This window comes from Colossoma macropomum, unplaced genomic scaffold (assembly GCF_904425465.1).
Source record: "Colossoma macropomum unplaced genomic scaffold, Colossoma_macropomum, whole genome shotgun sequence".
In the NCBI taxonomy this organism is placed as follows: domain Eukaryota; kingdom Metazoa; phylum Chordata; class Actinopteri; order Characiformes; family Serrasalmidae; genus Colossoma; species Colossoma macropomum.
In genome coordinates this window covers 13,922,723-14,049,315 of record NW_023494786.1, presented here as the reverse complement: position 1 = coordinate 14,049,315, position 126,593 = coordinate 13,922,723, and the positions used below count along the sequence as shown (strand labels likewise).

The 126,593-nt window shown below is 39.5% G+C and overlaps 7 protein-coding genes across 9 annotated transcripts in view; 5 read left to right on the top strand and 2 right to left on the bottom strand.

Moving 5' to 3' along the window:
- The first annotated feature begins 4,946 nt into the window (after positions 1-4,946).
- On the top strand, positions 4,947-54,118 carry usp32 (ubiquitin specific peptidase 32). Of its 2 annotated transcripts, none has more exons than XM_036561389.1 (34): positions 4,947-5,126; positions 14,063-14,190; positions 19,700-19,805; positions 20,808-20,926; positions 22,257-22,416; positions 28,384-28,515; positions 28,813-28,920; positions 29,262-29,377; positions 29,809-29,871; positions 30,001-30,084; positions 30,170-30,231; positions 30,751-30,853; positions 30,965-31,145; positions 34,550-34,728; positions 35,817-35,957; positions 37,705-37,822; positions 38,993-39,147; positions 40,778-40,859; positions 41,023-41,097; positions 41,478-41,616; positions 42,332-42,437; positions 42,544-42,717; positions 43,066-43,240; positions 43,337-43,488; positions 44,511-44,622; positions 44,713-44,960; positions 45,129-45,313; positions 46,063-46,149; positions 46,331-46,451; positions 49,970-50,161; positions 50,289-50,538; positions 51,830-52,269; positions 53,321-53,413; positions 53,537-54,118. In XM_036561389.1, exons 1-34 carry the CDS (start codon positions 5,069-5,071, stop codon positions 53,708-53,710), a joined length of 4,818 nt encoding a protein of 1,605 aa, XP_036417282.1. In that variant the 5' UTR covers positions 4,947-5,068; the 3' UTR covers positions 53,711-54,118. The 2 variants fall into 2 exon arrangements, with proteins under 2 accessions (XP_036417282.1, XP_036417276.1); XM_036561383.1 differs by having other exon boundaries at positions 37,705-37,864.
- Positions 54,119-56,718: 2,600 nt separating this feature from the next.
- On the top strand, positions 56,719-71,090 carry si:ch211-167j9.5 (fibroblast growth factor receptor homolog 1). Its single transcript, XM_036561390.1, has 12 exons — positions 56,719-57,134; positions 59,703-59,822; positions 64,237-64,333; positions 66,655-66,835; positions 67,006-67,144; positions 67,325-67,423; positions 68,470-68,630; positions 69,526-69,663; positions 69,756-69,867; positions 69,971-70,070; positions 70,434-70,533; positions 70,605-71,090. Exons 2-12 carry the CDS (start codon positions 59,771-59,773, stop codon positions 70,653-70,655), a joined length of 1,230 nt encoding a protein of 409 aa, XP_036417283.1. The 5' UTR covers positions 56,719-57,134; positions 59,703-59,770; the 3' UTR covers positions 70,656-71,090.
- A 133-nt stretch (positions 71,091-71,223) lies between these two features.
- Positions 71,224-72,705, top strand: tmem97 (transmembrane protein 97). The gene is made up of 3 exons (XM_036561409.1): positions 71,224-71,454; positions 71,712-71,856; positions 71,964-72,705. Exons 1-3 carry the CDS (start codon positions 71,341-71,343, stop codon positions 72,236-72,238), a joined length of 534 nt encoding a protein of 177 aa, XP_036417302.1. The 5' UTR covers positions 71,224-71,340; the 3' UTR covers positions 72,239-72,705.
- ift20 (intraflagellar transport 20 homolog (Chlamydomonas)) lies at positions 72,570-75,386 on the bottom strand. Its single transcript, XM_036561399.1, has 5 exons — positions 75,288-75,386; positions 73,918-74,064; positions 73,622-73,707; positions 73,438-73,541; positions 72,570-73,308 (listed from the first exon to the last, which is right to left on the bottom strand). Exons 2-5 carry the CDS (start codon positions 74,042-74,044, stop codon positions 73,227-73,229), a joined length of 399 nt encoding a protein of 132 aa, XP_036417292.1. The 5' UTR covers positions 74,045-74,064; positions 75,288-75,386; the 3' UTR covers positions 72,570-73,226.
- Positions 75,387-76,005: 619 nt separating this feature from the next.
- rad1 (RAD1 homolog (S. pombe)) lies at positions 76,006-82,129 on the top strand. Of its 2 annotated transcripts, none has more exons than XM_036598729.1 (6): positions 76,006-76,131; positions 77,397-77,609; positions 77,707-77,815; positions 77,996-78,254; positions 78,809-78,907; positions 80,822-82,129. In XM_036598729.1, the coding sequence occupies exons 2-6, from the start codon at positions 77,415-77,417 to the stop codon at positions 81,000-81,002; spliced, it is 843 nt and encodes a 280-aa protein (XP_036454622.1). In that variant the 5' UTR covers positions 76,006-76,131; positions 77,397-77,414; the 3' UTR covers positions 81,003-82,129. The 2 variants fall into 2 exon arrangements, with proteins under 2 accessions (XP_036454622.1, XP_036454630.1); XM_036598737.1 differs by having other exon boundaries at positions 77,386-77,609.
- A 16,393-nt stretch (positions 82,130-98,522) lies between these two features.
- bbc3 (BCL2 binding component 3) lies at positions 98,523-107,906 on the top strand. The gene is made up of 4 exons (XM_036561371.1): positions 98,523-98,894; positions 100,286-100,547; positions 102,924-103,132; positions 107,657-107,906. The coding sequence occupies exons 2-4, from the start codon at positions 100,298-100,300 to the stop codon at positions 107,756-107,758; spliced, it is 561 nt and encodes a 186-aa protein (XP_036417264.1). The 5' UTR covers positions 98,523-98,894; positions 100,286-100,297; the 3' UTR covers positions 107,759-107,906.
- A 5,113-nt stretch (positions 107,907-113,019) lies between these two features.
- Positions 113,020-126,593, bottom strand: part of sae1 (SUMO1 activating enzyme subunit 1) — a 14,856-nt gene continuing 1,282 nt past the window's right edge. Inside the window, exons 2-9 of the mRNA XM_036561361.1 lie at positions 123,532-123,643; positions 122,763-122,936; positions 119,361-119,506; positions 119,187-119,286; positions 118,984-119,089; positions 116,125-116,269; positions 115,972-116,041; positions 113,020-113,396 (exon numbers count right to left, since the gene is read on the bottom strand). Coding sequence (XP_036417254.1) covers positions 113,304-113,396; positions 115,972-116,041; positions 116,125-116,269; positions 118,984-119,089; positions 119,187-119,286; positions 119,361-119,506; positions 122,763-122,936; positions 123,532-123,643 — 946 coding nt within the window. The 3' untranslated portion in view covers positions 113,020-113,303. The remainder of the gene's footprint in view (positions 113,397-115,971; positions 116,042-116,124; positions 116,270-118,983; positions 119,090-119,186; positions 119,287-119,360; positions 119,507-122,762; positions 122,937-123,531; positions 123,644-126,593) is intronic.

Genomic DNA, 126,593 nt, shown 5'->3' with positions numbered 1-126,593 from the left:
TGCAGCCAGCAGCAGGAGGCAGAAGATCTGCAGCCAGTGAGGGACACGGAACGACTGAGTGAGAAATCCGTGTTGGACACCATACAGCCACACCGGCAAACCATGCAGACCTGCTATCGTCAGCACACCCACAGGAGTTCTGAAGCCTGCAGACTTCATGAACTTACTGTGACTTTTCTTTATCATATTTTGTCCAATCAACACTTAAATCAAGTACATTATATCTATAGCACCAGTTTGGACATTATATCTATAGCACCAGTTTGGAAAAGGTTTAAGAGTTTTATTTATTTTTTATTGTTTTACATATTTTATATATGTATATATTTGCAGCATCAACTGGAGAATATTTTCAGTTTTGATATGACTGAGGACAAGATTCAATTTAATTTTCGATATTTATGTGTTAAAATTGTCTTTGTTCTACAGAGCTCTAATTACATTTTACACTATATATTATATTTAAAGTGTAATATATAACCAGATATTATATGTAATTATTTTATATATTAGATTACAATATACAAATTCATAGGATTATAAACACATATTACAGAGGCTGTAAGTGACATATATACAGTTTATCAGATATGTCAATATTTTTGACTGGTACTATATATTAATACATAACACATAAACTGCATACCACTTGCCATGACAGCCTGCACCCAGACAGGACTCTCTGTAAAGGAGCTCTTCCACTGCGCACCTCTAGTGCTGTGGTTGCAAACAAATATGCACCATTCTACTGAAGCCACCATCCAGCCCCACTACAGAAGAACAGGATCACACAATCACTAAGTAAACAAGAGCATTTCAGCATCTCAGCTGAACACATTCACTTAAATTATTAGTAATATAATAGTGGAACCAGGTTTACTTCATATAGCATCAAAACTACCATGAAACAATGTCTGAGGCATCAGGCAGCATACTTGTAATTATTTCATATAATGACTTTTTGTAGGGAAGCTTTTAGATGCTTTAAACTCTTCAGTTGCCTGTGAACAATTCTGACTTGAGGGCATTTCACATTACATCTCTCTGAATGACATTATTTACATCGTAATCATTTATATGTGCATCATTTTTGAAAATCATTCCCCTTTAATCATCACATACTTGCCTCAATGTTGTTCATGTTGGATTGTTAAGTAATCTAGACTGGTTTGTGCTGACAGAAAGGCTATGATAACTCAGATAACCACTCTGTACAATTGTGGTGAGCAGAAAACCATCTCAGAATGCACAACACATTGAACCCTAAGGTGGATGGGCTACAACAGCAGAAGACCACGTCAGGGTCCACTTCTGTCAGCCAAAAACAGAAAGCTGTGGCTACAGTGGGTCTGATGAATCCGAATTTCTACTGAGGCACACAGGTAGGGTCAACATTGGGGGCCAACAGCAGGAATCCATGGACCCAATCTATCTTGTGTCAACAGTCCAGGCTGGTGGAGGTGGTGTAACGGTGTGGGGAATGTTTTGTTGGTACACTTTGGGCTTGTTAATACCAATCAACAGCTTGAATGCCACAGCTTATTTTTGAGTATTGTTGTTGACCATGTGCATCCCTTCATGGCCACAATTTACCATCTTCTAATAGCTACTTCCAGTAACCAGATCTGAATCTAACAGAACACCTTTGGGATGTGGTAGAACAGGAGATCCATGCCACGAAGAATTGAGGGTGTTTTAGGAGCAAAGGGAGGCCCTAACCCCTATCAAAACAGTGTTATAATAAAGTGTTTACTGACTCTATATGACAATGTTATACGTCAAAAACCACATAGGCACATTCTTGCTGTCTGAGGCAAATGTGTGACGATTCAGGCATGTAGTTTACACAATGCTAATTGGAGGGGTGCACCAAATTTGTTAATTAATCTCATAGCTCCAGTGCAAAAGTGAAGAAGAAAACTCGAAATATCAGACATGGCTGATCAACTACAGTTTGGATAAGGGATAAAACTTAGTCAAGACCAACAATACATGAGGCTGCAGGAGAACTCGCGGTACACCTTTTCTATCATTTTGAACATGCTACTTGTTATCCATTTTACAATATCACACTATATATTTATAGGCTTAAATGGTGTTTGTAAATCCTTACCATCTAATAGAGCAGATATAACATACACAGGAAGAAACAGTGCAGGCTGACTGTAGACAGACCAGGCGAAAAGCACCAGAAGAGCCCGAATGTAACCTGTTGGTGAGAACAGTAACCATGTCTGCACCACCACCACTGGAATGCTTGCAGTTAAGATCATGTATGGCTTAATAAACATTCACCTATTATATTGCGGACATACAGACAAACGTGAAGGTCCATGTTAAAGGTGATGCTCTCTGTTCTGTAATGTGTTTGTGGACGAGCAGGCTGAGACAATAAATAACTTACGGTGTTCTCACACCTGGAGGTCCGAGCCAAGGTTCATGTGTCGGTCACGCATTTGATCCTGTTAGTTCTGGTTTCTTATTGTAATTAAGCGCGCGGACTAAACAACATCGCATGAACGCAGGACTTACCTGCGTCCTCTCGTCATCACCTACGTGGGCTGCGTCTCCCTATACACGGCGTTGATTGGTTTGTGGAGAAGCGTGCCTCTGACGTCAGCGTGTTTTCAATTCAGCGGGTAGTTTTTTTCCCGTTTGTTTTAATTGTAACGTCTGTTCTGTTCATTTTATTTTGAATCTGATGGGCTTTTTGGAAAATACTACTTACACAAGACACATTTTGGTAAATCTGAGCCTCGCCTCAGTGTTTTAGTTGAATTTAATATATTTATTGAGTCTCTTAAATGCTTTAGCAATAAAAAAAAGCTATGTCTACATTTTGGTCCTTTGTTCCGGACCGTGGTCCGAAGCACCTTTCGCACCTGCTATTCTGGTTCGGACCAAACAAGGTGAAAGCACCTTATTCACCCGCCTGTTCTCCGCTGGGTCGGTCCCGAGGCAGACGCTTACAGACTAAAAACAGATATATGTTGTTTCATTCTCTGATCGACTGGCCGTCATCCTCTTTTCTCAGACACCTGGCGTTACCTATACGTCTCGTCTTCCGAAGCATCTTGACCGATAAACATGTTACCGCCACTTGCTGAACACGCAAAGCTGTATTCTTCTGCTTCCAGCGTGAATTTTGCAATTAGAAGAGTTGGCCACAAGAGGGCGCCAAAAGAGCGTTATCAGCACCAACGAACTCTATGGGCAGTTTGGCCATTGTAGGAGAATTCCACCGACTTTTCAAAATTTCGATGTAAACAATATCATTTACGTGGTTTGATTTGAAATGCTAGAGAAATTTTCTAGAGAAATTGTTCACAGTGGTGGTGATAGGAACCAGACGTCCAAAGAGTTTAATGCGTCTGAAAGCTCACTCACTGAATGTTATTGCATGAAATGCTGTGTCATGCTTGATGTAGTGTTTGATGATAGTTTTGAGGTAAAGTTTTGGACTATAACATATTTTTTAAAAGACTTTCACAGCAGAGAGGTATACGCAGGGTGTTGTGAGGCAAAATAATTCTCAAAGAAAAGTTGTTTTTACGTTGCAGACATTATGATCAATTATCAATTAAAAAGCAACCATTATTCAGTTCACTTTCACTGACGAATATTTTGTCATTAATTATTTTAAAGACCTATTTAACCCCTGGCTGTCTTTTCCTTTCCTGTTTACTAACAGATAAGTTAAACATTAGACAGTGGAAAGTATCGTTATGTAACTGACCTTCAGTTTATTTATCATCTTGAAATAAACACGAAAAACACATGCAGTGCCCTCTTGGAACACAATAAGGCCCAAAAAAGCAGAGACATCATCATTTACAGTTAAAATCATCTCTTTTTGTGGGAACAAGTAACTCTATCACCACATTTATTGACCATTTAACATAATTTACACAAATTTTCTGGCACATACCAGAAATGGCAGATATCACAGTAAACTGAATTTTCCTCACTTTTTTGAAAAATAAAATATACGTGTATAGAAACTAACATATAAAAATGAATTCACTGTTTTTGTGATGTCAAAAATCTACATATATCCACTTATTTAGCCTACAGCAATTTATCCTACTTGTTCTCACTAAAGTTATAATGAGTGTTTAGCCTGGACTGCTTTTTGAACGTAGCGCAATATAGAGCAGCCAATCATAACAGAGCTCATTTACATATATATAATTTTGAATTCCCTTTTTTAAAAAAGGTAGACCAGACATTTTATTGTTTTATGTTACATTTTTCTATTTTTTTTAAAACCCCATTTCAGTAATGTTACATTCAGACAACCCACCAAGAGCATAACTTGATTAATTTTCAAATAATTAAGAAAGAAAAAAAACTGCCCAGGATTAATTGAATTAAAACATCAGGAATATCAAAGTATAATTATAAAATACAGGTTTCACTACTAGAAAGAAAACAGCTGATATCAGTAATAAAAAAGTGCCCATTCTTCAGTTCACTTTCACTGAGGAAAATTCGTCAGTGAAACTGTTGTTTTTTTGTTGAATATTACCTCAAAAATATTGTGAGACAGTGTCCCGGACATCAGGCAGCACGTTCATAGCCATTTTGTGTAATAACTTTCTGTGAGGCAGCTCACACACTTCGGACTTAGTTCTGGTTCCCATCACCACCACTGTGAACGATTGTGACTCGGGGAGTTTCTCCACAATGGAGCTCTTTAAATCAAACCGCTCTGGGCGACTTTGTTTACATACTAATACTATAATTATGCAGGAATTTTGAAACAGCCAGTGGATTCCCCTTTAAGTCACCTAGCTTCCCTCCACACACGCTGCTACACCACCCACACCGCCACAACAACAACAACGCCTCTACTATCCGCTGCTCCTCTCGGTTCGTCAGGTGACGTGCGGAGTCGAGGTCACGTGACCGGGCCGCCGAGGCGCGTCACTCGCTGCAACCCAAAAACTGGAGTTTAGAGAGAAACGACACGGATCTGATCGGAGAGTCACGGGTACCGAGGCAACAGGCGCCGCTCCCGCGCTCAGCGGCTCTTATTTATATCACAGTCCAGTGAAATGAGGGCAACATGGGGGCCAAAGAGTCACGGATAGGCTTCCTTTCTTACGACGAGGCCGTCAAAAGAGGTAACCGTTAATCGCGGATTGCCGATGCGCTTTACCTGGTTAGCTTTAGCGGACTGTAGCTCAGCGAGAAGCTCAGCAGCGCTAACGCGGCTCGGCTTTAACCGACGCTCGGCAGACATGTTGAACCGTTAACGCAGCTAGCTAGCCGTACAGCTAACTGTAGCTAGCCGGCTGCCGTTGTTTGAGGCTGGGCTTGAAGGTATGAGGCTGAAGTCAGCTTCTTGTTCGAATTATCCCGTTCCACCTTAAAAGGTGCAGCAGTTACATTCTGGCGCCTCGGGCTGAGGAGCCAAAATGTAACTGCTGCATCATTTAAGGTGGAACGGGATAATTCGAACACGAAGCTGACTTCAGCCCCGTCCTGAAGGTGGGGTCCGTCTGATTTGGACGCGCCTTCTCTTTAAGCGGTTCGTACAGTCCTGCAAGCAGCAGCGTGTTGTGTGTGTGTGTTATTGGTATGTGGACTGGGAGCGTTAGCTAGCTTTGCTCCCACACAGACACAGCCAGGGCAGGGCGGCCCGACTCTACGGAGTTTTTCGTCTCGGCTGTGCGCTCCCTCCCTCCGTCCACCTGGTCACGTTGCTGAACTGTTTACGTGTCTGCTTTAAATGTGTTTCGTGGTTTGAAGAACCATGTGAAACATGTTTCTTGATACAAAGAACAATGCGGCTACCTGTTAAGCGCTGTAGTTTCTTTTGAGCAATCCGAGTTTGTTTACCCCCCGAGTTTGTTAACTCGCTGCTGTCAGGCTCAATATGACACTCAGTGGTGAAACCTAACCTGAGGGCTATAGCTCTGTAACACTGTGGGTCGGTTCCTGGACGAGGATTAAGCCCAGTCTTGGACTGCTAAGCATTCTGAATGAGGATTCTCTATTGTGAGGAAGGTCTTGTCCAGGACTAACGTTAAACTTAATCCCTGACCGGGAAACCGACCTGCTGTGTAGTTTGTAGACACCTGCTCATCTTGTGAAATCAAGGGTATTAATAGGGAGTTTCTTCACCCTGTGCTGCAGCAAGAGCCTCTTTTGTTTTGCGATATCACTAAATGTTGGAACATTGCTGTGAGGATTTGATTGCATTCAGCCGTAGAAGCGTTGGTGAGGTCAGGTACTGATGTTGGATGATTAGTTCTGGATCACTAACGCCACTACAGTTTAGGGGTTTGGCAATATGACGGTATTTTATCATTATTGTGATATGTTTTGCCACAATACGCCTGTCCGTGGATATCGTCAGTACTTCAAGTACACTGAACGACTGCGTGTTTCATCACTAGGAGAGCATGATTGTCCTGTTTAATTGTATTTAGTGCAGTTAAGGATATGAAACAATAATCACCGTGTTCATAGTTTTTCATTGCATATTTAAATGTGACACTGATTCTATTAGTTATTATTAATGATATATAACTTATCTCAGAAAAACTAAATGTTGTGATACATATTGTGTACTGTAAAATTGTCTTTGAGGATCATGATGTTATATGTCATATAACCCACATATACTACAACTCATACTGATTGCTGCTCCACAGTCTAATGCTGGAGAACGTCATAACCTCTTAAGTCATCACTTGCCATTTGTCATGGTACGGCTGATCCAGTGTCCCATTCTGTTGGTCATTGCTTTTGTATGGAGACTATACAAGCTGTGTGCTTGTAATTTACACCTGTGTCAGCAATGGGGGCACCTTAAAGTAGCTGAAGTCACTAATTAGACAGGCTGTCTGGATGCTTTTGGATATTTTGGGTTGGTTTTCTGGACAGGGATTAAGCCTTGTCTTGGACTGCACAGTATTGTGAATTGAGGTTCTCTTTTGAAAGAAAAACGTAGTCCAGGACTAGGCTTAATCCCTGACTGGGAAACCGACCCAGAATTAGTATCCTGACCCAAATTCTACTTCATAAAGCAGGTACTACCTTGCCTTGTCAAACAGCTTTTATTTATTCTCTCCTGTCTGCATGTACACTTCATCCACAAGCATGAACTAGTCATGAATAGTTTGAAAAGTATGGCGTGCTGTATAGTGTACACAAGAAATTGCGTGAAATGTTTCAGCTCTGTACATGTTGATAATGTCCTTGGGACTGACTGTCCATTGTTTTGTTTTTTTTTTATAATAAGGCATTAAATTTTACTTGTACGGCCTTTGTCTCCAGTTGGAAATGATCACACTATTAGTGTCCTTGGATGTACTGTATAGGTCAGAATAGCACTGATTTAAAATATGTGATTTTTGTAAAAGATCCATTTATTCTTTAGATTGTTTGTTAATGACTGCAGACGTGGTAGTGTGTCCATTGATTTCAGTGACGATGCCACTTCCAGAGGCCCTAATCAATCATCGATTACTGAAAGAATGAAGAAATCGAGTCCCAGACAGATTCTGTGGTCTTTTGTCAAGCAAGTGATAACGGTTATTCTTACATAAAAGGTGGAAGTGCGTATGTGTAATGATTGTCTTTCAAGCGTTCAGGGTCAGATTAGAGAAGTTGGAGGAGCTGGTCACTGTGAACTACTATATATTGAGGTATCAGGAAGTAGAGGTGGGCAATGGGGCAAGATGTAATATCACAGTGATTTAGGAAGACTTTAATGATGTACAATGTGTCACAATATATTTTATTTTTGACGTATTAAGTTACAACAGACAAAGTAGTGCTACGTTTTTAAAAATACTATTAAAAAGTAAATTCAGTTATTTGCATTCAGCATTTCACACATTGTTCTGTGCTAAATCCAATTAAACAGGACTAGTTATGTTCTAAATATTGTCATATTGCCTGGCTCTGTCAGGGAGTGGCTGTAGTGTTCTTTGGTGTCGTGTTCCTTTTAAAACTTATTGCAGCATAAGAATGTATTAGATGTGTTTTCGCCAAAAAGCAGAACTTTAAGAAGGTGTGCCTTTTATGATACTTTCCTACTTCTTCCATTCTGCTTCTGATAAAACTGAATGCTCATTTTGTTCCTCAGTACCTTATGATAACAGGAAGGCTATGGGAATTTTGCATCCAGGATAGAGTCCTATACAACAAACATCAATGTTGCTCCTGTACTTTGGAGAGAAGAATGAAGGCCTTACAGAAGTCTTGGACACACAGATGGTGCAAGCAGTGTTCCTGAGGCGCTCAAGTCAGAAGGACACTCGGGTCAGTGTGCTTGATGTGAACAGAGGTGCTTGTCCATCTGACGTTTGCAGTCCAGAAGACTGACACTGTCCGAGCAGCCCCCACCTTGATGAATAAGCAATATGCCGCTGTTTGTTTGCATTCATTTGCATCTTGTTCTTGCCTTTGCCACAACCACAGGTTAGAGATTTTCATTACCGTCAAAGTGACAACTGCTTTGGTGAAAACCGATTTCTGTGTCCCCTCTGTATCTGCTTGACATTATCCCATACTTGTTGACTTTCTTGACCTTCAGTGCCCCAAATTGATGTGGCTGTTGGTGCATTAGGGAAAAACAGGCCTGTACAGTTATTTCTCCTTGTCTAAATATACCAGTGAATGGAATCCAGTATCTACCAATTAGCATGATATAATTTGTTTTAGTTTATTGATAATAACATTAGCTTCTTGGGTTGCACTACTCTGTAGGTCCAAAAGTATCTACTAAATAGTGAATTCAGCTGCTTTGTGGTGCACCCATTGCTGACATAGGCATTCACACAGCTTGTAGAATGTCCACAGAACAGAGTGGGACACTCTGGAGCAGCCACACTTGGGCCTAAGGTCATCTAATGTCACCTTATGTCCCTTGAGCATTGGCCAAAGGGGTATAAGGTTCTCCAGCATTGGGCTGTGAAGCAGTGGAACTGTCTTCTCTGGAGTGGTGGAGCACCATCCACTAGCTTTGGGAGTGATCTAGAGCTGATCATCCAACATCAGTACCTGACCTCAATAATACTCTTGTGGCTGACTGCAGTCAAGTCCTCGCAACAGTCTTCCAAGATCTAGTGTAAAGCCTTCCTAGAAGTGTAGATGCAGTTACATCAGGAAAGGAAATACATACTCTCTATTAATACCCTTGATTTTGGAAGAAATCTTTTGGACTTTGGGCTAGTACCCCAGATGAAGATTGAGCCTAAACCAAGGCTAAAAATGATTTGCTGTAAAGAATCATCATTAAAATTAAAAATTTCAAAGACTAGCCTTTATTTGTGTTTTGGAAACTTGTCCATAGTGTGTCTGTTTTCTGTTTCTTCACAGCAGAGGTGTGTCTGAATTGTGTTCTTATGAGTATGAAACGGACTGTCTTTTAGCTTATTATGTGTTTTGGAATTGCTGCATTCACCCAGTGGCGCATTTACGGTGCAGTCATGATTGTGTTACCTAGTTTTTATGTTGATGTCATAGCGTCATAATACAAATAGACAACAAACAGTGACTGTTTTCCATTAGGTGTTGTGTTTTCACTTTCTGGAAACCCTCCTAGTTGCAGGATTCCATTGACACCTTTTGATGTATTGCAGTTTACTGTGTTCTGCCTCTGTCCTCAGATTTCGTCATCCTCTCTTAGAGAGGTTTGCAAAACAAAGAGGTTTGCTTGCGTTTAATAATCATCGTTTTTAAATCACTATAGGCACATGTTCATGAATATCCATGCTTGTTTGGCGTGAGAGCACCAGAAAATTATAGGATGTTCAAATTGACTTTCAGGGCCTCACCCCTGCTGTTGGTAGGCCAGCTGACAATGCTGTCTCTTTCTCTCTGTTGTAGAGTGAGCTGTAGTATTTCTGTTTCAGAGTGGCTGAGAGCATGCCCTGGCAGGTTACACACTGGAGAATCTGGCTGAGATGATACAGAATCAACTTGAGAAATCAGTTTGCCTTCATGTAGGCTAGCTCGCATGTCTTCTCCTTTGAACCAGGCCTGAGCCTGGAGTCCTCTGCTTTGAATTAAAGGTTGCCTGTACCTACAGACCTACATATTAGGAGCATACTGGGAGCTCAAAGTAGGTCACGTTTCTGTGGAAGAGAGTTCTGGAATTAGTTTAACTGTAAAATACGAAGCATCCTGAAGGCTCAAGTCACAAAATAAGGGTGAGTATTATAGAAGTAGCAACCCTCCCCCTTTTCAGACGTGACAGTCTTTGAAATTGGGTGGAAGCAAAAGAAATCAAAGAGGGTGGGAAGGCTCTAGCAGTCAGTTTATCTAGCTCTGTTGCAGTGGCTGTCATTTCAAAGTGATAAACTGTCACACGAGTCCCCAGCGGAAAACCGTTTTACATTTTCTCCTCATTTTCTCCACCGCATTAGCGAACAGCACTCTGCGCCAGTGTTTCATGTGAGCCTAATTAACCATAATCTTGAAAGGATTATGAACGCGACTAATATTTTATAATACTCTTTTCAATAAGGAGGAATAAGGCAAGCGTGTGGTTGGCAATGTTGTCATTAGGCTGCTCAATACACTGTGAAATAAAGATTTCTAAGGTTTTGTATCAGCTCTCTCTACAGCTCATCACATTTAGCATTCTTTAACACTACCCTGGCAGCCGCTTCAGCCTGAAGCTCTGTTCTTTATTTCAGATGTCCTTTTGACTTTGGACTCTGAAGTTTAATTTGTATTTGATGAGTTTCTGCTGTACACCCAGGGAGTGATCAGCCGCTGAAATTATTCTGGTAATTCAATTTGCCACGACTTTCAAGCAGGAATTTATTTATTTATCTTTATGCACACTGGAATAGCAGAGGTCTCGTGCTATCGCTCAGAATAATCTGCCATGGAAACTGGTCTTATGATTCGCTTAGCACTTCAGCATTTTCTCATACTCTGGCCTGAAAATTGCCAAAGCAGACTGTTTAATTGACCCTTAATGACTTGGGAACTGAGAGAGTTCCCTCACTGAGTGCGACTTTCTGCAGTTGTGTGGAAATGAAGTCAGTGTTCATGACTTCCGCACAGGGACGATGTTCCTCATATTGTGTTTATTAATGTGGAATAGGATCTCCTTTGTGATATTGTTCTCCACTGGCAAAGGAGACAAAATGATCAGATGCCTTTCTGTTGAATTAAAGGGGAATTTCACATATTTTTAAAATGTATGCATAATTCAGTTGTCTTTGTAAGTCAATAAGAGTAGTTTGATGTGAAATAGTTAATTGTAGAGAAACTTGCCTACTCAAATTTCTTTACAGTGGTAGTGATAGGAACCAGGCTTTACGATGTCTGCCATTTTATTCACTGTGTAAAACAAATCAGTGAACCTACACATCTCTTTTTTTTAATGTGTAATTTTGAAAATGTTAATATAGTGCTAAATCCAAAGAAAAATGTTAGGGACTGTTTAGCATGACACCCTATATTTGAAAAAGAACATTTTAAGGTCAAAATCTTAACTTTTAAACTATTGTAAAGCAACATCTCAGGTATCAGCAAACATATTTGTTGGCAGTTCATGTAATAACTTTGTGAGGGAGCTTGTAGTGGAATTAAACTCTTCAGGCATCTGGTTCCTATCACCACCATTATGAACAATTCTCAAATCTAGAACAGAGCATTTCACATTAAGCCACTCTGATTGATATTGTTTACACCTTAATCATTTAATTATGCAGAGAGAAAAAAAATCAGCGGAATTCCCCTTTAAATGTGTTGCTGACTAGGTGGGGCAGTAATACTGATATACCTCAAAAGACCTACCTGACCTTGAAGGTTGGAAGGGAAAGAAAGGGTCTACCCAGAATCTGTGTCTGTGTGTGTCTGCTCTACACCTTTCTTCAGCAAAGAGCAATGCTCTGTGCTCCAGATCTTTGGAACAAGAGATTTTTGTATCTTTGTATCTTTCGACCATCCTGCCTGATTGAAATACCTCTGGAACTTTTAGCCCAAGGCCTTTTTTATAACCCCACAGGCTCTGGAGTGTTTCCTTTTATTCTCCACTCTGTTGTAAGTTCATGAAAATGTGAGTTCCTTGTGTCGTCATAACGCAACATATCCCTTCCTTCCTGCCACAGAGAGATGGTTAATGTTTGCATTGTTCGCTCAGTAGGAGAGGATTATTGACCTTGATCACTGAGTGACTTAAGACCTTTGTAAGTGGTAAATGGTCTTTTACGATTTGGAGGACATTTCAGTGCATAAAAGCAAAGTGTTCACTGATGCTTGCTACTGCTGTCCTCACTGTGGATTTATCCTTTCTGCAGATGAATAGCCACTGTAGGTCAGGCTCTTTTTTCTTGGACAAAACTATGAGCGGTGCAGCCTTCTTTTCTCTTTCCCTGAACCTGGCTAGTGCTGCGAATAAGAATATGGTTGAATATTATTGTCTTGTTCAGCTTGACATGTCAAATGTTTTGAAGCTTGTTTCATCTAGGTCAGGTGAAAGTGTCCACCCCGCACAGTTAACCTCAGATGCAGCTCTTTGCTGCTCATTTAGCCGGAAAACATCACAGCGGATCCAGGAATAGAGAGAGGTAACAACAAAAGGCAGGAAAGTACTAGCAGTATGGGGGCTGTTCTGTGGTGGGGCCCATAATGCCCAGCTTCACCAGCGCTGTGAGTGTGGGAAAGCACATCACTCCCAGTCACACTGTGCTAGATCATGGGGTCTCAAAAGAGCCTTCTTTTCGTTGGTGTTGAGCACCTCTGTCTCTTCAGGATTTCATGATTGCAGCACCAAGACTTTTTTTGTGGTTGCGCAGAGCTACGTACAGTCCCCTAGGTCTCCTTTGTTACCAAAATGGTTCTTGCAGTGGAAAGTCCATTCTTCCCCCACTCTCAGGAAGGCATGGCTGAGAATGCCCCACCGTACATTGTGTGCTGCAGAAAAGTTATTGCATCATGCGGTGAAAGCAGGGGTCTCACTTGGCCCTGTGCGGATGTGGCAGTGCCTCAGCTGATCTTCATAGTTGTAATATATTTTACCAGCAAGCAAGGGTTGGTGATAAGGTAAAAATATACCATCATGATATTTGACTACATTTTCATGATGCAAGAGAGGTGTAACAATTTTTAGTTTATCTGGAGTTTGTGAACACCAAAAAACAGTTTAAAAAAAAAAAAAAAAAAATATATATATATATATACACTGTGTGTTTGATTAGTTGAGTATTTACTACTGATGCACCAAAAAGAAAATCCTTGGCCAAAACTGAAACCGAAATTCAGCCCAAACAGTTTGCTTTGGAAAGAATACTGAAATCAAAAACCAAATAAAAACAGTTTACATGACATAAACTAAAATGACAGTATGCGGGCTGCGGTATGTGCTGTAAAATCAAACAACAGATAATGGATAGTCGTCCAAGGCAAAGGATTCTATTACTTTTTTTACTCATACTTGGCACTTCCCTAGTTTTTGCCAAAAACAGAAGAAGAGGAAACAGGAATAAAAAATAAATATTTTAAATATTTTAAAAATATTTATAATAAGAGTGCCATAATTGGCTGTCATTCTACTTGTTACTATGCAGTGTAAGCATAACTATGCATTGTTGTTTACAGACTTTCTATTATTGGCTTAAATGGTGTTTTTTTATTACATTTTAATTGATGCATACCTTTTATTTATTGTGTTGAGATGCCTGACAATACCCACAGTATACTCAGAAAAGTGTATCATCCTGTAATTCCCTCATTCCTACCAGACACTACAAGACTAGAAATGCCAAGAATCAGTGATGGCCTTTCTAAATGCTTGGGTAAAATTCAGGCCCAAGGGCCTATAAACTTTAAAGAGCTGGGTGTGGGTGAGTGTGTGTGTGAGCCTGTGCAATTAAGACAAAATGCTGACTCCAGCTTGTCCCTATCATAGTAACTCTCAGGCCCTTCAGAATGCTGTGTTGATGGCTTTGACCTTTCAGCAGTATGAGTTTTCAAACTTGGACACAGTGTGGTATTAATGTTATCTTATCAGGATGTGAAGGCTAAAGCCCTCAGCACCTCCTTGCACCATCTGGTTAAATGACTTGCCTTTTGTTTTTGTTAACAGTTACCGATGTGGAACTCAAAAGGCTGAAAGATGCCTTTAAAAGGACCAGCGGATTGTCCGCCTACATGACACAGCAGTGCTTCTTCAGGGAGGTGCTGGGAGACGGCGTTCCTCCGAAGGTCGCAGAGGTAAGCCAAGCACCAACACACAATCAGCATTTAACTACTGTACCTCTGGCTTCGCCAGCTGTAATTTGTCCCCTTTACCAGCTCACAAAAATGTGTGATTGCTTCTTTCAGTCTCAGAGCCATCCTCCCACTTGTTGGTTTGTGGCTCGGGGTAGATGTTTTGTCAACAACAAATTTCCTGGCTGAGTCATTGTGCTGTGTAGAGAAGGATTGTACCCATGAATCTGTCTGATATAGCTCACTGCAGCTACGATGGTGGCCTTCCTGTGGTTTAGCTTTTCTCAGAAACAAAATACAGCTCTAATTTTTTTGATATTTGGATTTCAGAGTTTGCTTTAAGCAAGGAAGGCAGGCGTGACCACCAGCTTACTTGCACCTTCTTAATCCTGTGTATTCAGTCCTGCTTAAAAAGAAACATAGCAGTCTGCACTTGTTCTGCATTGTCTCCATGGCTTCCAGAAGCCCCCTTTTTGCTGGGCCCATTTTGTTTATCTATCATAGTAGACAATTTAAATGGCCAGGAGGTCCAAAGGAAGCATCAGTTAATTTGGGTTGGCATATGGAGACATGCCTCAAACAGAAAATTGAGATCAAAATCTCAGTCCAGCTGAATCCTTATTCTGCTCTTTAATATCATCTGTTTTTTTTTCCTCCCGAAGTTGTCTCAAACAGCCATCTGTGAGTTAATGATGTTTCTCATTAGGACAACAGCGAACACTCCAATTTCTGTGGAGAAGGGCCTTCATAACTCTAATGCTCAGCTTTCAACTTTCAAATCACATCCCTTAATTCCCAGGAGCTTGTAATTAGATCTGAAATTGCCACATGGTTGCCCATGTTGTGGACTAGCCACTGTCAGACTTCATAGTGTGCCAATGTCATTGTTTTTATTTCATCCATCCATCATCTAAACCGCTTATCCTTCTGGGTCGCGGTGGGGTGCTGGAGCCTATCCCAGCTGTCATCGGGCGGAAGGCAGGATACACCCTGGACAGGTCGCCAGTCCATCGCAGTGCAGGGTTTTTATTTCATCAGAAACCAAATGTTTGCAGAGGGGAATTTTCACATGGATATTATTTGCTTTTATGTATTTCCCTTTTTTACTTCTCCGCATTCAAACATAGCCTGATTTTGCTGAATGCCGCAGACCTGTTAGGGTGATGCCACTGAAGTGATGCAGGTAACAGGAGCGATTTTCGTAAGTGGTCTTTGTGGGGCCAACAGCAGGTTGCTGTAAAATGTAACTCTTATATGTACCACAGTCTTTTAATTTGCCTACCCTGCCTGCAGAAGTACACCTGCCTCACCCTAAGAGCCTTATTACTCTGCATTCAGAGAGCTTTCATAAAACGCATCCCTCAGTATTGCACAAAGAGCTGGGCTTTTGTACTTTTAGGAACCTGGCAGGCTCCTGCCTCTGCCACAGTCAATGGTTGTCATAGGAACCAATAACTAAAAGCCTGTCATCATATATTTTTTGTGTTGTGGCTGTTGATTCGGCTTTTGAAGAGCAGTGCCACACAACAAATTACTGACACTCAGAGGTTAAACTACGGCTGCCTCTTTAAATTCTTGGGTTAAGTTTCAGGAGCCCCCTCATGATTCTTCAGCAACTCAAGTTAATTAATTTAGGCATAAATACAGCCTTTCACGGATGGCTGCTGTCCAGTGAAATTCCTTCGGCGGAGCGAAAGTGCCACTCATTCAATATAAAAAAGCTCGACACTAGAAATAGAGTGCCATTTTGTAGCAGTGGAGATATATTTAGCCCCGCTTCCTCAACCTTTTTGTGAGTTCTCCTCACCCTAAGCAGCATGTGATGCTTTTATCAAGAGATTCTTCTGTTCGCAAGAGAACTGCTGATGCAGACCTAACCTGCTACAGTGATTCAAGCATGTGCATTCTCATCTTCAAATTATCAGTCCCATCTAACACGTTTATCACAAGTGCAGGGTCAAAAGTAGAAACCATGTATGCATATAGGCAACACATTGTTTGCTTATAGTCTTACTTCTTGGTCGCACCCTTTCTTCAAACACTTCCACACTTCACATTTGCATGCCTAAGTCCAAAATCTCCCTATAGGCATTAAAGCAGCATCAGAAAGTAATGAGGGCTGGAGCAAAAATGCCCCTGAAATTTGAAATGTAAAGGGAAAATGCCCCTCTATGAATCCTATTTAAAACAAAGAAAACATGCTACATTTTTTTGTCTCTCTGAAGGCACAATAGTCACCTTTGGCTGATTTGATTAGTCAATGTGATAGTTTTTACAGTACTGTGCAAAAGTCAAGAAACCACCCTTCATTTATTTGACTTACAGTCAAAAGTTTCTGAGGGGTATAGATATAAGATAATCCGCCTGCAAAAGGAAGGTGAAAGTCAAAGGAAAACAAACAAAAAAACAGGCATTTTCAAAACTGAAATTATAAATGATAAAAATATAGAGACGAATGGGACTCCTAAGAACTGTGCAAGACCTGGTAGAGCACTAAAACTGTCACCATCAGATCAACAGCTTGATTTTAGGAGAAAATCAAGCTCCACTCTTGCATGACATCTGAAAAAATCTGAGAAGAAGTGTTTTTGTTCATCTTTCCAATATGAGAAGACAGCTCAACACTGTGGGTCTGAAAGGATGTGTAGCTGTCAAGAAGCTGTTACTGACAAAAAAAGCCCCCCAAAAAAGAAGAACATTTGCAAATCAAACAAATAAGGTGCTGATGTTCTCAGAACAATGTACTGTCCACTCCAGAGACCTTAACATTATTGGGATTGTTTGGGATTACTTGGATGGTGAAAAGCAGAAAATGCAACCAACTTGACTGGATTTTGGAGGTGTGGAAAAATCTGGAGTGGAATCTGTGATAAAGGTAAAGGGTGGATACACTGAAAATTTGATGATATATTTTGTTGTTGGCTATTGTGTAATTTTCTGATTAATATGTATTTTCGGCTCTTTTCCTGATGCTGACAAAATTGACTAGAAATAAAAAAATGAAGGATGGTCTCAGACTTTTGTATAGTTCTGTAAAAAGTCACTGGATTGCGACACAGACGAATGATGTGGGGAGTGTTTTTTTGATTTAAGGAGCTGAAAATCCCAGAATTGCCTTGAAAATCAAATTCAAAAATACTGAGCCAAAAAAATTTCTGCAAACATTTTCTAAAAATTTCTGCCACTGTATTAAACCCAGGAAACATATACCGACATACACATTATCTGTCTCGCTTGTGGAGGTAGTTGTGTGGTCAGGTCAGAAGGCAGTTGATCTTTAGCCTGTAGGCCGAGGGTGATGCCTAGCCCTCTGTCCATCAGTGGTCAGTGACAAGAGGAGCCCACAGCTCATTCCTTCACAGTAATAAGTGAGCCTGAGGGCACTGATGCAGTCTCATTTAGTCTCATTGACAGCTAGCCAGGCAGCCAACAGCACCCACTGATTTCTAGCTTCCGATGGTCATTAACGCCATCGCACCCTATCAGCTTCCTGCCTGCTCTTGTGGCAGTTTAAGGAACATTCACCTTCATCATTTCCTGCTTTATTATCAGCAAGTATTGGTGTAATTAAAGGGCAATGATCACTCGTATATGCCAGTGGCACGTGAGGTTTCTTCTTATTGTTCCACTAAATCAGGGCAGTTCAGTTTATAATTGCCTTGTACGTGTCATATTGTACCTCCTCGAGGTCGTTTGTCATTGAGGAAGAAGAATTTGCTTCTGTAGTGACACGTCCTCGTCTGTGACGGGCGTGTGAAGACCTCTTTGTGCAGATTGATATACTGTCAGTGCAGAAACACACCCTTCTCTTTCTAAAAATCTATAAGTCTTCCAACTCCTCCTGATTTGAAATGAAGCAGGGCAGACTGCTCTGAATAGAAAACGCACTGCCGTATCTCTGTGAATAGTGCTTTGTATAGCATTTTTTAAATGGGAGTTTTGTAGAGATATGGCACAATCCCCTTAACCTTGGACTTCAAAAATGCAATTCAGTTTGCTGCTCGTTTGCCAACAGTCTCCTTCATCCTCGGCCTGGATCACATGGCTGATCTCACTTTGACTCTTTCATGCAATAGTGTAACACACTGGCACAGCAGCCGATATTTTGGCAAAACTTCAAATTTACAATTTTCCCTGTCTGAAACCATGTTAAGTAATCTCATGTAGACTTGCTTATGTGCTTTCTTGCACTGTAGACATACTGTTACCTGTACTGTTATCCATAAAATATCCAGTCCAGGTTTCAAGATAGCTGTGCTACCTGTCCAAAGGTTTATAGACACCTGCTTATCTAAAGCTTCTTTGAAAATCAAGGGTTATTATTTGGGGGTCAATGATAGGTGGAAAACATGACATCTGAATTTTTTTTTTAACTAAGCTACTCTTTTTTGCATTTTCATTCACAAGCTCTGAATGGGTTAAATGTCTCCTCTTAAAACCTCTTAAAACAGTAAATAATGTGGAAAAACAGTAAATAATGTGGAATATAATTAAAATAGCAGATTTCGATATAAAATTGATTTATTGTTCAGTCCTAGTCAAATAGGGAATGTGCTCCCACTTTGCTGCAGTTAGGCCTCAACTCTTCTGGAAAGGCTTTGCACTAGATGTTGGAACGTTGCTGTGACAATTTGATTGTCTTCAGCCACGAGCGTTAGTGAGGTCAGGTTCTGATGTTGGTGATTTAGCTCTGAATCAATTAATTGTTCAGTCATAGTATTAAAAGGGAGTTTGACCCCCTCTTGCTGCAGTAACAGCCTCTACTCTTCTGGGAAGGCTTTACACTAGATGTTGGAACATTGCTGTGAGGATTTGATTAGATTCAGCCAAAAGAGCATTAGTGAGGTCAGGCACTGATGTTGGATCATTGGTTCTGGATCACAAATGGTACTCTAACTCATCCCAAAGGTGTTAGATGGTGCACCATCACTCCATCTCTCTTAAAACCAATTCTTCAGGGCTTAACACCTCTCTAGCTGACGCTTGACATTGGGCATGGTATCCTTTGGTTCCTGTGTAGCTGCTCCATAGCTTCCAGTTCTATTGGCAGAGCTTTTCTACAGAGACTATACAAGCTGTGTGCATGCAAGTGGACACTTGTGTGAGCAATTGGTCCACCCTAAAGTAGTTGAATTTACTAATTAGAGGATGTGTCTGAACACTCGATGGATGCCAAACTTGGTTTGGCTCATTGACTGCGTTTGGAAGTATGGGGAAAGTTCTGTAAATTAGATTTTTTTTCCCCCAAAGTATTAAATTAAATAGGCTGCAGTGCACTGGTGGTTATGCCTGGGGTTTATACTGTGGAGAGGAGACCTGAAAACAGAGGAGAGAATCTTAGGGGCCTCAATATTGTTATGGGCCAAAATTGCACTCTGTCCTGCTTGAATCTATTCAAAAAGATGGGAAATACAGAATACTAAATGAAAATTTGTAAGTTTTGATATTTTTTCCACATACACATGGAGTGTTTTAGTTCCCTTTTAACTTGCAATATTTCTGTTCCCTCTAGGTGATCTACAACTCATTTGGAGGCACACCAAAAGGGCTACACTTCAACAACCTCATAGTGGGCCTGGTTCTATTGACAAGAGGACGAGATGAGGAAAAAGCCAAATGTAAATCTTCAAAACCACTACTTCCCTTTCATTATATCCCTAGTAGCTTAAATATATCTTTTTTAGCAAAGCTACCCACTTTAGTTTAAATAGAGCATGCTGTTGTTCTGATAAGCCGGAAGCTTATCTGTATTTTGCTTATTTTGCATAGCGCACTGTACTGCAACTGCACTCAGTTCCCAGTGGGTGCGCCGCAATGCCCTTTAAAAATAGCTGCCTAGCAGCCAGCCCTAGCCTGGTCTCAGCATATTCACACATCTACTGTAAATTTCCTTACTTTTGAAAATAAGCCTGAAAGAGCTGTTCTGCTTCATAGAGAGAGACAGATATCTGCAGCTCTTGGCAGCGTATGTAGTCAGGTAGTTTTGAGGAGGCTCTTGGATGCCTTTTTGCGAGCTCGCAGTTTGACGTTCCCTGTGGATGTAAGGCCCTGCAGCAGTGCCACACTTTGACAACTGTGATTGATGTGGAGGTGCATGAAGCTGAGGGTGTCAGGCATACTGCCTGCTGGACTCTGATAAGCAGTGTGTGTGTGAGTGTCTGACAGAGTGTTTTAGTGCATTTTCAGGACAAAATTGTCCCAGCTATGTTGGAGAACCAGAGGCTTTTTTATATATATATATATATATATATAGGGGGTGGGTGGTTATGAAAAAAATGACATTTTCTTGAAACATACGTATCACAATATTTATTGTTTCTGAGGTTTGATAAGTTGAAACACAGAAAAAAGAATGAATTGAAAAAATAATGTTAAAAACGGTAAATGCAATGACTTTTGTTCTGCGTTCTGCATTGCTCTAAATCCAGTTAAACAAGATTAATTATGACTGTATTCCATATAATTTTCAACCATTTCTATCAGGCAATTCATCACGAAATGTTCACACAATGTAAAGAGCAGCTGCCATGTTTCTGATGTTATGTGTGGTGATGTGTATGTGTTTGTGAGAGAAAGAGAAAGTGAGAGCATGGATTGACCGCTGGGTTTTCTGTCCACAGACATCTTTAGTCTGTTCGCCAACGACTCGGGCAGCTATGTGGTGCGAGAGGAGGTGGAGAACATGCTTCGCTTGGTGGACGGGGAAGTGCCGCCCTCGCTGAAGAAGTGCTTCTTGGAGGTCAGTGGCGGGCGCATGTCAAGCTAGATTACCATCTCTGCCTGACGCACTAACCAGCCTCTCTGATTTACCTCCCACCGGCAGGGCCTTAACTCTCCCCTGCCAGTCAATACCGCCTACACAGGCTCAGACCACAGAGGCTCCTAGACAGAAATCATGCTTTCTCAATCAACACCAGGCAGGAAATCAGGCAGAGGTTTTGATGGAAAGCAGAAGGTGTAAAGAACACTGTCCTAAAATGTCAACAGCTTGAACTGTATCCGCTCCAGCATAAACCAAAACATGTTTTGAGACAACAAAACAAAATTAGACCATTTCATTTTCATTCTGCATTCTTTAAGAGAAAGTTACTTGCATGAAGAGAGTTGATTTAGCAGGAGTATTTAGCCCAGTTTGGTGTTAGCTTGGTGATAACTGGATTAGACAGAGCTTGCTGAATTTTAAATCCGGTCTCTGCCTGTCGCGTTAACACCGACTCTTGTTGGATGTCTAACTGTGTATATATAGTATAACTGTAGAGCTGTCTGGCCTGTTTAGCACTGTCAAGAGCCTTTGAGAAGTGACACCGCTTCTTTAATGCCGAGCTTAGAAGGTGATAGTGCAAATGTTTGCCCGTTTTATCATTTGTTGCCAACGAGGTCACTTAATGCTCTGACAGGCACTCTCTCTCTCTCCTGTATTTCTCTCTCTCTCCTGTATTTCTCTCCTGTATTTCTCTCTCTCTCTCTCTCTCTCTCTCTCAGTCTCTCTCTCTCTCTCTCTCTCTCTCAGTCTCTCTCTCTCTCTCACGCTCTCTCTCTTCTGTATTTCTCTCTCGCTCTCTTCTGTATTTCCTTCTGACATCTCCCTCACTCTTTTCTTTAGGGATTCCACCCAGAGCAGCAGTGTTATTGATATCTTTAACAGCAGGGTTTTGTCACTTTTTTCCTGTCAGTTCAGGAGACCAAAGTGTTGTATGTCTTTAATCCACATCCAGGATTTCACTTGACAGTAGAAAGGTTAACACAGTTTGCTGTAAATTGTTTTTATATCCATTTAAAATGATTAATAGCCTGATAATCTTAAAATAACCTCTCTACTTTTTGGCCAAAGACAAGTCTTAACCATAAATAAATCATTAAATTGTAACAGTAAAATTTAAATGTCGTACCTTGATGCATCAGAACATGTCTTAAAATGTTGCTCTTTACAGTACTGTGCAAAAGTCTGTCTGTTTATTTATTTATTTATTGAATTTCCAGTCAAAAATGCCATTAATTAAAGTTCATTTTATACAAATGTATATGGTTTGCGCATACACAATCACTGTCTTTTTGTGTTTCTCTGGCAGGGTGAGAAGGTAAATTATGAAAAGTTTAAGAGTTGGCTCCTGCAGAACAAAGAAGCTTTCACGTTCTCCCGCTGGCTGCTCTCGGGTGGCGTGTGCGTCACCCTGACCGACGACAGTGACACGCCCACCTTCTACCAGACGCTGGCTGGAGTCACACATTGTAAGTGGCACTGCCCAGTTCTACCCAGGCATAGAGGAGCACAGGACCACTGAAATAACTAGTGTCTTATTAACTTAAAGCTCATACTGACACACACAGATCTGTGAGGATTATAAGAAGATGGCAGTGCTTTCCATGTGCTTGCATGTGTTTTCAGAGCTGTGTTGACAAAGTGGCTGGGTTGTTGATGTTATTTGGGGACAAGCTGCAGGCTTTCCTGGGCTTAGTTTGACCGAGTTTTATCAATGAGACTTTTTGTTTCTGAAGCCGATGATGTGTAAGCTGTCTTGCACCCCCCCTTCCCCATCGGTACAAAGCCTGTGTTGCAGCTGTCTGTGTGAGGAGCCGACCGTTCAGCCTGTAGCCTTCTCCCCCGACACACGGCAGGCATGAGCGAAGGCCCTCTCCTTTGCCGGGAGAGAGGCGTCTGAGTGTGATAATAGCAAGTGACAGCCTCCACTTCCCACTCGGCGAACAGGCACACGCGCGCACGCACACATACACAGCCCTGTTGTAAGGAGGGGGACATCGCTCCACAACTCTGCAGCTGTCACTACCACCCAGCTATTACCCACTGCCTGACACACTGCAGGAAATGACTGCATTCGTTCACTGTCTCGTTATCCCTTGGACAGCCTCCCTCCGGCATAGCCAAACTGAGCAACATTAGTGATGATGCATTTAGGGGTCAAATATGCTTTACCCATGCAGTCACTCAGTGCTTTTGCCATCATGAAATAGTAATGTCTGAAGCCTGTAAGATATTCAGTGAATATTAGCTGAACTATCCTTTGACCTCCATTTGCAGACTTCTGTAATTTAGCCTACAGATTTTTGATGCTCAGAGCCACTTTTTTAACAAATGCAAATGAAAAGCACTGTAAGTTGGTTCACTTAGCCACCAGCCTGAAATTGCAGCATATTAATGAGATGCACAGACTTGGCAGTGTGGATTTGTGATTTAAAACAGTATAGATTGTTTATGCTGAGAGAAAATCATTATTTGGTGATTGACTGTTGCATAGAGCTAGATAATCCATAGAGTATTCATTAAGGCTTGATTGGATTCTCATAGCTGTAGAGATGCCACAATTTTTTATTGTTGAAATTCACTGGAGATGTCTCATTAGATCAGCACTATTTAAAATATCTTGTTCACTTTAAAGCACAGTAAAATACAGTTGTTTTTTTTTCCCATATTTAATCTCAAATGCTTGAGTAATGAGGAGGCCTCTTCTGTGTAAGAATGTCATTGCATTTGCAAGTGAGAATAGTGAACAGGCTAAAAGATGGTTAACAGGCAAAACCACTCCATCATTAATATCACAGACTTGAATTATAGTACTTATGATTCAGTGTAAAGCTGCAAAATAAAAGACTAAAGAATGTTACAAGAATGGCTTACACGCTTCAAATGTCCGTGTTTCAGTCAGATCTACCTTAAATAGGCTCAAATCCAGGCTAAATCTCAAACGACTCAGTACTCCCTAAATAATGTGCTGTGGAAGTTTTGAAATTTGAGCTTCTACAGCCAAGTAGTGCACTATTTGTCAGATATGGATGCAGCTGAATCCCAAATGGCTGTTTGTTAGCTAAACTATGCACTGTTGTAGTGCAGGAGCCAGTATTTAACACTGAGTAAAGACCAACGGAGGAATGAGTGGTGAAGGTTTAAAGGATAGGTGTATTGAATGTTCTTTATGACTCTGCACATTGTGCTTGGTTGCAATTACGATACTGTGTTTGTTTTGTGCAACTTGTTATTACACTATTTGTTATTGCTTATTTGTTTCAGTTTTGTTAATAAACATATTCATATTCAATTAATTCATTTCTTAATTTTGTGAACCAAACGTTTAAAAAAAAGTGTGCAGGCTCGTGCACCGGCAGTCAGTTTCTGAGAGGCAGAGAGAGAAACAGAGGTGGGGTTGTTAAGATACTGCCTGTATTATTTGTCTGTGCTACACAATGTTAGCTTTACCGCACAGATTCTTTTTAATTTACTTCACATGAATGGAATCATCGGTAATCACAATTTTGTTTGTTTTTAACTAGAAAATATCGTGCTGTTTATTTTTAGACATTACCCAGGCCTGGAGTTCCTTCCCACAAAGATGCCACACCTACATATTCTGTCTTCAGTCTTTCTCCATTGTCTTTTTTTTGTTGTGGTGCCAAATGTAAGATGTAACACAAAAGCAGTTGGCTTATGCAAATGACCAGGTAAATTTAGATTGGGTTTGTTTTGTCAATCAAGGACAGAGCTGGAAAGTTCTTATGCTGTGTTCCTGTCCAAAACCAATCAGAGAGGGAACTTGAGAGCCACGCAGTAATCTGCTGCCTGCTCCAGATTATCCTCTTAACGAAGCAAGGCGTGTGTATGTGTGGTTGATGTGAAGTGGTTGTGATCTGTACCTGTGTGTCTCCATGCACCTTCCAGAATGTGCCTCCTTGCACATGTCCCAGGCCCTGTTGAACCGGGCAATGGCTGGCTATCTAGCATTATGTAGAAATTCAGAGAAAAGCACTGGTTCAGGTGTAACACCCCGATGGCAAGTTTGTGTTTTTTCCTGACGTGACGCAGAACTGTGTGGAGTTTACTATGGTCCACACCACCTCCAGCAGCCCAAGCCGTGATATGTACGGTGGAATATGGTATGGTTCCTCTGTTGCCACTCTGACAGAGTTGCACCTCTAGGTGGGTACTGCGTTTCTGCATTTCTGATTAGAATGTCTCTCAGGAGTAGCTTTTTTTGGTTGTTGTTGCTTTTGTTTAACAAACCATTCTTAGACCTACAGCTATTGGCATTGAATGCTTTCTAGCTTTTGGATGGCTATTATCAGTTAATTATTTAACTTAATGTTTTTAATTTAATGTGTTTTTCTAGAACGTCTTTTTAATAGCTTTGCCGTCTGCTGTTTAGTGTGATTGAGACATTAACACAAAGTTGAAGGTTCTGTTTTCAAAAGCTGAAGCAAACTGCTCAGTGCAGACCCTGTTATTTGTGCTCAGTCAGGGGCTATCTGCTCAGTTTGACACGTTTATTGAAAACAAGGTGAGGTATGGAAATGTAGCAGAACTAATTTGCAAAAACAGGCTTCAACAGCATGATGGGCCAACAATTTTGGGCCGAAGGATGAAATTATGCCTCAGCTCCCGTTTGGTACATAAGCCGTTATTAGTTGACATTACTGGTGCATGAAATGAAATGGACTGCTCATGGGCAGATGAGGGGCTGCAGAATGGAGGATGAAAGATGGTCCTGTGCTGATCCATACCATGCGTAATGGGTTTTATAGATTAACAGTCACTCCTCAATGCAGCAGCCATGCATAATGCTCAACCAGGTGCTTATTTCCCCCAGATACGCTTTACTGCTGAAGTAATCATTGTGCTTTCCGAGCACTCAATAACAATGACTGCTGCTAACTGCATTTACTAATTTACTCGACATTTATATTTAATCACAAACTCTGATAGAATGCGCGTTATTGGGAGCTCTGTTGTTAAATGTTGTTTTGGTGTTCACCAAGTGGGACAGTGTATCATGTGGAATTCTATGGACCTCTTGAAGATACTTTATGCAAATGGGAATTCGCCTGCTCCACTATCCTATGTACTCTTTAATTATTAATCTGCCTCATTTTACTTCTCATGCCTTAAAAATAACATTCTGAATCATTGATTGTATCTGTGCTTTAGTTGGTCTGTTATATTGCCAGCTGTCCAATATCTGCACTAGCCCTGAATTGCCATTTCGCTACATCCCTAAAGATTTGTGTTTCACAGGTAGTGTTTGGTGATGTGATCTATACCAGTATACTACTACTGGTGCCATACAACAATATTGATCTTTAGTTTTAGCAGTGCTAGGTATAGGTTAGCAGATAGATAATGAGCATTATATCCATGGATCTGGTTCCATAAAATAGCACCAGCCCTGTCAACATGTAAGTAGAAATACACTGAGGAATGTTCCTGTAATTTTTAATCTAGCTGAAACACTCTTCATCATGAGCAGAATTAAACTGCTGTAGACTGAATAGATGGATGTATGTGAGTGAGCTGGTTTTCATGACATAACAAAAGCAGTGAATTCAAAATGGGCTGTTTCCATATATAGGACGTATGGACTGGGGAGTGAATAAGACATTTTGAAAATGTACCAGTGTTTACGTTTTATGTCAAACTTTTTTATTTATAAAAAAAAAGGAGGAAGAAATTGGCTTTCCATGAGATGGGCCCTTTAAGACAAAAAAGAGACAAACAGTTACATCAAAACAAGTGATATCTTGTTTTGTAAAACATAAGTTTAGCATAGAGTACCAGTATTCAGGAAGCATGGGGTTATTAATTCAAGCTTAATACCATGAAGTATTTGGAAAATATTGTGATATTTTATCAATACCACTTAGCACTATGCACAAGTATACTTGATGACATGTGTATAAAGCGAGTGAGTTTCTAACTACAGGACTACCCAGAGCAACATTCACTTCTGATTTGGCTGACTAAGCCATCTGTAGGCCTCAGGGAGCAGTGCTGTTTATTTTCTATTCTGGCTGTATGCTGTTAATTAATGGTGTATGTTTTGCAAATAGCAGTGGAGGAGAGGTTTGAAAGGAGCATGATGTTTGGCAGAGAAATGTGATTTGTGTGGTTCTGTTTTGACACCTCTGCCTTACGTATGACTCTGTGGTTTGAACGGGGCCCTTGGCATGGATGGCCCAATCCTGTTAGCCTAAGCTAGAGATTATGCTGATGAAGGGGGGAGTCATTCTAGGGCCACTTATACCGCCCCAGTGCTTTGTATAGTGCTGTCTCTGTCATTGTGGTTGAGTCATGCTTTCACTTAGTAGTGAAGGCTGAGCTCTTATGTAATGTTCCTTCAGATTTGCATGAAACAAGCTCACATTAGCTGTGCGTCAAGTGACAGCTTATATTTGATTAATACTGTGCTTCTGGACATTTATTCATTTTTAATTAGCCACTAGGCTATTATGCGACCTTCGATAAAGTTGTTGGATGTTGTTGTGACTATATGGGAAGCGACACTTTCTAATTAAAATGGTGTATCTCTGACTGGGGCGCGACAAGTACTAACTAATCTCTTCTTTAAGCAAATAGAAAGAATTACAATAGCACTAATCATTGATGTGCAAAGTGCAAAATAACAATATTGAAGTACTAATAGCAATTCGCATCATAACTGCAAACTTTTTTTTGGTGCACTTTAAGTATGGTAACTTTTCAGGAGAAGGAAAAACCATTCTTAATTTATAACAGAATTTAACATTAAAAATATTTATTTATTTATTTATTTTACTTTGGCCCATTTCTGTTGGTACATTCATAATGATTTTTTTCACACAATGTAAAGGGTGGCTGGTGTTCATTAATAAGGTAAAAATAAATAAATAAATAAATAACAAAAATTGAGATTAGATGCTTTGTCCTGATAGCATCAGTATTTTTTTATATGTATAAGCCAACAGAAAGCAATACAATATATATTTAATTCCCTAAAATTGGTCTTTATGGAGTTTTATCGCAAGAGTTGTCTTTTTTACACAAACTCTGAAATTGAAAATAGTCATCACGTTTGATGTGTTATTATGGGTCAGAAGTTAAAGAGAGTAGTTTTTGAGCTGTTCATGAATGTATGCTTTATAATTGTCTCTGCAGTATAGTAGCTAAATTGCTCACTCCAAGTGGTTCAAGCCCTGGCTAAGGCAAGCACACCACTAATATTAGACACAGCTACTTACGCTACGTTCCTGCTAATCTAATTATTGTTCTGCAGTTTGATCTGTCGTCATCACAATCCTTAATGATCGCAATAAAGATAAAAAAATGTGGTTAATCTTGCAGACTTATTAGCCACCACATGATTTAGAATGACCTAAATCAAATCAAAATGCTTCCACAAAGGACTGTGTGTGATTTCCCCGTCTTTTCTCTTGCAGTAGAAGAATCGGATATTATTGACTTGGAGAAGCGCTACTGGCTTCTAAAGGCCCAGTCAAGGACCGGCCGCTTTGATTTGGAAACCTTTGTCCCTCTGGTCTCACCCCCTATTCATGCATCACTAAGTGAAGGTAATGCAATATTTATGAGTCTGGGTTTTAAGGGGACCCCACCGAGCTGTTATCCAGACACACATGCACTCATGCGCACGTTAGACTTCTAATGCACACTCAGACACACCTGCTACTTCTGTTCAGTACAGCACTCACAATATTGAGAAATTTCATGGTTCGGTAAAGGAGATATTACCTCAGTAGATGGAATTTGCTTTTGAAATCTATTGGGTCATCTGTAGATGTAAAACATCCTGAAAAATCCAGTTATTTTCTGAGTCAATCTGAACACTGACATTTTCTCCCATTTCACAGGCTTGTTTCATGCCTTTGATGAGAATCGGGACAATCACATTGACTTTAAGGAGATATCCTGTGGGCTCTCAGCATGCTGTCGAGGCCCTGTGGCTGAAAGACAGAAATGTAAGCTATTCCATTTCTTTCTTACATGATGGGAAAAAAATCAATCCACCAAACCTTTTTTTTAATACTAAAATGTGCCTTATTAACACCCATTTCTTTTGTGTGGGTTGGAAAGTGTGAATTCTGCCTGTGTTCTGCTTTTTTATTTTTTATTTTTTTTTCTAGGAACCATTTATCTATAGCAATGCAGCATGCTTTGTAATTAGTTTTGATTGATGTGAGCATTCTTTGATTTTTGCTATCTTTTATATTTTAATTGAGAGTTGATTCAGCAAGACTTGAGATGTTTATCATTTTGGTACATAATTGCTGCTAAAGCTCTACCTCCTTGTTCTTTGCAGTTTGTTTCAAAGTATTTGATGTAGATCGGGATGGAGTTCTGTCTCGACACGAGGTGCATGAGATGGTGGTGGCCCTGCTGGAAGTGTGGAAGGACAACCGCACCGACACCCTGCCCGTAAGCTCTAAACACATAACCAGCTTTAGGAATACAGAAACTGCAGAAAGCACATGATTGGGGTAGTACTGCGGTCAGCCTTTTGTTGCTAAAACAAATCTGTTTTGGCAAGATCGGGTGTTGGCTACAGGTGCCTTGGCATCTTCACTGTGCCATTTTATCATTTCTAGCTAGAGAATGGCATAGAAGCCTCTGTACTGAAAGGCATCTCTAAATCCTTGTGTGTGCTGTCTGCCTCATTGGTTGTAGTAAATTAAGGATGGCCGTGTTTGGGCTTGGTTCCCAAATAAGATATACTGTTCTTAATTAGCTCTGTGACTCAGAGTTTAATAAATCCTTTTGGTTTAGCTTCATGTGCCTTAGGAGTGTGATACAGAGCTATGGTTCTTAGTTGTTTGTTTAGTTTCTATCTCTTTCTTTTACTCTTTTAGGAATTGCATTCCAATGTTTCTGACATCGTAGAAGATATCCTGAAGATGCATGACACTACAAAAGTAACTCAAAATTTTTTGTTGAATTGATTTTGAGATATATGCAAAAACCTTTTGGACCTGTGTTAGCATATCCTTCATCCTTTTTCTTTTTTTTTAAACGTTAATATCTCTCTCTGTCCCACCACACAGCAGGGGCACCTAACACTAGAGGACTATCAGATATGGAGTGTGAAGAGTGCCCTTGCCAACGAGTTCCTCAACCTGCTTTTTCAGGTAATGTAAATGTGCCTATAGTTTAAAGATTTCACTTTCAGTCAAATGTTCTTCCTAGTTTCAAGCCTGTCATCTCTCTGATAAGGTGTGCCACATAGTCCTGGGTTTACAGCCTGCTGCTCCCGAGGAGGAGGGCCAGATCATCAGGTGAGTCCGGGCCAGTGTGCAAACAAAATGTACTAGCAAAATCCTCTTTTATCTTCACTAGTTTCTAACCTTTCTGCTGACCGCAATAATATACGCTGGAATTGGTTTTTGAATTGCATTGCCCATCTCATCCTCTCATGGTTATAATTATGTCTATTAAAATTTAATGATCGTGATCATTATGTATCTGTCTCTAGACACCCACGATATTTGCTTAGCTTTCCATGGCACTCTTTAGTTTAAAATTGTACTTATGTAGAGGTCATCAAATTACAGTGTGTTATGATGATGACATTTAAGAAGCTGCAGATTCATAGTTATTAGCTTTTGCCTAGTTAATTTCTGGTGTTCTCTTTAATTTGTGGTGGCTGTTGTTGTTTTTCACCTCATTGTGTGAAATATGTGTATATTTGTAATAAACTGAGAAAATGAATGCTCTCTCAGTGCAGTGTTGGGTTGGTTATGCATAGCTTGGCAAAATGTCTGTTGGGCTTTGGTTACATCTGTATGTCTGAGTAGGGGATGGCTGGAGAGAGAGAGCAGGCATGGACTGCAGCCAGGCCAGAACTGGTTCCTCATCTCCATGCAGTGGTGGCAGCTGTGGAAAGACTATGTAAAATATGTAAGTGGCATAGCTAAATCGACAAGTGCTGCAGTGGTGCTTCATAATGGTTATAATCCTTATAGACAATCAGGATATATTGTGTTGGTTGACCTTCTTCTGTCTTCAAAGAACAATAAATCCATCGTGGTGGAACAGCCTGGTATGCATGGCAATGGCAGGAGGAGTCCCCAGTCCACCACAGCTGCTGACCCAGCCATGGCCAAATCTGGAGCGGTGGCTCGCTCACTCAGCTCACCAGGAGACAAATCTCCAGACAGAACCTGGGAGGCCTCAGAGAACACCACTACCAGTGAGTAAAGTTTTTAGTATTTGTTTGAGACCCAGCAAGACTCCATTATTCATTCAGTTGAATTTTCGGAACAAGCTAACGTTACCGTTGTAATTATCATTAAAACTCACAATGTTACATCATGGCAATGTTAGTCACTAACGGTAGTCACTAGAATATTCTTAGCCGTCTGTTTATTAGAAGTATTTCACAGCTGCTTCAAAAACTATTTAACATTCGGCTGCTCATCCACAGCAGTAAATAGATACATTAGCTAGCTAACGACGAACAACTGGTTAATTAGCTTAAAATACAACTCCCTTTGTAAACATAGTTCTCATATGAAAAAATGTCATCCACTTATCCTGGAAACCTGTTCACAAACAGTACGTTGAGTGAGCTAGCATGTTGAAAGACGCTTGCAGCCTGAAGAGCTGTAAGGTTAATCTACATATGTATTATTATATTACTTATTTTAGCTATTGTTTTATTAGTGCAGTACCCCAGAGCATTTCCAAACATTTTACTGTTACTAGCTCTTTGCATTCATAGATCACGTTTAACTAGATTAGTATTAGTCAATTTATATATATGTATATATTTTGTTGATTTTTAGTTTTCTGCATCAATCCAACACACCAGCTGTCCTTTACATTTTATTGTTTTTTGAAAAATTTATGTCCATTTTGAATTTGATGCCAAAAAGTTGGGATGGGAACATGTTTACCACTGTGTTTCATCACCTCTTCTTTTAACAACACTCTGGAAGCGTTTGGGAACTGAGGAGACTAACTGCTGTAGCTTTGAAAGTGAAATGTTTTCCCATTCTTGTTTGATATAGGATTTCAGCTGTTCAACAGTTCAGGGGCTCATTTGTCGTATTTTTCATTTCATAATGCACCAAATGTTTTCAGTGGGTGACAGATCTAAACTGCAGGCAGGTACGGAGCTGTGCTGTTGTAATACATGCAGAATGTGGTTTGGCATTGTCTTGCTGAAATAATCAAGGCCTTCCCTGAAAAAGATGTCGTCTGGATGGCAGCACATGTTGCCAAAACCTGCGTATGTTCATTCAGCATTAATGGTGCCTTCACAGATATGCCAGTCACCCATGCCATGTGCAAAAGTGCACTCCTATACCATCATGAATACTGGCTTTTGAACTGTGCACTGATAACAAGATGAGTGGTCTTCAGCCCAGAGGACACAGTGTCCATGATTGCCAAAAAGAATTTAAAATGTTGATTTGTCGGACCATAGGACACTTTTCCACTTGCCCTCAGTCCATTTTAAATAAGCTCGGGACCAGAGAAGGTGGCAGTGTTTCTGTATCCTGTTTATATATGGTTTCTTCTTTGCATTTTGAAGTTTAAACTTGCAATTAAGGACACAGCGATGAGCTGTTTTCACAGGCAATGGTTTTTCAGAAGTGTTTCTGAGCCCATGCAGTGATTTCCTCTACAGAATCATGTCTGTTTTTAATGCAGAGTACCCAAAGATCACAGCCAGCAAATGCTGTTTTTTGGCCTTGTCCGTTGCATACAGAGATTTCTCCGGATTCTCTGAATCTTTTAATGATATTATGTACCGTAGATGATGAAAAGCAAAAGTTCTTTGATATTTTACGTTGAGAAACGTTATTCTTGAATTGTTGCAGTTTGATTTGATTGTGCAGTCTTTCACAGAATGGTGAACCTCTCATCATCTTTACTTCTGTAAGTCTCAGCCTCTCTGGGATGCTTTTTTATACCCAATTATGTTACTGACCTGTTGCCCACCACCAGGTGTTTTTTTAGCATTAAACGCAATTTTACCAGCCTTTTGTTACCCCCGTCCCATACTTCTATAACCTTCTTAGAACGGGACCAGAGAAGGCGGCAGTGTTTCTGTATCCTGTTTATATATGGTTTCTTCTTTGCATTTTGAAGTTTAAACTTGCAATTAAGGACACAGCGATGAGCTGTTTTCACAGGCAGGTTTCACATCTTAGGTTATAGAAGTATGTAATAAAAGTTTGGTCCTGCTCGCAGGTCCTGGCCATTTAAGACGTTAACGAATTTTGACCGGCATTAATTTTCTCCCTACCTTATTCTCTTTTCCTAGTTTTAAAGTTTTCCTAGTTTTAAAGTTTTCCTAGTTTAAGTTGTAAGGCCCAATCACATTTCTTCTTTTTACCCCTACCCCTTGTTTTCGAGTGTCACCCTAACCCCTTGGAAAAGAGTTACAAGGGGTAGTGGTTGAAATCTTGACCTACAAAATGGGACAAACTCTCAAATAAAAAAAAATAAATAGAAATAAAAAAAAGCATTGCCTCATTAATAGCCTACTAGCAGTGCTCTGTAGGTGACCCGGACCATCTTCAGTGATAGCAGAGAAGGAAAAGCAACCTCACTGCTGGGGTTTAGTTACATTTACTGCATCAAATGCTTTCAAGGAGGGGGGATAAGACAATTATTTATTATCTCCCCCCGCTAATTCATTGGTGATACGAAGCTGAAGTCCGTTATTCACCAGCTTCTTGTTCGAATTTTCCCGTTCCACCTTCAATGGCGCAGCAGTTACATTCTGGCGCTTCAGGCCTCAGAACTGCTGGACTATTTAAGGTGGAACAGGAAAGTTAGCTAGCTAGCTACCGAGACATTAGCATGCTATTAGTGATTTTTTTTATTTTTTATTTTTTTTTTATGCTTGTTATGAAGAAAACGACCATAATACATTGAAACTACATTAAACTAAGATAATACAATGGTAATCGTAGTTATTTAATGGAGAAAATACTTACATTTGTGGGTTTCTTTGGTCTCTCGCGCAGCCATCTTGCCAGTTTTTCTTTTTTTTTCTCACTCTGTTTGGAGTGTGACTCTGAAAAATCTTCGTTTGGAGGGCCATGTAGCCCTACCACTTCGCCCTACCCCTCCATCTCAACAAAAATTGGGACACCCTAACCCTAGACGTGAACGTGCAAAACAGAGGGCTAAGTGGTAGGGGCAAGGGGTGAAATGGGATTGGGCCTAAATCTGGCACTTGTTGGCAGTGTTGTTGGCCAGCCTGAGAACAATACATCGTGTAAAGCTTATCCAGCCTTTTTCAAAAGCGTTGATTTGAATACTTTTGATAAGGTGAGGTTTAAACTTTGAGTTGGATAGTTGATAATTAAAGCTTGCTTTTTGGCTTATCATTGATCTTATAATGCCTGTCATTATCACTTGGTTACTTAATGTTTTCGCTTAGACTGCAGTAGCAGCCACTTATCAGTAGTGGGGAGTTTTATTTGGTCTACTGTTTGTGGTGGTTGGGCTCGAGTCTGTGAGCCGGTTCGGGCAGAATTTTAGGCCTGATTAAAGCTCTAACAATAAGTATGTATTTTTGCTCTGATCCTGTAAGCTGCTCAATCTCTTACCTGCTGTGTGATGTCACTTTCTTAGGTCACATGCCACATGTGAGCTCCTCTGCCACAGACATCTGCTTCGCTCGGCAGCACAATGTTTTGGACAACAACAACCAGTGTTTCTCTTCCGCCAATGGCCACCTGCCCAACCACCTGGCTGCACAGAGGCCAGGCGCCATTGACAACCAGCCCTTAGTCACCACTGATCCCATGAAGGTAGGGGTGGATGTGAGTTCATTTGTCAGTTGTATCTGCAGATCAGGACAGACAAGGGTTTTGCAATCTTCAGCCTCCAAAACACCATTCTTCTGTTCAACATTTATTTCATTTCACTTATTTTATTTATTTCACAGGGACAGTGTTCATTAACTAACAGAAAAAATACTATAAATGAGACAGAGTTAGCCCTATAGGCTAATTTTCATCTATTTTCCCTAGCCAGTTCTTAAAATGGCAACCTAAAATTATAATAAAATGATTTCTCAAAGCTAATAAAATTTCAGCCATCAGCCAATTTTATTTTTTAAAGAAATCAAAATCTGAATCAGCTATTAAAATTCATGATCGAAGCATCTCTAATTACGTGTTTTCTATTAGCATTATTTTAGATTTAGAGCTTTTTGTTTATTTAAGGTCTGCAGCTGGAAGCGTTGTTTTTTGTTTTGTTGTTTTTTTTTATTATTATTTTCCCCTTCTTGCTGCTCCACTTTTGGGACATCAGACAACACTTTGGGAATTGAAGCAGCAGTTGCTCCCAAAGTGTTTATAACAGGTGCTTTGTGAGATTCACAATTCCATTACTCCCCAGTTTCAGTGGAACATTGCAGGGAAGCTGACACCTTGATATTGTTTGTTTTTATGCCATCTGATTATATAGACTGGAAAACATTATTGTTTTTTAAAGTCACAAGCTGAGAACAGTCAGGCTGCAGTAAATCAGTATGAATTGATTTTTAGGAAAATGGATTTGGATGTGAGGTTCATGCCGTTGTTGCTTGTAACCAGTGTTTCTTTTCTGCTCTGTAATAACACCTTGTCATGGTTACTGAATCTCTCTTGTTGTTAGATTATATACCACTATTTAACAGCCCAGTCACAACAAATAAACCTTTTAAAATGTGTCAGCCTTCGCCTTAGTCTTTCTGCATAGGAATGATTCAGCAGACAGTAGCCTGCCTGTGGTTTTTGAAAAAGGTGATGCTTCAGCGTAAGTGGCTGTGTATCAGGAGAAGTTGTATATGCATTGTGCGTTTTACACAAGAGAAGTAGACAGAACTGAATGTCTGCCGTCTTTTTTTCTGCAGGCACCCACGTTAACAATGGAGGGTGGGCGACTGAAGAGGTCTTTGCACTTGATGGCTGGCCGAGACTTTGAGACAGTACCAGAGCCGGTATGGCGGGCGCTTTACCACTGGTATGGAGCAAATCTCAGCCTGCCAAGACCGGTATGTTTGCTTGTCTTTACCACAAAGACCAGACAAGGCATTTCATCTCAAGGTGTTACTTGTTTATCATCACTGCTTTTACCAAGAGTCTCTTGTTAAACATGCCTGTGTCAAGCAGCAGCTATAAACATTTATTTGTAATATTGGACAAAGCAGAGGTGTAGTCTGCATCAGGGGTTCTCAACCTTATACATCCCAAGGCCCACCTGTTCATACACACAAAGCATAGCGGCCCACGGGAAAACTAAAATCAGCTTTTTAAAATGCAGATTTCTGTTTCTTTTCTTAAGTGATAACACTGAAAACCTGAGTGTTTGGGTCTGTTTTTAACAGCTGCAGCTGGTGCTGCAGAAACAACATGAAAGCGTCTGTAAAGAGTCTGACATTAAAACAGGCAGAACGCATTTCCATCAGCAGTGAACTGAAGCAGGGTTTGTTTGGAAGTGGACCAACCTGTGTTTTTTGCCAGTCCTTGATTTAGATGTTTATTTAGCTGAATACGGGTGACATATTCACACATGAAAATGAAGCAAACTAAAGAAAAGGTTTGATAGGTCCTTACCAAACAAGGTAGGCGAAAGCATCTGGAGAAACTTCTCTGGCATGCGCCTGTGCCCAGTACAGACTGCTGCCTCCCCCTGAGCACAGGCCCGCGGACCACTTGAGGGTTCTTCACGACCCACTGGTGGTCCATGGCCCACAGGCTGAGAAACCCTGGTCTACATGATACACAGGTATATATCGCTATATCTCACAAGAAAACTGCTAGGATTTGCATGTAGTGATATGTAAGAGATTCGTATATTTGGCCGTTACTACTGGATGTGAAATTCTGACACAGGAAGGAAAACTAACAACACTAAAAAGTCAGTGCTGCACAGTCATGGAAATAAAACTCTCTCTTAATTATAGTCAAGTTTGTTAATGAACTGAAAACGAACCTTAAGGTGCTCTTCAGGTGTGAGACACATGGGCATTATAATGAATAACTGCTAGGAATGCTTACAAAATAAAAAAAGAAAGAAAGAGAAGAGTTTTGCTGTTACAAGGCTGATAGCCTGGGGCAGAATAGGTCAGTGCCTTTTAGTATCTTGTTCTCTGTAATATCAAAACCACTATTTCTCACTGTATCTCAACAGTGAGAAAATCCCTAGGAAAGACTTGTACGTATGCTTTCATGGTCCCTTTGCAGATCTTCATTTAACATGAATGTTAGCAACACATTAAGCTATTTTAACTAGCCTTCTAGGTTGTAGCTCAATTTTCCCCAGACTGAATATTAATAGAAAAATCATACTAAATGAAAAATGTCTATGATTACATTTGAAGTGATTTTTCACCACAAATGTCATGTTAGTGAGTTATACATATTTATTAATCTTGCATAATTAAATTGTAATGTGTTATCTAGGCTATTCCTACAGAGTGATACAGCTTATGAATTCTTCCAAAAATGTTAACGTGCATTAGCTTTGCACGAACATCCTACCAGAATCCTATAGGAGTACTTACAGAAACTAGTATTATTGTATAGGTGTGGATTTTTATTTTTTATTTTTTGCCTTTTTTTTGACCAGGTTTTGACATTTATTGTTCTAACTGAAGGCTTAGTTCTAATAGTCACGGTTCGCCACCTACTGCCTACTAAAACCGAATGGTCTACACCACTGAAATTTCTTGTTCTACCATTCACTCAAGCTGATGTGTAGCTCATGTTCTACACTTTTCTCTGTTCATGCGCCTGCAGGTAATCAAGTCTGTTGTCACAGACCAGACAGAGCTGGAGCTTTTCCCTCGCTACCTGCTTTTCCTGCGGCAGCAACCAGCAACGCGCACCCCCCAGTCCAACATTTGGGTTAACATGGGTATGACCAGCCTGCGAATGTTCCCTCCACACTTTCCCCGAGGTAATGTAAGCCTGCAGCAAGAGAGAGGCTCTCACCACCGTCCTGGGCAACCTAATCTCCTAAAACGCACTCTGCGGGGATTCGGCACAGCAAACACTGCACGTTCCTGACTCGCAAAACTAAAAATTCAAAATCCTGATTGATCCTAGCACCCATCTCTGCCTGCGCTGTGCATGCCTGCCGGTGAACTCTGCTTGTTTGTGTAAGGTCATATTAGGCTTGAGGGCTCATTTGGTTATGGAGCTTGTTATCAGGTTTCCTGAAAAGCAGTAAGTAAAGAAAGGATGCAAAGCACAGCACTAACTTGATTGCACAGTGCTGAGGCAGTGTGTTGGTGAGCATTAGAGATCCACTAATCTGATTTTGGCTATCCGATGCCTGACTGCTGTGGGATTGGTTAGATGTTTTAACTCTGTCACAGTGCTGTTTCTATCAGTTGGCAAGCTGTGCGTTATGGTTAGAAATGGGTGCTCTCCAGTTGATTGCCTCTAATGATCTTGCTTAGGGGTTCAAAGGCTTTTAATTTATGAAATCATTAATCAGCATTCCTGTCTTGATTTTTACTTTGTTTGTTTGGCTGGTTTTGTTTTTCATGCCTTTTTTTACATTTCTCCTGATCACCAGACTAATGGTTGGTTGGTACTTTTAAAATCACCTTTGCCCTTTCTTGCTGCTACCTTACAACTAATCCTCACTGTTGTGTAAATTTGTTTTTTAAATGTTTTCTGTAGTAGATATGGGTTCCTTATGACAGAATGTTTCTGTTCAGTTCCATTGATTTATCTTTGTATTTTAACTTTGTATCTTTGAATGTTTAAAAATGGAGAAAGTGAGAAGTTGCTTTTGGCAGTTAGGTGGTGAGTCTCTGAGTCGCTGATTTGCCACCCTACCAGCTGGAGAATAAAGAGCAGGCTCCATTTTCTCACTTCCTTTGCACAATTATATTCATGATATCTTGACATCCCTTTGAGGCCACTTCTGTGAAATGACATGTAGTCCTGAATTCTGTATGAATGGTATGGGAGTACAGTGATGTCTCAACTCTTCCTGGAATGCTTATGTTTTATTGAATTGCTGTGTTATCTAGAGAGTGCTGAGGGCAATTCCGTTTTCCGTTTCCCCCCACAGGCAATGTGCCATCTCCTAATGCTCCTTTGAAGCGCGTGCTGGCCTACACAGGTTGCTTTAGCCGCATGAGCACCATTAAGGACATCCATGAGTATCTGTCTCAGAGGTTACGCATCAAAGAGGAGGACATGCGTCTCTGGCTCTACAACAGTGAGGTTAGGCCCTCTGCAGCACCAGTCATATGGAGTGGGGAGTTAACAGTACCTGAAACAGTCACATTGTTTATACTATATCAAACTCTCTTATTTCAAAAAAGTGATAAATTCAGTTTTCTATGAGATGAGCCCTGTAATTGACTGACTGTCGGTGTGTAAAGAGGCTTATGTGTCATTTTAAGCATCATGTTCAACATATACACTCGGTGAGTGCTTTATTAGGAACAGCTCCTTGTATATACACTCATACTATATTCTATACATCCATTTTATCAGCTCCACTTACTGTATAGGAGCACTGTGTAGTTCTACAATTACAGACTGTAGTCTGTTTTTCCTGCATACTTTGTTAGCCTCCATTCACCCTGTTCTTCAATGGTCCGGACCCCCACAGAGCAGGTATTATTTGAGTGGTGGATCATTCTCAGCACTGCAGTGACACCTGACATGCTGGTGGCGTGTTAGGGTGCTTTCACACCCTAACACGCCAAACCAATCAAGCAGTTGTGAAAGGTTCCTCGGGCCATGGTGCGGATCAAAGGACCAAAATTTGGTCGGACCGAAAGAGGTGGTCTCGGTCCCGATCAAACTGAACCATGGTTGGGTTCATTTGCAGTGTGAAAACACTTTTTTGGATGGTTCAGACTTTCGGACCAATTACGGAAACTTGAGGCAGGCTGTCATCAGCCATTAAACAATAGATGAAGAAAAAGAACAAAGAGAGGAGTAAAAATGAGCTGCAGTATCACACAGAGAGAGGAAGAGGTGAAATATGTCATTGTAATTTGTTCCAACAAAAAAAGTAAAAACTTGAAAAAGCACATAAGATTGCAGAAACTTATTTGTAAAAGGAACATTTTTTTTTCCATTCAAACTGAAAAGGCTACCAGTCGAATTAACAACACTCTGATGTCAGACATATAATGTAAAAAAAAAAACATGAACCTTGGTTCGGACTTTGGTCTGGACTTTGATGTGTGAAAGTGCCCTTAATGTCTGCTGTGCTGGTACGAGTGGATCAGACACAGCAGTGCTGCTGGAGTTTTTAAATGCTGTTTCCACGCACTGTCCACTATTAGACACTCCTACCTTGTCAGTCCACCTTGTAGATGTCAGAGACGATAGCTCATCTGTTGCTGCACAGTTTGTGTTGGTCATCCTCTAGTCCTTCATCAGTGGTCACAGGATGCTACCCACAAGACGCTGCCCACAGGATGCTGTTGGCTGGATGTTTTTGGTTGGTGGTCCAGCAGTGACACTGAGGTGTTTAAAAACTCCAGCAGCACTGCTGTGTCTGATCCACTCGCATCAGCACAACCCACACTAACACACCACCACCACATCACTGTCACTGTAGTGCTGAGAATGATCCACCGCTCAAATAATACCTGCTCTGTGGTGGTTCTGTGGGGCTCCTGACCACTGAAGAACAGGGCTAACAAAGTATGCAGAGAAACAGATGGACTACAGTCAGTAATTGTAGAAGTACAAAGTGCACGTATGTGGTAAGTGGAGCTGATAAAATGAACAGCGAGTGTAGATACAAGACCAGTGTACCTAATAAAGTGCTCAGTGAGTGAAGCACAGCTATTAAAACTGTGCTTTCTTCAAAAAAATCTCCTCTTTTCAGAATGACCTCACTCTTCTCGATGATGAAGATCACACGTTAGAAAGTTTGAAAATTCAAGACGAGCAGCATTTGGTGATTGAGGGTATGTCTCTGACTTTGAGTATATCTGAGGGTATATCTCTTTCCTGGTTAGTTTCATCTGCTTTCACATATGCTCAGCAGTACAGATGAAATAGCAAAGTATGCATAAAAGAAAAAGATTAGGAGGAAGAAAATAAAATTCTTATCCTTTCTCTTCTTGACAGTTCGAAATAAAGATATGAGCTGGCCCGAGGAAATGTCGTTCATCGCAAACAGCAGCAAAATCGACAGACACAAAGGTAATATACAGAGGTCAAGGAAGAATATTGATTTTCATCTGAGCTTGGTGTTATGCATTCTGCACTAACATAGGTTCATAATAATTGCCATATCAAGGTAGATCATTAACTTGAACCCATATAAGCAGCACATTGCTTTGTACAGCAAAACAGTGTGTAACTGATAAGAGGTTAAATATCTGCTGAACGATGAATGTTAATCTTTTGTCGCTGAAACAACCAGATATACCAGTTAGTTATTGAGGTACAAAGAAGCATAACTTGACTGACCCATCCTGTTTCCTCTCAGTGTCTGTGTTGTTTGTGGGGTGTTTTCTTTATTTTTCAATTATAAATTGACAGAATTTTGAAAGTAAAATGGTGTACACTGCCTCCTGCAGTCCCTACAGAGAAAGGTGCTACAGGCCTGAGTAACCTGGGAAATACGTGCTTTATGAACTCCAGTATTCAGTGTGTGAGCAACACTAAGCCCCTCACAGACTACTTCCTCTCAGGAAGACACCTCTATGAGCTCAACAGGTGAGAGAATTAAGCTAATACAGAACTATGCTTAGCACTGAATTTGTTGATGAAGCTGTAATTCAAAGCAGATGTTCTCAGCCACTGGGCCGCAGATCAGGCTGTGGACTGTTTGATACTAGGCTGCAACAATGCGGCAGTGAGCAGTCGGCGTTAGTAGCCCCCTAATAGTTTTATTATCTTTATGTAATTAATATTATTATATATAATAATGTGAGTGCATGCAGGTTGCTGTTGGCTGCTTTTAGCTAAAGGCTAACATAAGTGAAGAAGTCAAAAGTGAATAAACTGACAGCATTAACAAAATTTGTATTTTCACTTATGTTAGCCTTTAGGTAAATATTAAAGGCAATATTGAAGTTAGTCTTTAGCTAAATATTAAAGGCAGTTCAGGAGAGAATCAGCAGAAGAGCCACATTTCAAACCACTTAATATATACCATTTTAAGACATCTGTCTGCTGGTTTATCTTCCCACAGCCTACAGTGCATCCCTAAAATGCAAACAGTACAAAGTGGTGCATTCAAACCCTGTATGTTAATTGTTGCAAAAGTGCACTCAAACTTTGATTGTTTGCCACAATAGATTCATGTTAAAAAAACAGTGGGGGTTAGTATGACATGATGATTGGCTGGTGGGCCAGCATATGCTAAGCATGCATTGTTAGATTATATCCCTTCTGTGAATGAATGACATTCAGTCACTTACCTCGACAGAACTAATCCCATTGGAATGCGAGGTCATATGGCCAAATGCTATGGAGATTTGGTACAGGAGCTCTGGAGTGGAACACAAAAGAACGTGGCACCTCTGAAGCTCAGGGTGGGCATCTTTGTACCTAGTTATTTATTATTAGTTTAGAAATCCTTCATTTTTGACACTTTTCACAGTGCACATACTAAGCTTCATTTTTTTGTTCTTGATTTAGTGGACGATAGCAAAGTACGCACCAAGATTCAATGGCTTCCAGCAACAGGACTCTCAGGAACTGTTGGCGTTCTTGTTGGATGGGCTCCATGAGGATCTGAATCGGGTCCACGAAAAGCCTTATGTGGAGCTGAAAGACAGCGATGGGCGGCCAGACGCTGAAGTGGCCACGGAGGTCAGTGTCAGGCCATTAGCTTTTTCCGTGGGATGTTATCTCCCAGCGCTCAGACGCGACTCATACCCTCAGAGGTCCTGACTGCATGACTGAAGCTGCTCAGTGAAAATCACTCCTTTAGCTAAGCACTCCTTAAGGGGTTGATGAGCCTTAATGTGCTCATATTGATGCTGCACTAATGAAAAGACAGCAAGAGGCCTGTAGGCAGTGCGTAAAAGTGCTGTACCCTGTGGACATTAAAGTGGAATTAACTGGATCAGCAGAGTCTGATGAATCTGGTGTGTGTGTGTGTGTGTGTGTGTGTGTGTGTGTGTGTGTGTGTGTGTGTGTGTGTGTGTATGTGTTTAGGCCTGGGAGAACCATTTGAGAAGAAACCGTTCCATTGTGGTGGACCTGTTCCATGGCCAGCTCAAGTCCCAAGTCAAGTGCAAGACGTGCGGCCACATCAGTGCCCGTTTTGACCCCTTTAATTTCCTGTCTTTACCTCTTCCCATGGACAGCTCAATGCACTTAGAGATCACAGGTGAGGAGAAGCAGAGCAAAAATGCAACTCAGACACATCGCTCCTGAAACCTGTCTGTCTGCATGAATCTCACCCACGCGCCTATGTGTTTTGCAGTCATTAAACTGGACGGCTCCACTCCAGTACGCTACGGCCTTCGTTTGAACATGGATGAGAAGTACACGGGCCTGAAGAAGCAGCTCAGTGAATTGTGCAGCCTGAAGCCAGAGCAGATCCTCCTGGCTGAGGTCCACTCATCCAACATTAAGGTGAGCTGAACATGCACTACAATTCAAATTTTTAGATTCGCTTATCACACTAATGTGAAATCAATAATACACTGAACACTAATAAAGGTACTTTGGGAGCAAGAAGTTAATAAATGTCTGCCTTGACATGAACACAATTTTGGAGAAATGTCCAGACCTCAACATCACTGAATGTGTTTGTGAGTACTTCATGTGTGACGAGTAGAAAATGTAACCAACTTTTAAGACTGAACTTTGGAGGTGTGGAAACGCATCCCTGCAGATTTCTTTGAAAAGCTGAATGAGGTCTCCCAAAAAGAATAGAAGCTGCAAAGAGTGGACGCTCTAAACAGCAGTGACACTGAGGTGTTTAAAAAGTCCAGCAGCACTCAGACCAGCGCAACACACACTAACACCACCACCACCACCACGTCAGTGTTACTGCAGTGCTGAGAAAGATCCACCACCAAAATAGTACCTGCTCTGTGAGGGTCCATGGGGGTCCTCACCACTGAAGAACAGGGTAAAAGGGGGCTAACAAAGTATGCAGAGAAACAGATGGACTACAGTCTGTAATTGTAGAACTACAAAGTGCACCTATATAGTAAGTAGAACTGATAAAATGGACAATGAGTGCAGAAACAAGAAGGTGGACATAATGTTATGCCTGATCAGTGTATAGTTACTTGTTGAGGCTGCTATGTAATTTTCTGTTAAATATGTTTTCTGCTTTTTTTACTGTCTCTGAAAAAAATAATAACTTCTACCCAATGGCCATTTTGACTGGAAATAAAATGAAAGGTGGTCTCTGACTTTTGCACAGTAAAAATTTGCTTTAGATTATTGATAACATTGATTCGGATTTAATAATAATGATAATAATAATAATAACTTTATGTATAGATTACTTCATAGCTGGGGCAGCTCCAGTTGCTTTACAGACAGCTGATGAAGTTTAACTGTAATGATTCCAGTGGTTGTTTACTTTTGAAAAGAAGTCACAGTCATGGCAGACATCTAAGTGAATATGTCTGTGTCTATAGAACTTTCCTCAAGACAACCAGAAGGTGCGTCTGTCTGTGAATGGCTTCCTGTGTGCTTTTGAGATTCCTGTGCCTGGTTCTCCCACTTCAGTCTCCTCTCCTGCACCTACAGGTGAGGAATACCCCTGACTTGGCATTCTGTTCCTCTTAATCCATGCATGCCCTTTTGTATTTCATTCTGTTCTAAATGTGTTCTGTGTAGACACTACACTAATGGCCAACGGCACTGCTGGGAACGGTCATGCCGAGAAACCTGGCCTGATTCCAAATGGCACGGCTGGTACACCCGTGCGCAGTGGCTCTGAGAAAAACTTGGCCAACGGTATGCCCAGCACAGTGGTGCCTTCTGCGTCAGACAGGAGCCTCACCAACGGCATCCCCAACGGCCACATCACACCAGTTCAGGACAGCCCCTTCATTGGCTACATCATAGCCATGCACAGAAAAATGGTACCGTTTGATTACATTTAGCCTGAGTTCATTTTTTAATTATTTTTCTGTCTCTGTCTGTTCACTGAACCACCACCACTGTAAAGAACCCTTTTGTTTTTATTCTTTATTTAATTTTTTGAAATCATAGGTTTGCCTGTAGCTAATGCTGATGCTCTGTCTTCTCAGATGCGGACGGAGCTGTACTTCCTCTCGTCTCAGAAGAACAGGCCCAGTCTATTTGGCATGCCGCTCATTGTGCCTTGCACAGTGCACACCAGTAAAAAAGACTTGTATGATGCAGTGTGGATCCAAGTGTCCCGTCTGGCCAGCCCTCTACCCCCTCAGGAGGCCAGCAACCATGCACAAGACTGGTCTGTACTCATATACATACATTTACATTATATGCAGCATTATCACAGTTGTACTCACATATGCATTATCACAGTTGTCAAATAAACAGTTGTTCAACCAATGTTATTGGTTAAAAAATATTAATTTAATTGAATTTCATTTCCAAAAACAACAGTTCCTATTTGAATAGATGAATTTATCATTCAAGTTTAGGAATGTTTTTGAACTATACGCATGAGGATGCTACAGGCAAATGGTTCTACTAGAAAAAATAAAGCAGACAGCTAAAAATAGTGGTGTTCTGAACCACTTTTCATAAGGACAGTAGCACAACCACATGACTACACCAAACATGACTACGATGTTCCAAACATGGAAAGCAAACATCTACAAGCTATAAGACAAGCAGTGTTATCCATGTTGTCTTATAAAAACTGCATGCTTGGCAGTGTGAGGAAATCACTCATAGGTGTACAAAATGGAAAAAAATGTGCATCTCTAGTGCACTCGTATATTATGCGCCAGCATTAAGGGAAAGCATGTGAAATGCAAATGATACCTGGTACGTATTGAAGAGGTACCTCCAGGAATATGGATTAGAGGTCCAGATACTATCACAAATACTTCAGGGCAGTGAATTTTGTATGTAAAATGTATTTGATTTTTAAAGTGTTGTCTGAAGCTTTTATTTTAAGTGTATCTCTATGTATTGTTGTTTTTTCTTGTGAATGTTTTTTCATATAATGACATGCATGCTACTGTCGTGTAGTGATGACAGCATGGGTTACCAGTACCCTTTCACCCTGCGGGTAGTGCAGAAAGATGGCCACTCCTGTGCCTGGTGCCCGTGGTACAGGTAAGTCATTCATCATTGTGTGTGTGTGTGTGTGTGTGTGTGTGTGTGTGTGTGTGTGTGCATGCGTGCGTGTGTGTGTGTATGTATGTATGTGTGTGTGTGTGTGTTGGCTGTTTGTGTGTGCGTTTGAAGCTCCCATGTGGTCGACAGTGACTGATGAGAGCTGTCATGTCTTTGCCAGGTTCTGCAGAGGCTGCACAGTGGAGTGTAACGAGGACAGGGCAGCTCTAGGGAATGCCTACATTGCTGTGGACTGGGACCCCACTGCCCTGCACCTCCGCTACCAGACCTCCCAGGAAAGGGTAAGAGCCTTATTATAAATGTAGTAGTATAATAGTAAGCAATCTATGCTGAAATCACTGGCCAAAGAGTTCTTAATTAATTTCACAGATGAAAACAGTATCCAGACTGATAAAAAGAGAGATAAAAAATTGCATTAGGTATTAGGTTAGTAAATTTTAGGGGTGGCAGTATGACGATGTTTTAGCATTATGATGATAAGTTATGTCACAATATGCTTTTCTGACAAAATACATGTACAGTAGTAAAGAAATATCTGCAGAAATATCACTGTAGTTTAATTTCTGGTCGTATTTTTTACATGTGGCACTACTAGAGCTTTATCTGTTCTATCTTACCAAACTTTAGAAGTATAGATTTTTCTTTGAAAATAGGACGGTTTTTCCTCTTTAAATTTTTAAAGCAGCGAAGAATAGACGAATAAGGCCATCCACAATACATACCGTTATAGTCAAAATGTCTTGAAGTATCGTGATAACGCAAACCCGATTCCAAAAATGTTGGAATGTGAAATGCAGATTAAAAACAGAAAACAGTGATTTCTAAATATACTTTGACCTGGAATACATTCCTTTAAAATCCTTTATGAGCAAGAATAGTCTAGGCTTTCCACTTTGTCTATGCATCAGCAAAAAAATTCAACAGTTTAAACATAATATTGCTCAGCAAGCGATTTCAGGTATTTCACCCTCTATAGTGGATAGTGGATCAACAAATTCAAACAAAAACTGTGATTATAGATTATATCGCCTTCCCACACACCAGCACACTTCTTAAAGAAACATGAACCCCAATTTCCCAACATAATTACAAGATGTTAACAGTAAGTTAACAGTAAGTTATTCCTCTATAATTTTCTGTTATTTTTTTTCACCTTTTGCACAGTCACCGAGTTTCTTGCCCATAATCGACATTATTTGATTACAGCAAATGAGACTAATTATACATACATACATACACATACATACATACATATATATGACACTTTAAAGCATGAAATGACAGTGTTTATTGCCTGCAATAAACACTGTCATTTCATGCTTCAAAGTGTCATATATTAACAGCATCCATAAATGCTGTTGACTTTTCTGGAATTAAACTCCTCTCGACTGAGGCACAGTGGAAATGTTTTGTGATCTAATGAGTCAACTATTCAGATCATTTTTTGTAACAATGGGCGTCATGCTTTCTGCACCAAAAAAGAAATAGACCATCCAGACTATTATCAGCATAAAATTCGAAAGCTAGGGTCTGTCATGGCATGAGGGGGTATTAATGGGAAACTAGCACATCTGTGAATGCCCCATTAACATTTAAAAACATTTTGAGCAACGTATTCTGCCTTCTATGTGACATCTTTTTCAGAGACATCTGTGCTTATTTCACAATGACAAAGCTAAGCCGCATTCTGCACACATTACAACTGCATTGCTGTGTTTTCAAACAAGTGTGAGTGCTAGACTGGCCTTCATGCAATCCAGACATGTCTCCCATTAAAAACTAGTGCAAAACACATGGTTGCGCAGCTGCTAAACATATGGTTGCACAGCTGAAGACTTGTATAACAGAAGAATGGCCTTTCAAAACTGAACCGGTTTGTGTATTCAGTCTCCAAATGATCATTATGTCCTGATGTAACACAGTGGTAAACATGCTCCTGTCACAACTTTTTGGAACATCTTGCATGTATCAAATTTGGAATGAGCACATATTTACAAAAAACAATGAAGTTCATAAGGTTAAACGTAAAATATTGTGTTTTTACTGTTTTCAGAATTTTCTATTCATTTCTTTCTGTTTTATTAGCAATTCACGTACTGTCCCAGCTTTTTGGAACTGGATTTGTATATTTTTGCCATATCACCACTTCTGCTATTGCATTTTTATCTCAAACATTGATTTAGCCCCCTCAAAGGACTGGTTGTTCTGGCTCAGCACTGTGAAACATTGTTCTGCTTAAACAGGAAGATTAGCCATTGTTCTTACAATTTTACAGATTTGCTTCTGTCCCATGCTAGGCCTGAGAAATCCCTTGGCAGTGTAATTACCACTTCTTACTGCTGTTTTACCTTATTATAGAACTTCAGATACCCCAGACAGTTTTAAAGCAAAAGTCTAACCAGTGAACTGGAATCAGCCCTCCTGTTTTGAGGTATGGGGAGCGTGTTTCAGATGCAAATCAGTCATGTACTTCTAGCAAATTAAATACCCACAGAGATTACATCTGCTCTTCTTCATTTGCACATGGTTCTTAAGCAGTCAGATTCACTCTAGTCGGTGTCACGTGGAATATATGGAATTGCATAACTCTCAGTAGCTGGAATTGAGACTAGATAAATCATGACCTTCGACCTACTAATTATTAAGCTGTCTTGCAAAGCTGTTAGAGTTTAGATGCATCTTGGAATTTGAGTATTACGAAAGCCAGAGCAGTTGCCAAGATAGGCTGTGTTATTTACCTGCATCATGTCTCCTAAGTAGAGTTCCTGAGATCAGAGTTGAGAAAGTAGAAAACCTGTGTGTGTGTGTGTGTATGTATGTATGCATGTATGTATGCATGTATGTATGTATGTATGTATGTGTGTATAATTAGTCTCATTTGTTTACATCAGTGTTTAACTAGTGCAGAAAAGCAAGTAGCATTTAGTGTGCGATGACTGGGTTGGATGCTGACCTCATTGTAATTCCAGGTATACTTGTGAATGCAGCTTAAGGTGGACGTAGAGTGCCAGAAAAAAGTATTCAGGCCTCGACTATTTTGAGTCTGTCAGTACTGTTCAGTTGGTCCAAATCTAAATTAAGGACAGATGGCACTTTCTCTCCCTTTAGTTTGGTAGGTATCATGCATGATGTACTGTGAGTGATGTGAGTAGAGAATGTGTTTTGTTCCAAATTTGGATGCTTATGAGTTGTTCAGTGCCTTTAAATGCTAATTTTCTGCTGTCTGGATATTGTGCAATATATGTTTAGAAATGTTGGTCAACTGCTTTAACATTCAGTTTTTATATTAAAGCATCTGTCACAGCTCTGGATTAACTTATATTTTCTTAAGACTTCGAATATTTAAAAAGTGTTAAAAAGATTAGCTGACTCTTTGTCCTTTAGGATTCAACAGGCTATTTTTGGTACTGTGCCATTAAGACTAATATGTGTGAATGAGTTCTGTTCTGATTAGCTGCTCTGTATTGTAAAAGCAGTCCAGGCTGAAACACTGCTTAGAATTTGAATAGGTGGTGCTAGACTGATATAGCCTGAATAGTTGGATATTTGTAAATGTGTTTTTGTGACATCAATTCATTAAAAACAGGCCGGTTTCACAGCCTAGTTTCTGTACATGGACTGTTTAGACTAGGGAGTGAATGGTATGTTTTGAAGCAATGTTTATATACCACATTAAGTCTTCTATTTAAACAAAAAAAAGTGAGGAAAATTCAGTTTTCAATTAATATGGGCCCTTTAACTAAATCTTCTACAGCTTATCTTTGCATTTTCAGTTATTAAGTAATATTTTTTTATGTAGATAGTGGAGGAGCATGCCAGTGTGGAGCAGAGTCGGCGTGCCCAAGCGGAGCCCATTAGTCTGGACAGCTGTCTGAAAGCTTTCACCAGTGAGGAGGAGCTGGGTGAGGATGAGCTCTACTACTGCTCCAAGTGCAAAACCCACCGCCTGGCCACCAAGAAACTGGACCTCTGGAGACTTCCACCTATACTGGTAAGAATGGGAGTACAAGTCCATCTCCATCCACTGCCTGCTCCGTACAGTTTTGCTGCATGTTCATTTCACCTGATTATCAATATATATGAATAGTCAAATCTAGATGTTCTTTATCCTCTTTCAGATTGTTCACCTGAAACGGTTCCAGTTTGTGAATGGGCGCTGGATCAAATCTCAGAAGATAGTGAAGTTTCCACGTATGGGCTTTGATCCCAGTGCGTTTCTGGCCCCGCGCGAGGCAGCCCAATGCACATGGAGCCTGCAGAGCCAGAGCGAGTGCCTGGTGGAGGAGCTCCAGAGGCTGGACAGAGGAGACTCCTCAGTGTCTTCCATCTCCACCACCACCGTTGCAAGTCCACCCATATCGGGCAGAGGTCGGTCTCTCCTTAAACAATATTTCAGAGATGACCCAGTTCTTCTTTCTTTTGTTTCAAACACCCAATTTGTGAAAAGCTAGGGCAAAATACAAGCTTCAAGATGGCTGCTTTTGCAGTTTTTAGCTGGATGATATACTTTTGCCAAATTTGTCATAACAGCATATCATACAGTGTAAGAAACTGTTTGAGATTTAATATAGTTCAACAGAAGTGATTATTTACTGGATTGATACCTGCACCAATATTGGCGTTATTAAACGTATCAGATATTGGATCTACATTCAGTATATCGTTATATAATGTAGTAATATAATTAAAAATGTGTGTACTCCTAAGAGTAATGGTGGTAGTGTTGGATATAGTGATTAAAAATATTCTGAGCAAAGACAAATATTAATGCACTCATACACATTTGCATTGCTATCGATGAATTTTACTTATTCATTGACAAATGTTACCTACCTTCTAGTCTGAGTGTCGCATTAAAGTCAGTTTGAAATGGACCTTTTTCGCCTTGTTATTTCATGTCTCTGGACATATAAAGCATGATTCGTCATAAACTATCGCTAATCTGTAATCTTCCATTAAATACAATAACTTGCCTGCCACTAATATGTCTTCTGAGCTTTCACTGCTTTACCACTTGCACGCAGAGGAAAATAATATTAACCAATAATTTTCACTATCCCCTTCCACCACACCTGCCTGTCAAGTGAAAATGCTATACTGCGTTTCAGTCGGAAACATATTACAGTACGGAAAGAAAATGCATAATGATTTCCGATGCACATTGACTTTGAGACAATATAGTGTCTGACTTACTGTGTATGACATTACTTTGATGCTGTCAAAAACAATACAGCACAGCACTGATGTTGGATCACTAATTAGTATCCGCCAAAACCCTGATATATCATACAGATATTAAAAAGGGAGAAAAGGTTTTGTGTGTGAATTTAGGCATGCAGTTTGCACTGTGCTAAGAGGTGCTGTTTAAGCTTCTATTGGTTTAGTTGAATTTATTTAATGATAACACAGCAGCTGTTACACCCATTGAAATCATAGATGATTAAAACCCAATAAATCCCTAGAGCTTTCCACTGTGGTTTGTTAGCTACATTAGCCTCATAGCACCAGTGGAAAACTGAAGAAAGCAGACACAAAGCATGTCTTGGCTGATCCACTACATTTACACTAATTACACTAATTAAAGTATGGTGTTGACTAAACTGAACAGCTCTTTGGCCCCTTTCAGTGAAATGTGAAACGATATGATTTGTCATTCCAGGCACTCCAAGTTCGATCAGGAGAGTGAGCAGTCCCTTGAGCAGAAGCAGTAGCCCGAGCAACAGCCCTAAAAGCGCAGGACGCAAGCAGGGCCGACTGCGTCTGCCTCAACTGGGCAGCAGGCACTGGCTCTCCAACAGCAAAGAGAACTTGGACAGCAGCAGCAACAGCAGCTGTAAAGAGAGCGGGCTGGAGCCAGAGCCCAGCACCATGACCGAGGTGGAGCCTCTGGGGCCAGGGACCCATACAGAGTCCAACACTCAAGACTCCTGGTCAGTGGATGCATCCAGTACTGACTGTGATATCATCATGGTTAATGGGCTGGGCCAGGAGAGCAGCCAAAGCAACGGGCACTCTGAGGCCAGCACAGAGCTGGACAACTCTTCTCACCAAAGGGATGAAATCTGCCTGGAGCCCATATACAATTTATATGCAATCTCAGTAAGTCTTTCCTATCCACATATTCCTTTGATGTTTAAAAAAAAAAAAACCTCTTTGGCTGGTATTGGTTTGACAACAGGCAATATTTATTGTTGAATGAACACATGATGGGCAAACTATTTTTTTATTTGATTATTTGAATATCTCAACAAAAAAAAATTATGTTGACAAATACAAAACAAAAACATGATTGGTTTAAGATTTGTTTATTATGTGTAGCTAACAAAAAACAAGACCCGTACTGGACGTTCAGTTGCGTTAGTCGTTTGTTTTTGTGTTTTAGGTGTATGTTATTTAACGTGCTATCAACTGGAATACAGAATGATTACCTGGAGGCACAAATGCTGTACAAATTTGTTCCATATAGCTTTTTTATAGATGTTGCTATAACGTGAATATGAACTGCTTAACTCTGAGTATTCTATTATATTCTATATATTGCAAGTTTAGTCACAAAACATTTTTTATATGACAAGATATGATTTATTTCATTAAGAAAAATTTCCAAACTACACATTCAATACTCAGTTAAAAAAAACAAACATTAAAATTAGCTCAGATATCCATATTATGGATGTTAATAATGAAACGATTTAAAGTTAACTGAGAAATACTAAAATTTGACCAGTGCCTTTGGTTAAAGGTTAATTTAATTTCCGATAAACAATTTTTATCTGAATAGTAAGGTATTCCATTCAACTTGAGGACCTTTTTTTGAATCGTATACTAGAGGAGTGCAACTTGTTCAGGTAGCTCCACTGTTATGCACTATCACAGAATGTGTAGTGAGGAGAGTTGCTAATCAGTAAACTCAGATTAATCACAGACTAGTAATAGTCCATTATTGGTCAAAAGATTTAACAGATATTTGTATCCCTAAGCCATATATTTCAAGAACCCTGCCCATCTTTAATACAAATATACTTAGAAGCCACTGAAACTTCACATTTAAGCTTGCAGTGTTTTGAAAATGCATGTTAGCACATCAGGAATCTGAAATTGAATTATTCTTATAAAGATTTGTCCTTGTTAACTTCTATTTTCTTTACAGTGCCATTCAGGAATAATGGGAGGGGGTCACTATGTGACCTATGCTAAAAACCCCAATGAGAAGTGGTACTGTTACAATGACAGCAGCTGCAAGGTAACATACCACTGCTTTTTCTACATATCCTCCCACATTGTAACTGATAGTTTATTTTACCTCTGTTTACATCGTGATATGCAAGATTAAAAGCCTTTGTTGACTTCTCTCTCACATCTCCAGGAGGTTCACTCAGAAGAGGTCGAAGCAGATTCAGCATACATTCTCTTCTATGAGCAACAAGGAGTGGACTACTCTCAATTTCTGCCCAAGACTGACGGCAAAAAAATGGCAGACACTACTAGCATGGATGAAGACTTTGAGTCAGACTATAAGAAGTACTGTGTGCTTCAGTGAACCCATGCTCTTCCACGCTAAAGGCACTTAGTAAGTTTTGTCAGTATCTTCCCCTGTGCAATGAAGACTGTAACAGCAGTGTGGCCAAGCTGACACTGCTCAGTCGAAACTGAGGAGCAACAATTACTCTGAAGCACAAAGAACAGTTCACCGCCGAAGAGGCTCCACTGCTGCCCCCTGTTTCTGAAAATTCTGAAGACAGGTACTTTACTGCTGGTTTGAATGTGTTGCGCCAGCGAGTGGCGGAGTGCATTTGAGAAAAAGTGAATGAGGTAGAAAAATAGAACTGTTAAGATGGTTGTTGCCAAGTGAACAAAATATCCATTCCCTTGAAGTTGATTTAACTGGACACACTCTTAACACTGCGAAACCCCAAGTCTGCAGAATCACATACATACACATGATATTTATGTATTTATCTTACCATAAGGTTTGACAGCACTCTCATCTTCCATATGCTTGAGTTTTGTATATTTATATGATGGAATCATAAGCAAAGCTCTTACAGGCCAAATGCATTCACTCAGTCCCACCTTTAATCACCATCTCTAATAGAGCGGTTTCGGTCACTGATTGAATGTTAAGTTTATAAGCGCATAGTCTTCACAGACTGAAATGTGTAGACTTAAAGGAATGGTTTGGCAAAAAAATCTAATTTACACAATTTTCACTTAACCCAGACATTGTTGATCAATTCTTCAGTTATAAAACTATTTGTTGCTAACAAATACTAGAAATATTAAGTCCCGACTAATATACTAGTCAGTAGTCACAAAATGTTTTGTATACATCCCTAAAACTTCTCTCAGCCTGCTCAAGCTGCATCCCGGTCTTCATTAAGGTTATGCAAACTTGTGTCATACTGTGTCTTAAACAACATTAACAAGTCTGCACGGTCTTTAGGAAGATCTGGATATGGTTTGAACCAGTTGAGGTTCAGCAGAAAAGATTTGGGTGACTGTTGACTTCTACTGTTTGTTAGTAACGTTAGCCTCATAGCTCCAGTTTAAAATTGAAGAATTTTGGATGAGGAACTACATCTGAGGTGAGTGGATTTTTTTTTCCCCCTCACCAAACCATTCCTTTAACAAGCTTAATGCTTCCCAAAGGCTTGTTGGATTTTCCTTAATCAGAATCAAAGGTTTCTCAGTAGAAGTTGTACACTACCTCAGTTTTTTCCAGTTAATTGATTGATTGTTCATGGGAAGTCCCAGAGACAGTATTACAATGTGAATGGCTCCCTAAAACGTGTGTCTGTAGAGTCATCTCGTATAAGATTATGACATAAATAATGACTGGGTGAAGTCCTGCACATTTCACTGCCAAATCAGCATTTCAGTGAGCAACAAACAAACCACTTGCGTATGCCATTTGCTAAATTTTGATTTAAAATTTGAATTTTTTTTTTTTTTTCCGGTTGTGTGCCAGAGTGTCGCTCAAAGAGCCAGTATATCTCTTCAGTGTGTTGTCTTTGTCTTAAACAAGTTTTAACTTTATACATTTTATTTTTCAGTGATATTTATTTTTAATAGTGCTGATTCATGTTGCCCAAGCACAGCTTAGCTGTTATGTGACTGTATGCTGGCAGCGAGTCTCAGCATTCCACTCCTCACAGTGCCAGCCCACCATTACGACCATTCAGCGATGCCATTACAGCTTTTAGAATGTTATTACTGATGTCACTTTATTTCCTGTTAGAAAGGTACAGTAAATGGTAGCCAAATGCCTGCATATCTGATCAGTGCACTCTAATGGGAGAGGTTCACAGTATCAAGCCAAAGTTCTTAACAGGTGATATGTTGTTGCATAACATTAAACTCTGTCGGCAGAGAGCGAGAGAACGGTGGTCTACGTGAACTGTATTCTCTGAAAGAATGTCTCGTCAGCCCAGCTAACCTTTTGAAGGCCCTGTGCTGAAAGGAAGCAGCGTCTGCAGTGACCTGCTGAAGGTTGCGTGTCTTAAGACATGTCAGATTAGTAGCAACTCTGTGGAGACTCTTCATTAGAGAGCCGTCTTAACACTGTGAAAAAGGTTTTGAAACAATTAATGATTCTTGTTGTTTTTTTTGTTTGTTTTGTTTTTCCCCATTACTTCTAATCACTTGAATGAGGTCCTCATTAAGCAAGAGTTCATTTGTCCTTCAATGGCATAGTACTATAAGTTGGCCTATAGGACTGTGCTGCTTCACATAAAAAAAAAAATGTGAAATGAACGTAAATATTACTGTAATTCATCAGTCATGTGACATGATGAGTCATGCAAATTATTTGTATCAGCTGTAAGGAATGTTTATTCTATAAACATTAGAGCTGTTCCACACTGAGAGAAAAATACATAATGCACATTAGGTGAGAAGAATATAGTCTGTATTTGACAACGGTGATTCAGATCCTCTCGGTTTGAAATTTGCATTCACTTGTAATGATGAGTGGCTTGCTTATTTTATTTGAACTGGAATCTTCCCCTCAGCTCACAAGTCTTTGGAGGCCACAACTACACATGACTTTTAAAGACTTTTTTTTGATACAGGGATAATTTATTAATGCTTCAGAAACATGATTGGTTGGCAAGTAGTGCAATCAACTACTGACGTCTGTCTTTGTTGTTAGTTGGTTTTGTTAAATTAATTGGCAGAGATGTGTTAATTTAATGAACTTTATTTTATAAAGTGTTTAAAGAATAAAAATGACGTTGCACTGACCTGAAATGTACATACAATGTTTTGTAAATATGCCAATAAAAATGATGTATTTGAAAATGAACTGTAAAAAAAAAATGTAGTTGTATATGGAGTGATGCGGTTGATCTGTAACGACTATTCAAGCCACTGATTAAATTCAGCCAATGCAGTTGAACAACTGTCTTTTTGTTGTTTCCAAAAAAAATTGTGCACTTTGCTTTTTGCTTAATGCAATTCATTTGCAGAGAGCAACAAAGGCTGTAAGCGAGGAGAGGAAACCACAGCCCGCTGCTGTTTTGGGCCATGTGCTGTGTAAGTGCTGCCTGTAAGGCTAACACCTTCTCCGAAATGAAGCCGCAGCTACGTTTTTTACTTAACTGTGTGCGGGGCCTGTCTCTGATAGTATCCCTTTCATTTTGATCCCTATTCAGGACAAGCTAAGGTAAAACAGCATTGGATCCTGCAGGAGAGTAGCATCAAGCTCACCTACTCAAACAATTGAGGCCAGAAGTAAGTTAGGAAGTGCGTTGGCCTGCATGCCACGCTGCTCGCACAGTGATCCTGTTCTGCACCGCAGTTGTCACCGCCGGCTGCCGCAGCTTTGCTTTCTAAAGAGCACCTGGCTGCCTGTGGTCTTCATGCTCTCATGGCAGCAGCCTTGCACACGAGAAGGTCAAGTGGACTACGTCTCAGCATAATGTCTCAGAGGACCTGAAGGACTGCCACACTTGAAGACTGAAAAGGTGAGTGGTCTCATTTATTTCTCTCTTCAATCTCTTCTGCCTTTTGCGTCTTAGAACGATAAAAACTTCGTTGATGGATGTGTAAGAGGGTCTTCATGCTGGTTCAGTCTGAAGTATTGCATAGTGATCTTTTTGTGATAATAGTGAACAATTAGTTACATCAAGCCAAGACACTCTTAAGAATGAACATCGAAATATAGTGGGTTACTAGCTGACTCCTTCCTGCATGGGCTTTCCATGGTTGGTTTTTCTGAGTTACGTCAAGGGAATCGTAAAAGAATTCGATCAAAAAAATACATATAAAATGTGGCCTGTGCCAACGTTATAGCAAATTTAGAATTTTATGTTTAATAAATAAAATAAATAGAAATTAATAGAATTTAAAATTAGCAGAAAAATGCCATATTTAAATTCTCTGTAGAGGATAGTGTTGTAGTACTCTAGTCCGGTCTCTAGAGCATAAATTACACTCTTAAAAAAGAAGGTTCTTACGTGTAAACACAGTGGTTCAATATAGAACCATGAAATACATAGAACATTTAAAGAACCATTTGCATGTTTCAGTGGTACTTTGCATGGTGAGATCGTTCTTCAGATTGACGAATGTGTTGTATATGGTTATTTTTAAAAAACGGTTCTATATAGCACCAGAAAGAGTTCTTGACATCGTAACCCTTTTTGGTGCTATATAGAACACTTCAGAACCCAGTTAAGTGTCTATATATGTATATGTTCTTGTAATGAGGTGTTGGGGCATTTGTGTGTACAGTAGCTTCCCTCTATACACATTTATTTGAACAGTTCAAAGTAGGGAATTGTTGTTTCCCGACTTCCAGCACAGTTTTGTGGTTTCCCCTTTTCATGCATGTGTATTAAACTTAGTCATTAACTAAGGTGTATTTGAGCTGGGACACCATCAAACTGTACTGGAGTTCAGCCGGCGCTCCGGGAACAACATCAGGCACGCGTGCAAGTGAAGGTTTCATTTTGGTGAATATTTGGTGAACAACTGTTTTTTGTTTTTTTTATATATATTTTTATTTTAATAAAAATGTCTTTAGCTACAGTTGTTGTTTTTTTTTATTTTTTTACCGCATGTTTACACAGTGTATATCAGATGTGTGAGGCCAGTGTCTTAAACTGCAGCTGTGTTATTCAGTTAAATTATATTATGTGCCATAAATGAGTTATGAGAGTGAGGAACTGAAGCGTGGGCCCATATATGGACCCTTACAGTTAAACTGAATGCTGCGGTCACTTTTTAGTCTGTTGTGTGGTGGTTATAAACTATTCTGTTAAGGGTCTGTGTATTGGTGTTTGTGAAGCCCTACTTTGCCATTGTTTGTTCTTCCTGAGGCCATTTTAAAATAAGGTCGTAATAGTTCTGTCCACTGTATCGTTGGCTGTTGTAAAACTCCAGATGCTATAGTTTGGGCACTTGACTTTTCGCTGTCTTTCTTAAATGACTTGCCTTACTTTAGTATCATAAAACAAAAATTAACAGTTTTTGAAGAAGCATAATGGTGTTCAAAGAAATAACATTATAGTAAACACTGATAATTAAATAATACTGTCGTTACTAAATACTAATTAATTACATCTTAAAGATTCTTATTCAGTAATTACATGGAAAATGATACAAACTAAAGTTATTCCTAAGCTTTAGGAGGGTGTATAAAAGCCTGGACCCGCTGGCTGATCCTGACCATTTAATTGGGTTAGTTAAGATTTTTGTCAGATTGAAATACAGTCGTATGTAAAAGTTCACACACTCCTGACTAATCTGGTGCACAATTGTATTTATTTGTTGAGTTTAACATATTGTGAAAACATTAAAAAAAATAAAAATCACACATTTTATGTTTTATTTTTTTCCTAATTTGTCAAATTCAGTAAATAAACAGTAACTGTATATTAAAATGTGCTGAAGTGTGTTCTCTGCAGAGGATGTGTTAACTTATTTTCAAAATGAGTGGGGGTAATTTGAGCGGGGATGCCCATACTTTTGCATATAACTGATGTTGCCGGTATAAATGAATTATCAATCTTGCTCAAATATTGTAACTTTTATTTAATATTTCAAGTATTTTGTTAACAGCAAGAAATGATAAACCATATAACTATCTATGTAGAAGTCATGTTTTGGCCTCTTTTTTAACACAAGGCTTTATAGAAGTTCATTTTAATTTCATTCTTAATGTTACACAGCTTTCTTAGTCATTTTAGAATCATCTATCTTTTCTTGGAATCTCAGTTTAAATGATATGAAACCTATGAAGGCACACAGGACTGGCATATTAGATTAATTTTATATACTTATCTACAAACAAGTGAGATTTTTTAAAAACGTTGGTTCCAAACTTTTGAATGTTGAAAATTGATTTTGAATGTCAATTTTCATGTTTCTCACATTTGCTCCCATGTTCTTACTTTCTGTGCTCATGTAATGCCATTAGCACGTCAACTGTTCACGAAACTTTACTTTCTATTTACTTCATTACATGGTGATGATGACTTGGTTAATCAGATGCATCTGAAGAACAACAGCATTTTCTCTTTCTGTTTCAGGACGCCTGATAATGTACGTGGAATGTACGGAAGAACTCCCGCATTTGTCCATTTAGGGAGATCGCAGTATGCTTACTTCTGAAAATTCAACAAACCCAACAAGCCTCACTGGCTCACCAAGTAAGTACATGGCAGACTCTACATGAATCTCAACAGCCCACAAGCTCAGTGAGTTCATTTCTCCATATGACTCAGCTCATGAGCTTTTATGACTGATAATGTACAGTGCGCTCTGTAGGTCGTCTGACAGTGAAGTTAAAATGATTTCTGCTGTATAATCAAACGGTGCACATTAAAGTTTTAAAGACACACATGAGGCAGTGCTGAAGAATGTAAGCTTTCAGTCTTGGACATAATACATGTTCTGTGTTCTGTAACCCCACTGCCTGCACAGTTGAGTATAATTAAATTGTAAAGCAGATCTGATTGACTGAATTGAGCCACATCTGAAGTTGTTGTATAATGTGTGATCCTTGATCCAGTTATTAATTTTATAGACTTAATAATCATAATAATCATAATAATAATAATCTTTATTTATAGAGCACTTTTCATGCAGTGGCAGCTCAAAGTGCTTTACAGACAGGTGATAAAGCTTAACAGTAATAGTAGAAATTACAACTATTAATTTAAAATCATATAAAACAATGACACAGATCAAATTAAAAAGATAAATACCAAGAGAGGCAAACCATTTAAATTAGCACTAAATGAAAGAGATACATTTTTAAAAGTTTGACAATGAGCTTGACTGTCTAATAATAGGTGGAATTGAATTCCACAGTTTATAATCATAATAACTGCAAGAGTATTTTACAGAAAGTATTTGCAGAAGGTCAGTATCTGCAGATCTAAGATCAAGTTTTGTAACATAAACTCGCTATATATAAACTACTGTGATGTAAATAGGTGCTTTAAGGTCATTTAGAGCCTTAAAACAAGTAGCAGAACTTTAAAATCTACCCTTAAAGATATAGTTAGCTAGTGCAGTTCTTTCAAAACGGGAGTAATATGATCTCTCTTTTTTGTTTATGTTAGGATGCGTGCTGCCGCATTTTGGATGAGTTGTAGAGGATGTATTGTTTTCTTAGAAAGTCCCGTTAGAAGAGCATTACAATGATCAACTCTGCTTGGAACAAATGCATTAACAAGTTTCTCTGCATCACTCAGAGATAGAAAAGGCCATATTTTATCTATATTTCTCAAAAAATAGAAAGCTACTTTACTGTTTACATGCAGGATAAAACAGAGCTCAGTGTCTAAGATCACACCCAGGTTTCATACTTCAGGTTTCATTCTCATCAGCTTTCTCTGGGTTTTAGTACCAGAGATTAGTATTTTAGTTTTTTCATGATTTTAGTTGTAGAACATTTTGATATCTGACGCACAGCTGGTAAGCCTGTCTACAGAGTCTTGATTATCAGAAAGAATGGAAATGTACAAATGTTTGTTGTCAGCGTAGCTATAAAAATTGATGTTATGTTTCCTAATGACATCACTAGAGGTGACACATACAGAGAAAAGCAAAGGCCCTAAAACTAAACCCTGTGGGACTCCACAAGAAATGTTGATGAATGATTTCCCAGTGAAACCATGAACTGTCTATTAACTAAATATGATTTAAATCATTCTAAAGCTGTGCCTGTGTGGCCTACCCAATATTCAAGATAGTGGATTAGAATCTTGTGATCAACGGTATCAAAAGCTGCAGTAAGACCAGATAAGAAGGATTTTGTGCATCAGCGCTAAGCCTGAGATCACTGACAACACAAACCAGTGCTGTCTCAGTACTATGGTTGACGAAAACCTGATTGAAACTTCTCATATAACTTGTTTGATATTTGATATAACTTGCTTGATATTTGATATTAGATACAAATATTCATAATATTACATATTAGACTCCTGGCTGAATTTGTAAGATATTTACTATTTTAGAAAAAGAGTGATCATATTTCTTTATTTAGTAACAGTGCTCAGATGAAGCTGTTAATCAATGTGCATGTAATCATAATAACAGAAATTACACAGTCAAAGGTTTACATGGTTCTTAATGTCATGTGTTGCCCCCATTAGCATCGACGTCAGCTTGGAGCCTTTTGTGATCGCTGTGAATGGTTGCTTTCATGTTCTCAGAAGCTGCCTAATCTTCTTGGCAAAAAGCCTTCAGGTCCTATAAATTCTTTGGTTGCTTTGCATGTACTGCAGTAGTTCTCCTCAAAGTGGCTCAATGATGTTGAGGTCGAGTAATCATCTGAATTCATCTTGCCATCAATTTGGACCAAATTTTCTGCACCGCTGTAGTTCATACACCCACAATACGGCAGAGATCCACAGCCATGATTCATGATAGGGATGGCGTTTTTCTTCATGGGCCTTGATGAGTCCTTTTCAAACAAAACATTTATGGTTGCAACCATGAAGTTCTGTTTTTCTCTGTTTAGCTTATTTCAAACAAGCTGTTTTGTGGTGTGGGCGCTTTTGTTCTGGCAGCTCTACTCTGCAGCCCACAGCCTCTCGTGGCTCATTACTTTATTACTGAAACAGCCACACCACTTTATATCAGAGAAGCCTGCATTTGGCTAGAAGTTCTTCTAGATTTTTTCATTTTCAATTTTTATTTTTTTGGCACTGCATCCCTTAAAATATTAAATGTTCTTGCTGACTGTCTCAGAAATCTTTCTTGGGTCTACCCGATCTTGGCTTGGTATCCACAGAACCACTGGTTTTCCTCTTCTTTATCAGAGTTTGAACAGGGCTGGTTGCCATTTTCAAATCATTTTAGAACTTTCTCCTAATTTGTAGAGTTACTTTTCTTACTTTTATAGTTCTTTTGCTTTCCCCATATTTTAATAGCCAGGATATTCAGTGCGGGCGTACACCGAATGCACAAAGTTTCTTTATGAGCTAAATAACTTTTTATACAGTTACACCATTTACAGTCAAACAGGGCACAGGTGCAGCTTCTTAAACTTAAGTCATTTTAATGTACTTGACTCTGTAGTAACAGGCCTGTCATACAGGGCTATGTTAACTATGACTGTGTAAGTTTGTTTATTATTTTGATTAATAAAGTGATAATGATAAAAGAAATGTGTTGTATGATCAGTGATATTTTCTAAAAATCGTAAAAATCTTACAAATTCAGCCAGGGGTATATAAACTTAAGAGCAGAAATGAACACACACACACACACACACACACACACACACACTCACACACACTCACTATATGTCAAGGTTTGTTGACACCTTCTCATCCAGTGTTTCTTTTGAAATTAAGGGTACAAATAGGAGATTTTCCCCCTCTTTGCAGCAGTAGCATCCATTAATCTTTTGGGAAGTCACTAGATGCTGGAATATTGCTGTGAGGATTTGGTTACTTTCAGCCACAGGAGCATTAGTGAGGTCATTTGGATGATTAGTTCAGGATCAAAGGTGTTGGATGGAGTTCCACTGATTCCACATTGTAGTGCTGGAAAGCTTTATAGTCCTCTAGATGACGCTCAGCTTTGTGCATGTATGGCTGCTCCAGAGTGTCCTATTCTATTGGCAGTGCTTTTCTAAGGAGATTAAACAGGCAGTCTTTGCTCAGTTGAATGCCTGTGTCAGCAATTGGTGCATCTTAAAGTAGCTGAATTCACTAATTCGGAGGTGTCTGGATACTTTTGGACATGTGTATATGTTTTTTGTAGGCCTACAAGCAAACAAGCACACATTACTTTTAATAGAAAGCTGATAAACAAGGACAAAATGGCTTGACAAGTCGTCTCAAAGAAAGATCATGTGAAGGTTGCAATGTTAGTGGATAATAATCACGTAATTTTGCTTGCAAGAGATACAGTCGTAGGCAAACCTTTAAACACCCCCAATGAAATTACACCCCTAGTTGATACAAAAGTAGGTTAACACAATCTCTACAGAGAACAAACTTACAGATGTGTGTTTTTCTGCAAATTTTAATGCAGAATTTCTATTTATTTGCTGATTTTAACATATTGTAAATAAAAATAATAGTAACATATGAAATGTACCATAACCTTTGTACATGTCACTTTTTTCCAATTTGTTCAGCAAATAAACAGTAATTGTGCTTTGACATGTGCAGAAGTGTGTTCTCTGTAGAGGATGTGTTGGCTTATTTTTACTTTGCTTTCAGTTTCAAAACGTCTAATTTGACCGGCGGTGCACTAACTTTCTCATATGACTGTGTGAGCAAAAATTAACCTCTGTATGCTCAGCAAAAATAGAAGGTGGTACTCAACACAAAAGTGCTGTATTTCAAACTAAAAGAATTTTTTGTACTTTTGCCAAACTTTCTAAGGTTACAGGCAAAATGGACGTATTTCACTGTCTGAATACATCAAGCAGGCGCTGTGTACTTATTAGGTCAGTCAATTAGCGGTTCAGGTCACTGTTGAAGCACGAGCTCACCAGAGCATCAGTGTTTCAGTGAGTGACCTAGTTTACTTTCCTGTTTTCCTGCTGTGTTGCATGATAACCTAATCACTCTCTCTTCACCTGTGTTGTTACAGAGTCTGATCATCTGGACGCCATTCACTACACTCTCATCTGCATCTCTGCTTTCACCGTCCTCACCATTGTTCTGTTTGGAATCCTGTGGTTCAGAAAGTAAACTCAGAGTCTTTCCTTAAAGAGGAGTTTCAGAGCAGAACTTGAAAAAATGAAATGACTAAATTATTAGATCAGTGTTTCTTGCCACCAGCCCTGAAGCAGAGGAGAATGGGGCACAGCCTGACACATTTTGTACATTTTTTTGTACAAGCAAATTGCTCATCTCTGCTACTAAAGAAAACAAACTTTTTTCCCCAGCACTGACCACTTACAAAGTTACAAACTAACCCACAAGGTGGGGTTAATTGTAACAGACTGAGGGGTTAATTGTAACAGTTGCTATAAAGCCTGGTAAATTGATGTAAAACACAATTCAGTATAATTCTATGTTGTTTATATCAGCGTTATTATAGTTTAGTAAAACTGTTACTAAAAGCCCGACCTTTAGTTTTATTTTTTTTCAGTGCGTGAATGAGTTCAGAAGTGGAACTGTTCTGTGTTCAGCTTTCTTTAAGGAAAGCTGGAGCCATGCTGGGCTCAGTCTACCGATGTGATAATTTTATTCTGCTCTTATCAAACACCCACTATCACAATGTTTGTCAAAATACTAAAAAAGAATTAAAACTGAAACTAAATAACCCTGGATTAAAACTAAATGCATAAAAGTATAGTCATCAAAAATATCATTAGTGAAACTCGGCTAGGTCATTTATTTTTGGCCTCAAAGTAAATGAGAAAATATCAAAGTATATTTTATGTACATGACATATTTAGCATGTTTTGAATTTAGATGGAGAAATAGGGTCTTTTCTCGTTGTTTACTTTAGGGGGCTTACTGGGGGAAATACTGTGTTAAAACAAACCCCGTCATGTGGAGGCTGTACTCTAACCTGACTAGCTCTCACTGTAGGTTATTTATATGCTTTAGAAAGGTACTGTATTACAGCCACCAAGAGGACGATTAAAATAATACAGGTGTTGATTCTGTGACATACACACAACTCAGCAATCGAAAAACACTTGCAATGAAAAAAGTTCTTCAGGTCCAGAAATATCTGTCCGATTGCTGTTAAAATTTAACAGCCTAGACCTCTAGTGAAAATGCTTCTTTATTGTTACAAATTATATTATAAGCATAACAATTTCACTGAAGTCCTTAACATGGTCAGTGTCACTAATCTGCCTCAATTTGAATAGTGATCTAGAAATAGAGCAGAATCTTGAGGATTTCTTCATTTTACTTGTGATTTAACTTTTGTTTGGTTTAAAATATTTCCAAATTTACATCTTTTACAACATTTGTTTTAATGATTTCAGTTGTCTCAGAGTTTCAGACCCCTCTGTGTTTCTGAAATACAGTGAGGGTCTCTGAGCTAGCTGAGTATTTTCACTCAGTGATAAGTAGGGGCGATGGGAAAGGGGAGATATGATTTTTTATTATTATTTTTTTCCCCACTTGCTGGTGCACAATGACAATCAAAAATCAGGAGTGGTGAGAAAAAAACATCAAGAATTTTGTCATTTAAATGATGAAGGTAATCAACGTAATCAATCGTGCTTATGACCAGGGACATGGACTAACAAGGTAAAAAAAATGATTTCAGATATATAATTATAATTTAAATTGAAATTAAATAAAAAAAAATAAATAAAATTACATTTTTTTTATTCAAAAACAAAGAAAAGTTCTGACATGTTAAATGAAAATTGTTTAAGATTCTACACTATTTCTAGGTCATCATTCCAATTAAGGCAAGTTTGTGAATTTGACCTTTTTTATTCAGACTACTCTGAGGTGAATTTGATCTAATCAGAGGCTTTTGGTCATAAAGCAAAGGGGGAAAAAAAACACTCAGAAATTTTAAAATCCATGTGAACATTCAAAGATTCTACTTTTCACTCATTGTTATGCTGATATAATTTGTAATGACAAACTTTGTATTAAATTAGAAAGGAATGCAAAGTAGAAGCATTTTCACCTATGCTCTCAGACTTTGGACCTCATTGTATGAACTCTGTTCTGATTGCCTGGTCTTTATCGTGCCTCATTCAAAAAGCAGTTTGGGCTGGAATGTGAAGTAACAAACCTTATCACTTCACGCCCTCGGCTGCTGTAAGCTGAACTGTCATGGCGGTTATATGTACATGTATTCATGGTTGCAATATCACAAACATGATAAAATCAAGATGAACCAGTATTACAGCTTCCATCTATTTTAAAACAAAAAAAAGCAAGTAATGTTTGGTTTTCCATGATATGGGCCCTTTAACTCATGATCTTAACAATAATGGGTTGCACCTTGTTGCGTCAGTGCAGGGGAGCTGTAGTGCTCTAGATCATGCAGCCAGTTACCAACACTGCTACTTCTTCTCTCCAGGTATCGATCCCTGAATAAAACCATTCAGCAGCTCAGACAGAGTCTATCAGTGAAGGGTTCTTCTCAAGACCCCCTTCCTTTGTCTCCCACCTCACATCAAATTGACGATTTGACAGAGACGTACCTAGATAGACCGAAAAGCAAGCCCAGCACCAAGTTACTATGGAAGCCACCTCAACAGGTCTGAGCTGTTATAATTCAGTCATATTTTTATCTGAAACTGATACTCTTGTGTTTTTACAAGGAAAGACAGAAGCCCCACAGCTAGACACCAGCCTGTTATTAGGATTATGGAGTTATGATGAAGTAGATAGATAAGTGAAATGTAATGTCTCGAAGATGTGTCTTCAGAACCCCCAGGTGACGAAAGCGGACCTAACCCTCATTCAGCTGATCAAGTCTGGGAAAGAAGGGGCCTTCTACAAAGCGAAAATGTTGCGGGGCACATGCAAAGGCCACACCCTTGTCACATGCAAAATTGCAAAAGAAGGTAGACAGAAATTGGCAAATGTTCCTCCTTACTGTACTGTCTCTGTCAGCATTTAATTAACAGTAACTGTTGCCAAGATTTTGTTGGATTCTATCAGGCTCTGCTATAGACAAGGGAAGCTACTGGCATCATTCTCCAGCCATTAGTTTAATTACATGACTGTGTGACTGTCACAATTAGGTGTCGGCGCTAAACAAATGGAGAAAGAAGTGTCTATTATGAGGAAGCTGCTGTATCATAAGAATGTGCTGCAGCTGCTGGACTGGAACACTGCAGAGGGTAAGAGATCTGATTTAGTGTGCACTCTGCGCACTACTGTTTAAAAACTTTGAACAGCTTGTTTTATTATTAATTTTCCCTTTTATATAGTGATGTCTTATGCAGTGTGGGTTCAAAATATTACGACTACGTATCAGCAGGCATTTTAGATGTTTTATTCAATATTTCAGGTTTTGGGGAACAACACAAAGTCATTAAATGATAAATAATGTATTGTAATTACCTACTTATAGTCATTTTTTAGCCAAGTTATGTGTCGAGATCTGATCAGAATTTTCATCACTCAATTTCCCTGTTCATCACTCTGGACACAACAAAATTTTCTTCCTTTTTTATAAAGTTTTACTGTACCAGTAACATATTTGAATAATTGTATACATGTCTGCAATGTTCAGAACACGTGTACACAACCATTCAAAAGTTTGGGATCATCATTGTCATATTAATTATTGCTGTTATTTAATAGTAATTCATACACCAAAAGCAATTTCAGGAGGTTTTAATGTTGATATATTATTATTTAAAGGTTTTTGTGAACAGCAAAAACTAATTATTATTATTATTAGTAGTAGTAGTAGTAGTAGTAGTAGTACCATTATTGTTAAATTATAGAGCTCTGCCTTGATATTTGATCACCACTTTTCAAATGCAAGGCATTCTAGGCATTTATTTTATTAAACCTTCATCCTTAATGTCATGTATTCTTCTCAGTGTTTTACACATTTCTCAGTCATTACATCCTCTACAGCTCTGTTCATCATTCTGGACACATCTTCTTACATCTTCAACTAATTACATAAAAATCTATGTAGTTGTAGGGTGGTAAAAATTTATTAGAATCATTTTATACAGGTATTTGCAACAAAATCGGGTTGTTGTTGTTATCATTATTATTATTATTATTATTATTATTATTATTAAAAACAGTGATTCCATTTCGTTCACAGTAATTCAACAATGGTTGAATGGTGTGCGCATATATAAATTCAGCACAGTTTGTGAGTTTATGTTTACGTGATTTCCTCTTTGTGGTTACATCTTCGTAGAGCCCTTTGTGTTGGTCATGGAGTTTGTAAGTTATGGGACCCTGCGTGGCTTTGTACAGACACATCATGAGAAGCTGAGTGCTGACCCTGAACTCCAGAGCCTTTTCACTATTGCCTCCTATCACATCGCCCTGGCCATGGAACACTTGCGTTCCAAAATGGTAGGCTATCTCTTTCCTTCAAGTCAGCATCTCCCAGCCCTGGTCCTGGAGTACCCATGTTCAGCATATAGCTGTTGGGACAAAACCTCATATCTCTAAACGGTCATTTTACAGGAGAAGGAAAAAACTTTTTTAACTTTGTATGGTAATTAATGGAACAAGACGTATTGCCAAGAAAATCTGGGCCATTTCTATTGCTCCATTTATCATGAAATTTTAACTCAATGTAAAGACCTTTTAACAGTTTTAAATTCTATAAAAAATGAAGATACAAGGAGATAAAAGTTCTTCCTTTTTCCTTGTTGATGATTTTGGTATTTTTCCTGTTCTATTACACTCACCTCAACTGAGGAAGTGCTTGTTCGATCAGGTGCGTTGAAGTAGGCCAAACACCAAAATATACAGGAATTTTGGAGCATTTCTATCAGTCCAGTCATCAAAAAATTTTGACACAATGTTGCCTGGTTCAAGTGACATAGAAAAGTGAAAAATTTCAAAATAGAGCTGTATGTTTTTCTTTGGACAGCGACAATGTATCAGGTTCTATAGGGAACCAGTAGAAGTTCTTATCAGGCAGGGGTGTCAAATCTTATCTGCAGAGGGCCAGGGTGACTGCAGGTCTTCATTCCAATAAAGCAGGAGCACACATGATTGATTTATTGAAGACTCAGACCAACTACTTTAACAAGTAGAATCAGCTGTGATCCTGCTTTTATGGACTGAAAACCTGCAGCCACACTAACCTAATCCTATTCGTTGATGAGATTGCACACCCCTGTTCTATGGCATCACTCAAAGCACCTTTTATACTCATGTCTCCTTTCAAATGTTTAATGTACCCATTAAAGATAAAAACAAATGTCAGGAGTCTGGGAGTCTTACATGTTCTCTGCAGGTGGTGCACTGTGACCTTGCCTTAAGGAATATTCTGGTGAGCCGTTTCCCGTGGGAAATCAAGGTGGCAGAGTTTGGCCTGGCCCGAGACCTGACACGTATGAGAAGCAGACGTAGCACCAGAAAAAAACAACACAGGGTTAGGCATTGTTCACCATAATGTCTACAACTACAACAAGCTCAGTTAAAACTTCCCAACATTCACTGAAAGTTATTATTGTGTCCTTTCAGGAACGGGTGCCCTTGCGTTGGTATCCTCCTGAGTATTTCCGGAACAACTACTACAGCTTCAAAGGGGATGTGTGGTCTTTTGGCATTGTGTTGTGGGAAATGCAAACATTTGGTGAGCTCAGTACAATGTCCTATGAAAGTTCCACAGATTAGACCATCCATTTGCCAAAAAAATCAAAAATAAAATAAAAACATCTGGATTCCTTTCTTTACAGGCAGCTTACCCTACCCCAGTCTGGAAACATCAGAGCAAGTGGTATATTACATTTGTGCTGGACACAGGAATGTAGCCCCTGACAGCTGCCGGCCTGAGATGTGAGCACTGTAACTCTGTTCTGCTTGAACCTGTTAAACTACATGAAAACTCCATGTTACATTGTGCTCTGTTAGTTTGTGCCCTGCTCCCCTCTTACAAACAGATCTCATCATTTTGAGACTAGATATCTAATGATATCTAAGATGCCATGACCCAGCGTTGGTCCTAAATTGCCTCTGCACTACACAGTTTTATGTTTTCTCTGATCCAGCATACCTTATTCAACTCACTAACGACTTGGTAATTAGCCAATAAGTTGAATTTTGTGTGTAGGAGTATAAAACAGTGTGCAGTGCTAGTGCAATTCACTACTAGCTTTTCAAAAACATTGCACTCAAGAATAATCTGATTTTCTCATGCAGAGTGCAGATCATGAAGAACTGCTGGCTGGAACCTTACACTGCCAGACCCGCCTTTTCAGAGCTTGTCAGTGTCTTGGAAAATATCATTGAGAATGACTCGGTGGGATGTGGCACTAGCAGTAACCGTATCATTCTCAGATAAACGATAAGGAGCTATCTCTTGTATTGCAGGATTACGTGGACGTTGAATCCCGAGGAGTCATGAATACAGCAGAAGACTGAACATCATGGATCAAGCTGGAGTTCCAAGAAACAACAGGAATCAGCATCTCCTAGCCTGTAAAAAGAGTGCACCTGGCTCCATGCAGACCTGAGCTATCTCTGTGTAATCTCATGTGATTCAACTAATGCTCTGCACAGAAAGGAACCTAATGTGGTGCATAATCAGGCGCTGTGGTTCACAATTGGAATGAATTCCAGCTATGGCTGTAAAGGGCCAACAAGTTCTCAGGCTCTGTGTTGGCTGGGTAAACCATACGCATTGATGGCTGATTTGGCAGCCCTGTAATTTAAAGACTTTTTTTTTTAGTTTCGCTGTCATGCACATGTATTTATTTATTTTCGTTTTAATGTCTTAACTTAGCCCTACAACGTTGTAATAATGGCTCAGTGGTCAAAGGCTAAACCGTGGTACGTTATCTCTTGATTGAACTTGGTCCTACATAGCAAAGGCTACATATCTGCTTTCTGCTCTCCTGACGTCACCCGACGCTGACATCGCCCCGCCCCCTTTCCGATCAACCGAGGCGAAGAGCCAATAGGAAGAGCGTTTCCCTCACGCTATTGGACGTTGCCTAGGTGCCATTCCCATGGATTCTCCCTGCCGTTAGCGTTAGCATTGTGTACGAACAACTGCGGAATTCTCTCGTTTGGGACGTGTTGGTTTATTTTTCACGTTCGTCTTAAAATGTTTCTCCGCTTCTTAGAAATTATATTTTTCTTCTACTTTGCGACGCACATTCCCATCACCCTCTTCATTGATCTTCAAGCACTGCTGCCTGAACATGTGTACCCTCAAGCAGTAAGTTTTCACTCAAATAAGTACGAGGCTGAAGTCAGCTTCTTATTTGAATTTTACCGTTCCACCTTAAATGGTGCAGCGGTTTCATGCATTTGCTGCACCATTTAAGGTGGAACGGAAAAATTCGAACAAAGAAGCTGACTTCAACTTCGTCAAATAAGTTACGCTCAAACTAACTGGTATTCGTTTGTCGTCTAAACCAACATTAGGTCTTCGTTATCGGGCAGTTTGTCTCTTAACCATCCTTTGCATTGCAGCTGATAGATGTACTGCACTGGTATGCTGCCGATTTCAAAGATCCGATGGTGCTGGATCCACCTTTTTGGTTCAAGTCGTTCATATTCTGTGAAGCTCTTGTCCAGTTGCCTTTCTTTCCCGTCGCTGCATATGCGTTCATGAAAGGTCAGTGAAACGTAAAAAAATGAACTATAGCTTAGCCCACTGGTACTATGCAAGCCTGATCTTCCACTGTCTACAATGACAAGGTTAAAAACTACTTTTTCTTGTAGGGAACTGCAGATGGATCAGGACTCCAGCGATTGTGTACGCCACACATGTCGCCACCAGTCTGATCCCCATCCTAGCCCACATCCTTTTCCATGATTTTCCAGTGGCACCTCACCCGGGCCCTCGAACGTCCAAGGAACGTCTGACCCTCGTGTCCGTTTACGCTCCATATCTCGTCATTCCCATCGTGCTGCTACTTACCATGCTCTTTAGCACAGCCTATAACACTTCCCCTCCAGGTGGGAAAGCTTCATCGAGAGCCAAGAAACTGAAGTAGATGACCTGAATCTTAAATTCACCATTTCTACACGTTCCAGTTTTACAGTACACCTTTATCATTAGGGATGCAAAAGGTTTTTAAAGTGCCTTATGTGAGACAGTACAATCTACTGAGACAGACTTTTTTTTAAGTAAGATCAAACAGTATTTGACCAATATTCTGTATTTTTCGTGGAGGAATGAGTCACTATGCAACATGTTTCCCTGAGAATTTAACTACCTGAACTAATACTGACTTTGCTAAAACAATGTTATAAAGCATGTGTATAAAATGCAACAGTTGTGTTGTCCACACCAGATTGCTGTTTGGAATATAGCAGATGAAGACGTACATAAGCAAAATAGTTTTATTCAAAAGCACATCAACTTTACACGGCGCTTGTCAAAGTAATAAGGTCCACTGATATAATCTGTAAGGTCTGAATAATGCACTGTAAACAAATAAATGAATGCACTGTCTGGTTATATAATTTCCTGAACTTCTAATGCACCTTATTTTTTGTGGTCCCAAGAACAAAAACAGGGGCATACAGAAACGGAAAATGTACAATACAACAAAATTTTAAATAACTAAATGGGTGTAACACGATCTACAGAAAATAAAAAGTCTTAAGAGATGTAAATTTACAGTAACATGCAGATACTGTATTTGTTTCCTGGTAGCAAAAGGTATTAAATCAGATATACAGAATAGCTTTTATATAAATAGTATAAATATTTTAATTTCTGTATAAATAGTATTCATTTGAAATTATGACTCAGGATAGTACAGATATGTTACACTTGTAACCCCTGGATCCAGCTATGATAAAGCACTCGACTTGTATAAATGAAGAGGAGTAAGTAGAGGTTGTATGAGGGACACCTGGTAAGTCCATGTAGTGAATTAAATGACCTATTTGATTCCCAATTCTTACTAGGAAGTCATTGTGAGTCAGATGCACAGCATCATATTTTCTGTCCACTTGACAGAATGAAGAAGACACTCATTTCTGCAGTATAAACTGGTCAATGAATTCATTCTGCTCTGCCTCAACTTTGGAGAGAGCTTCATATTCAATCCGATACCTGCCAAAAGAAAAACTGTCTACTTAAACAGGCACACAAGAACATGGAGAACAGCAATTATGGCTGCTTTTTGACTGATGTGAATGCACTTAAAAACAAGCAGAGGGCACAGTACTAATATGATTATACCTTTCCAGCTGCATCTTCTTTTCTGCTATCAGAGCCTGAAGTTGCTGCTGCTGGGCCTCTCGTTGTTTTGCGACTGATTTCAGCAGATTTCTAGCTCCTATGGCCTGTAAAACAATTTATATGTCAACATGATTTAGCTTTGTACTAGTTGTTTTAAATCATGATTTTAAATAGAGATACGCACCTTCATTTTTTCTTTTTCTGCTTCCTTGGCCAGTTCATCCACCATTTCGATGAGTCCACCAACTACTTTCTGAAACTGGCCAATTTCTATTTTCCAAAAAATGAGACGAAAGCAGTGTTCGATCAACGCTGTGGACTGCTGATTTTAAAAAGGACTGATACCCTTCACTCAAACAGGATTTTACATATACTGTAATGCAATGCGCTGAAGTACAAAGCCAAAGGGACTGTGGTTAAAAATACTTTTGAAACCCACTGTACATAACCACGTTACAGTCAGAATGTAACCATACTTACTGTCAACAAAGTCCTTGCACTCCTCTTTGAGCTCTGTGGTCTTCTGACCAACATCAGGTTCAAGTATTCGTAACTTGTTGAGTTCATCAAAGTGAAGCCCAGCTTCTGACAGTGGATCTTTAGCCATGACCGGTGGCCTGACAATAGCTGGTTAAGACCAAGAAGCAGACGGAGATTAGAGAGTATTCACCTTGACTGAACTTGTGAGGCACAATTAACTGTCGCTTTCAGTTTTTCACTGACGAGGGAGCTTAAAAGGGAATTCCACCAACTTTCCAAATGGCTCCATAATTCAGGGGTTAAGATATAAACAGTAATTCTAAGTGATTTGATGCGAAATAACTCATTTGTAGAGAAACTTACCGACACTGATTTTCTTAACAATGGTGGTGATAGGAACCAGAGATCCCAATGTCTACAGTCATATGTAGCCTTTTTATTTACTCTCCAAAACCACCAGTGAACATACATGTGTCTTCTGAGTTTATATATGTAATGTTTATGATGGTAAAATAATGGTCAATCTGAAAAAATAAGTTTTCTTTGGGGACCATTTTGCCTTAGAACACCCTTCATGTATCCCTCCACCATAAATGAATTAAAAACAAACTGATTCAAATACGTTTTAGACCAAATCTTTGTCACAGCTACCGTAAAACAATGTCTCAGATATCAGGCAGTGAATTCATAACCATTTCATTTAATAAGTTTCTGTGAGGGAACGTGGACGTCTGGTTCTCATCACCACCACCAATGACGACATTGCAATTTTCTCTAGAATGAAGCATTTCACACCAAACCACTCCGAATGACTCTGTTAACATGTTAACCATTTGAACATCCAGAAATTTTGAAAAATCGACGGAGTTCCCCCTTAACCGAAGAATAAAATAGCTATGTTGTTTTTCTAGTAAACTTGCGATACAGCAAACGTCAATTTGTGGCTTATCGGTTGACCACACTGGAACAAACGGTATCTAGGCAGTTCGATACCATATGGTTGGTGATCAACTAGTGTCCATCACCTGACGTTAGTTAGCTAGAGAGACAAAGACAGCTAACGATTGTGGCAAACTACAGTTAACCTGTAATTCACTCTATTCTGATATATCTTTTCCTTTGTGGTATCTAAGCTTCATGTAATGCCACTTTCATATAGGTTAATACAGCTCTCCACAAACAACTTGGCTAACAATAACAATAGTGCTAGCCTACTTGCTGGGTTAGCAAGAAAGGAGCTAGCCAATGAGCTAGCCAACAACAATAACAAACTTCTTGAAATGATAAAACCTACATCTCCCAAAGAACATTAAGGGATTTATAGAAAAAGTGCTTGTTACGGCAAACTAGCGGGTGTGTCATTATCTTACCGAAAGCTGCTGTTTTCTCTCCTCGTTAGGTCAGTTCTCCGGGTTAGTTATGTGGCAGAGGGACTCGCTCCAGCTGATCTGACTCCGCCTTCATCCCGGCGAGTCTTTGCCGCTGCCAAGGCGACGGGCGGCTCGCTTCGCTCCGGAAAACTGGGGCTGGCCAACTCTCTGATTTAACAAGTTTACGAACTTAATATGCTTATTTTTTATTATGTAAATTAACAGTTTTTTTTAAAGATGTGGTTTGTGCCAGAACTATATTAAATGATTCCAAGGCTGTCGCACAAACTTTTTAACATAATTTACCTTCCAACTTACCAGGTGTTGTGTCTTCACACAGTAAATTATTAATGTTATAGAAATTCAGTTTGATCTTTAAAATATGTAGCCACATGATTCTTTAAATATTGTAGTAGACAAGCATTGCTTGATATGTCAGCGAAAGGATGGAAGCGGCAAGAAGCTTAAGTCGGCGTCTTATTCGCCAGATTCTTGTTCGAATTTTCCCGTTCCACCTTAAATGGAGCCCAGTTACATTTTGGCGTCTGATATTTAAGGTGGAAAAATCGAACATACAGCTGGCAAATAGGAAGCCAACTTCAGCCTCGTGGAAGCGGCTCTGTTGACATTAACGTAAAAATGTAGGACTCATATTATGAAAACCCAGGCGCTCTTTACCAGCACCGTTACTCCGATACTGCAGGGGGACCTCAGCTGTCGAAGCGAAGGAGAGTGAGCGGAGAAGAAAAGGGGCAAAACCTTTAGCGGCAGAAAACAGTAACGCTGACTTCTGAAGTGTTTAATAACGCGAGTCTCTCTCATCTAATGTAATATATACTGCTAGGTAAGTGGGGAAGTTATATCAGTACTGTAACGTTGCCAACGTTAGACATTATTCCTAACGTAACTTTAACTTTGGTCAAATTGGTGGCTGTGAAACATGTCGCTGTCTTTAAAAATTCTTTCTGAAATTACCTGAGAACAAATCAGTATTTCATTTTGAACAAAGTTTTAACAGTTAGATAACAGCGCGAAGAACAGTCGGCATGTGTGAACTGGTTTTGTCCTGGTTGTGTATGTGGTATTTTTATATTTTTTTGATATTCTCGGGAAAATAACGTTAGCTAGTTAACCTAGGTTAGTTAAAGTTAACAATTATTGTACGTGTGAAAATGTGACAGCTAGCTACATGTTCAACAGGCCAAAAGTCTCAAAACTTTAGAGGACCTGTATAATCGATTACCAAATTTTCCTAACTTTTGGAGTAAAGGGTCTGAAGTAACGTTAGTATAAAACCACTGTTAAAGTTTCAAAATACAGTCCATATATGCCCAGTCCATAATTTAAAACTGAGTTGCAAAATCTCAGCCATTGAATTTGTTTTTTGTGATTGTAAAATAAACTAATTTAGACATATACATACATTCAGCCTACATTAGTTTAGTCTAGTCCATTCACGCTGAAGTTATAAGGAATGTGGTGGCCCAAAGAGGGCAACCAACCTATGAGACTTTACATAATTCTTAAAAGCACAGTTAAAAACAGCCCGTTTAATTCTAATTCTATTAAAGAAAGGTTGGAAATGGTCAATGAAAAATAAAGTACAACTATTTTGATACATAAACCCAAAACAAAGCAAAAAAAAATAAAATAAAACTCACAAATGTACAGTATGGGCCCTTCAAATTTAGTGGCAGGCAAAAGTGACTCTGTTCACATTCCAGGAAACAAGAAAGTTGTGCCTTTCTAGATTGGAGATTATGAGGGTTATAGAAAGGGTTATCACATGCAAGTATTGTATGTGAAAATAGTTACATGTACTTCCAATAATAGGATGTAGATGTAACGGCTTTAACTGAAAAGCCAAACTCTCGCCCTGCAGTTAAATTTTGTAGTCCAGTTTCCTCCAACATATTGATATGACACATGGGGTTCACAGATGTTGTCCTTTCAGGCTGACTTTTTAAACACATTTTTATGATACGTCTTACCAAATAAACGGTATACATATTATTGACATGAACATGTACTTAAGATGCCTATTTATGGGAATCCATTGTGGACTTCAAGGTTCAGATTTCAGTTTTGACTCTCACAGCGTCATTGCAGGTGTCTGCATCAGTCAGTATGCCGTTATCAACTCAGTCCCAACCGGGGAATGATGAGTACATCCTGGTAGCTAGCTTGGATAATGTGAGGAACCTTTCCAACATCCTGAAGGCAATATCCTTCAGAGACCATGCAATATTCAATGCAACGCAGAATGGGTTAAAAGTTACTGTAGAAGATTCCAAATGTCTTCAAGCAAATGCATTTATTCAGGTTAGTATCAGCTCTGAATGTGGTCAGTGTGTGTTAAAATACTTTCAACTTTGAACAAGTGATCAGTGTGGTTGAATGTCTTTTTCTGGTTTTGTAGGCTGACATATTTCAAGAATTCACTCTCAAAGAGGATGTAGTTGGTTTTCAGGTTAACCTAACTGTGCTTTTGGATTGTCTCACCATCTTTGGGGGTAGCACAGTGCCAGGTATGTATCTAAACGAAGTAATAATAAACAGTATTAATACATATTCTTTTCTTAAAGTGTTCAGTTTATCAGTGACCATGCTACTGAAAGTTTTTTTTACTAAAAGTAAAAACTGAATTTAAATAATAATCTTATTTGTCTTGGTGGATACTTCATTGCGTCTTTTCTTTTATCATTAAGGAGTGAACACAGCCCTGAGAATGTGCTACAATGGCTATGGCTACCCCCTTACCCTCTTCCTGGAGGAAGGAGGAGTGGTTACTGTTTGCAAGATTAACACCCAGGAACCAGAGGAGCCTATTGACTTTGATTTTTGCAGCACCAATGTCACCAACAAGGTGATACTGCAGTCAGACAGTCTGAAAGAGGCCTTTTCAGAACTCGACATGACCAGTGAGGTCCTGCAGTTAACAATGTCACCGAGTCATCCCTTTTTCAGGTACACAGATACTATGCATAGTGTAATATTTGGGTATTGATTATGTAGATGTTGACGCCTACTTGTCTTGACTATCGCCATCACTATCTCATTAGCTTAGATTTCCAGGCAATGCTGTTTACCAGACATTTACCTCTGGACATGCTCTGTAATCAGCTTTCCCATATGGCATGGGGAAGGACAGCATGTTTAAATACAAAGCAGTTATTTTATTATAGGAAAGTAAACATAGATGCATGCTGTGGGGAGATTTAGTGCAGCTTTCTTGGTCAGGTTCACTAAACACTAAATTCAGTAGTAAAACTGACATACCGATTTAGGTCGTTATATGTAATAAAGTTGTTTGTTTTCAAACACTGTTATCTGGGCTTCTCTAACATTGGCAGACTCTCTGTAAAGGCTAGATTCATTAGTCTATTACTAATTATATTAAACTTTCTTCTCACATGTTAAACTTTGTATAACAATATTAAGCTCATAACAATGTTTCTCAAGTATTACGAGTTATGGTGGTGCTAATAATGAAAGTATCTTTCCTTTATTTTTTTTCCCAGATTGTCCACATTTGGTAATTCTGGAAATGCCCATTATGACTACCCCAAAGACTCTGACATGATGGAGCTGTTCCAGTGTACAAAGACACAGACCAACAGGTAAGATGACCAGATCTTGGAAAAGCGTCCTAAATGTGTTTTTACACTAGTGCTTTTTTCTGGATGCAGGGCTGTTTGCCCAGAGACTTTGGTACGTTTGGCCGAGTGTAAAACCTGTTTTTCGAACCTGAGAGTGGCCCAGATTACCAATGCCTGATCTTCCGGAAAATGGCAGGGGTTTGCTTCATGTGAACCCTTGTGTAGTCGGCAGCATGTTTCAAAGTTCTTCACTCTCTGTGTGGCGTTTCATGTAATGTGATTGATTCATTCACTCCCTATTGCTCCCTATTTCAAGTTTTTTAATGAAGTGGAAGGAGACGGAAAGTGGTGCGAGTGCTAGCGCTGAGAGTATTGTGAAAAACACATGTATTATAGAGAGAGAGCGAGAGAGAGCGAGCGCAAATGGTGAGGTTGAAAGCACCTGCAGGTGTCTTCCCTCGTAACACAGATGATCAAAACAGTTATACCTTTATGCAAAATATATTAGATATCTACTCATACTATTAAATCTACACATACTGTTGGTGATTCATCAGGACAAATCAAAACTACTGTAATGCAGACTCATATTAGCTCAGGAATGAAAACAAACACAGTGTCATTGGTGAGATTCAGTCAACTAAAGTATTGTCCATCAGGTGCATCTTAATCACGTCAGCAAGAGTTGCTCAAGGTCTGGCCCAAGGTTTTTAAGGTCCCCGAATGGTCGCCTTTCACCCAGTTACACAATGATGGAAATATCCAGTTCCAACTCCTGCACCATAGGCCGTCACCATGTCTGGTAGAATAGATTGGACACAAGTCCTTATGTTGCAGTGTCCTTCTGAAGGAGCATACCACCAGCCTCAGAGAGACAAGAAAGCCAAGACTATATTTTTTATGTGTAAGAAATATACTCTTAAGAAACATATTCTATATTAAAAACACTTAAATTTGATTAGAGGAGATAGTCTACATCCGTTCACAGGGTTTTGCCAACTGGGAGGCTGGTGCTGTTATTCATCACTACCACAAAAGCCCCGTTTTATATCATAGCACCTTTTCCATAGCACCCCTACTGGTATGCCTGTGGTCATCCACAACCCAGCTGATGAAATGAATGTTCCTCATATTATAACCGCAATTTCCAAAAATGGTATTTATGCAAGCTCCTCCATTTTAATGATTCACACACTGAGCACTATTAGTTCTCCTTTGTGGAGAACCTTCAGCCTGCTGAACTGAAGTGAGACCGATGAACAAAACCACATGACAAAACAGCTGGACAGTGAATATTTTCAGCATCAAGCATATCAACCTAGAGATGAACAGCACAAGACTAAAGAACCCTATCAAAACCAGTCTGTTCAAGAGAGTTGCAAGATCATAACAATCAGAATAATCAAAATACATACAGCAGTAATAAAATGACCAGAACAGGAATATGATATACTATATACTATAGCATGCAATTTTGAAAGCCCTTTTGAGGATACTCACCAAAACCGGACCATGTCCTGTTTAAACATGATTTATGTCAGCTTAACATAGAACATAGAAAATTAGCGCACTGTGTTAATTTTGCATAGTAATGGCCTTTCGATTTGTCAAGTGTTTTCTCCAGTGCCCTGATTGGCTAATAAACCGGAGTTTATTTTTTCGACAATCCTACCAACCAGTTTCACCAACCTTTATCAAACATAAGCTTAAGTATTTATTAGGAAAGATGGTTATTTTGTATATTTGTTAAGAAAAAGTGATTTACTAGTGTAGATCATGGGCTACCAGTGACACTACTGTTTTTACACAGTTCTAACAAGGTTCTGTGGATGTAATGTAACTTAATGACCTACTCAAGAACCTCCTAAACTACTTTAATTATAGTCACTGAATGATATATTGAGTGTCATCTGTCTTCTGCTACTCTTCACACAGGTACAAGATGTCTCTATTAAAACCCTCCACCAAGGCCTTGGCGCTGTCCTGTAAGGTGTCGGTGAGAACAGACAGTCGAGGTTTCCTCTCTTTACAGTACCTTGTACGGAATGATGACGGACAGATTTGTTTTGTTGAATATTACTGTTGCCCAGACGAAGAGGTTGATGATAATGAATAGGTCAATATGAGGCACATTTTGTGGTCCCTGTTAAATCGTATTCACCCTGCACATGTGGGGCTGTGTTGTTAGATTTGTGAGTTGATTTGTTCATGGTATTTGTTATATGCAGGACAAAATTTATGCAAGCTGTATTGTTGCTGAATGATATGCTTCTGAACCTTAAATCCATTATATCAGTTTCTTTAGCTCCCCTAACATAAGGATAATCCTATATGGCTGTTCTTTACTGTGTAATATACTATTAAAATAGTTTGAAGTATTTTTGTTATTACTTAAGATTTAATGCAAATGATATAAAAAACATTTAGATGTTCTCATGATGTTCTGCCTGTTGATTGAGTACGAGTATTTGGTTCTACATTCAATGCCCAAAGTCTGAAAATCAGTGTGTAACATTAAGACTTTTCACTACCGAAACACACATTTTCTGCAAAATTTATGTTTTAATTAAAAGATATTGTGATTTTTGTGTGTACAGCCATTTAAAACTGTTTGATTATTATGTACTGGCTAGCGTTTTGTTCAAAATTTGTTGTTTAGCGTTCTGTTCAAAATTATCTAGAATTGATGCTGCCAAAACTACAGAAACGTTTGGTAAAGTTTCCGTATTTCCGTGATTGTTTTGTCAGTAACAAAATGAAATGTTTAGTATTTTTTAAATAAAATAAATGTAAATAAGGCATAAGGTTATTCAAAGCAAAAGGATATTAGTCTAAAGCCCAGACCAGTTGAAAGTCAAAAATGGGTTTGGAACACTTAAAACAGTGTTTTAGGGAGAATGATCTTTATAGAGAATGAACACAGTGAGCCTCATTCAATTCCAGTATCTTCCAAAGTTTTTCTTAAGCTTGTTCTTGAGAGTTTCTGGGAACCCTCAAGGCTTTCAGCCTGACTGGGAGTGACTCTTGCTGACATCATTATGAGAGACACTATCTTTATTGTCCCACCAATGACAGTGTTCAGTTTTGTTTCTGAGCCCATGTAAGTCTGGATTATAGCAGTTTTGATTTGTAATAATGAATCAGCAATGTTGTATGTAATTTGTCTCTTTTACCTATAATTTGCATAAAAGTATGAGTTTGACCAAGTCTCTGTTAGATAGGGAAGACACCTGTGGGTGCTCTCACCCCCACCACATTCTCTCTCTGTGTGTGTGCTTGCGTGTGTGTGTGTGTGCTTGCGTGTGTGTGTGTGTGCTTGCGTGTGTGTGTGTGTGTGTGTGTGTGTGTGCTTGCGTGCGTGTGTGCGTGTATATGTGTGTCTCCCTCCCTCCTTTCCTCACTCTCTTCTTAGAGTTTTTGCCTGCTGATTTTCATTTTAGCTTTTGCTTTAGTTAAGCCTTTGCGTGTGAGATGATGTGTGTTAAAATTCTGTGGTCTTCTAGTTTTTGGGGTAGATCGCATCACAGAAATTATGAATGGATGTTTTCATACACTTCTAAATTTGAATCTTAGTCATGCTGTGTTACCCAACATTACAGTTACCCAACATTACTATCTGTCACAAACTACAAAGGTTATCAGGAAGCTACTACAGTATCTGTTATTTTAATGTAAAGCAAAGTGAAAGATGTCTCTAGCTGTTTAAATCTGCATCCTCACAAGACACTAGTCAGCCAACAATACATATGTATTTTAGTAGTGTGTGAATGAGTATTTACAAATTGTGATGATTAAGAAAGTGTTGATGATGTGTAGGAGCTGCCCCTGGGTTCTGACTGCACAGATTGAGGAAGGACAGGAATTTTAAAAATATACCCAGCATGGATTCAGAGCCTCAGGCCTGGATTCAGAGGCAAAGTAAAACAGGCATTGTGGGAGCTCAGACCACTCCTTCAACAGAGTAAGAAGGAGTATGATGAAATGTCGTAGTAAGAGACCATGTGACCGTAGGAGAGGAGAGAACTCTGAAAACTTGGGCTGGAGTTCTGGGCGGCTTCTTTAAGCTATAAGGCCGGAACCCCCCCTTGATGAATAAAGGCAGGACTGAGGAACAGATGAAATGGGAAGGTGGTGGGGTGCAAAAACAGAAAGAAGACAAGGATTTTTTAATGAAATTAGATTGGAAGGAAGAGGAGTTTCAGGTGTGCTTCACCTCCCAACCTGCAGTTATTTCCTAACTTTGTAAAAAAAAACACAATTTCAGTAGGCAGGTGGGCGCTTTTGTAAGAGACATGCCCCTTGAACACATCATGGATGGATGAAGGCCCATGTTGAATCCTCAGGAAAGCATCTCAGCAACAACTGGACACAAACAAACAAAAGGAGAAGTTGTTTTGAAAAGTCAAAAGGACAACAGCCAAGTTTAACACTAACAGCCAACTTAAACAATGAACTAGAGTAGAATAGGAAAGTTATTAGGAACCTATGACATTTGCGTGGGGATGAAACCCACCCTCTTAAAATTGGGATATGAAGGAGCAGGCATGAGTTTATTCTTTTCAAGAGTAATAGTTAGGAACACTAATGTTCCTTTTCCATGCTCAAATACTGTGGGATGTTATGATTCATGCAAATTAAATGGATTCACAGACTCAAGTGCTGAATATTTAGTGAAGCTAATTTTATAGACCTTGTGAAGAGTGTTTAAGTTTACAATACCGTTTCACACATATGCAGGGTGGGGGTTTAGATGCAAAACCAGAACTGAAAAGCACTGATGTGAACTCTCACCTGCTGTACTTTGAATGCCCAGCATGGCATTTTATCAGAAGAGAGACCTCCCAATGAGAATGTCGTCTACGTCATCGCTAGTCATCCAGATGCGTGCTGGAGCAGGAAGACGTGCAGCGCTCAGGATCCCGTAACCTCAGCTCTCCGACCAGCAGAGGGCAGCAACGTAGCGCACCCATTCAAATGTGGCGTCGCGCCTCTTCCGCCCTCTAGTGTTGAATAATAAACAGTTCACTTTTCCACCAGGCACTTTTTAGCACAGCAATTATACACGTTTTATTACACGACTTTATTTGTTTATTAACCAGTTTAATTGTGAAATGTTATATATAGTGTTACGAAATTCCACTGAAAACAATAAAGAACGTATATCAGCCCTGCACTCGTTTCCTGTATCTTTTAGGATTAAAAAAAAATTAACCTGTTTTTAAAGCCTAGCAGCTGCATGTCTGCCTGTTTATGTTCCAACACTAGATCTGCAAATTCTGGCCTTCTATAAATACCCTCTGTAAATTACAGAAAAAGTGAAGAGGCCTCTTTTTATGCTTCTATGGGACTCGGTTCTGCCTTTAATAAGACAGACACACTCAGTAAACACTTCTAAAGAAACATTTCTCTTCCATTTTAATTTCTTCTTTTTGTTTGTATCTTTTAATCGTGTATGTTTTGTCTCAGTTTATTTTTTTATCACTTTTAATTCATACTCTTAATATGTTCATTTTTATTTTATTTAATTGCTGCTACGGAACAGTAACGGTAATAAAAGAAAATCACTAAACTCAGTTTTATTTTCTTGTATTACTGTCACTGAACTTTATTGCCTGTGTGTTAAGCACTTTGAGCTGCTACTTGTATGAAAAGTGCTCTATAAATAAAGTTTATTATTATATTACTGTTATAACATGCAGTAGCAGGACAATTCATGCGATAAATATCTGGAAATAATCACAAGCGAGTTGTTCAGATCTACAAGCCAATCGTAGCGTAGGAGCGAGATCTTGTAGCCAATCATATCGCAGGGGGCGGAGTTTTACCGAATACGGGCGGGAAAAACAGTCTTCAGGAAAATCCGGGACCAATCGCGTGTCGCCCAGACGACCCTGTTTCCGGGCAGAGGGAAGAAAACAACAGCACAGACTGTTAAAGTAGCCAAAACAGACACACCAGTCGAGGAGCGGGCGGGGTTTCGGATACTTCTTGGTAAAATTAGTCCTTACATGGTGATGGAGACGTTTTATCTGTTATGAGCCTGTAGAAGGGTTAACGTCTTCTCAGTGTTATAGTTGAGCAATATACCAGAAAGACCACTGCAATTAACTGAGAAGGTTGTAAGTCTAGTGTGAAGCTAAATCTGGTAAACTAACGATTCAGTCTATTCTTGCTCTCATTTCAGAGGAGAAGTTTTGAATCTTGCAGTACTCAGAGCTGAATACAAGGCTGGCAACATGCAAACAAACAGTTCAGGCTGAGATCTGTTGTAGCATTTGATAAGGGCAAGAAACTCGATACAGGTGCAGCATCACCTCTTGAAGCAGGGTGATGTCAGGAGGATGGCATTGCTTTGTATCCCCCAAACACAAGCTCGGTAGTGAGGGAGATAAGACACTGTACCGGCCCCACTGCCCAATATTTTGACCCACCGGTGAGTCAGGGGGTATCAGGTTCGAGCCCTGGCACAGACGTCCTACTGGGTTTTGTAAACACACACTCGGCGGTGACCTAATTGTTGTGACAGTCCAACAATTAGCAACAAAGGAGCCCAGGAGAGCTAAAGAGAAGCACGCTTTTCTTCCCCGTGTCACAAGAGACAGTGACTCATCAGGACTGTATGAAAAGGTGGAGGAGATTTTGTAAAAGAAGAGATAGAAATCTGTAAAATGTAGAAGATGATGGAGTGCACAGGTGTTTGAATCCTTTTTTCATTACATAATACAGACATTCTGGAAGTTGAAGTTTATTCACACTGTACACAATGTTTATTCACATCATTTCAGTATGATATAAAGAGGAATTCCATCAGTTGTTCAAAATTGCAGCATAATTCTATTAAATAATTGAGATGAAAACAGCCTTTCAGGGTGGTTTGATTCAAAGTGTTGCACTATAGTGAAACTTACCGATTCAGACTTCTTTACAGTGAGCCAAAGGCCTTGATGTCTACAACACAAATATAGCTATTTTTAACTATCCAAAATGACCAGTAAACCTACACATCTCTTCTGAGTTTAGATGTGTGATGTGACATCACTTTTAGAGGCATTAAATGCTTCAGACGTCTGGTTCCTGTCACCACTGCTGCAAACGATTATGACTCTAATGACCTTTTAATTTTCTGGTCACTTTACAGATAACATTTAGCTGTTTCTATCCACAACTTTGACAACAACGCTTTTGGTCATGCTATGTGACAGGTCATTCTCAGCCCCTTTGCTCTGGATCCTTTTTCGATTTAGTAAACAAAACACCTGTGGCCCTTGCGTGCTTAGCCAGTTGCATCAACTCAGCCGACCTCACTTCAGTCTGCTATCAGTTGTCAGACAGACCACAAGCTACACAGTGTGCTACTTAATTAACTTTGTAAGGTAAACCTGAAATTAAATGTGCAGAGCAGGTGAAGTCAGAGTGATCAAAATACCCAACACTGGTTGTTTAGCTAAATGTATATGAGAGCCTGCAGGCAGCTGCAACTGAAGACAACTGAAACCTCACATTCAGCTTTACTTGTATTTAAATTTCAGCAGAACTGAATTAATGCATGTGTAAAGGAAGTAGTAATCCAGGGTGAAACCATAATTAAGGCTTGCAGTCAGGGATTGTAGCTAGAACTTTCAGAATAGGGTGACCAGAGATTTTATTGGGATGGCACATTGATAAGGAAAAATGAAGATAATAAAATAACTTTACTGTATTAAAATTGGTGCATTGTTTTTTTCTCTGTACATTACTGAATCTGTCCATCAATACCACATGAATACAATATTACTTCAATACAACTACTGCCAAACGTAAGCTGAAAGACAAAATTGTGCCAATGTAATGCATTTTCATCATTCATGGGGCAATGATATATTTAAAGTAATTTTTTTTTCAATGCACAACGTTACCTTTTTGCATAAGCATTAATGTTAGAGTTAACATAGACAGGCCATAGGAGTTATTCATTTAAGTTGCATTCACTACATGTTATATATGAGTTTAATGATAAAGCTAGCCAGACAGCACTGTATAAGCTAATCTACAACATTTGTATGTATTCAACTGTAAAAAGACATTCGTATGATAAATGATTATAGCTGACTAATTTTTGATAGTTAACTCATCTTAATATCACATGGTTGACTATCACAGAGCAGCACTGCTGAAGGGACATTAGCAAGATATGCTAATCATTCATTTAAGCATATCAGGCTCTCACAATGGATTGGTAACTCGCCTGGTGGCAGATTTTCACCATAATAAGCATAACTGATGCTTTATTCATGATGGCTATTGATGATGGTTGACTGTCTTACTTTCCATATCTGGGGTGGTCAAAAGGGTGGCCATACTGCATTCCAGAGTGGCACTGGCCACCTCTGGCTACCACTTGGCTATGCCTCTGCTTATTTGTCCAGAAGTATCCAGACAGTCCTTCTAATTAGTGAATTCAGCAACATAGATGCACAACTGGGAGTACACAGCTTATATAATCTACATAGAAAAGCACTGTCAATAGAATGAGACACTCTGAAGGAGCTGCTCATGCATGAGTCCAATGTCATCACACTCAATGCCAAGCACCAGCTAGAGAGGTGTAAAACTCCCGCAATGGACTGTAAAGCAGTGGAAGCAGAGTGATGGAGGACTATTGACTATTTGATGAGTTGGAGTGGTGTTTGTGATCCTCCAACTTCAGTACCTGACCTCACTAATGCTCTTGTGACTGAATGCAATAAATTCCTCACAGCAATGTTTCAACGTCTTGTATAAGGTCTTCTCAGAAGAGTAGAGACTGTAGCACAGAGGGGACAAACAGCATAAGAAACCAATATTTTAGAAGAAACATTGGATAAGCAGGTGTCTACAAACTCTTGGATATATAGTTTATGCAACAGATTTGAAATGACTGAAAGTGAGAACTATAATTTTTTTCAGTTGTTTATGAGAACAGACTGTGGCCTCAAGCAGTTAACATTGTACTTTAATTACATGTTGTTTTTTTATTTACTAATTATTGATTTTAATTACATTACTGCATTGTTTTCATATTTTGCAGCTCAAACTGAATCTTGCTCAGTCAGCTGGAAGGCCCTCTGGGATGGAAAACCCCACATGCATAAACATGACATTCCTCCACATTATGTTAAAGATACTGCCATGAAAACAAACCATTGTTATCCGGTCTGTGGGGGTCACAGTAGGTCACAAAGGCAACAGCTGGAGTTGACAACAGTCTGTCAGAGCCGCCAACCCCCATCAGTACTGACCCTCCTCTTCCACAGCCCTGCTCAGTCCACGGGCATGTGTGAGCTGATCCCTGATAATGATGATGAGGTAATGCCTGAGGACCCCTAACCTAAAGCCTCTGTAACATATGCATGACTGACCATCGCTGAGACAAGCCGCTTATCTGCTGCTTATACAGACGTGAGCTTTAACTGTCCAGAGAAGCCATGGAGAACTTTAGTTGATGTCATTAAGGATATGACTGAAGATGTGAAACCCATAGGTTGCTTGTTGCATGGAATAGAGTGTATGCAAATTCTAAGACACTTTGCAGCATCTCTTAGTGCACAACAGGTGCCATCATTACTATGGAGCTACTTATTAGTTGCACTTACTTATTTTTGCCAAAATTGGCAAAGCAACGTTTCTCCATTTTGTATACTGGTAACAATAATTCAAACAGAAATGTCACTATTGATTATAGGAACAATAGAGTAAATAATTAATAATCTACAGATTTAATCTGACAATTAATTGAGTAAAGTGGCCAATAAAATGGCATTTGTAGCTCTTAAATGATTCTAGATCAGCTTATTTTGGGAGAATGATAAATGAGGAAGGCTTTTAAAAAGACTTCATTGAAAAATATATAAAATATGTGTCAGAATTATATATATATAGGTTCTTCTATTGTGTGAAGCTTGACATCGTAACAATAGAAGAACCCTTTTTGGTGCTATATGGAACCCTTTTCAAAAAGGTTCTATACAGAACCATCTACAGCACATTGTCCATCAATCTGAAGAACCATTTCACAATGCAAATAACCCTTAATCATGCAAAGGGTTCTTTGAGTGTTCATGGTTCTATATAGAACAATTTTCTTTACTAAAGAACCCTTGAAGAATCATTTTTAAAGAGTTTCAGACAAAAGGTTATTGTCCAGGTAAATTTTAATCCCCCAAGGTACAAACAATATAAGTGTACCCTCAAACGTACAACTTGATCCATAAAGTCCAATTGTGTACCACTGGAAGAGGAATTCCAACGATAGAACAGAATATTTTGATGTGAAGTGAAAAAAGTGAAAAAAAAATCCCACATTTTACAGTTTAGGCCAAAATTGTACCTCAAAACTATTGTAAAACAATGTCTCAGATATTTAGCAAAGTATACATAACCATTTCATGTAATAGCTTTCTGATAGGTAGCTTTTAGGGGTGTTAAACGCTTTGAACGTCTGGTTCCTATCACCACCACTGTAGAAAGCCCACAGTCAAGGCAGCGTGTATGGAGTCATGTGCAATTCAATATGTTACAGTTATGTTCTCTACACTAAAAAAGGGCGCTGACTTTATTTGATTTAAGTTTATACATCGGTTTCACATGAATAAAATACATTACATCAACATTGCTTTTTTCTTTCATGTCACTTTTGTCAAGAGTTAAGTTGAATATTTTATTCACGTGGAACCGATGTACACATTTGAAAGAAGTTAAGAATGTTATTTCAGTGTAACTAAAGGTGCTGAAGCTGTATCACCCCAGTGACAGCATGTGTGCCCTGAAAGGTAGTTTTTTCTAAGAGTGTAAAAAGACCAATTGAACTGAACAAATGGATTATTATTATGCAATTTGCCTATGAATACAGAAGGAAAATTGCAATCTCTTAATTGAGTAATTGTGAGAGCCCTAATTCTAGACTTCCTTCTATTTTTTTTATAAATCTTGAACTTAAACTTATTTAGTCATAAGCGCATGAGCAACCATGATCAGGTTTGATTTGTGCAGTTAGGCTTTTCATTAAAATGTTTACCAAAAGTGTGCTCTCAGTTCTAGTTGCTTTCATCGTCCCTCAAATTTTCCACTGACGGAAGATGTTAAACTACAACTGGGTTTCAGGAGTTCAACTTGCCCACCACATAGCCGGAATACACCCTTGACTGGTTCAGAAGGTAGTATGGCTTGTTTTTCCATTTATATGCAGTATTAAAATCTCTACCTGAGATCTCTACCTGAGAAATGCATTTTGATAATCACTGTCAATGGGGTTATTTCTTAGAATATACAAGCTGTTGTTTGTGTTGGTTTTCTTTTTATGCCATGTGTTCTTATGTCAGCCCTTATAACTGTTTGATGAATTTGTATGAAATTTCACAGCACAATAGAGCAGCCCACCATATCACATTCCAATTTCATACCCATATACTTGCATTATAAGCCACAAATACAGGGCAAGGCAAAGGCCAAGCCTCACACTGATAGGCCAAAGGGTGGCGCTTTCGTAAACACATTTTCTGAAGCTCATGTTTGCTGAGTGTATGTAGTATATTTTTGCAAGGACAGAGCTTCACAACTGACAGGCATTACTGGAAGTATAAAGGTATCATAATAAATATTACCTTAAGACACATGATACAGATTTGTGAACATATTCCCCATGAAAAATCTAGACACTAGAGCTATCTAGATATCACCTGCATAAAAAAAGATTTTATTTTCTATTGGTATTTCTGTCTAAACAGGGAGAACATACACCAGAGTCCACAGTAATTTACCAAATCCTATATCCAAACATGTTGGCCAATCTTTCCATGTTTTGTGTCTATACAGTATAAACTAAAATAAGTGGTACACTCTGAAAAATATGGTTCTTCAAGGGTTCTATAGTATATAGTATATAGAACCATGAACACTCAAAGACACATTTTCATGCTGAAAAGGTTCCTTGCATGGTGAAATGGTTCTTCAGATTGATGAAGACTGTGTTGTATAGGGTTTATATAGCACCAAAAAGGGTTCTGCTGTTGTTACGATGTCAAGAACCCTTTTTGGTGCTATATAGAACCTCCATTTTACCAGGCAAAAAACCATTTAAACATGCAATGGATCTTTGATTGTTTGTGGTTCAACATAGAAAGAACCCTTGGAGAACCATCTTTTTTTAAGAGATAACTCTAAGTTTTTCAATCCATTAAAAACCAAGGGATTCAGCTTTTGTCAGTGTTGGCAGAGAAGAAGCAAATCCTCAAACACAGACAGGCAGATAACAGCTTAATGTGGTTACCACAGAATAAACTATGTATACCATGATGTCATGTAATGTTTTGCATTTGTGATCAATGTAAACACGTATAAATGAAACTGAGGTTGACACTGAAGGTGACCGAAACCAGCCTGTGTCTCTTCCTCTCACTTCTGTTTATGGAAAGAAAGTTTTGTAAGAAAAAAATAAGACACCCAAACAAAGAGTGAAAAATTTGTGCAGTGTTTATATTATTTAACTTCTGTTATAAACAATGAAAGCAGCCTACATGAAAAGGTTCTGCCATTAGTTCAAAGCAACATTTTCTTTGCTCTAGATAATATTGTCGCTATTCAAAATCGCAGGTTCTCTAAGAATATCTAAGAATACATTCCTCAAATGTAATGTGATACTCCATTAATTAGCATGGTATAAACTACCTGTCTAAATCACAACTTACTCACCTTGGGCCACACTGAGGTGTCAAGTAATCTCAAATAAACTTGTTTATGTGGTTTCACCAAACATGCCTTACATTTCATTTGGCCTGTCAGAAAATTAGCCCATCACTCAATAAGAGAAAAGAAATATTTTTATACTATATACAAATTGTTACATTCTTAAAATTCATAACCATTTCATGTAATAGCTTTCTGATAGGTAGCTTTTAGGGGTGTTAAACACTTTGAACGTCTGGTTCCTATCACCACCACTGCAGAAAGCCCACAGTCAAGGTAGTGTGTATGGAGTCATGTGCAATTCAATATGTTACAGTTATGTTCTCTACACTAAAAAAGGGCGCTGACTTTATTTGATTTAAGTTTATACATCGGTTTCACATGAATAAAATACATTACATCAACATTGCTTTTTTCTTTCATGTCACTTTTGTCAAGAGTTAAGTTGAATATTTTATTCACGTGGAACCGATGTACACATTTGAAAGAAGTTAAGAATGTTATTTCAGTGTAACTAAAGGTACTGAAGCCGTATCACCCCAGTGACAGCATGTGTGCCCTGAAAGGTAGTTTTTTCTAAGAGTGTAAAAAGACCAATTGAACTGAACAAATGGATTATTATTATGCAAATTGCCTACAAATACAGAAGGAAAATTGCAATCTCTTAATTGAGTAATAGTGAGAGCCCTAATTCTAGATTTCCTTCTATTTTTTATAAATCTTGAACTTATTTAGTCATAAGCGCACAAGGAACCATGATCAGGTTTGATTTGTGCAGTTTTTTTTTTAATTTTTACCAAAAGTGTGCTCTCAGTTCTAGTTGCTTTCATCGTCCCTCAAATTTTCCACTGACACTGATGTAAATTATTACATTCTTAAAATTGTATTTTTAAAGTATTTTAGTCACAGAATAAAGTGCAATTTTCTAAAATTGAAAAACTCCATTTGAAACCTGCCTACTTTCTTTATTTGTTTACTCTTTTGTCTTTTTTGGCTGTCAGCCCTCTACAAACATTGCACTTTGGCCCCCCATGACAAATAGTTTGGACACTCCTGTCTTAGTTAAACAACTATGTTTGGGTTGAGCAGAAAATTTGTTTTTGCATTTTTTTTGTTTGTTGTTTTTGCTGTGTATCATGCTTTTGACTATTGCATTAATTTTATACATTATATTATTTCCCTCCTTGTTCAATGTTTTAATCATCTTTATTTTCTGTTAATTGTTCTGCTTGTTTTCAATTTCAATTTAGTGTCTATATATAGACTGTATACATTGGGGAGCGAACCTGAACCTTGAACCTGTGTTAACAGTGTATACTTTTTATCAAAAAATGTCCATGATATGGGTCATTTAATGTATGAAAGCTGCTACTGAAATAAAGCTTATATTATTATTATTATTATTATTATTATTATCTAAACAGTTGTAAATGGAGCTAAAGCCATCCACTGCTTTGTGTGCTGGAGCTGTGTGTTTTGCACGTAAATCATTTTCTCGGGTCTGTCTCTCACCACCATCCCATTACATTATGAGAAGAGGCAGCTGCTGCCCTGTGCCACTTCAGCCACCTCTGACAGGCACTGTTTAGCAGGCAATTACAGTGACAGCAATGAAAACTAATTTGTGAAAGTAGAGTGAAGGAGGGGTAGTGCTGGAGATGGAGTTCTACTTTAGCAGATACAGGGCTGGGGGGGGTTGTAAGATAATGGATGATGTCATTGTGTCAGACTAAACTTGAGCTTCACTCTCTCTGCACACACAACCGTGTGGACTCCTTCTGTTATGGTTACGAGTCTAGCCATCACACACACAAACCCTCAACCAGACAAACACACGCTGTCGGACCCATTCTCTGTCCTCCTGAAAGTCTTTAGCTAATAAATGACTGACAGTAAGTTCATGTGACAGAGTGTCAGGATCAGATATTTGATCTGGATATTTGTGTTGAACAAGTGCACAGCTAAGGATAATCACCTTTCACGGCCTGAATGACTCATAGTGAAGAAGTATTAAATACAATACGGCTTAGGCGACCGAATGCCGACACACTTAGATCATCACATTTGTGTACATGCATGTGTTTATCTTAGTAAAGCCTATTACTCAGCACTGGCCTCATTATCCTTGCATCACAAAGACCACATTATATCTGTGCAAAGTGAGCATACAACACAGTAGAGGAAGACAATATGTCATACAATGACAATGACAATATGTCAATATATCATGAAATATTGTTTTTCTGATGATTGTTAAAGGGTAATTCCACTGATTTTTCAACTCTTATACATACTTCAATGGCCTGAGACATAAACAAAGTCATTCAGAGCGTTTGGTTGTTAAATGGTAAATTGTAGAGAAACTACAACCACAAACCAGCTCAGATTTCTTTACAGTGGTGGTGAAAGGAACCAGGACTCACAATGTCTACAATACAAACATAGCTATTTTATTTACTATCTATTTATTATTTATTTACTCTTAGCCTACATGTCCAGGGTCTTTCCTGCCTGTGTGTGTGTGTGTGTGTTTGTGTTTGTGTGTGTACTCAGCCTACACCTACACAGTTTTTATATATAATGTTGATGGTAAAAATAGTGGTAAATCTGAAAAAAATACATTTTCTTTAGGGATTCGTTTGCCATACAGTACCCTGTATTTTTATTTTTGTGTAAATGTTTCGTGTGTGTGTTAATAATATCCCATATTTTTATTCTATATTCCACATACTACACTGCACTAAATCCAATTAAACAAGACTAATTATGCTCACTTTATAATTAAACATGCACTTTATTCAATGTCCTTAAAGTACTGATAAAGGGACATTCCACAGATTTTCCATTTCTACATAATTGGGACATTACGATTTAGTCATTCAGAGTGGTTTGATGTGAAATGCTCCATTCTAGACAAACTTACCCAGTCAGAATTGTTCACTGTGATGGTGACAGGAACTAGATGTCTGAAGAGTTTAATGCCTCTAAAAGCTCCCTCAAAGAAAGACATTACATCAGAGAGCTATGAATACACCTGTCTAATGCCTGAGATATTATTTTGATTTAATAGGTTTTGGCCTAAAACTTTTTTTTTCAAAATACACTCCTTGTGGAAAAGTTGTTATGAGGCAAACTAGTCCTTAAAGAAAACTTTTTTCAGATTTACCACTATTTTCATGTTATCAGTTTCATTTATAAAAACTCAGAAGACGTGTAGGTTTAATGGTCATTCTGAACAGTAAATAAAATGGCTATATTTGTGTAGACATTGAGATACCTGGTTCTTATTATCACCACTATTAAGAAATCTGAGTCGAGAGACTTTTCTACAAATCGCCATTTCACATCAAAACACCCTAAATGACTTTGTTTACAACTTACGCAGAATTATGCAGGAATTGTGAAAACGGGTAGAGCTCCTCTTTAACTAAACACAATGCATTTCAATTTGACTCTCTGCACTGCTGTGTTTCATCCTCACATCTGAGAATAACTGTGTGTGTGCAGTGTGCCTGCCCAACTGTTCTGTTTACACACTTGCTGGCCTTGTTATTTATTTCTGTCAGATTTATTTTTTCCTCTAAAGTGGCTATTTTTAGCCTCATTCCATGGAAAGTAGATGTAAGTAAAGGTAGATTTACATGTTGCTGCCATGCACTTCTATGTATTTCTATTCACAACATTCAACATTAATTTAAACTATGACTTTCATTCCTTCCTAATCTTTTTAAATTAATTTATATGTAATATTAAGTCCATAAATCTTAAGAGTCATTAATGTTGTTAATCCACTGCAGCCAAGCAGCCCTACTGCATGTGCATGTGAGGTTGCTGGCCCGGACATGTACCTGTTTTGGGGATTCCCCCTGCAGAAGAGCTTCCTCCGTCCCACACAGGGTCTGCAAAGCAGCTGCTGTTTCCGACCGACCAATTCGATTTAAATGCAACACACAACACCAACAATACAACACCCCCCAACACCCCCCCCCCACCCCCCAACACACACACACACACACACGCATACACGGACAAAGGCTTAAAGGGCAAAGGAGCATTCATTGGGGATTTCCACTTGCTCAATTAGCATAACTCAATTAATGTAAGAGATATTATTATCATGTAATTATTGAGATTAAAGTGCTTTTTCAGCATTTTAGTAACTTAGCATAGCCCATCCAGTTGCTATCTTAGGCCAAATGCAAACTGATGGGATTTTATTTCACATGCAAAGTATAAAAATGTGAAAAATGATTAACAGGGAATAAAAACAAAAATGATTTCACATTTTATAGAAACCTGGTTTCTCTAAGAGCTGCATCACGCCCAGCTATTCGCTAGGACCTTAAACTTGACACTTACGTATAGTCCTTCTGTAAAGCCCAGGCATAGTCTGTTAGTCTAAAACCACCACAGAATAGATTCTGCCTACTCATTTGCCACTTTAATGCCAATTTTCAGGAATCTCAGCTACAACAGGCCTGCATGTAAGCCTGGAATGTTTTAAGTAGCCCAGAAGATAAGTCTTGCTATTAAAGTTCGGTTAGTGTACTGAAAGCTAAATTCTTAGCTGACTCTTTGTTTCCACAGACCAAAAAGAAAGCAGAAGTCTAAAAACATAAATAAATATAAAATTGGTGTAAGTGTTACATCTATAACTGTACCCCTTAATTAGATTGAAGAAACAATTAGATTTAGATCGATTATATCTTGAGTCATGACACTTGCTCCAAACTGCTGATTAACACTGAAAGGGTTTGTGGCTCCACCGCTGTCATTATTTTTGTTTATCATCTAGTGATTTAGCCACAAATGCAAATTTTTTTTCTCAGAATATAATCTGATAACACTGGTATTGAGTGTAATAACTGACTTTGTAGGCTGTTGGCATTTCAACCATTTCAGACGGCTCAGACATTAAGTTCATTTAGTAGCTTCGATTAATGTTTCAGAGTTCGTTTGCACTGGTAGTACCAAGCCCCTAAAGAGCCTTTGCGAAAAAAGAACATTGTGTTCCCTTGCAAAGCGTTTGCATTCACTCACAAAAGTTTGGCATTTCCATTTAAAATCCACTGCATTTGCAAGGGAGCACAAAATTATTAAGAAGGAACGCAAAACATTTGCAAGGGAACGCAAAATCATTACAAGGGAACCCAATACCATTACTGTGTTTTTTTAACCACGGCCCTTGGAGGCTCTGTACTGGCAGTGCTGCCACCTGTTCAAGATTTTCCTGGACTGCACAGATTTTGGTCTGGAAAAAAAAAATATTCCATTACTGGAAACAGTTGGGATAGGCTCCAGCACCCCACCGCGACCCAGAAGGATAAGTGGTTTAGAAGATGTATGTATGTATGTATGTACTGGGAACAAAATGACCTGGAATATCAGAATTTTCATAAGTTAACATTTCTTATAAAGTCTGTTATGTCTTTTCAAACTATACAAAGAATAGGTTTATTAAGGGACTATTGTTTTTGGAAAGGTCTACTGTTGGTGACAAGTTCAGGCACTAGGCAGCACTGTGGTACAAAAACAGAGAAGATGAGGTTCTGTAGATGAGCACCTGTCCCCCACAGAGTGAGTCATGGGCATATCTGTCCACTGAATTTAGTAACATGGGGAAAGGGGAGTCCCACAGCATAGAGCATAAAATTGGGCACCGAAATGCCCCCCCTCTCCCCCACTTAAAGATGGCTCTTTAAGGGTTTTTGTAATCGCCCTGCTTATATGATTTGCATGCTTATATGATTCTTATACGATTCTTATATGATTATATATGATTCTTTGCATGGCGATATGTTCTCCAGATTGAAGGAGAATGAATTTAATTGAATGTTTTATATAGTTCTATATAATACACAGCACCAAAGGGTTATGCTACACTCTTAAAAAGGTGGCTCTTTTAGGGTTCTTTAAGAAATAAAATGCTTCCATATAGAAACATGAACACTCAAAGAACCATTTGCTTGATTACAGGGTTAGTTTGCATCATAAAAGGGTTCTTCAGATTGAGGGAGAATGTGCTGTAGATGGTTCTATATAGAAGTATGTGGAAAAGGGTTCTATATAGCACTGAAAAAAAATCTATTATGACACTCTTTAAAAAGATGGTGCTTCAAGGGTTCTTTAGTAAAGAAAATGGTTCTATATAGAACCATGAATACTCAAAGAATCCTTTGCATAATTAAAGGGTTCTTTTCATTATGAAAGGGTTCTTCAGACTGATAGACAATGTGCTGTACATGGTTCTATATAGAACCTTTTTGAAAATGTTATGATGTCAAGCTTGTAATAATAAAAGAACCCTTTTGGGTGTTACATAGAACTGTCTGTAGCACATTCATGCACAATTTCCCTCAATCTGAGGACCTCTTTCATAATGCAAAGAACCATTTAATCATGTAAAGGGTTATTTGAGTGTTCATGGTTCTATACAGAACCCTTTTCTTTATTTACGAACCCTTGAAGCACCATCTTTTTTAAGAGCGAAGCTTACCATCGTAACAATGAGCCCTTTTTGGTGCCATATGGAACCTATTTCACAACAGTTCTATATAGAACCATCTACAGCACATTCTTCATCAATCTAAAGAACCTTTTAGCATGCAAAGGGGTTTTTGAGTGTTCATGGTTCTATATAGGACCATTTTCTTTACTGAAGAACCCTTGAAGAAACACTTTTAAAAGAGTGTAAAACTCATGAGTCTAAATACAAATCTTGCCTTTACTAAAGTAAAGAACCCCTGAAGAACCATCTTTTTTAAGAGTGTAAATGTGAGCACGGCTCTTAATCAGCGAGAAAGCGCCAAAAATGTGTGACTGTAAAGCGGCGACGCTCAAAGTGTTGTGACATTTCAAGAAGAGGAAACATTTGTAGCAAGCAAACAAAAAAGAGGGAGGAAGAAAAAGTAGTAGTTGGTGATAATGAGCATGTCAGGACTTGTTGTGGGACTGATGGAGAGGGGCGTGGCCTCGCGAGAGGCCGTGACGGTGGAGTGAAAGGTGCTCGTGTCATTACTGCTCCTACACCGACAACAACAACAACAGAAGCCGCCAGCCGACTCTTCTTTTTGGGCACAGCTCGGATATTGACGACACTGACGACAATCGCATGACATGCGCGGACTAACTCGGCAGCAGATCCTGTGAAAGAAACTGGAATAACATTGTTGTTCGTGTGGATCAAAACATGCGCGCTGAGTAAGCGGCACTACTTTCCGCAGAGAGTGTCCCGCTAGCAAGAGCCGCATCGGTAAAAGCTGAGCACTGGACTGATAACTGCCGATTCCTAAACAGCTGTCTGTAACAGGTAAGAGCGAAGATGTTTTGTCAGTGGAAGCACTGGCAGGCCTATTTTGGCACGCATGAACGGTGAATCATTCTCGAGTTGTTCGGCAACTTAAGGCTTGCTAACTGTGGGTCGGTGTGCCACCTCCTCGCTCCAGACTGCTAACGGTTAACGCTAAACCGCTGTCAGACCACCGGTTTCTATCTGTTGTGTGCTGTGTTAGTCACAGTTCTTCTTTCTTCTGATCTTGAAGTTAAGCAGCTGTTATATAGGTGATCTACCGCTGGCATTTGTTGTGCTGACTGACTATGTAGGCTGTTTATCTGGCTCGATTTCAGTTATTCTGCAACTTCTGTCAGTGTCTCAGGATTAGTGTGAAGGCGGCACCGAGACAGGCCAGTTTGTTTCGTGCAGCGCAGCGTAAGTCAGTCTAACTGTCAGTTTCCAGCGAAGCTATGTCGGTTTCCTATTCGCCAGCTTTTTGTTCGAATTTTCCCGTTCCACCTTAAATTCTGCAGCAGTTACATTCTGGCGCCTGAACCTAGATCGTAACTACTGAGCCGCTGCACCGTTTAAGGTGGAACGGGAAAATTCGAATAAGAAGCTGCCTTCAGCTTCGTCAGTTTCCAGCACGTTTCCCCACTCTTTCCTGTCTACACCCGGCGCTTGTGCACTTGTCTCTGTTTAAAGTCTTCTCAGGCGCTACTTTTCCAGTGCTTCATAATTTCCGTTTTAGGCAGTGCCGTTGAAGCCAAACGAGCCCGCTGATAAGATCTCGACAGCGATGTTGCAACGTGGAAATGTCATCCTCGCGCCTCCTCCAAATGTCGCCTCGCGACACTTATTACTATTTCTGCATGTTTCTTATTACAAGAGTGGAGTGGAATTGGTCATTTTGTCGACGCCGTGGGTGCGATTATCGCGACCGTGTCGTTCATATCTGTTGTTATTCTGTGTTTCTAACCGCCGTCGCCTGCACGGATTTGTTTACAAACAAGCCGCACGCGCCGCGGTACTGCCGCCTAGCGGCGGACCAGAGAAGTGTAGGCTAATGGGTTCACTCAGAAAAAGAGGAAAACACGATTTTTACCAAAAAAAAACCAAAAAAAAACATTCTTTTGTCTTTCTCAGTTACCACTTAATGCCGTGTGCATTTGCTTCATCTGTCTGTCTGTCCTATATTTTCACGAGAAACGGTAGCTTTTGCACTTTTTCTTCACTAGAATTCACAGCAATGCTTCCTCAGATGGAAACCTGATTCTGTTTTGGTTTGATTTCTTAGACCCCTATCTATCATAGATCTTTTATCATAGCAAGTCTAAGTTAAATATATATTCATACATGTGACATAAGCTACACAGTGCTGGCTGCTACAAAAAGATTTATCTTTTTTATTTTTCCGCTCACTGCAGGTGGTGTTTGTTATGGCTCGGCCGCAGATGGACAGCAGGGCGGACAACCAGACTCCCACGGCGCCACAGAGCTGCAGGATGGAGGTGCTGCGTCGGGACGCCTGGCCCAGCGGAGGCACACATCCACCCTCTCAGGCCCGCCACCGGCATCGGACCATGGCCACTCAGACCAGCCCTGTACTCCTGCCCCATGCCCGCACGCAAGATGCTGTGAACTTGCCCAGCACCAACCAGCAAGATGGCCCACTCAGAGACAACACAGGTACGGCAGATTACTGAGCATGTGCTGATTGCAGGTCTTTCGGCTTTTTAATCTACTCTTCTCTGTTAATATGATGTGATTTCCTAACGTGTTTACTTTGAACACGGCCTATCAAAGCTGAATATTTAGTTTTACCTCATATGTGTCACAACAACAAGAAAACATATAGGAATATATTTAACGCTTAAATCATTATTCCTTGTTACTCCAATCTAACAAATTGATAGTAACCCCTTAGCGAGCTTAATTCCATTGTAAATATGTGTGAAACTAATGCAGTGCCCTCAACAGTAAATGCAGCATTGTGCTTCTGTTATATAGTGATAGAAAACACAGCAGCACATGGAAAGCTCCAATTCTACATGCTGATACATTTCACTATACCAGAGATCTTCAAATCCGGAAATTGAATCCAGTTTCCAGGCCTGGATTTTGTAGCCACTGGTAGGTGCCCTTGGTGGCCAATCAACTCCATCAGCAGTTCAATTAACTACCAGTATTTACAAAATACAGGACTTTAAACTGGATTCAAGGTCCAGATTTGAAGACCTCTGCACTAGACCATGCACACACTCAAACAACTCTGGAGATGGACTTTAATGGGTTAAAATCTCTGAGCATATAGTTGGCAACAGCTTAGGTATGACTGGTTAACAGTGGCAGAATTGGTTTGTGGAGCGTTTGGTGGGTTTGCTTCAAGGTCGAGGCTCCAGGAAGTGCTCCCCCCTCTCGCTCTGTGGCCGAGTGTTAGAATACAGAATCAGAGGCATGTTGAGACTTGCCCTGAGCAAGTGGCTTCCCATTGAACTCGACCAACTCACAGCCTCAGCCGGTCCCACTGCACTGAGCAGTGTCCTTTCTGTGTTTTGGTCCTGCACTAACTGTCAGCCATATTTTTGCACCGTTTCCCACATTGTTCCGTTTTTCGGTAGCCTCGCTTGAACCCTCCTAGCGCTCCTCTGTCGGCACCCCCTTTTTAAAGGATGCAGGCTCCAGGTCCCTCCCCATGCCCCTGCTGTCCACCCTATCCCCGCCCGCCCCTCATTCCTGTCCACCAATGGCTGGGACCCATCTCAGGCTGCACAGGCTTACAGTTACCCTGGCAACAAGCCAGAACACCACAGCTCTCTCTAGCTCTGTTAAGTCACCTGCTCTACGGATCAGCACATTCTCCTGGGTAGCAGAGCTCATCCCCACAGCAATGCGTTTCCTGTGCCTGTGGAGCTATTTGTGAACTACGTTAAAGTCAAGACTCATAAAACAAACTAAAGCATTGTTTGTTTTATGTGGGCTGAGCACGCCAGCCATCACAGGCCTTTTCTTGGTCGACTGCACATCCAGTTTGTTGGCTGCTTAAAATTAAGCCAAGTATCTTTCTGCGTAGTTACTGTATTATAATGTAATTATTACCAGTAATTGTGATGCATCTTTGGTGGATTTTTCTCTGTGTGATGCTTTCTCACCTCATTTCATTTGGCATTATTTGCTTACGTTTGTTTACATAGATTAAAGGCATCAATACAATACTCAAGAATATTTTTTAGTTGAAGTTTTCTAACCAGTCAAACAACCTGTGTTAGCTATTGTTTTTAAAAGATGCACTTTCCAATACAGGATCTTGCAAGCTCCCAAAACAGCAACCAGACAACATCAGATGTTATTTACAGTAGGGCAGGCGGGAGATGCGTCCATGCAACACACAGATACCACCAGCCCACATATTCTAGACTTATTAAGAAGATTAGAAGAGATTACAGTCAAACTTTGAAGGAGAAAATACAAGGTTGATGGCGGTGAGCCATGAGGTGCCCTTTAATTCTTAGAGACAGGGGCAGGGATTGGAGCAGGTTTGAGGGTTTACTTTCAGGCAGGAGCATGTGACGTTATGGGTGGGGGATGGGCTGGTTTTGGAGTTGGCACGCAGCTGCCATTAGACAGTCAGCCTGTTCATCCCTGTGAATTGGTCATTCACTTGGGTCAGTGGGTTGCCAAGCAGGGCCACCACTTTTCTATAGTTGATGTGACGTTGTAAGGAGTTAATATTGAGAATTGAAAGAAATATGCACATAAGTCTAAATAGGCCATAGTAATGCCATAAAATAGTTTTTAAACATAGGTTAAATTTAAGAACCAGCGAGTATGAAGAACATTTTTGTAGTTTTAAAGTTGTATAAAAGGTTTAAACATTCTGTTTCAATTAAAGATTGTATTCCCACCCTGTCCTAATGACAAGGTGCTCAAGCCTTGTAAACTTTGCGTAACCTTAATAAATCTTAACAAATATACCAGTATTCAGCCTTGGAATTAAAATCATCTGATTGCATTTGTCAGGAATTAGATGGCCGCTAGACAGTCATGTCATGTCTTCTGTCTTAGGAACTGAACCGGAGCGGTCCTCTCCTGCCGAGACGCAGCAGCCTCTGCATGATCTCATGCCTGAAAGCCACAGTTCCTCAGCAGACTCCAGCCGCAGAGAATCCCCTGCTGAGGAGGAGCCCACGCCGGAGGAGCAAGCCATCCACAGAGTGGCCATTCAGCTGAGGACCATAGGGGATGAGATGAATGCAGTTTACCTTCAGAGAAGGGTGAGGAGCCTGTATGTGCTTAACAGTAGATGACCTGCACTGTACATGGTGTTGGGTGTGACCAGGCGTGTGTGTGTCAGTGGCAGTGTGTGAAAACGTATGTAAGTGTGTGTGTGTTTGTGTGCGTGTGTGTGTAGCCTCCAGTGGCTTTTCTAGTAAATGGATCAGTGCAGTATTCACCACGGCTGGTGTTGTGACTGGAGTCAAGTTTCCGGTTGTGGTTGAACCCAATGCCCTTCTCTCTCAATCTTTCTCTCTGCCTCTCTCTCTCTCTCTCTCTCTCTCTCTCTCTCTTTATCTATCTATCTACCCCCTTTACTTCCTCTATTTCTGTCTCTCTCTCTGTCTTTTTCTCTTTCTTCCTCTGTTTCTGTCTCTCTCTTTCTCTCTCTTCCCTTCCTTCCTCTTTCTCTCTCTGTCTCTATCACTCTCTCCCCCTTCCCTTCCTTCCTCTCTCAATCTCCCTGCTGTATCGCGTGAGGAGTCAGTCATTGGAGTAAACAGAGGCTAATCTCTCCTCCCCCACACACACCCATCTCCCCCTCCTCTCGTCTCCTCAGACAAACACACATGATGTCATCACATTACTCCACTACTCACTTGGTGCACCAGCCTTCATGAGAAACACACACACGCCTGCTACATGTTTACATTTACGCGTTGTTTGCCCAGGACAGCACAAACGAATACAGTACAGCAAAAAAAAAAAAGTGATGTATTGAATTTACTTTCTTATATTTACTCAGTTTAAACATGTATGTAGTTTCCTCATGAATAAACAAGTTATGTTAACATAATTGTTAGCAAAAATAAGTAAACGGAAAGGCAGGATTTTGTTGGCATCTTATTCATGAGGGAAAGATGGACAGTACTGTGCAAAAGTCAAAGACTCTCCTTGGTTTATTTAATTTCCAGTCAAAATGGTCGTCAAGTCCAAGTTATTCATTTTTAGCAGTTATTTCTGAGTACATTAGATGTAAACAGCCCACTTAAGGAAATGGGGAGTCAAAGGAAAATAACTGGAAAAATAGATGCTTCCAGCACTGGAGTTCAAAAACCTACTAAAAGATTTAAAAAAAATGTAGACCACCAATCTGACACCATCAAATAAACAGTACAGCTTTCATCTTTGATAGAGGGGAGAAAATCAAGCTCCACTCTTGCTTCAGATCTGAAGAAATCAGCAGTTCTTTCTGTCCATCCTTCCACTGTGAGAAGACAACTCAGCGCTATGGGTCTGAAAGGATGTGTAGCTGTCAAGAAACTGTTACTGAGAAAAAGAAAATAGACAAAAGAAAACTTGAAAATCAAACAAGAAACTGCTGGTGTTCTCAGAATAATGGACTGACCACCTCAGAGTCCAGACCTCAACGTCATTGAATGTGTTTGGAATTACTTGGATCATAAGAAGATGAAAATGCAATGGACTGAAGTTTGGAAGTATAGCAATATGCCCCCGCAGATTTCTTTAAAAAGCTGAAAGCAAGTCTGAATGGATGGAAGCTGTAATAAAGGCAAAGGGTGGACACACTAAATAACTAATACATTTGATGTTATGCTCAGTGGTTGAGGCTTATGTGTAATTTTCTGTTAAATACATGTTTCCTGATGCTGAAAAAAGAATAACTTGTATTTAATGGCCATTTGACTTGGGTCTCTGACTGTTGCACTGGCTTTTGACTTCTCTACTGATGGAGGGACAGTTTGCAAAGCGTCATAATCACATAATATCATAGCACAGCATTGTTTACCAGTTTCACTGAGACCCTTGGCCTCGCGCAAACACATACAGCCACCTGCACAAACACACACAATCTCACTCAGACACACACGTAAAGTCGTAAAATCAACTTTGTTGTGGGGCTTAGCCAGCTGTTTGTGGAGTCACCTGGAGCAGGCACCGTGACATGTTTTGTAGCCCCACTGAACTCTGATACCGGTGCACTTTTACTGTGCAAGGGCGTTGTTTACTTTGGAACCTGCAGAGAAATTACGGGGACTTCCTCAAGCAGTGTACATCAACAAAAGCTGTGTGCGTGCGTGCGCGTGTCTGTGTCTATAGGGGAGTGCGCTTCCACCACAGGCACATGAGATCAGCAGAGCACAGCTCACTACCCCCTCCCCTTTTCACTACTCAATAACTTCTCTCTTGCTCTCTCGTTCAGAACGGTCTGTGCCGTCTTCTCACTGATACTCTCTGGAGTCAAGGGTTATTTGCCTTGTATGACAAGGACATGCAAAGAGATAAAGAAATTGTTACATTAGCAGCAATAAGTGATATTAACAGTATAGACCATAATATACACTGTAATCAAACTGCATTCTTATTTGTGTGTAATTATACAGACAACAATGTACGTGGACAGTACGAGACAGGGCTGTAATATTACAGAACAGACAACTGATATAAGAACTATTATTATGTAAATGTGCTAAGAAAGACAATAACAATAGTGTATCAGAGAATATACAGTAGTTGGCAGCAGGTTGTGAGAGGTTATAAACAGCAGTAAAAAAATAAAAACGCATAAAGTCATATGCATAAGTTTGAATAACCCCCGTCAAATGACATATTTTGTTAGTTCGTAGTGAAAATAGTTTAACATATTGGAAAAAATTCAATATAAAATATAAAAGTGTCATAACTTTCCACACGTTATGTTTTACTTATATTAAATTCAGCAAATAACAGAAATTCTGTTGAAAATGTGGATTCTAAACATTCAGTCGATACCACATTCGAGTTCATGCAGAGAAGAGATCTCTCATTATGATTTAAATTTGATTAGAGGTTATTGTTGTATGAACACTCTTTTTATGGAAAGACAGAAGTGCAGACTTGAACCTGTCTACACAAAATGTAAATTGAATGTAAATGTAACCGATTATGTAAATGCATTTAAATGTAAAAGCAGAACAGCAATAAAAACCCAAGATCTGTGGTTAATGAGAGCTAGTACCGTTCACTGATGTGAACCATTGAACTTAGATAAAAGTAGTACATTAAAATGCATAACCATTCTCATGTTATAAAATACATGACACCAACACAGTTTTCTTTTTTGATTAAATAATGTATACAAGTAACTTAAATGCTCTTGTTTAGTGTCAAATCTAAGTTTCAGAATGAGTACTTGTTGTCTAATTGGTAATTAACAGTCAGCAGCCAGGCTGGGTAATGATAGAGTGGACTCTGTAGTGACAACTTTAGCAGAGAGCTGATGTGTATCAGTTCACAGCCAGTGATGTGTTGTGCCGTGTTCACAGTTGTCTAAAACTCCTGCGTTCTCACATGACCCGTGCCGGTCAGTGCACTTCTTTTCAGTCACAGTTTTGCCGCCTACACACTGACTGCACGTATGCCCTGCTTATTTCAGTGTTAAGTGTTTTATGGCCCACTTTTGTTATTGTAGATGTTATTCATCAGCTTTCCATTGCCCCTTCCCACTTAGTCCAACTCCTGATCTCTCTATCTGTGCCCCCTCATTGTTGAGAGGAGTTATTTTTAGAGGATGACTCACAGCAGCTGTTTAATAGCACCTCACCAGACTGTCGTGCAGACGTTGTCTGTCTGGCTCTGCCTTACAAATGCATACACATACTCAAAAACTCTTCATTGCTTTGTGTCTTTTTAACGTTCTCCCTCTTTCTCATACACGGGGAAGATACATCTTTTATTAGCAATGTTCTATTTGGCAGCCAGGTTTATGTTCTTATCAAGAACTTGTTTTGTGTCTTGTTGTTTGTGATATTTTGTTTAGGGACTGCAGTGGAATAGTTTTGAGGCACTGTTTTAGCTAGATGGCTAAATTAGTCAAATGAGATTTTATTCGAAGTTGCTTTACTGATAATTGAAAATCACTCTTGAGGCTGACAACCGCTCAGTAATCACAATGAGAACAGAGAATTGCTCTGAGCTGCCAGCTGATGTTGTCGTACTCTCAGTGGTCACGTTTTGACTTCCACTAATAATGGCTGAGGTGTTTAAATTGCTGTGGTTAGGGTGTAATGTAAACTGTATTTTCATCGTGATCATAATTTTTGACTCCCTCAATTAAACATAATTGTGGTATTATTGAACTTAGCTGTTAGCTAGTTGGCTAACGTTAGATATCATTTTTATCGTCTCTGGGGTATTAAATTATGTAATGATGTTTTTATTGACCTTGGCTAAAGTTAGCTAGTTGCTAAAGTTAGTAGTTAGATATCATTGTTTAATGCTTCTGGTGCATTAAATCATATCATTTTGATAGACTTGCATTTCATTGAGCTTAGCTAAAGTTAGCTAACTGGCTAACATTAGATATTCCTAATTCCTTTAGATATTTTATTGACTCTGGTGCCTGAAATCATATCACAATAAAAGGCTTATGTTTCTGGCAAAAAAAAAACCTTTATGGTTTTAAACTGTGATGGTATATAAATAGCATTTAAAGGATGCTCTCATATTGTGACCAAAGACCAGTTTTATTTTGATTATCACGCAGCCCTTCTCACTCTTTACATTCTTTCTGTGTGTTTCAGAATGAGGACCCTCAGTGGCAGAACTGGAGAGGCCTGTATCGTGGTCTGGTGGCCTTCCTTGCTGACACCATCAGCACCCTCTACCAGCATGGGGTCAGATAAACGGGTATATTGGCCACTTCGGGGGCGCTGGCGCTCCCTAACACATCCACTAATGAACTGCACTGGCTCGGGGACATTTCTGCAGGACCAGAATGCATTTTTTTGTTTGTGTTGTTCCTGTTGTACATGTTGTACATTGTACTGTCTCTTTTTTGGGAGGAGTTTCATGTAGCATGTGACTGAAGTGTGTGTCCTGGTGGGGGGGGGAGGAAAAGTCTGTGTGCCTCTCTGGATCTCTAAACTGTGAAGCACAATCGCTTGGACTTTTTGGTGTTCATACATTTGCTGACATCAGCCTAAAGGCCTGGATACTCGGAGGAGTCGTGTCAGGTCAATCTGTTTTAGGTGTCTTTCAATGGCGTGTCAAACAAAGTGTGTCTGATAGTCTCCAGTTCAGTTAAATAACTCATGTAATTTGCAAGAATTCGATCTAATTCTATATATTCTGTATATTATCACTGTCGAAACAAAACCTTGTATCTAAAAAACGGTATTCCACGTTATTTTGGACGGTATTCCATGTTATTTTGGACTGTTTCAATTGGTCCGTTCATCATGTGACAGTCACAAAATGTAAAGGGCAGCTGCTACTTTCTAATGGTATAAAATATAAAATGGAAAAAAGTTGAGTTAAAGAAATTTACAAGGCTTTACTATGACGTGACAATATATTCCATATATAGAATTATATTTGATATATTCCAATATATATTTAAATTGTATTCACATTGTTTTACTGTCATGGCACATTCAAGTATCCTTGACTCCCTACCAGTTGACCAGCATTAACTAATCTTGGCATGTCCTTTTGTTTATAAGACACCAGTTTTGTCTCACAGCCAAACGTCAAAAATCAGAGTATCCAGGTCTCTAGACAGCACTAATTGGATGGTTGGGTTGTGCTGTAGCTCCTCAGGCACTGAAATGCTGTATCTGTCATAGGACATGCTCTTAGCTGCCTTACAGAGCAATACTGCTGCACAATCAAGTCACCAATGGCACACGGAGGCATACCCACACACCGCTTAAGGGAAAAAAGGGTTGTACTAAATGTGACTATCAAGAAGGGACAGGCATTTCAAACACGTCCTTTACACTGAACGCAGTGTGGCAAACGTGCCTTACATCACCCTTAAAAAGCCTACACATGCTAGTTTCACAACAAGGGTGATGAGTGAACGGTGTGTGGGGGGTCTAAGGTCAGTGCCTTGGTGCTCCCACCTGTATCTACACTTTGGCAAAATTCTCCACTCATTTCAAAGATTGGTCACCTCCAATGGAGGCACCCAGATTGAGGCCAGAAGCCTTGTGGTGAGGCCAGACCACAGGTTCTCCAAATGGCTAGGTAGCAGTGTTAATATTTGTAACAAAACACTTGTAAATATTGTGGGAGGAAAAAAAAGAATTGGCTAAAGACAAGAGATGGAAGGAACTGGCCATTCTCTTTCTGATGCATTGTCTATAATTTGATGATGAAACCTTAAAGTACTTAACAGTTCCTTGTTTTTTGTTTGAACGCAGTACGACAAGTTTAATTGTTTTTCCTGAGCCGTTTGGACCAATGCTGGGAGGTAAAGAACGTACTTAAATCCAGTAGATATTTAACTGTTCAAAAAAAAGTACCTAGATTTTGATACGTCCTTTTCTTGAGAATTTAAAAACAGGTTTCGTTAGTGAACATTCCCCTTAGAAATATATGATATATCTGTGCCTGAGAAACGAAGGTGAGAGGTGTAAGCTATTTATTTTGTATGTCCTTTACTTGGTCCTTAGTGATAAATAGGGGGTGATCTGAAATATTTGGTTTATAAAGCGATGTTAATGTTTAAAGTTATTTTCATGAACTGTGTTTTTTTTTGTCTTTAAAGCAAGGCTTGGGGGGTTTCAAATGATCAAGCAGATTGAATGAGCATGGAGATATAGTTTTCTTACCTGGGAACCCATACTGTATATTTCTGTATTTTCACTGTTTCTGTGTAATATGATCTGTAACCATCACCCTGAACAAAACCACAGAAGAGCAAACCATGTTGAATTGTTCTGCTGTAATTCAATTGATGGTCATTATTTTGCTGCGGAGAAGTTTATACTAATTAAAGAAACTGAGCCAGACTTTTTGTACTTGAAAACAGACGTTTCAGACTTCAATATGTGGAGATGCATCATTGTTTTGGGATGGTAATCTCTCTGGGGCCTTCAACTACATGACTTGTTGCCATAGCTCTTACATGGACATCAGGTGCATATCTAACATAGGTTTTGTTCAAAGAGCTTCCCTTGCAAACCACTTTTGTACTGTCTGTGGGTAAACCATGTGAAAACCTTGTTAGCACTCATCTTTTCTGTTGTCCTTTTTATCTGGGTACTGTATCTCCGAGCATACTCAGTACTAGAGGTCTCCTCGTGACTGCCTGTCTCATGACTTCCTGAATAAAAGCAGTGGTGGAGGCCACTCGGTGGCCATCCTGTGGCTTTTTGTGGATAAGTGTGTTCTCTGATGCACTCTCACTCTGAGGGAAAGGCCTTAAGTGTACTGTGAACATCACACTACGCTCAAGCTCAAGTCAATCTCGTTTTGTAGCCTTGTACATTTGCCGTTTGGACTTTTTTCTATGTGAATTTTCTATATGAATTTTTCGTATGTTTTTTCTTTGCCTTTTTAAAAAATAAATATAAGAATTCTAACCAAATTTTTGAGTCATTTGCTTCATTTAAAGTGTATGCTTTATCAAAAGTGCACTAAATTATATGTTGCTTTGGTTTAATCAGGTTGCTTTTTAGTCAAATACTAGGTTGTATTTGCAAGAGGAGGAACACTGTCCTGTAGAAATTAGGCAATAATAATAAAGGAATTTTAGCCAAAACTCCATATATTCCTAGTGCAAAATCCCATTTAGGCATGAACACTTTCTTTAACATGTGATGAGTCTATCTGGAATGTAAAAGTACAATGTTCATGTTGAAAACATTACCTAATCTAGGCCTTTATACTTCAAACAGGCAAGACCGGCTGTACAATATAATCTTGAGGGGTTTTGTGCACCCATTTCCTCATTCATGATCTGACTTCCAGTCTATCAGCTGTCAACCTGTTTTTGTTTATGCACCACAAAGGTATCAAATGTAAACATTTCTTGTGACAAAACCAGCATAGGCCATGTTGTCCTTACCTGGTTCTGAATGGAAAATAACCAATCAGAGGTTCCTTTTTCTTGAGTTAAGTCTGGTGACAGTGTTATGATTGGTCATTGCTGATGTTCCATTACTTACAGCCAGGGGAAATAGAATGCTTGGCCAGGGGAGCATTGCCGTCTCATGGTGGGGGGTCCTTCAGGATTGCAAGATGAAGGTTTCTCCTTAATTAAAAATGGGGTTTATCACTCTGTCTGTAATTAATTCTCCATTTTCTTAATCTGGGGAAAAGAGCAGTGGTCTTAATCAGTCATGGTCTCTTTGCAAGGCCTTGACTGTTGTTTTCCTTTTCACACATCCCTTCATTTTGTTTATTTGACCACCGTCACTGGCGATTGAGTAAAGCGTATCATATGCCGAGGTGGGCAGTAGCTAATTACATTTAATCAGTCACATATACTGAAGTAACACAAAGAGATCTGTTCTTCACTATTTTCATATAATACTTTTACTACAGATATAACGCTTTTATTACTTGTACAAGTATTTGTCAGGAAAGGAATTCTTCTCTGTAACAGTTAAATTTTAGCCATTAACATTTAGTTATTTCTGTTACGTTGACGACAGCATCAGTACTGGTTGTGATTAGTCACATCTCTGACATTTGAGGTGTAGCATTTTATTGTAGACAAACATTACATCAGAGAGCGAACAGTTTCATTGCAGTTCATCTGGCAACAACCGAGAAGGACTTGTATTTCTTTGACCTGGCATTATTATAATACACTCAAGTTGTTTTTAGAAAGGTACTTTTACTTTCATTCTAATTTCATAAAGAAAACAAAACGTTTACTTGAGTATGGGTTTTGGCTACTCTACCCACCTCAGATCACATGACAAGGACCTAGACTGAGCAGTCTAAACAAAATGACACAGGGCTCAAGACTATGGGTACCCAAAGTTTTTGTTGTGGCGGGCCAAAACGACATTTTCGAGAGACAGAGAGTGAGAGAGGCCAAAAAGATTTTTTGAGAGAGACAGAGAGTGAGAGAGAGAAGAATAAAGAAGGTAGAGAGGTTTCAAATCATGCTTTTAAAAATGTATTTTGTAATATTACACTATGTGTCTCTATGTAGTGTATAGTTAAGAGTGCAAGGCTCTGAAAAAAACCAATAAATAAAATTTTAGTAGAAACATAAGAATTTATCAGAAGTTATTTATAGTGTAAAAATATGTTTGTTCTCTCATGGAGTGAGGGGGTGGGGTTAGGGTAGCTTTCTGGCAGGCCAAATTAAAAGTCCTCATGGGCCAGCTTTGGGCAGCCCTGCTCTAGCCAAAATATCTATATGTGGAGTAAAATAGTTGACTCTGCAACAGTAAAACAGTTTGTTTGCCCCTGTCTGTGCCACCTCTGCCAGTATTTCCCTCAAGTGTCTCAACCACCTGAGAGAAACAGTTGTGTCTAGGGCCACACCCCCTTGGCACCTGTCTAGCCGGTCTAACAAGATTTCTAAAGAGTAAACGCTAGTCTGGTTGATAGTCTAACATCCTTACGGGCACTCAAAAACTATTTCCGTCTGCTAACATACTCACTTTGCATGTCTCTGACAGATTCCAGTAATTCAGATATTAAAATCTCTTATGCTTATTATTCAAAACAATCCGTAATAAGAGATGTACTCGTCTCGTCTACACAAGCACATAACTTGCAGTGTTTGGAATTCCAGCAAGTCTGACTGGACAGGCGGGATCCACCAGCTGAACAAAAGCTTCCCAATCAAGACAATAATTGTTTCTTGTTTCCCTCATGAGTCACCATGCATGCTGGGCCAATCTACGTCATTGCGTATACCTCAGGCAAGGTCACAAACGAGTTACCAACCAAGTCTTCTTAATACAAACAACCTGATGAACTCACCTCCCTTAGGCTTTTACGTTTTTTTCTCCCCGTTGGCTTCCGTGACATGCCATCCACAAACCCCCCCTCATGGAATAAGCTATTTATGTACTAGTATGCAGGAGAGATAGCAGCTTCTTAAACTGAAAGTGTTTCAATGAACATGCAGCCAAACTTTGCCCTAAATTCTTCATATCGCATTTATGCCCAAGAAATCCAAAACAATTTTGCTTTTTTTGGATCTTTTAATTATAAAATGTAAAAACAAAAAAGTTTCCATGCAACTTATTGACCATCTAGTCACAATCGTGGACAGAAACAAAGTGAGTGTCTGAAGTGTGCACGAATAGAAAAACTGACAAGTTGCCTGAGCTTCCTTCTGGCAGCAAAGGACTGCTTACTGCTTCAAAAGTCCAAAAAAAGCCTCCTTGTAGCAGTAAAAAGGACTCTGTTTCCCATGGTGCTTTGAGGGGCTGAGTGCCTGCATCTCAAAAACCTGTCTGTTGGTCTTTATGGTTATTTGGCTCCAAAGTAATCCACCACCCCACTGCCCTTCAGACCATCAAAGAAGAAGAAGTTCCTGTGTGGGGCATCTCTCTGGGACAGCGCCTGTTTTTTTTAAATGCACAACCAGACAGAGACAAGAACTCATTAGAATCAATGTGACACAGCTGTTATTTTTCAATAATCACTTGGCCCTTCAAACATTAGCCTATGTAATTGAACTCATTGGTGGTTTTCTTTGTTGTGGTGCCTTTTGGCTGATGGCTGAGGGACCGTGAGGAGCAGAGGGCCATGTGTGAGTTGCAGCATGTTTCATCATGCAACGAGATGGCGAGACAGCCTGGCTTCACTCCACCACCATGTGGGTCTAAGGCCTGCGCAGCCACCAGTGGAGCCACCACATACCCTCCACCAGCCTTCTGCACGTCCCAGTCTTTACGATGAGGTCACCTTTTTCAGGTGCCTAGACCTATGGAGAACGTCACTGAGCTTACTCAATATTTCTGCAGCCTTCTATGTGAACATGACCTACATCTATAACCGCCACAGCCTCAAACATGACCAATGCACCCAAATACCTGGTCATGGTTTACTTACTAGGTGTGGTTCCACAGGCTATTTCGATACAAATGTTGGACTTTGTGCCAAGATTTCAGACAGTCGACACTGGATTTCATCAGTGACCGGAATGTTACCTCTTCAAGCCTGGCATTTAAAAAGTGTCGGCAGCTAAAACGTTTGGATATGCCCCAGATTCCAAGGAAGAGGGCAGCTGCCATATGGTTCAGACAGACCCTTATCAGAAAAGCCACTTCCACGGTTCATCAAAGTTCCACTATATAGAGGACAAGGATTTTGTGGAAAATTGCAGCATGAAAGATGGGTTTGCTAATGTGGCGTGCTGTTTATGTTTTAACAAATATAGGCAATAAAAAGTGTTAATTGACAGTGGTCTGCTTTCCAAACCTTTCACAAATCAGTGTCTTGTTCATTCCACTGATGTCCAAATGCTAAATCCCCATATAAATGTTGCCATTAATGCATTCAAATTTAAAATAACTGAGGTTACCAATACATTTAAGACAGCAATCTGAAAAAAGAACATTAAAAACTTTACCACATACTTAAATATGAAAAACAAACCTTTGAAAGGGGAATTTCACTACTTACTACATAAAAAGTCAGAACTGCAGCAGTGGAGGTCCATCAACAAGACGTCTGAAGCATTTAATGCTTCTAAAAGCTACCTCACAGAAAGCTACTACATGAAAAGGTTACTAATACGCTGCCTAATCCCTGAGACACTGTTTCAAAATAGTTTTGAGATAAAGTTTTGGCTTAAAACAAAGCTTTAAATACATTTATGGCAGATCAGTACTGCAGAAACCTTTCAGATTTACCACTATTTTACTATCATCAACATGACATATAAAACCTCAGACGTGTATGTTCACTGTTTGTTTTAAATAGTAAATTAAATGTCTACATTTAAAATATAGGAGTCCTTCTGATTGTAATTTCTCAACATTTAGTGATCTGTTGAGTGTCAAGACACTTCTTATGTAGCACAACCTAGCAGAAAGGCATAGATTTAGCCTGAATACTGGGAGTGTTTGAATATTTCTAGAGCACTCAATCAATGTTTGTCCTTTACAACATGAAATTTCTGCTATCCCAAAGTGTTATAATGGAAGTGGCTGTTGAAAGTATTTTTTTTTTTTTGTAGTTGCTAAACAAGAAAACAAGGGGAAAGATGGGCTGACTGCCAGACAATCAAAATCAAAGCTATAAAAAATATTATGTTAAACTAGTTAGCTAATAACCTGTCTGTTTTAAAGCAACCTCCAAAAAGAGGCATATATAACCAGTAGTCTAAAACAAACATTAATAAGTTACTAATTAAAAATGCTGCAGCTTGTGGTCTCACAGAGACCAAAAAGAGAGCCCATATTTCTCCCATCCTAAAAGTCCCACCTTTGTAATCTTTAAATCTTTTCAGTATTTTTATTTTTTAGAAAATTGTTTTGTATTACATGCTTATTAATTCCTCTAATATTGTACTGTGTAATTCTTTCATCTTATTTTAGTATTATTTTGATTTTACTTTGCTTTAGATGCTTATGAATTGCTCTATCATTGTTTTATTTTATGGGTTTTTTTTGTCAGAATGTTAGACAGTTAGATAGCAAACCCAGAGCAACTGCTGGTGCAACACCTGTGTTTATTGCCACAACCCAGCAAACTTAAATCACCCAGAGATTGGGAAACACCGAGTTTGTTCAACAAGTCAGCTGACAAGTCCCTTCCAGTCTATTACAATAATACAAAGTTCAGTTGCTTAGGGCTCATCTTGTTTTTTTTCTATTACCTAGCCAGAAGTATAATTCTGGTATGAACGAATTTGGTATGGTGAATTTAGGTTTTTTTTCACTTCGTCATTTTTGATACCAAACAGCTTTAATTATGCATGTTTAATTTGACAGTGTATCTTTCTCTTGTTAAAACCTCTTATTCGTTCTAGGACCCACAGAAAATGGGACAACGGTCCCAGAAGGGCGTTTCTGCTTAATAAATAATTAACAATGTATAAATACATTAATAAAATTAGTGAATAAATAAACTGAAGAACAATTAACAGATTGAATGTGAAAGCTATTGGAGAAAGCTACTGGGATTGTACCTTGACTATCTCCTGACCAAGTACTCCTCCCACCACGGCACACACTGGAGCCATCTCTGAGAAGCAGTAGCTGTAAAGACAAAACATGCAGTGAGATTATGTTGGTGACATGGATACCCATGAGATGCTGCAGGACAGTGACTGTGTTAGGACCTGACAAAGCTGTCGGGCAGCAGCTCTGGATTTACTCCCATAGCCTCCAGAACATCATCACGGATCTGTAGGAGCAGGCGCGAGTCCTCAGCAAAGCAGCCTGGGTCAGGATTGCGACCTTTATCTGTACGGAATTTTAGCAGCACTGTTGGAGGAGAAAGAGAAAAAGGAGCACATTTATAAGCACTGAGAGAACTGAAGTACAATGATTCACTTGATCTTTGACAGATATTAAGTGAAGCTACATTGGGCAACATTACCAAGCACTGAAACTTTCTGACCGCCCACTCAACCACACACCATGAACTAGGGCACTCTGAGTTTCCACCAGTCATAAAGACAGCCACAAACACCACAATACATTAAGGAAACATTATTTTGTGTTCTTACTTCATTATTTCTTCTAGGAAAACATTACTCTTTCTATATCACCAAGAGTGGTCTCAATGCAGTGGTAACAGTGCAGCTTTACACTGACATTTTAAAGTATTGTACTACATCTCAGTCAATCAAAACTGATTGTTCCCATATCACTAAAACAGAATTTCACTAATCGCAGCTTTATAGTTACAAAACCATCACCCAAACTAACTTAAGCAACATTATGTTAATATTCTTTTTCTCCTTGTGATGGGGTCAGTAAGTACACAAAATTAGGTACAGAAATTAATGTTAAGGTCAAGCATAAGGCAGACCTGACATTTATACTCATTTCTTTACCCGTAGTCTTGTCATACTTGTATTTTATATCATTTCTGTTCATTACTGCTTTAAATTTCAAGCTACAGCCACTACACATGGCAAGTGACTGAAGTCTACACCAAAATAAACACATGAAGTCATTATTGTTTTGAGAACACTGATCAGTTCTCATCCCACTTCCCCCTTTACAAAGAACATTTTTACAACATATACTGAGCCTTAGCCTTTAAAAGCTAGAACCTCCGAAGCTGACATGAAACTTCTAACTAGAGATCATGGCACCAATACCAATTTTGAAACCTTGAGTATCAGCTCATAACAATGTTTTAAAACAAAGAAGCTGCTGGGGCCCTCAAAACAATGGACTGGCCACACCAGGGCCCAGACCTCCACATCACTGAATGTGTTTGGGATTACTTGGGATTGTAAGAAGCAGAAAATGCAACCAACTACTAAGACTAAACTGTGGAGGTGTGAAAAAATCACCTGTCCTGCAGATTTCTTTGAAAAATTGGAGGCTAGCCTCCTGAAAAGAATTGGTGCACACTAAAGTACACACTAAATACAAAAAAATATATTATATTTAGCTGTTGAGGCATCTGTGTTATTTTCTGTTATGTTTTCTGCTTTTCTCCTTGCATTGAAAAATGAATAACATAAATGGTAGCTCTGAAGGATTTGTTGAAAATATCCAATTGTTATTTTTCTGACCAAAATTGGGATTGCAATTTAATTGCAATTATTTTTCTTTAAATTATGTTCTAAGCATTTTTTTACGACAAGGTGGATCACATTCATTTTTTTTTTCAGGCTTAAGGCTTGAACACAATGTACTGCGTCAGAATGGCAGTTAAGAATTTTAAACTGTGAATAATGTAGAATATAATTTAAATTGCAGCTCTTGCGGTTAGAAAATTGCACTACTTCAAATTACGATTTTGGTATAAAAATGATTAATCTTTCAGCCCCACTTAATGGCTGTTTTGACTAGAAATTAAGCACAGTACAGTGCACAGACCTCTTCCATCCTACCCTTTTTCTCATTACTCAAGCCTTAAAGGGTTCCATCAAAAAGTATTATTAGCTACATTTCCTTCAGCTTTGAAAGTGTCACTATCAAAATTAAACCTAGGCAAATGAAGGGCCATATATTTTGAAACTCGGAACTTTCAGGCTCAACTGAAACATGATGAACACATAAAACACTGTGTCGGCTTGAGGTTGAGGAAAGATTCAAATCAGTGACACAATATCTGTCTAGCTAACCCCATCAGTGGGGTGACATAACCTCAGAAAAATCAGTGAGGTGAGACAGAGGAAACAGCCCTTCCTCAAAAGCAGCTCAGCCGTCACATGCCATTTATAAGTACTCTAATGTACCCGCTAACCTTTAAATGCTTCAACACGCAAATAGGACATGTTTTTGTTTCCATTGGTTCACTACTATATATGAAGGAGGGGCCGCTGGAGCATTTGAAGCCGTTTTTACGGAGGCGGAGGCAGCGTGTTTTCGGTTTGAAAGTCACTGCACATGACTGGCCATGGACAGCCTGTGATGGAAAACGAGCTGTCCTCTATGAGGACGCCAGGTGAGCTCATGTAAAAAGACTCATTAGAGCAGTCGCAGCTTTGACAATGGAACAGAACTATACACTAAGCAGTACTGTGATGGTTTCTATAATTAGACAAGGAACTAATTCCATGTGCAGAATACTGCATTTTAAAAAGGCTACTCTCAATCTGTTAGCAACATTATTTGAACATGTTGCACTACTGAACTGTAAACAACCCAAAAAATAGAGATGGCATATCGATATTGATCTCTATCAGTACTGGACCAACATGAGCAGACAATGCTGGATTTTATATCAGAGAGAGAATGAATTTTATTCCTGTAACAAATTTGGCCTGAAATAGCACATGCTCAATGTGTGATATGATATTGTTAGCTGAGAATTTTAGATGCTCATATTTTGTGAAATGTTTCAACTAAAAATAGCTCATTTTATATTTATATTTAATATCAGATTGCATCGGCTGATGCTTAAGGTCTCAATACTGGTACTGGAAAACAATACTGTTGCACCATCTCTACTCAAAAATGTTGTGAAGGATGTTTCAGGATACTGGGTTGTAGATGTATGGATTTTTGGGTACCTTGTAGTAAAAAGTACTCTGAAGGGGTGCGTTTCAGACGGGCTTTGGAATCGTCACTTGTCCAGTCTATCTCCAAAGCCTCTTTGAGAGAGCAGAAACTGGCCGTCTTCTCATAAAAGAGAATAAGGTACAGCAGTGATTGATACAATTACAACCACTGTTAAACAATCAGAGATGATGAAAGACAAATACTACAAACACACCTTTTTCACCATGGTGGTCTCATTAAGGTCAATTTTGGGCTTCTTCACTTCAGGTCCATCATTAGCCTGTTCTGACGGTTTTACCACCTTTGCTTTCTCTCTGAGGAAAAGAAAGAGACATCAATACCACCTCATATGATATTACTAATTATAGAACAGCAAAAAGTCCCTTACTCCACATAATGATGCTCCTGGCCCAGGTCAGAGAACATGTATCCATGGTAACCAAAGACATCCCCACAGAAGACTTTAATGTTTTTGGAGGCACAAAGCTGATCCACACGCACCATGAGGTCTCTAGAGCACCCTGTCAGACAAACCTAGGAATGACAACAAAACACAGCAGGTTATAACAAGACAATAATCTTTAAAACATAACTTTCCAGCAGGTTATACAATACGCTGTAATGTGAAATTAGCCCCTTCAGGTAATTTGATACATTTAGCGATCTCTAAACCTCTTCATCCTTATCAGCTTCAGCAGTTGATGCTCAAGTTCACTCTTTTGCTGGATACATACTAGATAACATGTTTCAGGTAGTCAAAAATAACTTATCTCTCTCAACCAGATGGAACATTTTGATGCAGTCCTCAAGTTTATAGCCTCTAGTAAAGCGACTGGACCCCAGTGTACTTTACAGTGCATCAATATTTTATTGAAGAGGGGCTTTCGCAATTATGCATATCTGACCACAGGGCTTGGTCCATCGTATCTTAGACACCACCCCTTACAGGCTCACATTCTGGAATGGTGATAAGACTGTCTTGGCACACTGTGATCACTACTTTACTTACTTTTTAGATATTTATACATGAAGAGTCATGTTGAAGCACTGGGTGGCTACTGTGAGAGCACACTGCATCATCATTTATCTGCTCTGACTGGAGGTTGTTTACAGCCAAACTATTGTTGTTTACTTCTCTAGCTAGAACAGTAGCGCAGGAGTCATTAACTGATAAGCGAAGTGCATTAAGGACATTGAATTTGCACGAATTCCAAAACACGGTCAGTTGTGTAATCAAACTGAGTATTGATAACCCTCTCTGAGGACTAAATGAGCGAGGGTCTTTGAGGACAGGCTGCCTCACCACTATCTGCCACTGTAGACTAAACTCTGGGCATATTTTCTTTGTCAATTTTTTTTCTACCTGCGCCTTACTGTATATGACCATTTTCCAAGCTCTCTATATCTCTTAAAAATACACCGTTTCTGTGCCTGTGCCTTTAAGACTGACAGATGTAAATGTTCTGGTTGTCTGCCCTTTATTATCCCTCATTCAAAAAGTAGTTCAGGCTGAAACACTCCTTATAACTTCGTGATGAATGGGCAAGCTAAACTGCTGTTGGCTAAGTAGGTAGATACATGCAAATGTGCTGTTTTTTTGTGACATCACAAAAACTGTGAATTCAAATTGGGCTGTTTTAGCAGCTTAACTTCTTAGTTTTCCAAGGCATATGTTTTGAAACTTTAACAAAGTATACAGATCATCTTCAAACTCTTAAGTCAAAAGAAATTAGGAAAACTCAACTGTCTACGATATGAGCTCTCTAACAGTCTGAATAAGACAATTTCATGGACTAAAATGCCTTTGACTTGTACTTGTCACTCACCACAATAAGGATTAGAAAGGATTTTCTACAAACTGCCCACCCTAAAATCAAGTGCAAGAAGTGCCATTCTTTTCTTCGCTAGCCAAAAAGCTAAGCTATTTAATATGCTGCATTCATAATGGACAACTTGCCCCTCGAGTAATAGCTGTCACTCACAGCCAGCGTAGTGGGGTATTTTGCTAACCACTTAGTGAATGTGTGTGGAAGCATGCCAGCCTCTTTTCTTACCTACATATATTTCTGAAACATCAGTAAAGGCAGATAAAAGAGCGAAACTGTCTCGGTTAGACCCCCTCCTCACACTCTATCTCTTCCCCGCCTTCTCAACTCTCACTGGTACTCCCACTGGGAGCTTCCTGACGGCTCGCAAACATAGACAGGCTGGGAGGCAGCTCGTCTGTGTTTTGAACATTCAGTGAGTGCTGACAGATTTGCTCATAAACAAGAACGGGCTCTAGTCCAATTTCTGAGTAAAACAATGACAATACACTAAGGAATCCTAAAAAGGGAGCTGCTTATTGTTTCCACTGATCAGTTTAACACTGATGTTAAAAAACATTCTCTTTCCTCTATACTTATTAAAGGCGATGCACTTTCCTCTTATCATATATTACAATGTCAAACAACACACCATTAACTTTCTCATTTGCTTGAATTTCCAGTCAACTGATGCACATCTTGCAAATTGGAAATAATGGTGGGTGAAAGAACTGCCATTAGCAAAGGCTCGTTTAATGAGGACAACAATAACATGGCATGAATATGCCATCTAGTGGTCACAAAGAGAACAACAGCGACACACAGTGCACCTAAAAATAAAATAAACAAATATAGTAATTGAGAATTTTTACTTTATACTATATCCAAAAAAAGAGCCCTGCACTTGCATGACTACCAGGGGAAAAATAAGCTTCCTGAGTGAGTCATTCTACTTGTTTTAAACAACTAAACTTCTTGTCAGAATCTTTGTTTTGGTGACTTCACAGGTAAACCTCTGCCTACTGACATTTTGCAGCTTATCATGGCAAAGAACAGACTGTCATGCAAACTAAACAACCAGTGAGCACTGTTCTGGTGTGGTGTGGAGAGTAATTTTTCAAAACCATGCTGCAGCAAAAACAAACCTGTGGGTAACAAATGTGTTGGCAGACATGCAAGGATGTCTTGTTTTAAGGCAGCTAAATGCTTCAACTAAAACTCAAATCATTTTTAAAGTGTAATGACGTGAAGACCACAATTTATTTTTTATCTAGTGCCCATCTTGCTCCAAAAGGTACAGTCACTGGGCACAGAGCAAAAAAATGATCGCAATCATGTGTTTCCCATTGGATACTAAGAACCCTGTTGTGCGGAGAGCTATTTGGATACACAACTGACAAAATCCCGACAGTTCTGGCCATCTTAACAGTCAAAAGAAACATTGATGGGGTGTCTGTGGCTAAAACTATGTTACTGGAGACTCAAAGGATCAACTATTTTATTTTGACCACTTCCTAAACTTCCATTACGGAGCCTTAAATTCTCAACCTTCCTGCATAAGCCTCTTGCCAAAGTGTAACTATACCACAAAACACAAAGATTCGCAAAGACAAAACTTTGACACTGACTTTACAGAACTAGCAAGCATTATATACTGACTCTGAATACAGATCAACAAACAGTATTTTTCATATATAATACTTTTCTATAATGCTGTTTAATGCAGTCCAGCACAGGTGAATATTAGTCCTGCAATAATGCAACTAAACCTGGCAATTAATTTATTGAATCAGGGGTGTATGTGCAGGAAAATCACCAAACTGCGCACGAAGCCAGCACTCCAGACCAGAGATAAACTATCACTGTAGACATTAACAGTAATAATTTACTGAAGATTAAACAATGCAGCAGTTTTTTGTGTGGGCTTTGATTTAAGATGTGATAAATCAATGAGCTACACAGCTGCAGCTCTATCCAGCACTCACCGCATCAAACTGAAGAAAGAAGTCATCAGACTTGCTCTCTACTTGATCAGTATCAGCCTTCACTTCCACCATTGGGTTGAGGAACTGGGCTCGTTCCAGAGAAGCCTGAGCCTGATTTTGACCATCTGCATCCACTGGGATCAGGAACTGAGCTCTTCTGGATTCCTCGGTAACCTGAAACATTGAACAACAAGGATACTGTGGTCATTTCTTGGGTGTATACAAAGACATTATAGCTGTGGTTGCCACATCATATTCAGTCACTAAATGACCAAAAGTTGATACGTACATATATACACACATGCCAGTTTATTCATATAGCCTCTGCACTTCTGAGACTTTCCACTAGATGTTGAAACATTGCTGTAAGAATAACAGCATTAATTGTATTCAGCCACAAGAGCATTGGTGAGGTCAGGTACTGACGTTGGACGATTAGTTCTGCATCATAAACGTCACTACAATTCATCCCAAAAGTATGGAGCTCCATCACTTCGGAGAACGCCATTCTAAAGCTTCACAGGCCAACGCTAGGGGGCTTTATACCCCTCTTGCTAATGCTTGGTATTGAGCATGGTGACCTTAAGGTTATGTGCAGCTACTCTAGAGCAGCCCATTCCACTGACAATGCTTTTCTACCGACATTAAACATGCTGTGTGAACACCTCTGTCAGCAAAGGATGCACTTTGAAGTAAGTGACTTCGCTAATTAGAAGGGCTGTCTGGATAGTTTTGGACATACAGTGTTCTTTAGTACAGAATATCCCACCTGTTCATGATCCAGAAGAGTGAGCCCTTTCACTCCAGCCAGGATAAGGTTCTTTGCCACTTCAGCACCCAGACCTCTCAGTCCAACCAGAAGTACTCGAGACCCCCTCAGTCTGAGAATGACAGACGGTATTTTAAAGTAAAGCTGGATGATATGGCAAAATAGAATAACACAATTTAATTTAAGTTTTTTTACAATACACAATGTGACACAATATTTATTTACTTATGACATCTGATAAGTGTAACAGAAAAAGAAGTGCCACATTTTAAAAACACCATCAAAACTATGAATCCAATTACTTGCATTTTCAATATTTCACACACTGTGCTGCACTGAATCCAATTAAACAGAACTAATTATGCTCTCTTTTTGATCAAATATGCAGTTGGCAAGTGATTAAGTACTGCCAATATCCACAATATGCTCAGAAAAGCATATTGTGACTTACTGTGGTGTAATTTATCATAACAATAAATATCATCATATTGCCCAGCTCTACTTGATCATTTATAAGTTATACTAAAAATCACACGTGTCACATCATAATGGAACCATTTATCATGTTATAATTTAAACACAACACAAGTGAGTCAGCGCCTGAACTATGTGCAGCATAAAGTCTTTCTTATGACTGTTAACCTATTTAAAAAGGAAATTCACACACTTTTTTCAAAATGATTGAATAATTCAATTTTTAACATGTAAACAATGCCATTCAGAGTGGTTTTCTGTGCCATTCTAGAGAAACTTCATTCCAGAAATGTTCACAATAGTAGTGATAGGCTGCAGATGTCAAAAGCATTTATTGCCTCTAAAAGCTATACTATATTGCCAAAAGTATTCGCTCGTCTGCCTTCATACGCATATGAACTTGAGTGACATCCCATTCTTAATCCATAGGGTTTAATATGATGTCGGCCCACCCTTTGCAGCTATAACAGCTTCAACTCTTCTTGGAAAGCTTTCCACAAGCTTTAGGAGTGTGTTTATGGGAGTTTTTGACCATTCTTCCAGAAACGCATTTGTGAGGTCAGACACTGATGTTGGACGAGAAGGCCTGGCTCGCAGTCTCCGCTCTAATTCATCCCAAAGGTGTTCTATCGGGTTGAGGTCAGGACTCTGTGCAGGCCAGTCAAGTTCTTCCACACCAAACTCGGTCATCCATGTCTTTATGGACCTTGCTTTGTGCACTGGTGCGCAGTCATGTTGGAACAGGAAGGGGCCGTCCTCAAACTGTTCCCACAAAGTTGAGAGCATGAAATTGTCCAAAATCTCTTGGTCTGCTAAAGCATTAAGAGTTTCACTGGAACTAAAGGGCCGAGCCCAACTCCTGAAAAACAACTCCACACCAAATCCCCCCTCCACCAAACTTTACACTTGGCACAATGCAGTCAGACAAGTACTGACTGCATTTGATGCTTTGCATTGCGCTTGGTGATGTAAGGCTTGGATGAAGCTGCTCGGCCATGGAAACCCATTCCATGAAGCTCTCAGCACTGTTCTTGAGCTAATCTGAAGGCCACCTGAAGTTTGGAGGTCTGTAGCGATTGACTCTGCCGAAAGTTGGCAACCTCTGCGCACTATGGGCCTCAGCATCCGCTGACCCCACTCTGTCATTTTATGTGGCCCATCACTTCGTGGCCGAGTTGCTGTCGTTCCCAATTCGCTTCCACTTTGTTATAATATTTCCAACAGTTGACTGTGGAATATTTAGTAACGAGGAAATTTCACAACTAGACTTGTTGCATAGGTGGCATCCTATCACGGTACCACGCTGGAATCCACTGAGCTCCTGAGAGCGACCCATTCTTTCAAAAATGTTTGGAGAAGCAGTCTGCATGCCTAGGTGTTTGGTTTTATACACCTGTGGCCATGGAAGTTATTGGAACACCTGAATTCAATGATTTGGATGGGCGAGTGAATACTTTTGGCAATATAGTTTACCTCTTTTTTATTTACAGAAAATGATTGTGAATATAGTGTACGATAAATATAACCTACTGTACGATGAATGTCTCACGCATCGTGCAGTATATTCATCGTACACTATATTCACAACGTTTTTGAGATAAATTCTTATACAAATACATTTATAACAGAGATATACACTGCTCACAAAATAAAGGGAACACTCAAATAACACATCCTAGATCTGAATGAATGAAATATTCTCATTGAATACTTTGTTCTGTACAAAGTTGAATGTGCTGACAAAATCACACAAAAATCATCAATGGAAATCAAATTTATTAACCAATGGAGGCCTGGATTTGGAGTCACACACAAAATTAAAGTGGAAACACACACTACAGGCTGATCCAACTTTGATGTAATGTACTTAAAACAAGTCAAATTGAGGCTCAGTATTGTGTGTGGTCTCCACGTGCCTGTATGACCTCCCTACAACGCCTGGGCATGCTCCTGATGAGGTGGCGGATGGTCTCCTGAAGGATCTCCTCCCAGACCTGGACTAAAGCATCCGCCAACTCCTGGACAGTCTGTGGTGCAATGTGACGTTGGTGGATGGAGCGAGACATGATGTCCCAGATGTGCTCAATCGGATTCAGGTCTGGGGAATGGGCGGGCCAGTCCATAGTTTCAATGCCTTCATCTTGCAGGAACTGCTGACACACTCCAGCCACATGAGGTCTAGTATGGTCCTGCATTAGGAGGAACCCAGGGCCAACCGCACCAGCATATGGTCTCACAAGGGGTCTGAGGATCTCATCTCGGTACCTAATGGCAGTCAGGCTACCTCTGGCGAGCACATGGAGAGCTGTGCGGCCCTCCAAAGAAATGCCACCCCACACCAATACTGACCCACTGCCAAACCGGTCATGCTGAAGGATGTTGCAGGCAGCAGATCGCTCTCCACGGCGTCTCCAGACTCTGCCACGTCTGTCACATGTGCTCAGTGTGAATCTGCTTTCATCTGTGAAGAGCACAGGGCGCCAGTGGCGAATTTGCCAATCCTGGTGTTCTCTGGCAAATGCCAAGCGTCCTGCATGGTGTTGGGCTGTGAGCACAACCCCCATCTGTGGACGTTGGGCCCTCATACC

Bases quoted from the DNA above. Each gene is read 5' to 3' on its own strand.
- usp32 (XM_036561383.1), top strand. From the start codon at position 5,069: ATGGGGGCCAAAGAGTCACGGATAGGCTTCCTTTCTTACGACGAGGCC. The intron at 46,150-46,330 runs GTAAGTCATTCA...TGTCTTTGCCAG, and splicing joins GCCTGGTGCCCGTGGTACAG to GTTCTGCAGAGGCTGCACAG. The intron at 52,270-53,320 runs GTAAGTCTTTCC...TTTTCTTTACAG, and splicing joins ACAATTTATATGCAATCTCA to TGCCATTCAGGAATAATGGG.
- si:ch211-167j9.5 (XM_036561390.1), top strand. From the start codon at position 59,771: ATGCTTACTTCTGAAAATTCAACAAACCCAACAAGCCTCACTGGCTCA. The intron at 67,145-67,324 runs GTAGACAGAAAT...TGTCACAATTAG, and splicing joins ATGCAAAATTGCAAAAGAAG to GTGTCGGCGCTAAACAAATG. The intron at 70,071-70,433 runs GTGAGCACTGTA...TTTCTCATGCAG, and splicing joins GACAGCTGCCGGCCTGAGAT to AGTGCAGATCATGAAGAACT.
- tmem97 (XM_036561409.1), top strand. From the start codon at position 71,341: ATGTTTCTCCGCTTCTTAGAAATTATATTTTTCTTCTACTTTGCGACG. The intron at 71,455-71,711 runs GTAAGTTTTCAC...TTTGCATTGCAG, and splicing joins AACATGTGTACCCTCAAGCA to CTGATAGATGTACTGCACTG. The intron at 71,857-71,963 runs GTCAGTGAAACG...TTTTTCTTGTAG, and splicing joins TGCATATGCGTTCATGAAAG to GGAACTGCAGATGGATCAGG.
- ift20 (XM_036561399.1), bottom strand. From the start codon at position 74,044: ATGGCTAAAGATCCACTGTCAGAAGCTGGGCTTCACTTTGATGAACTC. The intron at 73,708-73,917 runs GTAAGTATGGTT...TTTGGAAAATAG, and splicing joins GTGCAAGGACTTTGTTGACA to AAATTGGCCAGTTTCAGAAA. The intron at 73,309-73,437 runs GTATAATCATAT...TTCTTTTGGCAG, and splicing joins AAGAAGATGCAGCTGGAAAG to GTATCGGATTGAATATGAAG.
- rad1 (XM_036598729.1), top strand. From the start codon at position 77,415: ATGCCGTTATCAACTCAGTCCCAACCGGGGAATGATGAGTACATCCTG. The intron at 77,816-77,995 runs GTATGTATCTAA...TTTATCATTAAG, and splicing joins TGGGGGTAGCACAGTGCCAG to GAGTGAACACAGCCCTGAGA. The intron at 78,908-80,821 runs GTAAGATGACCA...CTCTTCACACAG, and splicing joins ACAAAGACACAGACCAACAG to GTACAAGATGTCTCTATTAA.
- bbc3 (XM_036561371.1), top strand. From the start codon at position 100,298: ATGGCTCGGCCGCAGATGGACAGCAGGGCGGACAACCAGACTCCCACG. The intron at 100,548-102,923 runs GTACGGCAGATT...CTTCTGTCTTAG, and splicing joins CCCACTCAGAGACAACACAG to GAACTGAACCGGAGCGGTCC. The intron at 103,133-107,656 runs GTGAGGAGCCTG...TGTGTGTTTCAG, and splicing joins CAGTTTACCTTCAGAGAAGG to AATGAGGACCCTCAGTGGCA.